The sequence below is a fragment of the Pan paniscus genome, chromosome X, assembly GCF_029289425.2.
Source record: "Pan paniscus chromosome X, NHGRI_mPanPan1-v2.0_pri, whole genome shotgun sequence".
NCBI lineage: Eukaryota > Metazoa > Chordata > Mammalia > Primates > Hominidae > Pan > Pan paniscus.
The window spans coordinates 50,370,549-50,508,784 of NC_073272.2; the positions used below are offsets into that span (position 1 = coordinate 50,370,549).

At 50.3% G+C, this 138,236-nt stretch overlaps 7 protein-coding genes and 1 non-coding gene across 26 annotated transcripts; 1 reads left to right on the forward strand and 7 right to left on the reverse strand.

Annotated features, from left to right (window-relative positions):
* The first annotated feature begins 9,141 nt into the window (after positions 1–9,141).
* Positions 9,142–21,720, forward strand: PQBP1 (polyglutamine binding protein 1). Of its 8 annotated transcripts, none has more exons than XM_055106165.1 (7): positions 9,155–9,282; positions 17,081–17,165; positions 19,767–19,878; positions 20,507–20,619; positions 20,810–21,094; positions 21,312–21,372; positions 21,505–21,720. In XM_055106165.1, exons 1-7 carry the CDS (start codon positions 9,232–9,234, stop codon positions 21,659–21,661), a joined length of 864 nt encoding a protein of 287 aa, XP_054962140.1. In that variant the 5' UTR covers positions 9,155–9,231; the 3' UTR covers positions 21,662–21,720. The 8 variants fall into 8 exon arrangements, with proteins under 8 accessions (XP_063457609.1, XP_054962140.1, XP_054962139.1 ...); XM_055106164.2 differs by having other exon boundaries at positions 9,171–9,282; positions 21,309–21,372; XM_055106166.2 differs by lacking the exon at positions 9,155–9,282 and adding an exon at positions 16,520–16,671 and having other exon boundaries at positions 21,309–21,372.
* On the reverse strand, positions 12,032–16,427 carry TIMM17B (translocase of inner mitochondrial membrane 17B). 2 transcript variants are annotated; one of them, XM_014343429.3, is made up of 7 exons: positions 16,313–16,427; positions 15,347–15,446; positions 13,935–14,084; positions 13,621–13,684; positions 12,680–12,808; positions 12,483–12,593; positions 12,032–12,400 (listed from the first exon to the last, which is right to left on the reverse strand). In XM_014343429.3, exons 1-7 carry the CDS (start codon positions 16,336–16,338, stop codon positions 12,312–12,314), a joined length of 669 nt encoding a protein of 222 aa, XP_014198915.1. In that variant the 5' UTR covers positions 16,339–16,427; the 3' UTR covers positions 12,032–12,311. The 2 variants fall into 2 exon arrangements, with proteins under 2 accessions (XP_014198915.1, XP_008957546.1); XM_008959298.3 differs by lacking the exon at positions 13,935–14,084 and having other exon boundaries at positions 16,313–16,411.
* A 38-nt stretch (positions 21,721–21,758) lies between the features above and the next one.
* On the reverse strand, positions 21,759–30,306 carry SLC35A2 (solute carrier family 35 member A2). Of its 4 annotated transcripts, XM_063601538.1 has the most exons (6): positions 30,135–30,306; positions 28,383–28,565; positions 24,965–25,116; positions 23,322–24,058; positions 22,165–22,248; positions 21,941–22,041 (listed from the first exon to the last, which is right to left on the reverse strand). In XM_063601538.1, exons 1-5 carry the CDS (start codon positions 30,223–30,225, stop codon positions 22,188–22,190), a joined length of 1,224 nt encoding a protein of 407 aa, XP_063457608.1. In that variant the 5' UTR covers positions 30,226–30,306; the 3' UTR covers positions 21,941–22,041; positions 22,165–22,187. The 4 variants fall into 4 exon arrangements, with proteins under 4 accessions (XP_054962136.1, XP_063457608.1, XP_054962138.1 ...); XM_055106161.2 differs by lacking the exon at positions 22,165–22,248 and having other exon boundaries at positions 21,759–22,041; XM_055106163.3 differs by lacking the exon at positions 21,941–22,041 and adding an exon at positions 28,804–28,887 and having other exon boundaries at positions 22,189–24,058.
* Positions 30,307–31,768: 1,462 nt separating this feature from the next.
* PIM2 (Pim-2 proto-oncogene, serine/threonine kinase) lies at positions 31,769–38,049 on the reverse strand. The gene is made up of 6 exons (XM_003807235.5): positions 37,389–38,049; positions 37,151–37,260; positions 36,372–36,422; positions 33,605–33,977; positions 32,980–33,156; positions 31,769–32,879 (listed from the first exon to the last, which is right to left on the reverse strand). Exons 1-6 carry the CDS (start codon positions 37,447–37,449, stop codon positions 32,716–32,718), a joined length of 936 nt encoding a protein of 311 aa, XP_003807283.2. The 5' UTR covers positions 37,450–38,049; the 3' UTR covers positions 31,769–32,715.
* A 2,782-nt stretch (positions 38,050–40,831) lies between these two features.
* Positions 40,832–76,543, reverse strand: OTUD5 (OTU deubiquitinase 5). 2 transcript variants are annotated; one of them, XM_003807236.4, is made up of 9 exons: positions 75,950–76,543; positions 63,136–63,229; positions 53,892–53,956; positions 53,649–53,805; positions 53,402–53,550; positions 44,471–44,674; positions 42,472–42,673; positions 42,254–42,367; positions 40,832–41,916 (listed from the first exon to the last, which is right to left on the reverse strand). In XM_003807236.4, the coding sequence occupies exons 1-9, from the start codon at positions 76,541–76,543 to the stop codon at positions 41,795–41,797; spliced, it is 1,701 nt and encodes a 566-aa protein (XP_003807284.2). In that variant the 3' UTR covers positions 40,832–41,794. The 2 variants fall into 2 exon arrangements, with proteins under 2 accessions (XP_003807284.2, XP_008957550.2); XM_008959302.3 differs by having other exon boundaries at positions 40,832–41,919.
* Positions 76,544–78,122: 1,579 nt separating this feature from the next.
* Positions 78,123–78,226, reverse strand: LOC112438547 (U6 spliceosomal RNA). Its single transcript, XR_003026960.1, has one exon. It is a non-coding gene; the product is annotated as a U6 spliceosomal RNA (small nuclear RNA).
* Positions 78,227–79,925: 1,699 nt separating this feature from the next.
* On the reverse strand, positions 79,926–92,179 carry KCND1 (potassium voltage-gated channel subfamily D member 1). 4 transcript variants are annotated; one of them, XM_014343431.4, is made up of 8 exons: positions 91,365–92,179; positions 90,993–91,246; positions 88,402–89,644; positions 85,887–86,049; positions 85,704–85,787; positions 85,521–85,619; positions 84,998–85,248; positions 79,926–81,749 (listed from the first exon to the last, which is right to left on the reverse strand). In XM_014343431.4, exons 3-8 carry the CDS (start codon positions 89,520–89,522, stop codon positions 81,524–81,526), a joined length of 1,944 nt encoding a protein of 647 aa, XP_014198917.1. In that variant the 5' UTR covers positions 89,523–89,644; positions 90,993–91,246; positions 91,365–92,179; the 3' UTR covers positions 79,926–81,523. The 4 variants fall into 4 exon arrangements, with proteins under 4 accessions (XP_014198917.1, XP_034806438.1, XP_063457693.1 ...); XM_034950547.2 differs by lacking the exon at positions 91,365–92,179 and having other exon boundaries at positions 88,402–89,479; positions 90,993–91,243; XM_063601623.1 differs by lacking the exon at positions 91,365–92,179 and having other exon boundaries at positions 88,402–91,243.
* Positions 92,180–92,975: 796 nt separating this feature from the next.
* Positions 92,976–121,619, reverse strand: GRIPAP1 (GRIP1 associated protein 1). Of its 4 annotated transcripts, XM_055106917.2 has the most exons (28): positions 121,445–121,501; positions 119,823–119,942; positions 118,713–118,779; positions 118,513–118,574; positions 117,429–117,455; positions 116,525–116,632; positions 112,702–112,852; positions 110,198–110,382; positions 109,957–110,004; positions 109,244–109,275; positions 109,107–109,154; positions 108,883–108,982; positions 107,393–107,470; positions 107,081–107,173; positions 105,445–105,519; positions 104,549–104,683; positions 103,059–103,154; positions 102,512–102,724; positions 102,263–102,376; positions 101,073–101,150; positions 100,874–100,969; positions 100,694–100,750; positions 100,493–100,592; positions 97,566–97,696; positions 95,498–95,620; positions 95,275–95,368; positions 94,412–94,566; positions 92,976–93,543 (listed from the first exon to the last, which is right to left on the reverse strand). In XM_055106917.2, exons 6-28 carry the CDS (start codon positions 116,600–116,602, stop codon positions 93,451–93,453), a joined length of 2,373 nt encoding a protein of 790 aa, XP_054962892.1. In that variant the 5' UTR covers positions 116,603–116,632; positions 117,429–117,455; positions 118,513–118,574; positions 118,713–118,779; positions 119,823–119,942; positions 121,445–121,501; the 3' UTR covers positions 92,976–93,450. The 4 variants fall into 4 exon arrangements, with proteins under 4 accessions (XP_054962892.1, XP_054962891.1, XP_054962893.1 ...); XM_055106916.1 differs by lacking the exon at positions 119,823–119,942 and having other exon boundaries at positions 121,445–121,532; XM_055106918.2 differs by lacking the exons at positions 119,823–119,942; positions 121,445–121,501 and adding an exon at positions 120,118–120,538.
* Between the last annotated feature and the right edge of the window lie 16,617 nt (positions 121,620–138,236).

The following is a 138,236-nucleotide window of genomic DNA, read 5'->3' on the forward strand; positions in this document are numbered from 1 at the left end:
TCTCATAAATTCAACAACTTAGAAGAAATGGACCAATTACTCCAAAAGCACAAACGACCAAACTCAAGCAATATAAAATAGGCGATCTGAATAATTCTACAACCATTAAAAATTTAAATTTATTATTTAGCCCTCAAAAAAGAAATCTTGAGGCCCAGATGTTTTCACTGGAGAATTCCTCCTAACACTTAAAGCGAAATTAGTGTCAATTTTGTAGACTGTCTTCCGGATAATAGAAGCAAAGGGAACACCTCCCAACTCATTGTATGAGGCCAGTGTTACCTTGCTACCAAAACCAGGGAAAAAAGCATACACACAAAAGGAAAGCTACAAACTGATATCTCTTGTGAATTTAGGCACAAAAACCCTCAACAAAATATTAGGAAATCAAATCCAGGAATGTTTTAAAGGAATTATACACCATGACCAAGTAGGATTTGTTCCAGGTATGAAAGGCTGGTTCAGTTTTTGATACTCATCAATGTCATCCACCACGACAGGTTAAAGAAAAAAAGCATATGATCATATCAATTGATGTGAAAACAAAAACAACCCAGTGGCCAGGTGTGGTGGCTCACGCCTGTAATCCCAGCACTTTGGGAGGCCGAGGCAGGTGGATCACTTGAGGACAGGAGTTTGAGACCAGCCTGGCCAACATAGTGAAACCCCGCCTCTACTAAACATACAAAAAAATTAGCCGGGCGTGGTAGCAGACACCTGTAATCCCAGCTACTCAGGAGGCTGAGGCAGGAGAATCGCTTGAACCCAGGAGGCAGAGGTTGCAGTGAACCAAGATCACGCCATTGCAATCCAGCTTGGGCAACAAGCGCAAAACTCCATCTAAAAAACAAACAAACAAAACCAGTTTTTTATTTTTTGTTTTCTTATTTTTTTTGAGACAGAGTCTCTCTCTGTCACCCAGGCTGGAGTGCAGTGGCGCAATCTGGGCTCACTGCAGCTTCCACTTCCCAGGTTCAAGCAATTCTCCTGCCTCAGACTCCCAAGTAGCTGTAACTACAGGCGTGCACCACCATGCCCAGCTAATTTTTGTATTTTTAGTAGAGACTGGGTTTCACCATGGTGGTTAGGCTGGTCTTGAACTCCTGACTTGAAGTGATCTGCCCGCCTTGGTCTCCCAAAGTGGTGGGATTACAGGCGTGACCACTGTACCCGGCCCACCCCAGTATTTGATAAACGCCAATACCCAGTCTTCTGGTTCTGTTCCCAGATGGACCTGCTTGTTCTTGTGGTCCAATAATAAGAAGCAGACAGACTAGAAGAGAAGGGAGTTTTTTTCTGCAGCTGGCTACAGAGAGAAGGTCGGAGTAACTCACCAGACCCATCCAAAGTTAGGTGTTTTGTTAGCTTATGTATACAATTCAAACTCTATGCCTATGTGCAGGAGTGTTTCTTAATTAATCTAATGGTTTTTTTGTTTTTTGTCTTTTTTTTTTTTTGAGACAGGGTCTTGCTCTGTCGCCTAGGCTGGACTGCAGTGGTATGATCTCAGCTCAGTGCAGTCTAGACCTCCCCGGTTCAAGCATTCCTCCCACCTCATCCTCCTGAGTAGCTGGGACTACAGAACAGCGCCACTATGCCCAATTGATTTTTAAATTTTTTGTAGAGATGCAGTCTCCCAATGTTGCCGAGGGTGGTCTCGAACTCCTCCTAGGCTCAAGTGATCCACCCACCTCAGCCTCCCAAAGTGTTGGGATTACAGGCGTGAGCCACCTCACCTGGCCATCTAATCCTCTTAACTAGGGGTCTGAAGGTAGGAAACTTTATTTCTTTTTCTTTTTTTTTTTTTTGAGACGGAGTCTCGCTCTCTCACCCAGGCTGGAGTGCAATGGCGTGATCTCGGCTCACTACAACCTCTGCCTCCCGGGTTCAAGAGATTCTCCTGCCTTAGCCTCCTGAGTAGCTGGGACTACAGGCACATGCCACCACGCCTGGCTAATTTTTGTATTTTTTGGTAGAGATGGGGTTTCACCATGTTGGTCAGGCTGGTCTCGAACTCCTGACCTCGTGATCCACCCACCTTGGCCTCCCAAAGTGCTGGGATTACAGACATGAGCCATCGTGGCTGGCCAAGTTTCTTAATCTTAATCCTAAATGGGTTTTGGTAGGGGTCGCATGTGTAGGAATGCTTTTATTACTCTATCAGGTTTTGAGATTGAGAAATCCAGGAGGGGTTTTCATGGTTTGTTTTTGCATTTCAGCTCTGGCACTCAGGCACCAGTTTTCCCAGGTCAGTATTCATTTTTTACTCCTGCTTTAATGTTTGACTTATACACTCATCATTACAACAAAGGGCTTATGGAGACCTGACCTGCCACAGTTCCTGGAAAAGACGGAGTGGATACACTCCTCCCTGTTTCGCCTACAAAGTACAGCTGAAACCAATGGATGTTACATAGAAAACAAGCCTGAGAAGACTGCAAGGTACAGAAGAGCCAGCAGATGGCTAGGGATTCGGAATCGAGAAATGACATGGTGCTGAGCCCCGTGGGTTTTCTTATGCATTCAAGACCAGGTGCTGGAGAAAGCAGCAACCCAGAACACCAAGCGGTGCAGAAAAAAAAAGACCCAGGAAAGCCTGGCGGGAACAGTGGTGCGTGCTTGTAGTCCCAGCTATCCAGGAGGCTGAGGCAGGAGGATCGCTTGAGCCCAGGAGTTTAAATCTAACCAGGGCAACATAGTGAGACCCTCATCTCTAAACAAAGAAATAAAAGACCCAGAGACCTGGGGAAACCTCTTCCCCTTAGCCAAAGGACCAGGTAAGGGGCAGCCTCCTAAGAGGGTGTGAACCAAAAAGTATCCCAGACAGGTCTCAATCAATTTTGAAGTTTACTTTGCCAAGGTTGGCCGGGTGAGGTGGCTCACGCCTGTAATCCCAGTACTTTGGGGGGCCGAGCCAGGCGGATCACTTGAGGACAGGAGTTCGAGACCAGCCTGGCCAATATAGTGAAACTGCATGTCTACTAACAACAACGAAAAAACTAGCCAGGTGTGGTGGCACATGCCTGTAATCCCAGCTACTTGAAAGGCTAAGGCATGAGGATCGCCTGAACCCGGGAGGCAGAGGTTGCAGTGAGCCAAGATCTCACCACTGCACTCCAGCCTGGGTGACAGAGAGAGACTCTATCTCAAAAAAAAAAAAAAAAAAGTTTACTTTGCCAAGGTTAAGGACAATGCCCTGGACACACATCTGTGCCTGTGCCTTTCTCCAAAGATGATTTTGAGGGCTTCAATATTTAAATGGGAAAAGCGGGCTGGCGGGGAAAGAGGGAGGGTGTGGTCATCCACAGGTTGCAAGAGAAAAGGAGCAGGTAGGGGATTTTTTTTTTTTTTTTTTTTTTTTTTGAGATGGAGTCTCACTCTGTCGCCCCGGCTGGAGTGCAATGGCGTGATGTCGGCTCACTGCAACCTCCGCCTCCCGGGTTCAAGCCATTCTCCTGCCTTAGCCTCCTGAGTAGCTGGGACTACAGGCACCCGGCACCATGCCCGTCTAATTTTTTTTTTTTTTTTTTTTTTGAGACGGAGTCTCGCTCTGTCGCCCAGGCTGGAGCGCAATGGCGCGATCTCCGCTCACTGCAAGCTCCGCCTCCCGGGTTTACGCCATTCTCCTGCCTCAGCCTCCCGAGCGGCTGGGATTACAGGCGCCTGCCACCATGCCCGTCTAATTTTTTGTATTTTTAGTAGAGACATGGTTTCACCGTGTTAGCCAGGATGGTCTCGATCTCCTGACCTGATCCGCCCGCCTCAGCCTCCCAAAGTGCTGGGATTACAGGCGTGAGCCACCCCGCCCAGCCACGCCCGTCTAATTTTTGTATTTTTAGTAGAGACGGGTTTTCGCCATGTTGGCCAGGATGGTCTGGATTTCTTGACCTCGTGATTCGCCCGCCTTGGCCTCCCAAAGTGTTGGGATTACAGGCGTGAGCCACCGTGCCTGGCCAGGGGATTAATCAATTATGTATTATGGCTGGGCGTGGTGGCTCACACCTGTAATCCCAGCACTTTGGGAGGCCAAGGCCGATGGACGGATCACTTGAGGTCAGGCGTTGGAGACCAGCCTGGCCAACATGGAGAAACCTCGTCTCTACTAAAAATACAAAAATTAGCTGGGCATGGTGGTGGGTGCCTCTAATCCCAGCTACTCGGGAGGCTGAGGCACGAGAATTACTTGAACCCAGGAGGTGGAGGTCACAGTGAGCCGAGATGGTGCCACTGTACTCCAGCCTGGGCAATAAAAGCAACACTCCATCTGAAAAAAAAAAAAAAAAGGGCCGGGCGCAGTGGCTCACACCTGTAATCCCAGCATTTTGGGAGGCCAAGGCGAGCGGATCACGAGGTCAGGAGATCGAGACCATCCTGGCTAACATGGTGAAACCCTGTCTCTACTAAAAATACAAAAAATTAGCCGGGCGTGGTGGCAGGCACCTGTAGTCCCAGCTACTCAGGAGGCTGAGGCAAGAGAATGGCATGAACTCGGGAGGTGGAGCTTGCAGTGAGCAGAGATCACGCCATTGCACTCCAGCCTGGGCAACAGAGCAAGACTCCGTCTCCAAAAAAAAAGGGCTGGGCGCGGTGGCTCACGCCTGTAATCCCAGCACTTTGGGAGGCCAAGGCGAGCGGATCACGAGGTCAGGAGATCGAGACCATCCTGGCTAACATGGTGAAACCCCATCTCTACCAAAAATACAAAAAATTAGCCAGGCGTGGTGGCGGGTGCCTGTAGTCCCAGCTACTTGGGAGGCTGAGGCAGGAGAATGGCGTGAACCCGGGAGGTAGAGGTTACAGTGAGCCGAGATCAAGCCACTGCACTTGAGCCTGGGCGACAGAGCAAGACTCTGTCTCAAAAAAAAAAAAAAAAGTTATGTATTCTGAGTGTTTTGAGAAAACCAAAGCTTTAGCAGAAAAACACCTGGGAAAGCTTCACCAGAAAGTCTTTCTCCACCACAACAATGCTCCTGCCTACTCCTCTCATCAAACAAAGGCAATTGTCATTTCATTTTTCCACACTTTTTGAAGTCCCCTTGTATTGTGGCTATTCATCCTTTGTCAACCATATGTGTTTGAAGCTGACTATGTCTTTTTGGGTAGACATATCTGTATGTCGGTCTAGGCAGATGGGCCCCACAAAACCACTGCACTCCCGTTATGGCTGGGAAGAGCAAGCAAATATTTCCTATGCCTCTAGGGGATACAGATCTAACCGAGAATTAGACCTGGAAGTACCCCATAGTCAGTTTGAGGGATAAAGCAGGAGCATCATACATGAGTCAACATCCAAGGACCACATAGTATCTGGCACATCTCAGAAGATGCCTGTGTTGGCCGGGCACAGTGGCTCATGCCTGTAACCCCAGCACTTTGGGAGGCCAAGGCAGGCAGATCATTCGAGCCCCAGAGTTCAAGACCAGCCTGGGCAACATGGCAAAACCCCATCTCTACAAAAAAGTGTAAAAATTAGCTGGATGTGGTGGCTCACGCCTGTGGTCCCAGTTACTCGGGAGGCTGAGGCAGGAGAATCACTTGAGCCCAGGAGGTTGAGGCTGCAGTGAGCTGAGATGGCACCACTACACTTCAGCCTGGGTGACAGAATGAGACCTTGTCTCAAAAAGAACGAAAGAAGGAAAGCCTGTTTGAACTGAAAGGGGGCTAAGTGGGGGACAGATCCTAAAGGAATCCTTTGATTTTGTAGATGGAAAACATAACATGCTCATTATTTCACTGAAATTTAAAGAAAATTGACTATCCTTTGTATTTTGCAATAAAAAGTTAGCTCCATAGGCCTAAATGTATTTTCTTTTTAATGTTCACCTAATTAAATTCCAGATCCAGACACTAGCCTTAATAATGATTGTCTTTATAATTAACTAAAGGAATCTAAGTTTCCTTTTGGCTGTGGGGGGAGAGAGTCCAATCTCCATCATAAAGTTAGTTTACACCATCTGATTTGGTGAAGTGTTGAATTGAGAAACTTTGACAAGAATGTCTGTCTTGAGTCCCTGTACAACTACAGAACCCTCTGAAATGCCCAGGATCGTTACCAACGCCATCTCCATTAAGTCAAGTCTGTCCACAGTGGGGAGAGCAAAAGGTTGGTTAACAAATACAAAAGTACAGCTATAGGCCAAGCGAGGCTGCTCTTGCCTGTAATCCCAGCACTTTGGGAGGATCACTTGAGCCCAGGAGTTCAAGAGCAGCCCGTGAAACATGGTGAGATCTTGTCTTCAATAAAAAATAAAGGCCGGGCGTGGTGGCTCACGCCTGTAATCCCAGCACTTTGGGAGGCCGAGGCGGGCGGATCACGAGGTCAGGAGATTGAGACCATCCTGGGTAACACAGTGAAACCCCGTCTCTAATAAAAATACAAAAAAATTAGCTGGGCGTGGTGCCGGGCGCCTGTAGTCCCAGCTACTCGGGAGGCTGAGGCAGGAGAAAGGCGTGAACCCGGGAGGCGGAGCTTGCAGTGAGCTGAGATTGCGCCACTGCACTCCAGCCTGGGTGACAGAGCAAGACTCCATCTCAAATAAAATAAAATAACATAAAATAAAATAAAATAAATAAAAAATTATCCAGGCATGGTGGTGCATGCCTGTAGTACCACCTACTTGGGAGGCTGAGGCAGGAGGATCGCTTGAACCCAGGAGGTTGAGGGTGCAGTGAGCTATGATGGTGCCACTGCACTCCAGCCCAGGCGACAAAGTGAGATCCTGCCTCAAAACGAAAAAGTCACACTGTACCCCATAAATATTTACAATTATTATGTGTCTATTAAAAATAATAGGCTGGGGCCAGGCACAGTGGCTCACATCTGCAATCCCATCACTTTGGGAGGCCGAGGCAGGTGGATCACCTGAGGTCAGGAGTTTTAGACCAGCCTGGCCAACATGGTGAAACCCCATCTCTACTAAAAAAAAAAAAAATACAAAAATTAGCTGGGCATGGTGGTGTGCGCCTGTAAGCCCAGCTACCTGGGAGGCTGATGCAGGAGAATTGCTTGAACCCAGGAGGTGGAGTTTGCAGTGAGCTGAGATCACGCCACTGTACTCCAGCCTGGGTGACAGAGCAAGACTCTGTCTCGAAAATAATAATAATAATAATAATAATAATAATAATAGGCCGGGTGTAGTGGCTCACACTTGTAATCCCAGCACTTTGGGAGACCAAGGCGGGCGGATCACTTGAGGTCATGAGTTCGAGATCAGCCTGGCCAACATGGTGAAACCCCATCTCTACCAAAAATACAAAAATTAGCTGGGCATGGTGGGATGTGCCTGTAATCTCAGCTACTCGTGAGGCTGAGGCACGAGAATCGCTTGAACCCAGGAGGCAGAGGTTGCAGTGAGCCGAGATTGTGCCACTGCACTCCAGCCCAGGGAACAGAGAGAAAACCTGTCTTAAATAAATAAAATAATAAAAGCAAAAAGAGGAATGTTTGTCCTTGAAATTATTACTTTAGCAAAGAAGGCTCATAAAACCTTCAAATGACACCTGTAGTTATAATTGAGAATATGTTGTCTATGTTGTAAATGACATCTCTGAAACTCTAAGTGCTGTAAATAAGGATTTTGAACTCCTGGCCTCAAGCGATCCTCCCGTCTTGGCCTCCCAAAGTGCTGGGATTACAGGTGCGAGCCACTGCGCCCGGCCGTGGATTTTAGTCCCAGCCTTGCCCCTCTGAGGCAGTGTAGTCATGGGAAGTTGCTTCGCCTTTTTGTGTTTCAGTTTCCTCAAGTGCAAATGAGGACAACAAAAGGCAGTTTTGTGTCACCTCAGACGTGGTCCTAAATGGGCCCACCGGGATGGTTCGCATTTTTTAACGTCAGAGCATCAATCTCTAAAGGTCTGCCCCTAAGTTGGGGTCAGGGGTGTCAGAGCTGCCCTGCCTGTCAAGCCCTGTTCTCCAACTGCCACTAAGAGAGCAGCGGAAATAGGAACACTGAGACCAGCAGCCCGACTCAAGGTGAAGTGCGTGCACCTCTCTTCCGTCTCCCTTTTGCTCCTCCTGCCTCTGCATTGACTCCATCTCTTGCTCCTCTGTATCCGTCTTACCTTCTCAATCTCATTCTCTCTCTGCTCCTGTTTTTCTTTTTTCCCTGTTATCTCTGCCTTGTGTCTTTGCCAATGTGTCTTTCTCCTTCTTACTTTTTTTTTTTTTTTTTGGACGGATTCTCACTCTGGCTCCCAGACTGAAGTGCAGTGGCGCGATCTCGGCTCACTACAACCTCCGCCTCCCGGGTTCAAGCAATTCTCCTGCCTCAACCGTGCAAGTAGCTGGGATTACAGGCGCCCGTCACCGTGCTTGGCTAATTTTTGTATTTTTAGTAGAGATGGGGTTTCACCATGTTGGCCAGGCTGGTCTCAAACTCCTGACCTCAAGTGACCTGCCCACTTCGGCCTCCACAAGTTCTGGGATTACAGGCATAAGCCACTGCACCTGGCCCCTCCTTCTCACTTTTTTTTTTCTTTTTAAGACAGGGTCTCGTTCAGTCACCCAGGCTGGAGTGCGGTTATCTGCAACCTCTGTCTCCCGGGTTCAAGCAATTCTCCTGTCTCAGCCTCCCGAGTATCTGGGACTACAGGCATGTGCCACCATGCCCAGCTAACTTTTGTATTTTTAGTAGAGACGGGGTTTCACCTTGTTGGTCAGGCTGGTCTCGAACTCCTGACCTCAGGTGATCCACCCACCTCGGCCTCCCAAAGCGCTGGGATTACAGGCATGAGCCACCACACCCGGCCTCTTGGTATCTTTTTCTGCATCTCTCTCTCCTTTGATCTCTCCGTAAACTCTGGCTTCTCTTTCTATGTCTTTCTCCCTATTCTTCTCTTTCTGTCCCTTTGATTCCCCCATGTCTGTCTCTTTCTCCCTGATCTGTCGGGGTCTGTCCCTGAGGAAGTGAGTAAAGTGATCCCACACCTGTCAGGGCTGGACCCCCTTGCTCTTCTCTGATCCCACCCACCTCCTTAACCCCTCTTGCCCACAGACTATTTCCCTTCTCCCCATGCAGACAGGTGGGTGGCAAACTCAAGGGCCACCGGGGTCACACTGTGAAAGCACCAGCCAGGGAGACCAAAGCAAAAAAATGAGGATGCGGAGCTGAGAGATCAAGACAGATAGAGGCAGAGACTAAGGGCTTTTAGGCAGGGAGGAAGCAGGAAGAAACAGGAGGAGGAACCTGAGACAGAGCCGCTGAAGTCCTTGCTGGAAGCAGATGGGATTAAATGACCGACGAGACTGGGAGAGTGCCAGAGAGAGACACCAAGAGGATGCAGGTAAGGCATCTGTCCCCTGAGGCCCCGCAGCTAGGGTGTGGGTGGGCGGCAGCCGGAGGAGGCCCGGCCTGAAGCCAGCTCACAGCTCACCCGCTCCTCACTATGTCTCCTGTGTTTGCCTGCATCTGACGTGGTATTCCCCTCTACCTGCCTGCGTTTCTGACCCTCACGCAGCTTCTTCTATTTCTTAGCGTCTCTCCTCCTCTCTGTCTCTTTTCATTGATCTCTTGCGTGTCTCTCTGCCTCCATCTCTTTCCACCTCTCTGTCGGTCTCTACCTCCCTACGTGCATGTCTGTTTCTATTTCTCTCCCTCTCTTTATCTCTCCATCCCCCGTCTTCCCTTGGTCTCTGTAGTCTCTTCTCGTTGAAACAACCGAGGGTCTCACCCCGTATTTCCTTCTTATAGGAACAGAGGCCGCCGGCCCCGGGCCTAGGTCAGTCAGAGGGCGGGGCCTCAGGGCTCGCCCCAGCCGCGCCCCAGCTCGTGAGCCGCGGACGACCCAGGGCGTCCCAGCCCCAGCTCCGGGCCTGGTGAGCCTGGGTGATGCCGTTGACGCGAGGCCTCCACGGAGTCCCTCCTCCCCCGGCACCGTCCCCAGCCTCCCTGCAACTCTCACGCGAGGCCCCTAGCCTCGGTTTCCCAGCCCGCTCCCTCGCTTCTAAACGTGGTGCTGGTCCCGCCCCACTCCAGGTGACTCCGGCCCCCCAGCCCCGCCCCAGCCAGCGGCCGGAGGAGGCCCCGAACGTCGCCGCAAGCGGTCAAGCCACCCGGGCCGCGGGCGCGCAGAAGGACCGCTCCTAGGCCCCGCGGGTGGGTCCGGCCGCCCGCAGCCTGGAGACTGCGCAGCTGGACCCGCGCGCGGGAGAGGGGCGGGGCCTGGCGGTGGGAGGAGGTGGGTCCAGAGGCTGCCGAGGGCGGGAGCCTGCGGGTCTCGGGGAGCGTGGAGAGGCGCAGCCTCGGAGGAGCCGGGTGGTTGTAGGAAGGAGGTGGGGCCCGCCGCGGGCTCAGGGGACGGTGTTGAGCGAAACGACCAGGGCGGGTCCGAGGGGCAGGGCCGGAGACCAAGGGAGCCTGGAGCCTCCAGGACTCTCGGAAGGGAAGGGCCTCCAGAAGCTACTCTCCAGGGGCGGCGCTAGATCCACGCAAGTGAAGGCCTGCAGGGGGCAGGGCCGGCCCAAAGATCCAGAAGGGGCGGGACTAAAGGAGGTATTGGCCCCAGGACACAAGGAACACCCTGGGTCTGACTGGCGCTCCGATCTCAAAGATGCATGCCTGGTGCTGCCGCCGCGGTACTTGTGGAGATGCAGGTTCGAGGCCGAAGCCCGGGCCCCGCGCTGCCCTACCTGGTCCCTCAGTGGCGTGGCTGCGCCCTGCCCGGCATTGAGTCACTCAAACAGGTGTCACAGCTGTCACCGCTGAGGACTCTTTACATTCCCACGGACCAGTTTTGTAAGGGACTGGCTTGCAAGAAAGGGACGTTTTTCATGTCTCTCGAGGTATTCGCCACTGGAGCAGTTTGTGCAGAGGAAACCCTTAACTCCTCAGGAAGCTTTTGAGCCTCCCCGTGGCTTCTGCACCCCAGTGTAGGCAATGTTTGCCCCACCCAGGTAGAGGTTTTCGCAGAAGTCACAGCTTGGGGACGGGGGTATGTCCACCCAGAAAAATCTCCTAGCTCCCCCATCCCAAAATGAAAACTCATTTCTGATTATTTTGTGGTTACCCTTTAAAAACACTTGACCTGGCCGGGCGCGGTGGCTCACGCCTGTAATCCCAGCACTTTGGGAGGCCGAGGCGGGCAGATCACCTGAGGTCAGGAGTTTGAGACCAGCCTGGCCAACATGGTAAAACCCCGTCTCTACTGAAAATACAAAAATTGGCCGAGCGTGGTGGCTCACGCCTGTAATCCTAGCACTTTGAGAGGCCGAGGTGGGCGGATCACTTGAGATCAGGAGTTCGAAACCAGCCTGGCTAACATGGTGAAACCTCGTCTCTACTAAAAATACAAAAAGTTAGCTGGGTGTGGTGGTGGACGCCTGTAATCCCAACTACTCAGGAGGCTGAAGCAGGAGATCACTTGAACCCGGGAGGTGGAGGTTGCAGTGAGCCGAGATCACGCCACTGCACTCCAGCCTGGGTGACAGAGCAAGACTCCGTCTCAAAACAACAAATAAAAACACTTGACCACACTGAGCAGAGGAGAGCAGAAAAGCAGCTCTGTGACAGAAGGGGAGGCTGATCCAGGGCACCTTCTTTGAGGGAGCTAGGTCTCCTGGCCCCCTTCTTCCATCCCAGATCCACCCTGAGGCCACATGGAGGGAGGGGAATCACCTTCACAAATGCCGTGCTGAGTGTCCAGAAAGAAGGGACTCCTGTGAGGCCACATTTCCCAGCCTCGGTGACGGGGGCTTGTGGACCAGGAGTCAGGGGTATTGGAGTGTGTGTGGGGGGATGGGGTCAGGGGTGCAACGTCCAGAACCACCCCCACCCCCAGCAATCCTGGTGTTCATTCACTTCTTTCCCAAGCTTGTTCCTCTGACAGCTAGGACCCATCACCAGGCCCCAGACAACCTTATTCATGTCCCTAATTCACATCTTCATTCTCCCTTCCTGCTCATCCATCCCATAGACATTTACTAGAGCCCACTTGCTGTGGGCCTCCAAGTCCTAGGGCTTCCAAGTCCCTGAAGCAGGCTCTGCCCCTCATCCTAAGGAGGGGCCCCATAGGCAGTTCAAGGAGTCCACACATAGGCATTTCAAAACGGGCTTTAAATACTCATCAGGGTGCCACACAAAGGAGCTGGGGTGAGAACTTCGTACATGTGAGTGTGGGGCTGGGGTGCCCTGAGAGAGAAAAAGGGGACCCATCTGTCAGGGCAGCTGGGGTGCCCCATCCCCACCCTGGGACTAGGGAGCAGAGTAGAAACCCTCTCTGGAGGGTCCCAGGGCTAACTGGGAGCCAGCCCTCCCTTCGAGGTAGATCATCGGGGAGGGAACCGAGAAGTAGCTCCCATGGTGGCAGTGGCTTCCTCAGTGGTACTGCTGATAGCTGGGGTAGCCTGGGGCCGGGGTGCCATCCTTAGGGGGCAGCTGGCTGGGGTCCTCCAGGAATGGGGGCGCTGGAAAAGGGAGACTTGGGTAAGGATGAGTGGAAGAGGCCAGGTGGAGCATTTCCCACTCCCCTGACCACCAGTTACTCACCATTTCGGAACTGCTGGGCTGTGTAGCGAGTGAGGAGGATGCCAACGCCCTCAATGAGGGCCAACAGGATGCCCCCCATCATCGCTGAGCCCACCATGGCCAGTGGGCCACCTGGGGGAGTTGGAGGCAGAGAAACAGAGGTGAGAGCAGGCAGAACAGGGTGGAAGGGGCTGGGGCCAGGGCCAGGGGTCACTCACTGCGGGCAGCCAGCACAGCCCCGGTCAATGCTCCACTGGTGATAGAGTTCCAGGGATCCTCCTTGCCCCGAAGCCGCACCAGGCCACAGTCAATGGTGGAGAACAGGCCCCCCCACACTGCGAAGCTACCTGTAGTGGAACCGAGGCCTAATTAGTTCCTGGGAAATCCTGAGAATTCACATCTCAGGGGACTTCCAAGGCCTGAATGCTTTGGCCAAGAACAGGGAGAAAAACCCAGACACAAAGGCAGATAGCAAACCCACACAGAGTATTTCCTATCTGTCCCCATCCTGTGGTAGCTCCCACTTCAAGCCGTCTATAATCACCATCAACATTCCCTTCATCTTTATGGGGAGTTGACAAATGTTTACAAGCAGATTTATCTTCATATGGCTTTTAACAGAGCAACTTTGAGCTTCATAATCACCACACAGAGTTGGAATTCTGATTTGGGTTTCAGTGAGAAGGAAATAGGTTAGGAAACCCAGTTAATATGATAGTTAAAATGTTTACTGAGGGCTTACTGTGTGCCAGGACCTGTTCGAGGTGCTGTGTTATTTGACTTCTGCAATTTTAAATTAGTTAATGTTATTAAAGTGTTTAGCATAGCAACCAGCACTTAGTAGTATGTAAATTACATAAACTATAAAACTACCGATGAAGTGGTTACTGTTATCACCACCCCCACGGTACAAGTGAGGTTCAGAGAGGTTAAGCCACTAGCCCAAGGTCACATGGCAGGGAATAGTCAGGACCTAGATTTAAACTCCAGAACCCACTTTCTTCCCCTCCATATTCAATTGTTGGGAAACATCACCCCCCTGGAAAGTCTCTGGCAGGGGCTAGAATCTGAACCCCTAACTTGCAGCCTAGACCCAAAGGATCAACCACTCCCACCTTTGCCAAGACATCTCCTATATCTATCTCCCCAAGTCCCTCACCTCCAATCTGGGGGGCTCGGATCCTCACAGCATTGGCACTACCTCTCAACCGGTGCCGAATTCCCTGGGGAAAGGAAGGAAGGGCGTTAGGGCAGGGCTGAAGCCACTGGCAGACAGGTTTCCAACTTTTAAGAGAGGGAAGAAGATGGGAGACCTGTTAGAGGTATGAGCTGTAGAGATGTGGAGAAGTGGCCAAGAACTAGTGGCCTGGAGAGCGCCCCAACATGGGTGTTCTCAGAGCTAGGTTGAGAAGTGCTAATTCATTCATACATTTGTTCATTCATTCATTCAGTGAATGATTAACAAGTACCTACTATATGTGCCAAGCACCATGCCATATGCAGGGATACAGCCATGAACAAGGTAGGTCTGCTCTCTGCCCTCTCAGAGCTCACATTAACGGTGGGAGACACAGATCTTGAGCAAGGGTAGATAAACAAGGGAGCTTCAGACAGCAATCTGCACTGTAGAGGAAATGCCATGAAGAAATATGACTGGGGCTGAGGGGTCAGGAAAGGCCTCTTGAAGGAGGGGGAATCTGTGCTGAGACCTTGAGGATGACAAACTTGGGCAAAGATCCAGGGAGGAGAGTTCCAGGAGTCTAGGGGAAGGATGGGGCTACATATATAAATTGCAGAGACCTTGGCTAATAGATGGCATTTAAAGTCATGGCATTTGCGATCTTCTGGGAGGGGAGGTGGTCAGAGAAAAAGAATTATGTTAAAAGAATTCTCTCAACTTTAAGGCTGTCTTCCGTCTGCCAATTAAATTCCTGTCATTTTCCTCTATCCGGGTTTCTGAGCCAGAATCTGCCTCTAGGTAAAATGCGCAGTGGCTAACACCTGTAATCCCAGCACTTTGGGAGGCTGAGGTGGGTGGATCACTTGAGTTCAGGAATTAGAGACCAGCCTAAGCAACACGTTGAAACCCCGTCTCTACAAATAAATAAATAAATACATAAATAATTAGCCGGGCATGGTGGCGCAGTCCTGTGGTCCCAGCTACTTGGGAGGCTGAGGTGGGAGGATCACTTGAGCCTGGGAGGCGGAGGCTGTAGTGACCCATGATCAGGCCACTGCACGCCAGCCTGGGCAACAGGGCAAGATGCTGTCTCAAAAAAAAAAAAAAAAAAAAAAAAAAACATGGCCAGGCACAGTGGCACACGCCTGTAATCCCAGCACTTTGGGAGGCCGAGGTAGGTGGATCACCTGAGGTCCAGAGTTCAAGGCCAGCCTGGCCAACATAGTGAAACCCCATTTCTACTAAAATTACAAAAATTCGTCAGGTCTGGTGGCACATGCCTGTAGTCCCAGCTACTTGGGAGGCTGAGACAGGAGAATTGCCTGAACCCAGGAGGCAGAGGTTGCAGTGAGCCAAGAGCATGCCACTGCACTCTAGCCTGGGCAACAGAGCAAGACTGTCTCAAAAAAAAAAAAAAACTGTCTGGCTTTGCACATACATTTAAAATTTGGTGATGACTCTTTGAACGACACAGCATTTCCACAGAGGAGCTCCAGTTGGGTGGGGTGGAGGGTGGAAGACAGAGGCCATGTTTGCAATCCCTACAAAATCCCAGATACAGGAGCCAGGCTCGGCACATAGTAGGTGAGTGGGCACCAGAATGAATAAGTGCACGTGACTGGCAGCTCCAAGCAGTTTTCAGAGCAGCCTCCCTTGTAGGCAAGATAGCTAACCCCACACCAACCCAGGGAAGGCCTGGACTCACAACAGGGGCATTGCGGAAACCCTTGATGGCCTGGAAGACTCCGCCACCGATGACACCCATAGTGAAGGCTCCACCGCAATCATCCACAATTCGCCATGGGCTGCAAGCAGGAAGGGAAGGACGGGGTTAATGTGAGCCCTCCCCCAGGTCCTGTCACACGAACTCTTTTCTAACTGGGAGAAACCAAGTCACCAGAATGGGAAGTTCCTAAGTAGGAACAAACACTTCAGATAATAATGAGCTAGTTCTGTCACGCTTCTTCCACACACCCCCCCATTAAAGCGAGAAATGGGGCAAAGGGGGAGAAATATTAGTCTTCGCCCTGTCTACCAACCAAGGAATCAGCCAACGGTTTTACTGTGATCAAAGATTAAATGAATTGGCACACGCAGAGTTGACGTTTCAATAAGCGACACAGGCGTGTTAACTAGCCAAGACAGACTGTCAGCAAAGCAGGACCGCGTCGCACCCCTTCTCCGACGGTGAGCCCGTCCAACCATGCCCCGCCCCTTTTCAATCCGGCACAACTGGGAAAAACCAAGAGCGACCGCGGGAAGCATCCACCGTCCCCGCCGGCTCTCAACAGGCTCATCCGTGCCCCGCCCCCCACTGACAAAGGCGACCTGGGAAAAACCACTGGCGGCAACTCTGGGGATTTCCGGTCAACACCGTACCACCCCTAGCCGGGATGGATCATCCAGCGTGTCTTTTTTCGTTAACAGGGACTAGGAGATTACGAAGTCAGGAGAAACATGGCGTGGTTCGGCCTTCGCCGCACCTTCTCTGGTTGTGGCCCCTCATAACGGAGCCCGAATGACAGGAACCGAGTGGGGGTAGCGGGAGATACGTTAAGAGTCCCCCGAGTCTGGTACATGGCTCTGTGCGGCCGATGCCTCCCCCGCCCGACCCCCACGGCTGGCCTTGGCGTCGCAGCAACATTCCGGATGCCTGTGCCCATTGCCGTACCAGGGCTCCCGAGCGTACTCCTCCATGGCGCCGGCGTCTGGCCGCGCAGTCAGGCCACGCCCCCAGCGTAGACGCACACCGGCGTCGGAGCTTTCCGCCTATTACCGGGCAGCGATTGGGTCGCTATACCGCATGTCACGCCAAGGACGCACTCTCATTGGCCAATCGAGTTTCTGCCATTTGTTCATTGCCTCCTGAGCGTAGTCCAGTTACTTTCAGGCTCGGGGAGTGAAGGCCTCATTAAGAAAAGGTCTCATTCGGTGTTTTGGGAAGAGAGTCGTGTGGGCCCAGGTATCGTAGCGGCGACACGAGAGAGACGGCCGGTGTGACAGCCTTCCACTACCTGCACGAGTGTATTGGTAACGTTGGGGTGGGTGCACTCTTTTGGAGCTGGAGGAAGTGCTGCCCTCTGCTCCCCCATCCCAGCGCTTTGGTTTCTCCCACCCGGCAGTCATAGGGACGCTGGATGAGCCCATTTCTGAAGTGCGGAGGGGCCGGGCTTCTTAGGCTGTGGGCGGAGCCTGGGCCTGGGAGAGGAACAGGGCCCTGGAGCACCTGGTTTCGGGGACAGTAGGGTTGGTGGGAGTTGCGATGATATTGCCACCTATCTCTTACATCTTTTAGTGCGTATGTTCTGTCCACCCAGCTACTGGTTCATTTGAGTAGATCGGAGTCAGATGAGTACATGTTTACGGGAGGCGCTTGGTTACGGGATCCAGATAGGAATCTTTATCTGAGCTGCTTGTCAGTTTGTTCGTCTGTCCCTAGGTCTGTCTGCTATCAGCTATGCCGCTGCCCGTTGCGCTGCAGACCCGCTTGGCCAAGAGAGGCATCCTCAAACATCTGGAGCCTGGTGAGACAGCTAAAAGCAGATGGTCCTAACACGTGCCAGCCTCGACAGGCACTTTTGTTGTTGATACTGACGCTTGATACCTAGCATGGGCCAACTGTGCACCAAGCAATGGGGTGGCAGGCATTTTTCGTTGTTAACAATGTGGATTCCTGACATCCATCCCTACCGCGTGTCAAGTGGAGGGGGTTGGGGGAATAGATATTTCATTCTTGTTTTTTTTTTTTTTTTTTTTTTGAGGCAGAGTCTTATTGTGCACCCAGGCTGGAGTGCAGTGGCGCGATCTCGGCTCACTAAAACCTCCGCCTTCCAGGTTCAAGCGATTCTCCTGCCTTAGTCTCCCGAGTAGTTAGGACTACAGGCACGCCCCGCCCCACCACACCTGGCAATTTTTTTTTTTTTTTTTTTTTTGAGACAGAGTCTCGCTCTGTCGCCCAGGCTGGAGTGCTGTGGCGTGATCTCGTCTCACTGCAACCTCCGCCTCCCGGGCTCAAGCGATTTTCCTGTCTCAGCCTCCCAAGTAGCTGGGATTACAGGCATGTGATACCACACCCGGCTGATTTTTGCATTTTTAGTAGAGACGGGTTTCACCATGTTGGCTAGGCTGGCCTCTAACTCCTGACCTCAGGTGATCCACCCCCCACCCTTGGCTTTCCAAAGGGTTGGGATTACAGGCATAAGCCACTGTGCCCGGCAGATATTTCGTTCTTAACAATACTGACTGGCTGGGCGTGGCGGCTTAAGCCGGCATTCCCAGCACTTTAGGAGGCTGAGGCGGGTAGATTGCTTGAGCTTAGGGATTAAGAGATTAGCCTGAGCAACATGGCGAAACCTTGTCTTTACAAAAAATACAAAAATTAGTCGTGTGTTGTGGTGCATGCCTGTAGTCCCAGCTACTTGGGAGGCTGAGGTGAGAGGATCTCTTGAGCCTAGGATGTCAAGGGTGCAGTGAGCCGAGATTGTGCCACTGCACTCCAGCCTGGCCGACACATGGAGACCCTGTCTGAAAAAAATCCAAAAAAAAACAACAAAATAATACTGACCACCTAATGCCTATTTGGGGCCTACTGTATGCCAGGTTAAATCCATGGATTACTCTATGGGGGTGATGACATAGTATCTAATAGGAAGTACTGCTAACCTCTACTGCTGTCTCCTGTGTGCCAAGCGTAGTTGCAGTGAGGATCTATCATTTAGGCCTACTGTGCTCTGGCTGCAAATCACACCTTATTATCAGTAATACTAAAAATTGGCATCTATTTGGGGCTATAGTGTGCCAGGCACTGGAAAATATATCTTCTCCTTATTGATAACTGACATCTATTACAAGCCTACTGTGTGCAAGGTATAGACCTTGTGGTTAATAAAATTGTCAATGATCCCAGGCCGGGCAGGGTGGCTCATGCCTGTAATCTCAGCGCTTTGGGAGGCGGAGGTGGACGGATCACGAAGTCAGGAGATCGAGACCATCCTGGCTAACAGGGTGAAACCCCATCTCTAATAAAAATACAAAAAACTTAGCCGGGAGTGGTGCCAGGTGCCTGTAGTCCCAGCTACTCGGGAGGCTGAGGCAGGAGAATGGTGTGAACCCGGAAGGCGGAGCTTGCAGTGAGCCGAGATCACGCCACTGCACTCCAGCCTGGGCAACAGAGAAAGACTCCGTCTCAAAAAAATAAAACTGGCAATGATCATTGATTTACCTTTTTTTTTTTTTTTTTTTTTTTTTGAGACAGTCTCGCTCTGTCACCTAGGCTGGAGTGCAGTGGTGTAGTCTTGGCCCACTGCAACCTCTGCCTCCCGGGTTCAAGCGATTCTCCTGCCTCAGCCTCCCGAGTAGCTAGGACCACAGGCGTGCTCCACTGTGCCTGGCTAATTTTTGTATTTTTTAGTAGAGATGGGGTTTCACCATGTTGGCCAGGCTGGATTTTCTTTTAAGCCTATTGAGTGACCTGTACCTATGGTATATATATTATTTATTATTTGTTTAGAGACAGGGTCTCACTCTGTTGCCCAGGCTGGAGTGCAGTGGCACGATAATAGCTCACTGCAAGCTCAAAGTTCTGGGCTCAAATGAGCCTCCTGCCTCAGCCTCCTGAGTAGTTGGGACTACAGACGTGTGCCACTGTGCCCAGCTAATTTTTTTTTTTTTTGTAGAGACAGGGGTCTCACTATGTTGACCAGGCTAGTCTCACAGACGGGTTTTCACCATCTTGGCCAGGCTGGTCTTGAACTCCTGACCTCGTGATCCACCCACCTTGGCCTCCTAAAGTGCTGGGATTACAGGCATGAGCCATCACGCCTGGCCAAGATGAGTAAATTTTTTGATGAATCCCTATCAACTCTGAAACCAGATAGCTTTGGCTAACAGTAGAACTCATCATCTGAACCCAGACACAGATTTAGGTAACCTTTTTTTGTAAACCTCCTAATATAGAGAGTTGGATTTGGAATGTGAAAGATACTTCATATTCTTCCTGGCACACACACACACGTGTCTTTTACGTGTGGCTTGTGTGAATGTGAGTGCGTGTCTCTAGGCTCTACATGTAGGATGAGGTCCCCTGGTCCTTATCTGCTCTCCTCGTCCCCACCTTGTTCTACCAGAACCAGAGGAAGAGATCATTGCCGAGGACTATGACGATGATCCTGTGGACTACGAGGCCACCAGGTTGGAGGGCCTACCACCAAGCTGGTACAAGGTGTTCGACCCTTCCTGGTGAGCCTGGGTGAGGGGGAGCTAACTTCTGGCTTCACCCTTCCTGTGCTGACCTTGGTTGTGAGGTTTAGGGGGACACAAGGGAGGGAGCCTCGGGTGGAGGGTGTTGGCATTAGGTATCTGCAGGACTCAAGTTGCTGCCCGCTGGGGCCTGGCTCCTCTGGGGTTGGAAGACTGTCTTTTCTCTCTTTTTTGAAACGGAGTTTCACTCTTGTAGCCCAGGCTGGAGTGCAATGGTGTGATCTCGGCTTATGGCAACCTCCGCCTCGTGGGTTCAAGCGATTCTCCTGTCTCAGCCTCCCAAGTAGCTGGGATTACAGGTGCACACCACCACACCCAGCTAATTTTTGTATTTTTTGTAGAGATGGGGTTTCATCATATTGGTCAGGCTGGTCCCGAACTCCTGACCTCAGGTGATCCGCCTGCCTTGGCCTCCCAAAGTGCTGGGATTACAGGCATGAGCCACCACGCCCAGCTGACAGTGTTTTCTCTTCAGGAGAAGAGATTCTGGGGATCCTGCCTGTGGGGTCCTGACATGGGGCAGGTATAGGCAGAGACTGGGGAGACAAGAGTTGAGGATCCAAGGCAAGGACATCTGTGCTGACACTTCTTTCCTGCGGCCCCACAGCGGGCTCCCTTACTACTGGAATGCAGACACAGACCTTGTATCCTGGCTCTCCCCACATGACCCCAACTCCGTGGTTACCAAATCGGCCAAGAAGCTCAGAAGCAGTAATGCAGGTGAGTTGGCAGGTACAAGCGTGCCTTGAGTGATCTTAGCAGTTCTCACGGAGAGGCCAAGTAGAATGATAGTGGATCAGAGGGGCAGGTGAGACCAGGCGGGCCCAGCCTCAGGCAAGGGAGGTTGTTGAAGGCAAAGGCTGCTGGGTCCTGGGGTGGCAAGAGGTCACTTCAAGACTTGTGTCCCCAGATGCTGAAGAAAAGTTGGACCGGAGCCATGACAAGTCGGACAGGGGCCATGACAAGTCGGACCGCAGCCATGAGAAACTAGACAGGGGCCACGACAAGTCAGACCGGGGCCACGACAAGTCTGACAGGGATCGAGAGCGTGGCTATGACAAGGTAGACAGAGAGAGAGAGCGAGACAGGGAACGGGATCGGGACCGCGGGTATGACAAGGCAGACCGGGAAGAGGGCAAAGAACGGCGCCACCATCGCCGGGAGGAGCTGGCTCCCTACCCCAAGAGCAAGAAGGGTAAGCTGGGCAGAATGGGGCTCGGTGAGACCAACAAGGTGCAGGGTGCACTGCATGAGGATGCCTTCCCTCAAAAAGATGCCTGGACCTGGGGCTAGAGGAGGGTGCTGTGGTACATGGCAGCCAGGGGCTTCATTTCTTCTTGTGGGGTGGGGCTCAGTGATCAGGGGCTCCTGGTGCCTCTATTGAAGACTTTGCCCTGCCACTTCCACAGCAGTAAGCCGAAAGGATGAAGAGTTAGACCCCATGGACCCTAGCTCATACTCAGACGCCCCCCGGTAAGTGACAACCCCTCTTGACTCAGTACGTGGACACCATCCTCCGGCCTCCTTCCTCCATTCCTCATTGGGACCAGGTGGGCTGTGTCCGCCACATCACCCATCCCCATCCCCTGACTCTTTCACCGGCAGGGGCACGTGGTCAACAGGACTCCCCAAGCGGAATGAGGCCAAGACTGGTGCTGACACCACAGCAGCTGGGCCCCTCTTCCAGCAGCGGCCGTATCCATCCCCAGGGGCTGTGCTCCGGGCCAATGCAGAGGCCTCCCGAACCAAGCAGCAGGATTGAAGCTTCGGCCTCCCTGGCCCTGGGTTAAAATAAAAGCTTTCTGGTGATCCTGCCCACCATACCTGAGTGCTTCCTTTGAGGCTGCCCAACCCAAGTCGGCAAGATACACAACACATTTTATTTGCAAAAACTCAGCTAAGAGATAGTGTGGAGCTGGCAGGGGCTGGGGGGCTGAGCTGAGGTGGGTCATGAGAGAGCTTAGTCATGTTGGCCCTGTGTGGGGCAGGGGTGGTGGGGACAGGGAGTCCAGTGTCTACCTCACCCTACCCCTAATACTGATCAGAGTTTGGTCCCAGCTGGGCCAGGGCAAGAAGAGAGAACGAGGCCAGGCCAATGTCTTCAATCCCAGCGGCTAGGAACCCTTCACCTTGGTGAGCAACCTGTGGTGGGAATGGGGAGGAAAGAAAAACACAAAGCTGGGCTAGGCTGGCAGGCGGGTTTCCTGAGCAAGTGAGGGCGGCAGTGGTGAGGCTGGTAGTCCTGGGGTTAGTAATGGTGCCCACCTGGTCAGAAAGCTACACGTGGACTAAATAAATACAACATCTTTATTTGGCATTGGATATCCTGACATTTGTTCATTACAGTTCCTTAAAAAACAAACCAAAAAATCAGAACAAATTAATCAAAAATAAAGATCCAATGGCTCTATTTACATATAGCAAAGACAGCCCAGGCATCTTCCATGCACACACACACCCCGCCCCGATACAGTTAAGGGGTTAATAAGCTTTGGGGAGCGCAGGAGGCAGGTTCCACAGTTCATCAATCCCAAGACACCCCCATGAGGTAGGGGTGCCTCACACAGCCAGACGGATATCAAGAGTATGATTGGTAGCTTTTTCCTCTCCTAGACATCTCCAAAAATAAGCCTACATCTGGCAACTGACAGTGTCTTAAATACAATGAGATTCAGCCACTTCAAGGACCTCCATTTTTCCCACACCCTGGATCATTAATGATATGATTACACCACAAATCCCAAGTCCACTAAAAAAAACAAATGGCCCCTACCACACCTTCTGCCAGAAGGGCTGATGCAAAAATCTTAGCTCTTGTCCCTTTCTCCCTGGGGACTCACAAGAAGCCCATCTTCAAGGTGTCAAGGAAGCTGGCCCAAGGCCACACAAAAGACGGAACTGGTAACATGATCCAGAGCGGTGGTAAGGGAGGAGAGAAGGCCTCAAACTATGGGCAACTTAACCCCACAGGTAGGCATCGGTCATTCCTGAAGAGCTGCGGGAGTTTTGTCCAGTGTGTCCTTATGGAGGTGGAGGGACTGCTGGGAGGGACTCTCCCAGACGAGAAACCTCCAGAAGAGGGCACAGGGTCGGGGAGGGAGCAGACAAAAAAAAGGCCTTGAATGACAATACCCCCAACCCTGCCTCCAAAGAGGTTAGAGGGAGCAGAGGCGGCAGCTCTAAAACCCCCTCCAGGGGAAGGGGGTCACCCTACCAGGAAGGGTTCACGTGACACCCAGCTCTAGTCCCACACCCCTCCAGAAGTCTCAGTGACCTGGGAGAAAAGACCATCTCCCAAACCCAGAGGAGCCAGGCCCCGGAGGGTGGCGACTTGGGTCCTGCAGATGCCCAACACCCTCCACCCCAGTCCCCCTCCCTTGTGTCCCCCCATTGCTGCCAGCCCTCACTTCACCAGCACTGACTTTGGCAGAAAGGGCTCCGTGATGAGGTCTCCACGGTGGGAAGACAGCTGCGGTGGCGGTGGCTGCCCGGGAGGCTGCTGGTGAACGCAGGGCCCGGAGGCGGAGGCAGAGGCAGAGGCTATGGCTTTGGCTGCACCTCGGGGAAGGCTGTAGAGGTAGACAGCACCAATGACGAGTCCAGCGCCAAGGGCAAATAATGGGTCCACGTGGAAGCCAAAGAGGCGAATGGAGGCAACAGTGGACAGCACAATGGACAGGGAGGTGGCAAAGCCCTTGAGGATATTGTCAGCGTACTTGACAACCACAGCCACCAGTAGCCCGCCGAAGGCCTGGTTGAGCACCACGCCCCAGACAGCAGGTGTGTACCCAAAAAAGAAACCACGGGTGGCCACGGCGGTACCCTCAGCCCACCAGAGCCCCACCAGGCCCAGTGCTGTGCCGAAGAGGCCCAGTTGCAGGTTGCGCAGCCACACGGAGCCTGAGCTGCCTTTGAGGATCTTCTCAAAGTAGACACCTGCGAAGCCGGAGGAGAGACAGGAGGCCACGACGGCTGCCAGGCCTGCCCCAGGGTTCTGATCCAGTGGCCGTGGGCCTCCCCCACCGGCTTGCTGTGCCTGGACAATGGCGACGCCAGTGAAGAGGAGCAGCAGGGAGGCCCACTGCAGCCGGGAAAGGCTGCGATTCAGCATGAGCACGGAGAACAGCGCTGTGGTCAGGATCTTCAGCTGGTATGTCACCTGCGAGTGGCACGTGGAAGGCACTGAGGGCTGACCCTGGCCCCCAACAGGTGCACATGGGGGGCAGCACCCACTGTGGGCCCCCAGGCACAATGGAGGGACAGGGTGGGGGGTATGACAGCAAAAACAGCAAAAGGAGCCAGCCACTGGCCATTGGCTGAGCTGCAGCAAAACAGTTCTGAGGTCTCTCCCAGCAAGTGCACAAAAGGATGGCTGTGCCAAGAAGTCCACATCCCAATCCCATTTCCTGGCTGTGTGACTGGGGACAAAGCACTTGCCCTGTCTGAGCCCTGGCATCATCTATAAAAGATAGCTGAGGTATGGAAGTATCTTTGTGATGAGGGACTTGATACAAATGAATCAATAGCCACAACAATGTCAGCAAATACTTACATAGTGCTTACAATATATCAGTGTGGTTCTAGGCACTGCACATGAATTCATTCATTTAATTCTCACAACACCATTCTGAAGTGAGCACCACTGTAAGCCCCAATTTAAAGGTGAGAAAACTAAGGCACAGAGAGGTTAGGTGACGTGCCCCAAAATCACACAGCTGGAAGGTAGCAGAGCTGAGATTTGAACCTAGACAGCCTGGCCCCAGAATCCAGGCTCTTTAACCATTTCACAAAGCTGCCCACAAATAGCCCAAAGCTTATCTGTCGCCAATCAAGGGCTCTTCACAGGTATTATTTCTTTTAAGTATCCTAGCATCTCAGTGAACAGGCATTACTATTTCCACCCCCAATTTTCACAGACGAGAAAAGGGAGGTTGAAGGAGTTCCAAGGACATTCTGAAGGTGACATAGCCCCTGTCCTCTGCAACACCCCCCCACCACGCTATTCCCATACTCCAGTCCCCAACCCAGTTAGTTCCTCTGGGGCCATGCTGGGCTTGGGGCTCACCTGGAAAGTGGCAGCTGGTAGGTTAGAGATGGCAACATACTGGAGGTTATTCTGCAAGGTGTAGATGAGAGAGGGCACTGCGAGCTTGAGTGTGTCCACATACTGCACCAGGACAGCCTCATGGAGGAAGAGAACCAGGTGCTTCACGTTACCTAGGTGGGAGGAGGAGAGCCCTTCTTAGCACTGACAGCCATACATGGGGAACCCCTGAAGGCTGGGAACAGGCCTTGCTCCTGTGACTCCCCCATCCACCCTGCTGTCCAATCCCTGGAGGCTGGAATGAAGTATGTGATCTTGGTTTTCCCTAGAGTACAACCATGTTTCCAGCAAGCTTTTCTGAGACTCAGTTTAATGGCAGCAAAAGAATCAGCCATCCATGTCTGCTAATCACAGAGCATGTCACTCATGTTAGAGCCTACCTCCCTGGCAGAGAGCCCCATTCAGGGAAAGCACTCAATACTCAATATATTTGTGTACAATGAAATAACCAGCATTAGGCCAGGTGCCGTGGCTCACGCCTGTAATCCCAGCACTTTGGGAGGCCAAGGCAGGTGGCTCATGAGGTCAGGAGTTCAAGACCAGCTGGGCCAACAACCCTGAAACCCCATCTCTACTAAAAATACAAAAATTAGCCAGGTGTGGTGGCAAGCGACTGTAATCCCAGCTACTTGGGAGGCTGAGGCAGGAGAATTGCTTGAACCTGGGAGGCGGAGGTTGCAGTGAGCTGAGACCATGCCATTGCACTCCAGCCTGGGCAACAGAGTGAGACTCCATCTCAAAAAAAAAAAAAAGAAAGAAAGAAATAACCATCATTAACTTGGAGCTTATGAAATAGAAGCCCTAGGAGCTGGGGTGGAGGGCTGTCTCCCACACAGAAGAGTTTAGTCTAGACTTTTTTTTTTTTTGGCACAGTGGCGCGATCTCGGCTCACTGCAAGCTCCACCTCCCAGGTTCAAGCCATTCTCCTGCCTCAGCCTCCCAAGTAGCTTGGACTACAGGCGCGTGCCACCACTCCCAGCTAATTTTTTGTATCTTTAGTAGAGATGGGGCTTCACCGTGTTAGCCACAATGGTCTTGATCTCCTGACCTCGTGATCCGCCTACCTCGGCCTCCCAAAGTTCTGGGATTACAGGTGTAAGCCACCACACCAGGCATAGTCTAGACTTTTAGACTTATCCTAGCTCCTCACTGACCCATGTGCCGTCTGAGGGCAGGGGCCATCTCCCCCTTGTTGCATCTTTCTGTCAGCCCTAGACACAGAGTTGCCTCTGCCACATGGATGAATGCAGGCTTGACCATTAAGCAGAAGTCCGCTTGGGACCTGATCCAGTGAAAACATGATAATAGGGCTGGGCGCAGTGGCTCACGCCTGTAATCCCAACACTTTGGGAGGTTAAGGTGGGTGGATCACCTGAGGTCAGGAGTTCGAGACCAGGCTGGCCAACGTGGTGAAACCCCGTCTCTACTAAAAATACAAAAATTAGCCGGGTGTGGTGGCAGGCGCCTATAATCCCAGCTACTCAGGAGGCTGAGGCAGGAGAATCTTTTGAACCCGGGAGGCGGAGGTTGCAGTGAGCCAAGATCGTGCCATTGCACTCCAGCTTAGGCAACAAGGGCAAAACTCCATTTCAAAACAAACAAAAAACATGAGAACCATTTCCTATGTAACAAGGCCTTTGCAAAGCTCGCCCCACTTTTTGGCAGTTCATCTTTTTTTTTGGCGGGGCGGGGTGGGTGGGTGAGGAGTCTTGCTCTGTCGCCCAGGCTGGAGTGCAGTGGCGTGATCTTGGCTCACTGCAACCTCTGCCTCCCGGGTTCAAGCAATTCTCCTGCCTCAGCCTCCCTAGTAGCTGGGATTACAGGCACCTGCCACCGCGCCTGGATAATTTTTGTATTTTTAGTCGAGACGGGGTTTCACCATGTTGGCCAGGCTGGTCTCTAACTCCTGACCTTGTGATCCACCTGCCTCTCGGCCTCCCAAAGTGCTGGGATTACAGACGTGAGCAACCACGCCCAGCCAGCAGTTCATCTTTTAAGTCACAGCTGGGTGTCACTCCACAGGCAAAACTTCTTCAAACACTGAACAAGGTTGTCCCAGGAACTCCTACTGATGTTCATTCACCAAACCCTGTGCACTCCTGGTCTCCAAACTCGAATTCAGGGGAAAAAAATTCCGGGCGGGGGAGGGAGGGGTGCTGAAATTGTGGCTAAGAGATGAAGGCCTGTGATTAAGTCTGTGAATATCTGTTATTTCCATCTTCCATCAGCAATGAGGACAAGCTGCTCCTCTGCATTGCTAACCCATCTACCCCCACGGCCTGAGGCAGTGTTCACACCTACACTGTTCACAGAGTTAACAAAGGTAAGAGCAGGTCTCTTGTTAACCTGGAGTTAACAGGTGGGTGAGAATGTTCTCTTCAATGTAAACAAAGGGCAAAGGTGCATAATTCATCTCCATCCCTTTACTTATGCAAGACCTTTTTAGAGAAACAATTGGGCAACACTTCAAAGTAGAAGGCCTTCAGGGAGATGTTGAAATTAGCAGATAAACCCAACTTCCAATTTACAAGAGATGTAGAAGACAGAATACTTGTTAAATTTTTGAGAATATTTGCCTCAGGGAGGCAGTCAGCAAAATCCAGACTACCCAAAGTCTACAAGACAAATGACCTGTTTTCTCCAACAAATCAATTGCAAAGACCAAAAAACCCCTAGAGATTAACAGATTTAGAAGATACCAAACAAGGCCAGCCTGCTGGCTCACGCCTGTAATCCCAGCACTTTGGGAGGCTGAGGTGGGCGGATCACGAGGTCAGGAGTTCGAGACCATCCTGGCTAACATGGTGAAACCCCCTTCTCTACTAAAAATACAAAAAAATTAGCTGGGCGTGGTGGCACGTGCCTGTAATCCCAGCTACATTTATTCAAGATAATTCAGGGGAATTTACTTCCATACAATATTACTTCGTGTGGGATTTACTTAAAAATAATAAGAGGATAAGGACGTAGGTAGACATATAGATTGGCAGTGAGTGAACAATCACTGATGTTGTTTAAAGCGGCCATGAGTTGCTAATTGCTGACTCTGGGGGATGGGTACATGGATATTTTACTATTTGATTATTCTCTCTGATTTTGCATGTATTCGGAATTCTCCATAATATGAAGCTAAATCACATGTGAGAGATCCCTGCTACTTTATAAGCATAGGCAATCTCACTCCTATAGCCCACACAGGCCGGCTACCCGGCTGTTAGGGCTAGAAAAGTGTAAGATGCCGCTACGCATAGCTGGAGTGGCGCTCCAGGCAGGTTGAGATTTGGAGGCACTCCTGAAGCAAACCATCTGTGTGAACACACACACATACATGTGGAGTCTCACCCACCGACCCCAGTGCAGCCCCGTCCCTGGTTCGTACCCCTCTTCTGTGCGAAGAGCAGCAGCAGGCAGGTGAGACCTTTGAGCACTTCCGCCATGACCACAGCAGTGGTGGCAAAGAAGCGGTCCCCTGGCAACGTGCGGGCATAGCGGATGCTGAGGATGAGGGAGGCATTCTGGACCACCAGCACAGCTAGGGATATGTACTTCAGGCGCCTGTGAGCTGTGGGGAACAGAAGGGGCAAGGGGGAAGGACGGGGTCAGAAGCCGCTGGGGCATAGCCACACCACCACCCCCCCCCCTTTCTTTCTCACCCAGGACCCTCCTAGCCATGGCTACTTGCTCCCTCAGCCTGCCTGCCCTCACCCAATAAGGGTCTGACTCCTACCGGCTTACTGCCTCAGCCATGAGCAGGAAGAGCCAGAAGGGAGAAATGGGCCCCACCCTGTCCCAGTCCATACCTGGAATCCTTACCGAGGTGTCAGGTAATGGCTGAGGCAAACCCTGGCCACGCGCCTCGGCTTCCTCCCAAGTGAGAAGCAACTCTTCCCCAGAAAGAATACTGACAACTACATTCTCCACGTTTATTGAGTGTTTACTGTATGCCTATCACTGGGTTAAGGGATTTCTATGGATTACCTCAATAGACTCATATCACTGTCATCTCCAAAAGAACTGTGAGGATTCCCATTTATGGATTAGCAAACTGAGAATTTATATGAAATGATGCTCCTGTTTAATGAGGGACTGTCTCATGTAAAGAATAACACATCGATGCAGGGAATGAGGCCACTGTATGAGGTATGTTCACCCCCTAAGAACGGTCTTTCTCCCATCTAAGAAATGATTCGATTCCCTCACACTGAGAATGGCCTACATCCCATATGGAATGATCCTCCTCATACCCAGAATGAGGTAATCTCACTCTGGGTGACACTCCAACTCCTCACTCCTGTGACAACTGGTTCCTCTCGAACCAGAATAGTCTACTAAATACAAGAAATGATTCCCACATGCTCCCAGGGACTGAATCCTGTATCAGGAATGGTTATCCCACCAAGAAAGGTCTGGCTCCCTCAACCAGATGAGGAAATATTTCCCTGCACTCCACATGGTCTGCCCTCCCACCACCGCACACCGACCCTCTAGCGAATGAATTTTTCCTTGCTCTACCCACACTCACAATGAGCTCTCTCTGCTATAAGGAAGGACCCGGCACTCTCAGAACGTTCTTTCTCCACCATATAACGATGAGCCCTCCCACCCGAATGTACAATGAACTCTACCTCCATTAGGAAGGGAGCCCCCAGAACGGTCTCCTCCGCACATAATGAAAGACACCCCCATCCTCAAAATGGACCCTCTCTAGTCACATAAAGGACTCGCCCCACCCTAACTCACAATAGTCTCTGTCCCTTTATAAGGAAGGAACCACCACCCTCAGAATAGTCTCCCCCTTCTTCAGTGAGGAACTCCCACACCCGCAGAATGGTCTCTTCCGCACGGAAGGACTCCACATATTCAGAATGGTTTCGGTGGCCTTAGCCTTCCCAAAAAGAATTACCCACCACACTCACAATGGTCTCTACTCTCCATATGCGGAAGGATCCCACAATCACTCTCAGAATGTTCTCTTCCCCGCCCCCAACACACTGACAATGTGCACACACACACACACACACACACGTCGGTCCACACGGGATGCTCCCTCTCACTTTAGTGAGGAACATTCCCGACTCCCAGCGATCCCGACCTCCGCCTCCCATGCGACTGCTCGGGCAGACTGTCTCACCCGCACTGGCGGTCCCCGGCTCCAATGCACCCGCGGAAACCGCCCCTGGCCCGGGCGCCGCGGTGGAACCACCAGCCCCAACCGCTGCCATGTTGGCATCTGCCCGGCCCGTCCCCTCGGCAACAGAAAAACCACTTCCGCGTTCGTCACTTCCGCTGCCGGGCCACCTGAGTGAAGGTGGAGCGAGAGCCGGGATCGTCAGGGTGGTGGCTTTTCTCCTCCGCTCCTAAAAGCTCAATGTATGAATAGCCCCGGGATTTCCAAATTCCGTCGGATCGGGAGGCCGGGGACACGGCCCGATCGGCCTACCCACCATCCCTACAGAGCTTCATCGGCCCATTCCTGTCACTAGACCCGCCTTATCCTGCCGTTCGTCCGCTTCACTGATCGCGCTTTCCAGATCATCCCCCGATCTTGTCTCCTAGACTCATTGGTTCAGCCACCCCTTTCATCTCGGCTCTTTATTGGCAGCTTCTCCATAAGGCGCCGCCCTTTCCGTATCAGAAACTACCAGGTGCTTCATGGTTGGACTGAAGTTCCGCTTTCCCGTCTTCCAGCGAGGCCTCGCCCCCTGGAGACCACACGGGAATCTGGGGACGAAGAAACTTTGACCTGGCGGGGTCGGGGTGAGGGCGTACTGGCATCAGGTGCGAGTCAGGAATGTAAGCTAGCAGATAAAAGCAGAGCAGGTGAGGATAAACAAGTGAAAATGCAAAGGAAAGTTGACGCACATAAGGGAAGACAAGTGAGTCACCACTGAGGATGGCAAAGGGGACAGGCGAAAGGCTCACAGGTTAGCTAGCATTTGGAAGCAGGGCAAGAGTCCGGGCCAGAGGCGGTGGCTCACGCCTGTAATCCCAGCACTTTGGGAGGCTGAGCCGGGCGGATCACCTGAGCTCAGGAGTTCCAGCCTGGGCAAAACGACAAAACCCCCTCTCAAATAAAAAAAAATTACCCGGGCTTAGTGGTATGCACCTGTACCCAGCTACTCTGGAGGCTAAGGCAGGAGAACCGCTGGAACCCGGAAGGCGGAGTTTACACTGAACCGAGACAAATAAGCAGGGCAAGAGAGGGAAGAGCTCAGGTCGGAACAAGTGAAACCAACATGGAATAGGGTAGGCCAGGTAAGTCAAGTGTTGAAGGAGAAATTAGAGGGATGGGTATGTAAGGGTAAAGATGGGGGAAGAGGCTAAAGATAAAGAGCAAAACAGGTGACTACACCCTGGACAGATTCCAGTCAGCGCCCAACCCCAGCCCCGCCCTGGCCAGTACCCTGACAGGGCTTTTCTTCTGCAACAGGGGAAAGGGCTTCTTCATTCCCCTGGGGTGCCAGGGAAGGTAGTTTTTCTGCTTCTGAGATAGCCATCTTGATTGGGGATGTGCCCTAAACACCTTCAATATGCACAGTATCTCCAACAGAGAACTCTTCTGCACATACTGGGCACTGCATAAGATCAGGGGCAGGGGAATCAAGATTTTTTTTTTTTTTTTTTTTTGTGGTGCAGCTTCAAGAATCCTTAAAGCTCTTTAGGATGGCAACATAAGACTGTGGCTTCCTGAGGACAAAGCAGAGGACTGTCTCAGTGCACAGTAGATGCTCCATAAAAGCCTCACACCTACAAATGGCCAGCCGCTTCTGATTCTATTACTTTTATTAAATAGTGGGTTTCCACACATGGCTTTTTAAATAATCCAGGCAGGAGGAGAAGAGAGGAGGGCACACTTGGAACTCCCCTCCCCACAATACGTGATTATTTACATTTTAGTAATTGGACAATCCCGGCTCAGGAGGAGGTTGCAAGAATCTGCAAAAGTTGGAGGGAGCGCCCCAGGAGAACAAACAGCAAGCCTTATTTCCCCTAGCCCATCCCCCAAAAAACCATCCATCCCATCCTAGTGTCTGGTGGTGTCCGGTGGTGTCCATCTTCCATTCCTTCCCAAATTATGGAAGTAAGGTTCTTCTCACCAGAATAAGAGCACTTGGGATAACAGAGTAGGGTCCCCTCACCCAAAAAAAAAAAAAAAAAAGCCTTGGGGTAACAACAGGGCATTACCTCCCCCAGAATAAAGAATCCTGGGCTGAGGCAGGTAAGCAGCTTGACCCAATATGGGACCCTAGGCTAGGGGAAAGGGTCCCTTTACTAAAATAAAAGCTACTGGGGTATTGGAAGGAAAGCACCCTTGCCCAAGTAAGAGCATATGAACTAAGTTTGTGTGGTGGTAGTAGGAGGTGCCAATGTGGGGTGACACATCATCAGAATAAGAGTCCCGGGGCTCAGAATGGGAACAACTTCACCAAAATAAACTTCCTTAGCAAAATGAGAAGCAAGAAGTTCCCCCTCCAGAATCAGGGACCACAGGTTCTGGGAGGAAGGCTCCTTTGTAGGATTGGGAAGGGAACTGGGCAGACTTGGTTTATGTCTTCTAACCCCTGATCCTCAATCCCTTACCTTAGTAATACTGGACTTTAATGACTGGTAATGACCTGTAAAACCAAGTCAACAAATGTCCATCTATCCCTGTGACATGGCCATGGGATGGCTCTTCTGACCATTGGGGGCCAGGCCAGGCCAGGCCAGGCTTAGGGTAGCAAGGACCAGGCCAAAGGGGCAGGGCCTCCTTTGGAGGGGTTGAGGGGTACATCCTCTGCTGGTGTTTGCATCCAGGGGTCCAGCAGGATCTCTTCCAGTGAGGGTCGGGAAGAAGGTTTGGGGGCCAGGCACCGGCGGATTAGGGCACAGCAGTCTGTAGGCCAAGAAGCAGAGAGGGAAGATTAGCAGTCAGTAGGGGGTACTGGTCCCTGAGAAGGATGGAGTCTTCTGGGCTGGGGTCAGTGAGGCCTCACCTGGGGAGACATGGGCTGGGAAGTGGAGCTCAGCTTCCAGAATCTCCTGGTCCCTCTCGAAGGGAATGTCCCCACACACCATGTCATAGAGGAGGATGCCCAGTGACCAGACAGTGGCCGGGAGTGCATGGTACTGGTGTCGAGAGATCCACTCTGGGGGGCTGTACACCCTTGTCCCTGCACACAAGCCAGGGGTTAGACCAACTCAATCTCATGATGCCCTTCTCCAACCCCAAACTCTCCAGGAAGGATGGCCTCACCACAATTAAGAGCACTCAAGATAAAAGCAGAGTCCCCTCACTAGATAAAAAGCAGCTAAAATAACAGAGTCCCCTCAACAGAATAAAAGCACTGAAAAGTAACAGGATCCCCTTACCAGAGAAAGAATACTCAGGATAGTAACAGGATCCCCTCACCAGAATAGGAGCCCAGAATAAGGTTAGCACACCGTTAAAAGATGGACTTTATCAGAGGGCAAGGCTGAGAATCCCCAGTATTAGCAATCGATCATCTTATATAATGCAGTATGGGTCAAGGATTACAGGACACCCCACCACTGGAGGCCAAAGGTCACAAGGCCATCAAGTAAAAACAATCCCTCCAGGGAGATTTAGAGAAGCCTTACCATCAAAGTCAGTGTAGGGTTCATCATGAAGCAGGGCACCAGAACCAAAATCAATGAGTTTGGCACAGCCACGGCGTAGGTCTATCAGGATGTTCTCATCCTTGATGTCACGATGGACAACTCCACGGGAATGGCAGTGCTGGATGGCTGCCACTACTTGGCCAAAGAAGCAGCGGCTTGGGCCTTCACCCAGTGGGCCCTTCTGTGTGATATAGTCAAAGAGATCCTGGGCGGGCAAAGGCCGCTCGAGGACCAGCATGAAGCCCTCCTGTGTCTCAAACCAGTCAAGCAGGCGGATCACGCCAGGGTGCCCACCACCTGCACCCACTTTCCATAGCAGTGCCACTTCGAGTGGGCATGTGACTGAGTCTGACTGGGGGCACAGGTGGGGTGGGAAGCAGGGAGAGAAAAAAGACAGATGTCAGGGCAACAGCTCTGAGGCTTTTTACCTAAGCTCAACTCAGGGCCCCTTTTCCTGACAGTGTGTCATTGAGCAACTCACTTCCCTTCCTGGCCTCACTTTCCCTAAAGACACAAACTCACACAGCGATTGAGAGGGTGAAACCAGCAAAGAGCCTGCACAAATCTCGCATGTCATAGATCAATAAACATTTGAATAAATGAAAGAAGTTCGGCCAGGCACAGTGGCTCATCCCTGCAATCCCAGCACTTTGGGAGGCTGATGTGGGTGGATTGCTTGAGCCCAAGAGTTCAAGATCAGCCTGGGCAAAATGGCACAAACACAAAAATTAGCCAGGCTTGGTGGCATGCACCTGTAGTCCCAGCTACTTGGGAGGCTCAGGTGGGAGGGTCGCTTGAGCCAAGAAGGCAGAGGTTGCAGTGAAGATCACACCACTGCACTCCAGCTGTCTCAAAACAAACAAGCAAAAATACAAAGAAAAATCTGGTTATTAACTGAAGGCTTTCAGCAGAAGCAGCACCACCATTATGTGTTTTGTTTTGTTCCCTGACATATCCCAGATTAGAAGAGTACCTTACACAGGTGATCAATAAATGTTAAACAGATGACAGCACTTAATAGCATGGGCTCTGACAAGCAGTTAGCACTCAATAAACACTTATTGTGTAATGGTTTGTTTTGTTCACGGACGTATATGAAGCACTAGAACAGTGGCTGCTAACAGAGTAGGGCTGAATAAATATTTGTTAAACAGGTGAAAACAATTAGTAAAAAAGGACCTAGCACAAAATGAGCTCTCAATACTTATGTAATACTTTGCTGAGTGTCTAGAATTATGTCTGTCATATAGTAGGTGGTCAATATACCTAATTTGTTAAACAGCTGAGTGATTTATTACAAAGGACCTAGCACAAAAGGACTTAGTGTTATCATGTGTTTTGTCAGCATCACCAAGCACCTAGAACCAGCCAATAAAAAGCCTAAATGTGGCCCTGCGCAGTGGCTCACGCCTGTAATCCCAGCACTTTGGGAGGCCGAGACGGGCAGATCACCTGAGGTCGGGAGTTCGAGACCAGCCTGAACAACATGGAGAAACCCCGTCTCTACTAAAAATACAAAATTAGAGGCTGGGCACGGTGGCTCACGCCTGTAATCCCAGCACTTTGGGAGGCCCAAGGCGGGCAGATCACTAGGTCAGGGGTTCGAGACCAGCCTGGCCAACATGGTGAAACACGGTCTCTACTAAAAACATAAAAATTAGCCGGGCATGGCAGCGGGCGCCTGTAATTCCAGCTACTCAGGAGCCTGAGGCAGAAGAATCGCTTGAACACAGGAGGTGGAGGCTGCAGTGAGCTGAGATCACGCCACTGCACTCCAGCCCAGGCAGCAGAGCGAAACTCCGTCTCAAGGAAAAAAAAAAGTCATAAATGCAGCCGGGCGTGGTGGCTCATGGCTGTAATCCCAGCACTTTGAGTGGCCGAGGCAGGCGGATCACCTGAGGTCGGCAGTTCAAAACCCGCCTGGCCAACATGGTGAAGCCCTGTCTCTACTAAAAATACAAAAATTAGCCGGGCATGGTTGTGCGCTCCTGTAGTCCCAGCTACTTGGGAGGCTGAGGCAGGAGAATCGCTTGAACCCAGGAGACGGAGGTTGCAGTGAGCCGAGATCGCGTCACCTCACTCCAGCCTGGGCAACAGAGGGAGACTGTGTCTCCAAAAAAAAAAAAAAAAAAAGTATAAACGCTACGGGCCACAAAATCCGCCCCCCACTGCCTCCCCAAGCCCTGCGCAGGTACACTTCGAGCAGCAACCTTCTGGGATGAGGCAGAGCCCTCTCCTGGCCAGGCTGCTGACTTGCACAGCAGCAGACGTTTTCTCACCGAGATGCAAAAATACCGATATCGCGCAGGCGCACCCTCTCCCTTTGGGTCCCATGGACTGCGCAGGCGCAGTTTCCCCTAGAGTCCGCCAGGGGGCGCTCCCAACTCTACAACTTGCCCAGACCCGCCCTGATGTCCGTTAGCGTTATAACGGCAAGAGAGAAGCAGCCACCATCACCATGGCAACCAGCGACCTCTGCCCCTTGTTCCCCACCAGCACGCCCTGCGGGCAGTCCCCCAGCAGTGTTTGGAGGAAGGATGGTAAAGGTTTGTTGGAGGGGAGAATCCAGGGCTCTAGGGGAATTGGGGTGAATCAGAACTGTATGTCACCCCAAGGGAGTATAAATGGGCTGGCAGTATTCTCACTGTTACAGGGCCCAGGGAGTCATACATCCCCTGGAAAAGCAAGGAGGTGAATACATCAGTGATGGAGTAGGTAGGTTAGGAAGGGCTCCGAAGGTACTCACCAAGGGGGACCAGCCCAGCACACGATTCCGGGGAATCACTTTGATGGCCACCTGGAGAAGAAGGCCGTGATAAGGAGGCCAGCAGGTGATCCCCAGACCCCTCCCAGTCTAGACCTTCTGCCTACCTCCAGTATTCCTCCATCTACCAGCACTCTAGTCTTTCTGGTCCCCAACCACAGCACCCCACAGAACGCGTACCAGGGCGTCTCCCCTGCCCTCCAGGTCCTCGGAACCAAGTTTATCTCTCCCACCTTCCTTAGCCCTGGGCTCTCCGTTCTCAGGCATCAGGACTCATCACTCCAAGTCCTGAGTTCTAGATTTCCTGATACCCCAGGCCCACAATCTTCCTATTTAGCTCTACGACACCCCAACTCTGTACCAGGGTCCTGGTCCGCATGACTCCACACTGGACACCTACCTCCAAAAGTCCCACAAATCTCACATCTAGGTCCCTGCTTTCCCACACATACACAGCCTGGACCCCGGGGTCAAGGAACTCCGGAATCTGAAGCCCCCTGCCCGCCCCCCCCCCCCGCCCATAACCTCCTAGACGGACACACACACGCGCACGCACACACACCTGGCCCTCTACACACACTGCAGGCTCACTCCTCGGACACGGACACACACACACACACACACACACACACACACACACACACACACACCTGGTCCTCTACACACTGCAGGCTCACTCCTCGGTCAACCAGCATTCCAGGGCCAGGACCCCCGCCCCCGCCACACGCACCTGACCCTCCCAAGACCCTCATGACGGATACCTGGAGTCGATCTGTGAGGCGGTGTCCTGCGAAGACGGTGCCAAAGCCCCCCTTACCCAGGAGGGGGCCGAGTCGATACTCGGCCTCGAACGCTTCCCGATCCTTGCCTCCTACGCAGGCGGAGGCGAGGAAGTCAGGGTGGCGGCGTGCTGCGCCCAGCCACGACTCCCTCCCCCCGCGCTGCAACCCATCATTCCAGCCCACCCCGTCTGGTTGCAGTAGGGGAGGATGTACTCACCTGGCGGCGGCGTGGGGGTCACGGGGGGCGCGGGAGGCCCCTGTAGAGGCTTGGTCAACATGGAGGTGGCGCTGCGCAGATTGAGCCCACTGAACCCGCTAAGCCCGCAGGGCGTGGACGCCCGGGGCAGCGCAGCTGGGGAGCCAGGGCTGGGGGGCGCCAGGGTGGAAAGCAGAGAAACTGGTGGCCCGGAAGCGCCCGCAGACGGCGCAGCGTTAAGATTCGCCGCGCGCGCCAGCCCCAATGCTACTGAGCCTGGGCACGCGCCTCCCGGGAGAGTCACCCTGGGCGACAGCCCCGCCCACCTGGCTTTGATCAATCCGGACGCGGCACCTGCTGTACCACAGCCAATCGGAGCCAGTTCTTATTTGCATACCACCCTCATCGTTTCAAGGACCCCCTTATGCAAATACACGCTCGGTTCTTCCGAGGAGGCGGGGCCTGCATGTAAATGAGGGGGCTTGAGGTGGGGCTCACACCAAGAGGAAACCGGTTCTGGGAATCCCTTTGCAGCACCGCGCTTGTTTTGGTTGTTGCGCGGGGTTGTTGTTGGTAGTGGTGGCGGTGTGTGTGTGTATTTACACTTAAAAAATAACTGCGCAGTATCCTTTCCTGGGAAGTTGGTTTGCCGCCGCTGCCTGGATATTAGCACAGAGATAGCGCCAGGCCGGGCTTCTAAGAATTCGCGCCTGTGGCTATCCAAGACTCCGTCTCGAAAGGTGCTTGTCGGACTCCTTCACCGGAGTCCTCCAGGCGACTGGCGGCCTTCACTGGAAAGCTGAGGCCAGGGCCCTGGAAATATCTGGTAGCCAGGGAGGGGGAACCCCTACCATCAACGCCACGGGTGTGCATTGGTCAAAGGCAGCATTGCCTGGTGAGTGTTTACTGGAGCTTTTAACCCTGAGCCCTGGGCCCAGTCAGCAAGTCTAGAATCTAGAACAGCAGGGGGTGGTTCTTGGGGGATGGGGGTGAGCCCAGAGTGGTGGTGGCATGGGGCTGCTCTTGGAGTTGAGAGAGGCAAGGACTGAGAGACATGATAGAGGCTGCTAGAGAAGTGGCAACTCTCAGACACAAATTTGTGAAAAACAGCCAGAAAAGGCGCCACACCCCAGGAAGAAAAATGCACTCCAAAGACACATGAATGCCAAGATATACACAAACACATACTGTCAGACACATTCACAGAAACGACCTAGATACACATGCAGCCAGAGACTGACATACACTTTCAGGCAAGCACACTGTCAGAAAAATAGTTATGTCCTAGAATGACACCCAGAGATACACTGTTACAGAAAGGCACTCACGCAGACCTACATTTGCCATGTGATGACACAGAAATGTCCCGTCACACTGGCAGAACTTGTCACAAACACACTGTCACCATCAGACATGCACTGTCACAGCAAGACTTGTACTGTCCCAGAAATAAGAGACGCAGAGTCTGTCACAGGAAGATGCACAGATGCTCCAGGGACACACATGCACTGCTCTGAAGGCAGACATGTACTGATGTGATAGAATCACATTTTGTGGCAGTGTCACAAAAACAGACATGGATAGACCTGTTCAGACACAGACATACATACACCATGACACATGCAGTTTATCAATGGAACAAACTGTCCAGAAATAGCTACCCAGAATCTGTTGCAGGAACACAAACGGACATCCACCCCATCAGACAGAAACCACAGATGCACTGTCACAGACAGACCCACGCAGGCATGCACGCATCTTGGATTTAGACACAAACTGTCAGAGATAAGAGTCCCACACTCAGTCACCATCTGACACACCTGGAAACAAGCCCTTCATCACACACACAACTGGGGACACTCTGTGAGCTGCACATGAAGACTTGGACTCACCACAGTCACACACACACAGACAACACCAAAAAAGCACACATGTACTCTCCTTTGTTCACCCAACGTTATTGGGGGTGGTTTGCTATAAGCCTACCAGGCCTTGATGGGGATGTTGGTATCAGAGATGTACAGATAAGTCAGGCATCAAACCTGTGCCATGAAGTTTATCTGTAGTACAGCTACTGGGGAGATTTTTAGATACAAGTGAGAATGTGAATGGGCTTCTCAGCAGGTGACCCTCTGTCTTGAAAGACAAAGGTTGGTGGCTCAGGACAGGGGAGGGCAAATTGCAGGCAAAGGCCAAGAACACTGGACAGAGCGGCGAGAGATTGGCAGGGGCCAAATGGTGCAGAAACTTCTACAAAAAGAATACTACTAACATTTGTGCCCTCTCAATGTGCCAAGCACTGTGCCCAGGTAGTACGTTACTTTGATCATACATATTCCCTCTAGATGATCACAGCAGAAGCATGAGGGAGTAGATATCACTTTTTTTTTTTTTTTTTTTTTAAGACTGAGTCTCGCTCTGTCACCCAGGCTGGAGTGTGGTGGCGCAATCTCGGCTCACTGCAACCTCCACCTCCTGGGTTCAAGCGATTCTCATGCCTCAGCCACCCAAGTAGCTGGGATTACAGGCACGTACAACCATGAATGGCTAATTTTTGTATTTTTAGTAGAGATGGGGTTTCTCCATGTTGGCCAGGCTGGTCTCGAACTCCTGATCTCAGGTGATTCACCCACCTCAGCCTCCCAAAGTGCTGGGATTATAGGTGTGAGTCACTGCACCCAGCCTAATCACCTCTTGTACAGATGAGACACTTGAAACAGAGAAGCAATTGACCAGGACCAGGAAGGTTTCAAAGCAACTCTACAACAAATAGATGCTTGGCCACTGGGTTCCAGACACACTCCGCAGCCAGCCACTCAGCTAGCCATGCCCTCAACTGCAGAACCAGACACACATCCTGTCAGAGGGTCTCCCTTATCATGGCATGGTGAAAAAGCTGCTTGAGAAAACCTGGGGGCCAGCCAGCCTTCTTTACCTTGGATTTACCCCTAGGGAGGGCAGGCAAAGAGGTATCAGACTGGGGGACAAGAACAAAAAAGGGTTTAGCCGTCCTTCACCTTCTAAAACCTAGTGGGTGAGGCCCCTCTGGTTACTTCCACTAAACTCATGTTGCTACAAAGTATCAGTTGCACTTTTCCAAGGCTTTTCTTCATCAGATCATGATAAGGAAAGAGCAGCATTCATGGTGAGAGGCAGGCGGAGAAGCTGGAATTCAGGCAGGAAGTTCAAGCTCACAGTCCTCTGCTACCATCACCCCCCCGCCCCCGCCCCAGGAAATAGGGTAGGCAGGGGTGGGGTCAGCAGGCAAAGACGCAGCTTTTCCAGTGGCAATAGGTCCAGAAGGAGGTTTAATAAGCAGCAAATCAAATACAAACTCCAGGCCCCCAGACAGACCCTGCTGGAGAGCATTCACACCTCTGAGGTCAAGCCAAGGTCCGTGCCATTGCATCCTCTGCCCAGAGGCCCGCCCAACCCCTGCCCCACACAGAACAGAGCCGCTCAGGGAAACTGACATTTGGTTTTATTGTGCCAAGGACATTACAGATGGCGGATCTTGTCAACACCTGCAGGGCACGGGTGCCCCATCTGCCAAGGCTGCTCCCACACTCCCTACACTCAAATCCCGGGTGGCAGCCATAATCCCCAAAGATGACCCCCACCCCAAGATTCCAAAGAGGCTAGTGGTGGTGGAAGCAAAAGGAATGCAGCAAGGTCAGGGTTTCATTGTCCAAGCCGGCCTGACACCTGCCGCCCTGCCCTTGCCCAGTGCACACCCTAGACCCTGGGCCGGCCTCCATGCAGCTGGAGGCCAGAAGACAGCAACCCATATCTTTGCGCCCTCCTCCATGCCCCATGGCCTGCCTGCCCAGAAAGATGCCACCTTCACAGAGCCAGTGCTGTCGTCTATATCATTTTTGATTAGTTGATTTTATAAGATAAAAGTAATTTTAATAAAGAAAAAATTCAACATTGAAGGCTCAGACGTTCTTGGGGGTACTGGGAAGGGAAATTTCCCACTTCTTCCTCCCACCTCCCTGGCATCAGTGTCGGGGGGTGGCGGCAAGTTTTTCTCATCTTGGAAGGAATGAGGGGCAGGGAGACTTTCCTCTGTCTGAATGTCTCTCTCCTCTGGGGCTGCCTGGCTGCCAGTTGGTCTGTCTCTGTGTGCCTCTTGTCTATCTTCGGCACCCTTGCCCGAGTCCCCTGTGGAATGCAGGGATGGTTCTGTGCGGGGTGGGGTGGGGGGCAACAGGGCACATCAGCTGGCAGAGAGACAGGTGATAGTGGCAGCGGCAATGAGAGAGAGTGCAGGGGTGGGCTAGCCAGAGGGAAGTGAGGAGGAGGGAAAAGAGGGGAGAGCAGAAAGAACAGAAGGAGGCAAGAGGGAAGAAGCCAAAGAAGGTGAGGTGGCACCGGAGAGCAGGAGTACTGGGGTTGGGAGATGGTATCCAATCCCTGGGTCTCCATCAACTCTTGTCTGGGGGCGGGTCTCTGTGCACTTTGTTTTTCTTCATACTGTCTAGGTATTCCTGTTGGGACACTGCCAGCACCGACGCTAGGATCTCATCATCATCCCAGTCATTCAGACCTGCTGGGCGAGAGGAAGAGGAAAAGGATGATGGAGCGCTCTCAGCCTGCCTTCTCCTCACCCTGTGCCGACATCTGGGGCTCTGGAGAAATCCCATAGGGCCCTTCTCACTCCTTTCTCAAAACAGAAGGATCTGCTAGGCCTGTGAAACCCCACTTAGATCCCAGACCCTTCTGGGGCAAATTCCTTGGATCTGAAAAATCCCCTCCAGTGCCTCTCCCTTCTTTTCTTGGGGAGATGGCCAGAGGCTCCAGAAAGCCCCTCTCAGGACTTGCCACTTCTTCCAGTCTCTCCCAGCTCCTAGCAGCCTCCATCCCCCCAGACAAAGGAGGCTTACCAAAGGCAGAGGGGGACATCTGCTGAATGAGGGCCCGGCACTCCAAAGCAGGGTAGAGGGACACAAGGGGGGAAGTTGCCCGGTCGGCCCCTGCCGAGAACTGACTGCTTGTACCTGAAGCAGATGGACAGTCAAAGGTAGGGACCCAGGATCCAGGACCCAGGACCCAGGCAGTGCCTCCTAACTCCCAGCACATTCCCTGTGGGCAAGTCACTGACCTGGCGCACAGGGCGAAGGAGGTTTGGCAAGAGCTAAAACAGTGCCTGGGGAAGGGGGCTTCATGCCCAATTCAGCATGCAGCTCAGGGTGCTCAGGTGACGAGGCTGAACTCCGCTGCCGCGGGGACCGGCTAGTCCACTCCTCCAGGCCACTGGAGGCTGCTGCTGTGGCCGAACTGCATGTGGCGCTGGCTTTCCGGGGCTGCAGCGGGGAAGGTAAATGCGTTAAGGACCACCAGCAGCCATGACCTTCTTGTGACCCATCCCTGAATGCTGGCTCCCTTCCCAGGACCTTGGCTATGATACAGCTTCTACGTAGGTCAACATCATCCCCACTCACATGGTGGACCACAAGACTCCTCACAGGACAGAGGTGGAGCTCCTTACCCTTTCTCTCACACCCCTACAGCCAATCTGACAGGAAACCCTGTTACCTCTATCTTGAAAATAGATCTCAAATCCAACCCCTTCTCACCAACTCCACTGCCAGCACTGGCCACCAGTCACCTGGCCTACTGCAGTAGCCTCCTCCTCACTGGCCCCTGCTTCTGCCCTCACTCACCAGACTCCACTGGATGACTAGCAGGCAAGTCGATCTTATTAAATCCCCAACCACATCCTGTCCGTCCTCTGCTCACAATCCTCCCATGGTTTCTGCCTCTCTGAGAGTAAATGCCAAAGTCCTCGCCACAGCCCACAAGCCCCTACCCAATCGGACCCACAACCTCTCTGACTTCATCTACTACTACATTCTGTTCGGATACACTGGCCTCCCTCTGGGCTGTGCCTGAGTTGTACCAGGTGTGTGGGCCTGCTGTCCTCCCCTCCATGTGCGCTCAGCTAACTCTCACCTTCTGCAAGGCTCAAATCTCACCTGCTCTGAGGCCTACCCTGACTGCGCTATTTCATACCGTGAACGCACATTCCTGCTCAGCCCCTTTATCCTAGCTGTACACTTTCCATCCATAGCACTTCCCAACTAATTTATTCATTATATTTATTATTTTATTTCACTCTGCAAAACTGTGAGCATCACAAGGACGGGGATCTTGGTCTGCTGGGCTCACCTATGTATCCCCATATACTGAAAACAGGGCCTGCCACAGACTGGTAGTAGGTATTTGTGGAATAAAACTCAGCTCCTTCAGCCGGGTGCGGTGGCTCACGCCTGTAATCCCAGCACTTTGGGAGGCCGAGGTGGTCGGATCACGAGGTCAGGAGATGGAGACCATCCTGGCTAACACGGTGAAACCCCGTCTCTACTAAAAATACAAAAAATTAGCCAGGCGTGGTGGCGGACGCCTGTAGTCCCAGTTACTCCGCAGGCTGAGGCAGGAGAATGGCGTCAACCTGGGAGGCGGAGCTTGCAGTGAGCCGAGACTGCGCCACTGCACTTCAGCCTGGGCGACAGAGCAAGACTCTGTCTCCAAAAAAAAAAAAAAAAAAAAACCTCAGCTCCTGCCAGCCAACATCTACAATCACTCCAAACTCCTTGCGATTTTACAATTCCTCAGATGCTTGTCTGCCCCACCCCTCCCCGCTCCCCTAACAATTCAACCTTCCTCTGTGAAGACTAACCGGAGCCCCCACCTCCACTGATCTCCCAGTCAGGGTCAAGGACCCCACCAATGAGTTGTCTCTGCCAACAGACGAGATCGTTGAGGGCAGAGTAGTCCAGATTTGATGTTACATTCTCAGTAGAGACCTGGCACACAAGGGCAGTCAACAAAAGCTTGTGTCTCTGAAGCTATCCATTATTCTCTTGTGTCACCAGCAGCATGGCTGCCCTCCTCTCACTCCTTAAGTGCCTGTTCTGCACAAGTATTTAAAGTTCCAAGGTACAATGCCAAAACTAAGACCAAGATGAGTTACAGATGGTGCTGGATGCTTCCTTCCCTCCCAGATGTCAAAACTGCTTAATTTTTTTCTGCTCGCTTGAGGGCAAAGCATGAGAAGTAATGAGTTTTTGGCCAAGCCTGTGACAGAGTCCATGACCCACCTGGCTGGGGCCTCGGACCTGGCGAGCTTGTTTCTCCTGATCCCGCAACCACTGCAGGTAGGATTCCCGAGCCACCTGCTCCTCGATGGCCTCATTTGTGGCCTCCCAGTCCGTGGCCCGTTTCTTGTCTTCTAGCATCTGCTGTTCAATCCATGACTCCTCCGATGTTTTTATGGCATTCTTCATCAGAGACTGCTCTGCAAACTGCAAGGAGGGAGAGGAACAGGGATGTGCAATAACACACTGAACCTGCCCAAGAGCCAGAACAGACTCAGCGAGGTAGGCCCACAGGCCCCAGAAAAAAAAGGAGACAGGAAAGCAGGTACTCCCAAAGAGCAACACTCCACAGACTACCTCTTGATTGGGGACCAGGGGAAAGCAGGCTTGGGATGTGGGACCTGTCATTCCAAACTCCTATGCTTGTAAGACCTGACTCTAACCCCCAAACCACCTCAACTGAGGCACTGAGACTGGAGCAGTCAGGTGCCTTCCAACCTGGGACTTATTTTTTTTTTTTTTTCCTGAGACGAAGTATCGCTCTGTCGCCCAGGCTGGAGTGCAGTGGGGTAATCTCGGCTCACTGCAACCTCCGTCTCCCAGGTTCAAGGGATTCTCCAGCCTCAGCCTCCCAAGTAGCTGGGATTACAGGTGAGTGCCACCACCCCCAGCTAACTTTTTTGTATTTTTAGTAGAAATGGGGTTTCACCATGCTGGCCAGGCTGGCCTTGAACTCCTGACCTCAGGTGATCCACCCAACTCGGCCTCCCAAAGTGCTGGGATTATAGGTGTGAGCCACTGCACCTGGCCCTGGGCCTTAATTTAAAGAAGCCCCATCCAGTGATGACTGTTTCATAATGTTGAGGACTTTCACACACATGAGCAGAAGAGACACATACAAAAATTAGCCATGTGTGCACAGGGTGGAGGGAGTATTCAAGCATGTGAGGGGTTGGGGGAAGTAGTGGGTGTGTGAGGGAATAAGGGGGCAGTATCAACATGGTGTGGGGTGCTATGAGTTACAGGACACTACATCAGAGTACTGTTTTTCAGGCTGAGATCCAACAGCATTTTTAAAAAATAGAAAATATCAGAATATATCCCAGGGAATAAGTGCAAATGTTGTTTCATGAAGCTTTAGTTAACATTATTTTAATGCACATATACACATCACACACAAATGCATATATGCTAAGTAATCATGTAAAATGTATTCTTTTCTTTTTCCTGCAGACCTTGCATTCAGATAAAATGTAATTTTTTACTGTGAATAGTTAAAAACAATTCGTAAAACTATGTTAGAACAAGCCAATTAAAAAAATAGTCAAAAAATCTAACCACTCTGGCAGTGTTAAACACACTCCAAGTGTTTTTTCTACTCACTCACTCAACAACAATCAACACAGGAGACTTCTGTGACCAAGTGTGCGGGCTGGGGGGAGGGTGTTTTCCCACACAGCAAGCAGCGGACACCTGGTGTCCGTCCTCCAATGCAATTCAATACCCAGAGACAGCCTGGGATCCCACAGGTTGAGGGCTCAGTCCCACAAGACTCCCCCCAACCCCCTTCGAACACCAGTCGAAAGTCTGGGCCTCCAGAATTTCTGACTGACCAGCTATAAATTGGGATTCCCACAATACTTTTTTGGGGGTTCAACTAACTTGCTAGAGCAGCTCACAAAACCCAGGAAACACGTCTGCCAGTTTATTATAGAGAAAATTACAAAGGATACAGATGAGATGCACAGAGTGAGATATGGGGGAAGGGACGTGGAGCTTCCATGCCCTCCCTGGGGTGCCACCCTCTAGAAACTTCCATGTATTCAGCTACCCAAAAGCTCCTAGAACCCAATCCTTTTGGGATTCTTTGGAAGCTTCATTATGCAGGCATTATTGATTATGCCATTGGACACTGGTGATCAACCTAATCTTCAGCCTCTCTCCCCTCCCCAAAGGCTGGGGGATGGGCTTAAAGTTGCAAACCTCTAATCCTGCGTTGGTCTTTCAGGTCACCAGCCCCCATCCTGAAGCTACCTAGAGGCTGCCAGCCATCAGTCACCTCATTAGCATACAAAAAGGCATCACTTTGGAGATTCTAAGGATTTTAGAAATTGTATGTCAGGAAGTCACAAACACAATTCACCAAAGAAGCTATACAGATGGCAAATAAGCATATGAAAAGATGCTCAACAGCATTTGCCAAGAGGCAATTGCAAGTTAAAATAATGAGATACCACTACACACCTAAGAGAATGGCTAAAATCCAACACAATGACAGTATCAATTGCTGGTAATGCTGACAACAGGAACTTCCAAATCATTATGGTGGGCAGGCAAATAATACAGCCACTTTGGAAGACAGTTTCTCAGTTCCTCATAAATCAAAACATAATCTTACAACGCAATCCAGCAATCTTGCTCCCAGGTATGTATACAACTGATCTAAAAAATCACGTCCACAAAAAAACCTGCATGCACATTACAGAAGCTTTATTCATAATCATCAAAAACTGGAAGCAACCAAGAATGTCTTTTAATAGGTGAATAATTAAACTGGTATCTCCATAAAAGGAACATTAAGTGATAAGAAAGAAACCAGCTAACAAGCCATGAAAGAACATGGAGAAACCTTAATGCATACTGCTAAGTGAAAAGAAGCAGTCTGTCACATTGACCATTTTAATTTCAGGGGGGAAAAAAGCAAATTGGCTGCAGGTGGCTCACCCCTGCAATACCAGCACTTTGAGAGGCCAAGGCGGGAGGATCACTTGTCCCCAGGAATTTGAGATTGGCCTGAGCAACACAGTGAGATCCTGTCTCTACAAAATAAAAATATTTTTAAAGTTAGCCAGGCATGGTGGTGTGTGCCTGTGGTCCCAGCTACTTGGGAGGCTGAGGTGGGAGGATTGCTTAAACCCAGGAGGTAAAGGCTGCAGTGATATTGTGCCACTGCACTCCAGCCTGGGCAACAGTGATACACTGTCTCAAAAAAAACAAAAAACAAAAAAAACAAACAAAAAAAAACAGTATGAAAAGGCTACATACTGTATGATTACAATTATATGACATTCTGAAAAAGGCAACCCACAAAGACAATAGTGTTTGCAGGAAGAGGGAGGAAGGGAGGGGTAAGCATATGGAGTATGAGGAATTTTAAGGGTGGTCAAACTATTCTGAATAATACTGTAATAGTAGATACATGTCAAAACCCATAGAATGTACAACACAAAGAGTGGACCTTAATATATGCTATTTAAAAAAAAATTAGGAAGGCTGGGCACGGTGGCTCATGCCTGTAATTCCAGCACTTTGGGAGGCCAAGGTGGGTGGATCTCCTGAGGTCAGGAGTTCGAGACCAGCCTGGCCAATATGGTGAAACCTGTCTCTACCAAAAATCCAAAAAATTAGCTGGGCGTGGTGGCGCGTGCCTGTAATCCCAGCTACTCGGGAGGCAGAGGCAAGAGAATCACTTGAACCACGGAGGCTGAGGTTGCAGTGAGCCGAGATCGCACCACTGTACTCCAGCCTGGGTGACAGAGCAAGACTCTGTCTCAAAAAATAAATAAATAAATAAAATAAAATAAAAATTAGGAGATCTATGGCCAGCGCGGTGGCTCATGCCTGTAATCCCAGCACTTTGGGAGGCCGAGGCAGGCAGATCACCTAAAGTCAGGAGTTTGAGACCAGCCTGGCCAATATGGTGAAACCTGTCTCTACTAAAAATCCAAAAAATTAGCTGGGCGTGGTGGCGCGTGCCTGTAATCCCAGCTACTCGGGAGGCAGAGGCAAGAGAATCACTGGAACCACGGAGGCTGAGGTTGCAGTGAGCCGAGATCGCACCACTGTACTCCAGCCTGGGTGACAGAGCAAGACTCTGTCTCAAAAAAATAAATAAATAAATAAAATAAAATAAAATAAAAATTAGGAGATCTATGGCCAGCGCGGTGGCTCATGCCTGTAATCCCAGCACTTTGGGAGGCCGAGGCAGGCAGATCACCTGAAGTCAGGAGTTCGAGACCAGCCTGGGCAACATGATGAAACCCCGTCTCTACTAAAAATACAAAAATTAGCCAGGTGTGGTAGTGCATGCCTGTAATTCCAGCTACTCGGGAGGCTGAGGCACGAGAATTGCTTGAACCCAGGAGGTAGAGGTTGCGGTGAGTTGAGATCATCGCACCACTGCACTCCAGCCTGGGCGACAGTGAGACTCTGTCTCAAAAATAAATAAAAAATTAGGAGATCTGAGATCCCAGCATAGAATGCAAAAATGTGACAAAATAATACAAATGTATTACAAACATGAAACAACCTTGGCCGGGCGCGGTGGCTCACGCCTGTAATCCCAGCACTTTGGGAGGCCGAGGCGGGCGGATCACGAGGTCAGGAGATTGAGACCATCCTGGCTAAGACGGTGAAACCCCGTCTCTTACTAAAAATACAAAAAATTAGCCGGGTGTGGTGGCAGGCACCTGTAGTACCAGCTTCTCGGGAGGCTGAGGCATGAGAATGGTGTGAACCCGGGAGGTGGAGCTTGCTGTGAGCCGAGATCACGCCACTGCACTCCAGCCTGGGCGACAGAGCGAGACTCTGTCTCAAAAAATAATAATAATAAAATAAAATAAAAATAAACACCCTCATTTGAAGGGGGTGGGGGTACAAGTAGGTCACTTTCAAAATGAATGGAGTCTGTAACACCAAAGGCAAAAAAGAACTATATGTAGCATTGTGCTATAGTGATAAAGTTGTTTCCCACGGGGGTACGGGTGAACAAGTGCGATTCTGCTACGCGTGTATATGGAAATGAGCAGTTACATAAACGGATGGTAGGAACCAGTGCATATACATCTGATGGCGTATCTACTGTTGGAGAGGGAATTTGCAGATGAACAAGGGGAGAAGGCTAGAATGAAGCATGTGATAATGGATCTGAGTTGGAGACATCAGTAAGGATTCATGTTTAATATAAATACAGATGGTTACAGGTAGAAATATTTATAGATATGTGTACAAAGGCCACTATACATACATGTAGCTCCTTGCTCTATCAGCTGACAGGGCCTAGAAGCATGGACAACCTGATATCGAAGAGCACATTCAACACCTAGGTCTTGATTTCTGTTAACAGTCTCCAATACATTCCAGGGCTCTCTAAAGAAATGGCTGATTGAGCTGGGCGCAGTAGCTCACACCTGTAATCTCTGCACTTTGGGAGACCGAGGAGGGTGGATCACCTGAGGTCAGGAGTTCGAGACTTCAGCCTGCCCAACATGGTGAAACCCCATCTCTACTAAACAATACAAAAAACAGCTGGGTGTGGTGGCGCATGCCTGTAATCCCAGCTACTCGGGAGGCTGAGGCAGGAGAATCGCTTGAACCTGGGAGGCAGAGGTTGCAGTGAGCTGAGATGGCGCCCTTACACTCCAGCCTGGGCAACAAGAGCAAAACTCCCTCTCAAAAAAAAAAAAAAGACCATATTGATGTACGTAATAACTGGAAAAATTAATAAATTAAGGATGAGTTAACGATGAGACACAGATCCTCCTTAAAGAATTCCAAATAATCTATGTAGATACTCTACCCTCAAGGGGATGGGGCATAACCATTTCTTAGGTGTGGGCTGCACATAGTGACTTCCTTCCACACAGTACAGTATGGAAAAGGTGGGAAAGAATAACCTTAGGTGGAGAAACCTAACAAACACTACTTCTGCCAGTTGATCAAGGGTAACACCAACAGGCATAAATGACACTCATAGTATAAACCCTTGAAATGATGTAATGACAATGGCACTTTACCTCTGTGATCTTCCTCCCTAAGACCCACAACCCTAGTTTAAAAATGAGAAAAAGTCCAAAAGAGACATTTCCTACAAAATATTTGATCAGTACTCCTTAAAACTGTCAAGGTCATCAAAACAAAACTGAGAAACTATCAAAGATAAAGGGGCCTAAGGAGGCATGCAGATTTCATTTAATAGTAACGTATTAGGCTGGGCATGGTGGCTCACGCCTGTAATCCCAGCACTTTGGGAGGCCGAGGCGGGTGGATCACCTGAGGTCAGGAGTTCGAGACCAGCGTGGCCAAGGTGGTGAAACCCCGTCTCTACTAAAAATAGAAAAATTAGCCAGGTGTGGTGGTGGGCACCTGTAATCCCAGCTACTTGGGAGGCTGAGGCAGAAAAATCGCTTGAACCCAGAAGGCGGAGGTTGCAGTGAGCCGAGATCGCCTCATTGCACTCCAGCCTGGGTAACAGAGAGAAACTCTGCCTTAAAAAAAAAAAAAAAAAGTATTAATATCGGTTCGCACATTGTAACAAATGTACCATAATCATTTGAACTGTTAATAACAGCAGAACTGGGCTGGGCGCGTTGGCTCACGCCTGTAATCCCAGCATTTTGGGAGGCCGAGATGGGTGGATCACCTGAGGTCAGGAGTTCGAGACCAGCCTTTGACATGGTGAAACCCCGTCTCTACTAAAAACACAAAAATTAGCTGGGCGTGGGGGTGGGTGCCTGTAATCCCAGCTACTCGGGAGGCTGAGGCAAGAGAATTGCTTGAACCCGGGAGGCAGAGGTTGCAGTGAGCCAAGATTGCGCCATTGCACTCCAGCCTGGGTGATGAGAGAGAAACTTCGTCTCAAAATAAAGATGATAATAATAATAATAATAATAATAATAGCAGAACTGTGTTTGGGAAGAGAAGGATATGTGGGAATTCTGTATTATCTCCTCAATTGTTCTGTAAATCTAAAACTGCTCTAAACAATTAAGTCTATTAAATACAAAAACTTAAAACATTCATTTTTATTTTTTCTTTCAGACAGAGTCTCGCTCCGTCACCCAGGCTGCAGTGCAGGGGTCAAATCTCAGCTCACTGCAACCTCTGCCTCCTAGGTTCAAGCGATTCTCCTGCCTCGGCCTCCCAAGTAGCTCGAATTACAGGTGTGTGCCACCACACCCGGCTAATTTTTTTTTGTATTTTTAGTAGAAACAGGGTTTCATCATGTTGGCCAGGCTGGTCTCGAACTCCTGACCTCAGGAGATCCTCCCACCTCGGCCTCCCAGTGTTGGGATTACAGGCGTGAGCCACCGCACCTGGCCAGAACATTCATATTTTTGAAGAAAGAAAAAGAGGAAGCTGGGTGCAGTGGCTCATGCCTGTAATTCCAGCACTTTGGGAGGCCGAGGCACAAGGATCACTTGAGCCCAAGAGTTCAAGGTCAGCCTCGGCAATATAGTGAGACCTTGTCTCTACAAAAAAAAAAAATTTTTTTTCATTTTTTTACAAAAAGTTTTTTTAAACCACTGGCCGGGCATGGTGGCGAGCACCTGTAGTCTCCCAGCTACTCGGGAGGCTGAGGTGAGAGGCTTGCTTGAGCCTGGGAAGTGGAGGCTAGCTACAGTGAGCCTAGATTGCCCCACTGCACTCCAGCCTGGGTGACAGAGTGAGACCCTGTCTCTCCACCCGCCCACCAAAAAAGAAAATGAGCCATTAAACCAGGACAAGTCACAGATGAATCTTAAATGCATAGTGTTAAGTGAAAAAAGCCAGTCTGAAAAAGCTACATACTGTACATTTCCAATTATATGACATTCTAGAAAAGGCAAAACGAGAGTCAGTAAACAGATCGAAAACAAAAAACAAGAAAATTCTGAGAAACTGTCACAGCCAAGAGGAGATAAAGGGGACACAACAACTAAATATAATATGGCACCCTGGATGGGATCCTGGAACAGATAAAGGTCATTAGGGAAAAACTAAGGTAATCTGAGTCAAGTATGGTCTTTAGTTAATAATATGTCGATATTGGCTCATTAACTATGACAAATGTACTATGTTAATACATTAATCATAGTGAGGCATATGGGAACTCTGTAATATATTTGTAACTTTTTTTTTTTTTTTTTTTTTGAGACAGAGTCTCATTCTGTCGCCCAAGCTGGAGTGCAGTGGCACAATCTTGGCTCGCTGCAACCTCTGCCTCCCAGTTTCAAGTGATTCTCCTGCCTCAGCCTCCCGAGAGTAGCTGGGATTACAGGCACCCACTGCCACACCCAGCTAATTTTTGTATTTTTAGTAGAGACAGGGTTTCACCATGTTAGCCAGGCTGGTCTTGAACCCCTGACCTCAGGTGACCTGCCAGCCTCGGCTTCCCAAAATGCTGGGATTACAGGTGTGGGCCACCGTGCCCGGCCTCTTTGCAGTAATTCTGTAAATCTAAACCTGCTCTAAAATTAAGTTTATTTAAAAACAAAACAAAAAAGAACCCTATGTTGGAGGGTGTATTGGTGTTAGGCTATGTGTTTCCGAAAATGAAGCAGGAGTACTTTGTGTTTGTAGAAGTGAAACCTGAATAGAAGATACCAAAATCCTCAGCAAATGACTGTAAGAGAGAGAGAGAAATGAATGAGAATCTATCGGTATGTGCTGGGAAAATGCACTGCCACCTTCTGAACACCTACTAGGCCCCAGGCCCAGTGGGAGGTGCTTTCTGTATCAGCCAAGCTGCCAGCCTGGAATACTTACAGAATCTGCCTAGATCACACAGCCAGTGAGTGGTGGGGCCAGGCCTGTACCCCATGTCTCTGTGACCATGGCTGTCTGTAACCACTATGATCCCAGGAGAAAGACCCATGCCAAGATGCCCAGAGCAAGCCCTGGCTCACTGCTCCAAAATAGGACTCCACATCCTAAAATGCCAGCCCTCAACGGGCACAAAAGATAGGTAAGCCAACTCAGACAGGCAAACCAAGACCAAAGAACAAGCCCTGAGAGATCACCTTAAGTAACTCTCTATTTTTTTTTTTTTTGTAAGGGTGACCTCAGGGGAGAGAGGAGACAGGATATTTTTGTGAGTTAGGGGCAAAACAGACTCCAACAGAGGTTTCTGACCTCTATATCCAGCAGCCATTCTGGGCACAGGGACCCACTCACCCCTGGTTTGAATGATGGCAGGCCCAGCCCCACACCAATGGTGGCCTTGTTAGGATTCACCACTGAATTATAGTGGATATTCCGATGGTAGCTAACACGAATGGGTTCGTCCTCGTTTTGATGTATCCCATGGAATGTGTTGATGGGTTCTGCAGAGAAAGAGAAGGAGGGAGCATCCACAGCAGGCCAGGTTGGGCAGGCTCGAATGAGGCACCATCTTTCCCTCACCTACCCACTGCAGAAGTACCTGTGCTATACTGGTACACCTCCACAGGACGGTTGTACATCTCTGCCATGGCCTGCATCTCAATGTGGTTGCCATGGCAATTGTTTTTCCGCTTCCTGTTAATGTAGGTGGTAAAGTCCTCTGTGACATAGTTGGAGAAGTAGTCGGCATTCTTCATCTGCAGAATAGATTGGAAGGTTAAGGTCTGTGTGGAGAAGAAATCCTCCCACCCTGCCCCTCCCCCAGAGGCCTCCATTTTCTCACCAGATAGTCCATGCAATGCTTTCGCACAACCTCATGCATGTCCTGGTCTCCATACACCTGGTCAGCTGTGGGGGCAGAAGAAAGCAGCAGCTAGGGTCAGAGATGCCAGAGAAGAGCTCTGAATCATAGAACATCCTTTGGGGAGGAGGAACTGGGGGACCAGGGAAATTCCCTTTTCTACCCCAAGGCCTGGAGAGTTCTTGCCCTTGTAGGCTAGAACGGGGTCATGGAAAAATATGGCAGGCAGGGCCAGACTTGAAGAACAAGAGAGTGCAGGTGAGAGGAACACATCCACAGGCCTCTTGGGCAGATGACTTTGTCTAGGGTACACGTGGCCACTCAGAGAAATCAGCAACATTCTAAGTTCCACAGGTTGGCCTCAAATGCTATTGATTCCCACACACCCCCTTTGCTTTCCACATGAGGAAACTGAGGTTCAGGGGGAGTTTGTGGTTTGTCCAAGGTCACAAAGAGTCAGTCTGTGACAGAGTCAACTCTGAATTCAGTTTTCCTGACTCCTACGAGTCAACATGGCCTTTGTAGGCTGAAAAAAAAGGGAACAAAGACAAAAAAAGGAAAGAAAAAAAAATGGGCTCCAAGCCCAGTTCTGCCACATACTAGAGAGTTGAGTGACCAGAGGCAAGTGACCCAAGTGTTCTGAGCCTCATATACCTCATCTGTAAAATGGGAAAAAGAGGGATAACAGGCCAGGCGTGGAGGCTCACACCTGTTATCCCAGCACTTTGGGAGGCCAAGGTGGGCAGATCACTTGAGGTCACGAGTTCGAGACCAGCCTGGCCAACGTGGTAAAACCCTGTCTCTACCAAAAATACAAAAATTAGCCGGGCATGGTGGCGGGCGCCTATAATCCCAGCTACTTGGGAGGCTGAAGCAGGAGAATCGCTTGAACCCAGGAGGCAGAGGTTGCAGTGAGCCGAGATCATGCCACTGCACTCCAGCCTGGGCGACAGAGTAAGACTCTGTCTCAAAAAAAAAAAAAAAAAAAAAGAGGGATAACCAAATGGCAGGCCTTTTGTGGGGATTAAATGAGATAACGGGTATAAAATAACTACCACTGGGCTTGGGACAGAGTAGCCACAGAGTAAATCAGAATTCCTTCCTCCGTAGGGAGGCCTGAATGTGGGGTACTGTGAAGGTGACAGAGGTGAGTAAAATCCTGCCCCTACCTTCGGGGAGCACACAGTCTAGTAAAAGAGATAAGACACACATGCAACTAACTTTAGCTTAACTCAGGATGGGCAGCCTGTGGCCCGAATAGTCCAGGCGTCGTGAGATTTGGTCAAACTAAGGCGAGAAGGAAACACACTCCCTCTGCTTCGCTTGAGGATCTTCACACATGCCGTTCCTTCTCTTCAGGACGCTCCTTCCATCCTCGTCAGCTGCCTACTTCTCAAACACCAATGTGTTCTTTATTTATTTATTTATTTGAGACAAGGTCTCGCTCTGTTGCCCAGGCTGGAGTGCAGTGGCGCGATCATAGTTCACTGCAGCCTTGACCTCCTGGGCTCAAGCGATCCTCTCGCCTCAGACTCCCAAAGTGCCTGGATTACAGGTGTGAGCCACCGCGCCTGGCCCAACATGTTCTTTAATACAGTTCCCCACTACCCAGGACACCTCTATCACCAGATTTATCAAAGGTGTGCATAGACTTCTGCCCGACCACACTGGGCTCCCACAGAAGGCAAAGGGCAGTTCACACCAAAGTCCACCCCCAGCTCAGGGCCCGATACAGTAAAGGAAATCAGGAAAAGTTTACTGAGCAAATGGATAGGCTGGGTAAGCCAGGGAGCTCTTCTCCCTGTGAAATTAAAGTGGGCCTGAAGATCATGCAAGTCTGATTTCCACTGGTTTTGGGAATTTCCCTTTGTTTCCCCAGAGGACCACTGCTCTGATGGGATCTCCCTGGGGCATGGGGCTAGGGTCAGGTCACACAGGAACACTCCTGAGTTCTTCCCTGTCAGTCTACCTCTCTGAAGAACTGTCAGAAGAACACCTTCCCTGCCTTCCCCTTCCTACCCTGGAGGGTTCTGTGAGAAAGGCTACTCTGAGATAGAAAATAGGGCCCATGTTTGTCTCCAGTCCTCTTGGAGGTGAAGAGACCTGAAGGGTAAGGGGGTGTGGAGGTTGTGAAGGCGGGAAGGGGGGTAGCCCCTTCACCAATGTAAACAAGGATGTGGGTTCTGCGGCCACACTCTCCCCCGCCCTCCCCAGCGGCATTTCCAGCAAGTCACATGTCCTGCGCACAGGCTGGGGGCCCCCTGCTGCTGCCTTTCTTAGAAGCCAGGACCACAGAGCCCGCACAGTGAGCTACTTGGGGAGCTATTTCTGTAGGCTGAGCTTGGGGTACTGGGAGGCAGTGCTGTTGGCAGCTGCAGTAAACAGGAACAAAGATGAGAATGAAGGGGTTAAATAGGGGTTGGCTGGCCAGGCTCAGAGAGATAGGCTGAGGTGCTGGAGAAAGCCCATCTCCTATGGAAAGGTGAACGGTCATTTCCAGGCCTGGGAGTTCTATCTTCAAGAGCTAGATGCCAGATGCAGGAAAATGGGGAAAGAGAGGAGACTGTGGAACAGGGAAGGGATCTGGGGGAAAACCCCCTGAGGGTCCCATTTCTCTGCCACTGACCCCTTTGCCTGGCAGAAAGGCTCTGCTGCCTCCTAGCTGTGTAGCAATGGATAAGGCCTTTAACCTCTCTAAGCTGAAATGTCCTCATGCATAAGGTGGAGACAGTAACTCCTCTTCCATCTGCTGGGTGTTGTCAAAACTACACAGGAGGTTTGCCAAGCACCTAAGGCACAGTAGGTGGTCAAGAAACAGGAACACAATTTGTCATGACGACAATGATTCCTTCATATGCTAGTTACCCACGAGTCAGCCAGAATGTTGCCATAACCACTTATGAAGCCCTTCCTCATTTCTGTTGCAATTCCTCAGCCAGAGGAAAGCCCCAAATGCAGACCTAGGATGCATGTCCTCTCCTGGCTCTCTACCTTTAGCGAAACCAAAGGTCCACAAGTCTACCTCTAGGCCGTTAGTTCTAACAAAACTTCAGCAGTTAAATTAATATCGAATTAACAATACAGGCTTCATAAAACAGGGTCCTAAAGTATGGACGAGTTATGACACTTCTTTACTTATCTGTAAAATGTAAAATACCACCTTCTCTCCTCAATCCTATGACGGCACTGATAGGTGATATGGTATAACATGTACCTAATCACAGCTTTTGAGGGGGGAAACACACCACACTGATTATAAGGTATACCCTAAGTTTGGAATCATTAACGTGGAAGAAAATATACATCTCCAAACCAAGGAAAACAGCAATAGTACTACCCCAACAAGGGAGAATAGAAGGATTTCTCCAATAATATAAGGCAGGAAAAGCATCTAAGCACAGAGCTAAACACATAGGAAGTACTCAACAAGAATTCATTTTTGGCCAGGTGTGGTGGCTCATGCCTGTAATCCCAGCAATTTGGGAGGCCGACGCAGGTGGATCACCTGAGGTCAGGAGTTCAAGACCAGCCGAGCCAACATGGTGAAACCCTATCTCTACTAAAAATACAAAAAATTAGCCAGGCGGGGTGGTGGATGCCTGTAATCCCAGCTATTTGGGAGGCTGAGGCAGAAAAATCGCTTGAACCCGGGAGGTGGAGGTTGCAATGAGCTACAGCCTAGGCAACAAGAGCGAAACTCTGTCTCAAAAAAAAAAAAAAAAAAAAAGAATTCGTTTTTCTGACTTTCCTAGCTCCACCTCTGTCCTCCAGAAAGCCCTCCTCTTCCCAGAAGGCTGGCACACAGGGCTGGGGGCCAGGCTTGACTTCCCTGTGGAGGGGTCTGAGGTTGGGGGGATGACCTGCAGAGGTAGGGGAATTCAGAGAACTTGTTTTGATAGAAACTGAAACTCCTCCTCTTGCTGACGCTGCACTTGTGGGCAATCTGCACCTGTTCTCCCCTCCCAGAGGCCAGCTGGAAGGGGGTCCCCCACCATTCTACCTCTGTTACCATCTCCAACAGGGCTCAGAAATCCTCAGTACAATACTACAATTGGTCCCACACCAAAGACTTTTCACACTCCAACTCATTCTATCCTTACCAAAACACTCTTACTTTACCCAGGAGACACAGAAATGTGGCAAAGCTTGCCTGGGATCACAGATTTAGGGGGAGTGAAGGTGAGGCCAGGCTCTCAAAGGGTAACTGCTGGCCCCAGCTGATATTACCACTTTCATCCCAATCTAGCCACCATCTTAGTCACCTTACTCCCTGGGGCAGGACCTGATCTTGTGTGCCTCAGTTTCCACACCAGCACAAGCAGGAATCAGCTAGAACCCAGGAAAGGCATGGGAGAGGGCAGAGATTATAGATATCAGGGGCTGCATCTCTCCCTAGGGCCACAGAGGCCAATATGAACCTTACCCTCCCCATACACACCCCACTTCTTTCCTTTTTCTGGACACACAGAGACACCAGTATAGAAATGCACATGTGTATACACATACAGCAGAGACTGCCAAAGATGCTCCCTGAGGCCAAATGCTCACCCAACAAATCCCACAACAGAGAACTATCACATTCAATGAGTAGATGCCCTTGCCACTTCAGGAAAGACTGAAGATGTGAGGCTCTATAAACTGAGGGACCCCCTACCCCACCAACCTCCTTCCTGGCCTCTGGCAGGGTAGGTGGAGGGCAGGGGAAATAACCAAGAGCTCTAACAGACTAGCCTCAACCTCTCTCCTCTGTTGCCCGGGGGAAGTCCTTATGTAACTAATGTAATGTAACCAATAATGTACCCAGATTTATGTTAAGAAGCAAGACATGAGAGCCTGGATTATCTTCCTATAGGGTCCTACCATTTGCTTTAGAGACATCTGAGAACTGCCTACTCCCCAGGTAGCTGCCTGCCTCCCAGAAGAGCCACACCAAGTTCCGCTAAGGGCAAAAAAGGAAGCTAGGTGTCTACAGGGAACCTAAAAACAAACCACACTAACGTGTGTACACACAGCTGCAGAGGGAGACAGGGACCTGGTCTGCTCCCCACTACCTTCCTGGTCCAGTGGGAACCCTGGCCCCACTGAGAACCAATCTCCTGAGGAGATGAGCCAGGACAAAGGTCTCACTTGCCTGTCAAGCAGCTGTGGTGTGACCTGGTCTGTAGCCCCAACTACCCCAACTAGCATACCCTCAGTGGGAGAGACAGAACTCATCCCACTGGATAGTCTGGTTCCTGAGATGTGTGCTCCTCTGCTCAAGGATTCCCACTGCAAGGATGAGAAACCTGAAGGATACACGGGAGAGGCTGAAGGAAGCTGGTGTACAGGAAATGGCCCGTGGGAATCTTCTTTCTGTGGCCTGGTTCAACCTCAAATACCAATGTTCTGACACTGGTTGTATAACCTAGATAGGGTAGGGTCTTGGCTTTCTCTTGAGGCCTCAGTTTCCCCATTTATAAAACAATCAAAATTGATCTCAGATCCATCCCTCCTAGTGCTGATGGTTCATGTTCCAAGACCAAAAGGCCCAGAAGAGTGGGCCTAGCTAATGTTTCTGGGCCTCATCGTGGTAACATGCACAGCCCTTGCCACTCCCCCATGGCCCATGTAGAAACAACCATGTGGCCTTCACTCTGCCCACAGAAGCTAGCACCAGGACCCTGGTCAGGGTTAGAGGTTTCTGCTGAGTCAAAGCCACATGGAGGGAGGGAGCAAGGGAGAGATGCAGAGTCATGTTTCCAGGAGGAGGTTATCTGAGCATAACAGGGACAGGGTGGGCCACAGGATACCTCTGAGGCTCAGGTTCCCACCTCCACTCCACCCAAGCCTTCAATGATGCTCATGAATCCCCAATAAGAGGAGGTAGGAGAGAACTGAGCGCAAGCAATGGATATTGCTTAACTCAGGGGAACCAATGGCAGGCAGGCAGCTACCTGGGGAGTAGGCAATTCTCAGAAGTCTCTAAAGCAAATGGTAGGACCCTATAGGAAGATAATCCAGGGGAACAGAAGGCAGAAAGCCACCTGCCTCAAGACTCCCAACAACAGAGGGCCACGTGCTCCTACTTGGAGGAGGTAAGGTCCAGAGAAGTCAAGGAACACAGCCAAGGTCATCCAGCCAGTTGACAACCAAGCTAAGAAGCTAAGGATCCTAGGATCATAAAAAGAATGTGTCCTGGCCGGATGCGGTGGCTCATGCCTATAATCCCAACATTTTGGGAGGCCAAAGCGGGTGGATCACAAAGTCAGGAGTTTGAGACCAGCCTGACCAACATGGTGAAACCCCATCTCTGCTAAAAACACAAAAATTAACCAGGTGTGGTGGTGCACGCCTGTAATCCTAGCTACTCAGGAGGCTGAGGCAGAAGAATCACTTGAACCCGGGAGGCAGAGGTTGCAGTGAGCCGAGATCACGCCACTGCACACTCCAGCCTGGGCGACAGAGGGAGACTCCATCTCAAAAAAAAAAAAAAAAAAAAGAATGTGTGTCCTTTGGACACCTCTGGGTTCCCAGGCCAGCTCTGGCTAATGGCCCTGAGCATGTCATTTCCCTTTCTATGCTTCAATCTTTTCACCTGTCTCATGGGATAATGATCCAAGTTTTGCAGTGAGCCTGAAGCACCCAGCTGAATGCCTAGCACACAGCAGGACAGCAGGGGTCAAGGAAACAGTGCCCTCTATGTTTGCAGCCCCCGCCCAACTCCAACTCTCTGCTCCACGTTCCTTCCACTATTCAACACATGGCAGGAAGTCAGCCTGTAGGGCTTCACACTACAGTCTAAGCTGACTGCCATCTGTCCCCATCCAGGCGAGGCTGGAAACAGGGGGGCAGCAAAAAGCCCAGGGACAAAGTCCCCTTCCCAGGCACATGTATTATGCACTCTGCACCAAGGAAACCTCCAGATAAGGTCTAGAGACCAAGGGCCATGTACTTCGGGGGAGAGGCCACAGGACTTCTGAGGTTTTACAGAGAAAAGCCAAAGGCAGCCCAGTCAGGGGAAATGTGTAGCCATAGTGCCGATAAGGAAAGGCCTTCAACCTGCCCTGGTCAGCTCTTCCTGTAAGTAGAGGCCCCTTACTGAAGGCCCCAGTGGGAGGAAGGGTCGGGAGTATTTGGGGAGAACAGCTAGATACATATAGACACACACACACACACAAATACTGCTCTTGATACGAGTTACTACAACAAGCCAGGTCCTCACTAGCTAGCCCCAAGGGTCGGGGGTATTTGGGGAGAACAGCTAGCTAGATACACACACACATACACACACACACACACACACGGAGAACAGCTAGCTAGATACACACACACACACACACACACACACACACACACACACGGCTCTTGATATGAGTTACTACACAAGCCAGGTCCTCACTAGCCAGTCCCAAGGCTTACCCTCAATGACTGCCCAAGACTCGGATGCCCGCTGCATTCTCTAATCCTAACTCCACCAGAAGCCCTGCTTACCCCACATCTAGCCTGAGGTCTCAACACAGGGCCTAGCACCTAACAGGCCCCCACCTATTCTTTCTTTGCCTTTCTTTTGTCCAAGATGCCCCGAAACCCAGCTCTTCCTCTGGGAAACATCCCAGGGAAAACACAAACTTGAGCCAGAGGAGTAGGAGGGATAAGTTTTTTCCCAGTCCAATAGAGCCCATTGCCTGAGCCTCTTCTGCTTGGCAGAATAGAGAGGAGACCATTCACTCCACCCTTTCAACAAACACATGTGACTCTGAGGCACCAGTGAAAATGGCATCTGGGTTTTACAAATGCTACTGTTCCATGAGGGTCTACTATATGTGTCAGGCACTAAAGGGATTTACCAAAGCAACTTCATTAAATCGTTACAGCATTAGGGTCTTTTAGCCCCATTTTACAGATGAGGAAACAGCCTCAGGAAAGAAGAGCTGCTTGCCTAAGGTCATACCAAGAATCAGTTGTGAAGCCAGGGATGGAGCCTAAAACACCCCAGCCCACCAGTAGACATGGGGGGTACCCACAGACGGAGAGAATAGCAGACCAAGAAGGAACTCAAAGAGGCATTGAGAATCAACACCATTTCACAAACGGGAAGACCAAGGCCGCCAAGTGTCACAGCAGTTATGAGTCAGGGCCAGAACTAGAAGGTAGGTCTTCTGACTCCCAGCTCAAAGCTCCTATCAGAGGGCACTTTTCCTTGGTAGATATCAGAGAACCACAGCGAGGATCAGGTCACATTCCCAGCTTCCCCTTCACCCTAGCACAGGACCTCACAACTACTTGTTGGGTCACAGATTCAGAGCCAAAATGGCCTCAAAGATCTAACTCAGACTGGATAACAGATGGTATTAAGGCATTATTAATTCTGTTAGGTGCAGTAATGGCATTTTGATTATGTTAAAAAGAAGAGAGTAAGTCTGTATCTGTCAGAGAAACATACAGAAATATTTATGAATGAAATGATCCAATGTCGGGGTTTTGCTTTAAAAATACTCTTCTTTCAGGGGAGTGAGAAAGAGTGGGCGGGATAGTGATGAAACAAGGCTGGCCACGTATTGACTATTTTGAAGCTGGATGATGGGTACATGAGGGTTCATCATTCTCTCTACTTTTATATAAGTTGAAAAAAAATTCTATGATATAAGAAATTTGTAAAGATCTAGTCTGATAGCCCCCATACACACAGATTGAGGAACAGAGACCCGCAACACACCAGAGATGGGATCTGGGTATAAACCTAGGGGTCATACAGCCCAGGGTGGCAGCAGTGTGCTATGGTTAAGAGCATGGGCCTCAGACTAATCTAACCCAGACACTGAATCCCAACTCTACCACTTATTATTTTACTCCAGAACTCTACCACTTATTATTTCACTCCAGACAAGTCACCCACCATCTCTGAGCCACTTTTCTCATCTGACAAATGGAAGCAACAATAGTCCCTACACTCACCTAGCTTAGAGGGGAATCAAAGAGGTTTCCTGTAGCACCTGACAGACAATGTGTCCCAAAGGATATTATTTTCTTTATCATTCTTCTTGCTGTTATTATGCATATTAATCTTGCACCACTACAATGTCTCAAGACCCACGGCTAGAGGTCAGATACCAACTTGAGGCTGGAGCCTAGAGTCCCTAAAAGATTAGCTAGCTCTGCCTCAACCCTGTCTCAGGGGCTATTCCTGATAACTGGGACACAGCTTAGGGGCAGCCCTAGGCCCTTAAGGACTAAGGCAGAGACTCACCTACAGCCCGGAAGAGACAGGCGCCATCCTCCTTCATCTGCTTGATGATGAAGCCCTTCTTGTCTCGTAGGGCCTTTTCAAACCAATGCTCCTGCTGGAGGGAAGAGGTGGGGGTCAGCAACAGGGAAAACCTGTACTCCCTCCCCAGGGCCCCAACCTCAAGCTCCCGAGAGGCCTAGATCATTGACAGAGAGGACGCTGGCCAAGGTAAAGTTCTCAGCCCTGTTTGACCACTCCATGCATGTGAAGTAGGAGACTCTTTTAGGGAATTAATTAGTTGCTGAGTGAAACTAAGACTTGCTTCCAAAAGGGTCCTAGGTGCCCTGAGAACAGTGGCCCCATATGCCTTATGGCTTCTGTTGACCTTGCAGGGCCTGGCCCAGGGAGCCACACTGCCCCAGGCAGCCAGAGACTCAGACCCAGCAAGTGCCTGGGTGGAGAATGTGGCTCTACCTCAAGGAGTTTCATGTAGGAAAGGTGGTGAAGAGGCGGTAACTAGCAAGAGCCTAGATCCTGAACCTGACAAAGGGCTAGAGGATTCCAAGATATGCTGTAGGCCGGGCGTGGTGGCTCACACCTGTAATCCCAGCACTTTGGGAGGCCAAGGTGGGTGGATCACCTGAGGTCGGGAGTTCGAGACCAGCCTGACCAACATGGAGAAACCCCGTCTCTAATAAAAATACAAAAGTAGTCAGGCGTGGTGGTGTATGCCTGTAATCCCAGCTACATGGGAGGCTTAGGCAGGAGAATCGTTCGAACCCAGGAGGTAAGAGGTTGCGGTGAGCTAAGATCACCCCATTGCGTTCCAGCCTGGGCAACAAGAGCGAAACTCTGTCTCAAAAAAAAAAAAAAAAAAAAAAGAGAGATACTCTAGAAGGCAAAAGTGTGCAAACAATGTTCTCATCTGTGACTGAACACATTTAACAGATATCTACACATATATACATATGTATGTATACAAACACACGTACACAAAATTGGGAAGGCTAGACAGCAAAATATCCCTAAGTCCTGGTGTTATCAGCGATTTTATTGCACTTTCCCTTTTATAAAGTTACACTAAACCCAAAAAGCTTTGAAAATCAAAAGTCTTTTTTTTTTTTTTGAGATGCAGTCTCACTCTTTTGCCCAGGCAGGAGTGCAGTGGCGCTATCTCGGCTCACTGCAAGCTCTGCCTCCCGGGTTCATGCCATTCTCCTGCCTCAGCCTCCCGACTAGCTGGGACTACAGGCGCCTGCCACCATGCCTGGCTAATTTTTTGTATTTTTAGTAGAGACGGGGTTTCACCATGTTAGCGAGGATGGTCTCGATCTCCTGACCTCGTGATCCACCCGCCTCGGCCTCCCAAAGTGCTGGGATTACAGACATGAGCCACTGTGCCCGGCCCAAAAGTCTTTATCTAATTCATTTGGCATCATAACCTGACCAGAACTGACAAGAATCTATTTATCCCACTTGGGGTAAATATTCAAATATTTCAATGCAGAAAACATTCAGGTGTTTGATTATGAGGTGCTGCCTCAGATCCTGCTGGAGGTGTTATGTAATACAAAGTATACACACCAGGTAAGTTTTATAAATTGTTTTTTTCCTAAATTCCAAAGCACACCTGGCACCACGAAGGTTCAACTTAAATGAACCTGTACAAATGCATATTTTTTTATTAAAAAAAATAATGACCATATAACCTCTTAAAACATAATTTTCATTTCAAAACAAAACCAACCAGAAGCAGCAGACCTTTCCTGGGCCCCTCACGCCCTCTGCTGGCTACCAGAAGCAGCCAGCCTGACCTAGCAACAAGGCTGCAAACTACAGGATTCCAAGCCTGCTCCTTGTGGACACAGGCCTGCCCAGGGATTTATAGGATCTGGGGTATTAGAGACCAGACATAGGGGCCCACCTATCCATAAGGCCATTTTTCCCCAGCTCAGGCAAGGGGTGGAACCCATCCCCTAAGAAAGCCAGAGGAGAAGCATCTCTGGCAAAGTTGTAAGCACAAGGTTTGGAACACAAGAGCTCTGGGTTCCAACCCCAGCTTTGCCACACACTTGCTGTCTGTTATCACTCTCAGTTTCCTATAGAATGGGGGATATGTTGATCTACCGGACAGAGCTGTGAGGAGTTTCAGGACCTAAAGAAGCTTTGTAAATAACATACCATATACTAGGGGAAGTTGTCGCCAATCACAGAAGGGGAGGAGATCAGCACAGAGATTATGCACAACTGAGAGACCCTCAGAAAGTCCTAGGTGAGTAGCGGGACAGGAGGGGAGGAAGAGGTGACAAGGGAATACCCAGCCAGTCCCATCATCAGGGCCCACACCCCAGGAAAATGTGGCTGGATTTCTAGAGATGACAAAGACACCTGGAAGCCCTTAATGAGCTTCCATGCGCAGCACAAGGACTCCTGTTTGTGCACAACATTCCAGTGGTCCAGGTGTCCCTCCTTGCCCCCAAGCCTGTGGATTAACACACTCCAGCCAGTTATGCCCAAGTCCATCCTGGCCACACATGGTCAGCCATCTCCCAGAGTCATGGGCCTGCCCCAGCCAGGGGTCTCCAGCAGGGATGGTGCAACCACAACTATAGTCCCAAACCTGACACAAGAATAGGTTCTTAAAAAGAAGGGAACACAGCGACTTCCTGGCTTTGGAGAGAGGGGAAAAAGAGAGGAGAAAAGGAGATCAAACAGGAGAGGGGCTCCTACTTATCCATTCAAGAAAGACTTACCAGGCAGCTACTAAGTAAGATACTGGGCTGGGCAGTGAGGACAGTGAAATGAATCAGACTTAGTCTCCACTCTTGATAAGCTCACAAACTACTTAGCAGAGGGGTAGGGAAACAGGTAACCACCACAAGGTATGAACAAGGCTGTGAAAAATGTAAATGCCACGTGTTGTGAAACAGAAAGAGGCTGGGCGAAGTGGCTCTCGCCTGTAATCCCAGCACTTTGGGAGGCCGAGGCAGGTGGATCACTTGAGATCAAGAGTTCAAGACCAGCCTCGCCAACATGGTAAAACCTTGTTTCTACTAAAAAATACAAAAAAAATTAGCTGGGCATGGTGGTGCATGCCTGTAATCCCAGCTAAATCAGGAGGCTGAGGGAGAAGAATCGCTTGAACCTGGGAGGCAGAAGTTGCAGTGAGCCGGGATCATACCACTGTATTCTAGCCTAGGCGACAGAGTGAGACTCTGTCTCAAAAAAAAGAAGAAAAGAAAAGAAACACAGTCATTGGGCCAGGCACAGTGGTTCACACCTGTAATCCCAGAACTTTGGGAGGCTGAGGTGGGCGGATCACCTGAGGTCGGGAGTTTGAGACCAGCCTGACCAACATGGAGAAACCCCGTCTCTACTGAAAAATACAAAATTAGCCAGGTGTGGTGGTGCATGCCTGTAATCCCAGCTACTCGGGAGGCTGAGGCAGGAGAATCGCTTGAACCCGGGAGGCGGAGGTTGTGGTGAGCCGAGATCGCACCATTGCACTCCAGCCTGGGCAATAAGAGCAAAACTCTGTCTCAAGGAAAAAAAAAAGAAAAGAAAAAAAGAAACACAGTCATTAAGGCTAGCACCTGAGAGGAGGTGCCACCTGACCAAAGGATTAAAACACCAAGACCTCCAAAAATGCTTGTTAACTGGATGAGAAATGAAGTCACTTCTGCCACGAAGTACCAGGAATGCCTGGAGCCCAGCAATGAATTCAGTAGAGCTAAAGTTCTGGGTAGTACTAGGCAGGTAAGCAGGGAGGACCAGGAAGAAAGATGAACTCATATTAACTGAATACCTGCCCCATACCAGATGCAAAGGGTGACCTCGTTTAATTTTCCTGACCACAGCCCAGGTGGCAGGAAACATTACCCTCACTTTACAAAGGCAGAAAGGAGGCCAGACACGGTGGCTCACGCCTGTAATCCCAGCACTTTGGGAGGCCAAGGCGGAAGGATCACCTGAGGTTAGGAGTTTAAGACCAGCCAGGCCGACATGGCGAAGCCTTGTCTCTACTGAAAATACAAAAAATTAGCAGGGCGTGGTGGCGTGTGCCTGTAATCCCAGTTACTTGGGAGGCTGAGACAGGAGAATCGCTTGAACTCGGGAGGTGGAGGTTGCAGTGAGCCGAGATGGCACCATTGCACCCCAGCCAGCCTGGGCAACAGAGCAAGACTATGTCTCAAAAACAAAAACAAAAACAAAACAAAAAACAAAAAAACAAAGGCAGAAAGAGAAAGGAGCTGGAGTTTGGATACCAGCAAAGCCTAGTGTAGAGGCAACAGGGAAGACCCCCACGAGCCACAGCATGGAGGACATACCTTGCAGCCCATCCACAGAATATCCTGGTTTGTCTCTAAACATGAAAGAGACCTGAATAGGCCCCTCGCACTGCAGGGTTTGGGTCCTGGGGCAGTCAAACTGGCATCCAGGCTTGGATCTAGAGGCTGGACTGCTAGCCACCCACTGGCTTTGTCATCAGCAGCCTGAGGAGTTTGGGCTCTGGCCCTTCTCTTTCTCCTTTTGGGGAGAAAATGTTGCTCAGGAAGGGCTAGTAGGGGTGGGGGGTAGGGGATAGCTCAGCCATAGATAAGTTTAAGCTCCAACAATGCCCTGGCCTGAGGAGATTGTGAACCTTGCAAACTCATCGCTGAGCCTGTGGGAAAATCCCTCCATATCTTTGAGCCTCCACAAAAAGGCTGAGTAAAGCTCCCTAACACCAGAGGATCCCAGGAGCTGAGGCAAGATTCTGTAACCTAGTGGTCTAAAGGCCCAAGTGAAGTTGGAGCAGGCTGTGGAACCCAACTGACTTAGGTTCCAATCTAGCTCCACCAATTATTAGCCATGTGATGATGAACTGCTCTGAGCCACAGTTTTCCAATCTGTGAATGGGGATACCAAGCCTCCCAATAATAGGGATGCTGGGCAGACTCAAATATTACAGGGCTTTGCCCAGTAAGAGACCACTTAATGAGTTCCCTTCCCTTCCCCAGGAGGGAAAAAAGCCTCTCTAGTAGGCTGATTAATAGCCACGCAAAGATATCAAACCCTAACCCCCCTGGAACTTGTAAATGTTACCTTATAATGAAAAAGGTAGGGCCAGGCATCGTGGCTCATGCCTGCAATCCCAGCACTTTGGGAGGCTAAGGCAGGCAGATCGCTTTGAGCTCAAGAGTTCAAGACTAGCCTGGGCAACATGGTGAAATCTCATCTCTACAAAAAATACAGGCCAGGTACGGTGATTCACGCCTGTAATCGCGGCACTCTGGGAGGCCGAGGCGGGTGGATCACCTGAGGTCAGGAGTTCGAGACCAGCCTGGCCAACATGGTGAAACCCTATCTCTACTAAAAATACAAAAATTAGCTGGTCATGGTAGCAGGCGCCTGTAATCCCAACTACTCAGGAGGCTGAGGCAGGAGAATCGCTGGAACCTGGGAGGCGAAGGTTGCAGTGAGCCGAGATCGCACCACTGCACTCCAGCCTGGGTGACACAGCGAGACTCCATCTCAAAAACAAATAAATAAACACCAAAAATTAACTGGGCATGGTGGCTCGCACCTGTGGTCCCAGCTACTCAGGAGGCTGAGGCTGGAGGATCACTTGAGTCCAGGAAGTGGAGGGTGCAGTGAGCCAAGATTATGCCACTGCACTCCAGTCTGGGTGACAGAGGCCAGCACTGTCTGAAAAGAAAAGAAAAGCCCGGGCACAGTGGCTCATGCCTGTAATCCCAGCACTTTGGGAGGCCAAGGCGGGTGGATCACCTGAGGTGAGGAGTTTGAAACCAGCCTGGCCAACATGGCAAAACCCCATCTCTACTAAAAATACAAAAATTAGCCAGGTGTGGTGGTGGGCGCCTGCAATCCCAGCTACTCAGGAGGGTGAGGCAGGAGAATAGCTTGAACCCAGGAGACGGAGGTTGCGGTGAGCCGAGACTGCGCCTGGGTGACAGAGCGAGATTCCACCTCAAAAAAAAAAAAAAAGAGAAGAGAAAAGGAAAAAAGTGTTTGCAGATGTAATTAACTTACATTATTAAATCTGGAGATGGGGGGTTATCTTGGAGTATCAGGTAGGACCTAAATGCAATCACAAGTGTCCTTATAAAAGAGAGACAGAGGGAAATTTGATACAGACAGAAAAAGAAACCACATATACAGAGAAGGCGATGGTGAAGATGGAGGCAGAGATTAGAATGATGCAGCCATAAACCAAGGAATGTTGGCAGCCACGAGAGGCTAGAGAAGGTCTAAATTCTCCCTGAGAGCTTCCAGAAGGAGTGTGGCCCTGCCAACACTTTGATTTGGATGCAGTGAAACTGATTGCGGACTTCTGGCCTCCAGAATTGTGACAGAATAAACTTTTTTTTTTTTTTTTTTTTTTTTTTTTTTTTTTGAGATGGAGTCTCACTCTGTCGCCCAGGCTGGAGTGCAGTGGCGCAATCTCAGCTTACTGCAACCCCCACCTCACTGCAACCTCCAATCCGTCTCCTGGGTTCAAGCAATTCGCTGCCTCAGCCTCCCGAGTAGCTGGGATTACAGGCACCCACCACCACACGCAGCTAATTTTTATATTTTTAGTAGAGATGGGGTTTCACTATCTTGGCCAGGCTGGTCTTGAACTCCTGACCTCGTGATCCACCCGCCTTGGCCTCCCAAAGTGCTGGGATTACAGGGGTGAGCCACCGCACCCGGCCAACTTCTGTTGTTTTAAACCACCCAGTCTGTGGTAACATTTGTCACAACAGCCACAGGAAACTAACACACCCCCCTTGGTAGCACTTTTTGGTGTCTGTTCCCTAGTGCCTCATAGGTGTGAGACAATATGGCATGGATCCCACTCTGCAAGGTCCACCTGCCTACCATCCTCCAGGGTGGGAGGTTAGAATTAAGGCAGCAGGGGCCTGGAATCTCCCTTCTCACCCTGGGAAACTACTGACCCTGCCTATGGATGGATGAGCTGCCACTGAAGTGGGGGTGGGGTGGGGGGGCAAAAGATGGCAGCAGCAGTGGCAGTTCATGGACAGATGTCTTCCCAGAGCCTATGGTCAAGAGGTGTTTAGCATTCTGTGACTCACAGCTCTGTCCCAGCAGCCCTGGTGCCAAGACCACCCCCTCCAGCAAAGCACCCAGGAACACTAGCCTGGCTCCATGGACAAAACACAGGGGGCCGGGCGCGGTGGCTCACGCCTGTAATCCCAGAACTTTGGGAGGCCGAGGTGGGCGGATCACGAAGTCAGGAGATCGAGATCATCCTGGCTAACACAGTGAATCCCTGTCTCTACTAAAAACACAAAAATATTAGCCAGACAAGGTGGCAAGCACCTGTAGTTCCAGCTACTCGGGAGGCTGAGGCAGGAGAATGGCGTGAACCTGGGAGGTGGAGGTTGCAGTGAGCCAAGATCGCGCCACTACACTCCAGCCTGGGGGACAGAGTGAGACTCCGTCTCAAAAAAAAAAAAAAAAAAAAACCACACACAGGCAACCCATCCAACGAGGAACATAGACACACTACTCTCTAAGGACCAACACAAGCCCTCCAGGGCAGAAGGGGAGAAGAGCAAGGCCCCAACATTTGGCTAGGCCACTGAGGGCAGGGGGATTAAAAACCTCTAAGATTGGCAGGGTGCGGTGACTCACACCTGTAATCCCAGCACTTTGGGAGGCCAAGGCAGGCAGATCACCTGAGGTCAGGAGTTCAGGAGACCAGCTTTGCCAACATGGTGAAACCCCATCTCTACTAAATATACAAAAATTAGCCGGGTGTGGTGGCAGATGCCCGTAGTCCCAGCTACTTGGGAGGCTGAGGCAGGAGAATCACTTGAACCCGGAAGCCGGAGGTTGCAGCGACCCGAGATTGCGCCACTGCACTCCAGCCTGGGCAGCAGAGCAAGACTCCACCTTAAAAAAAAAAAAACAAAAACAAAAACAAAAAACAAAAAAACCCAAGGTCCTGTTATTCAGTAATAGAAAGGAATGAAGCACTGATGTATGCTACAATATGGATAAGCCTTGAACATATTATGCTAAGTGAAAAAAGCCAAGTAACAAACAACTGCATATTCTATTATTCCATTTACATGAAACATCCAGAACAGACAAATCAATCAAGCCAGAAAGTAGATTAGTGGTTGCCAGAGGCTGGAAAGGGATGAGGAAATTGGGGGATCATAGCTAAAGAGTGCTGGATTTCTCTTTAAGGTGATGAAAATGTTCTAAAATGGACTGTAGTGATGTGATGGACGCACAAATCTGTGAATATACTAAAAGCCACTGAACTGTACACTTCAAATAGGTGAATAGTATGGTACATGAATTACATCTCATTAAAGTTGTTAAAAGAAACACACCCAAGGGCTCAGCACCAGCCAAGGACGCTGAACACTGCTTGAAATGTCCTAGCACAATCCCCAAAGGCCAAGGGGTCCTACTTAAAACTTTCATGAAGGGTGAGGGGAGTGGGAGCAGGGAGGAGACTATAACTTGCTTCAGAGCAATGAGTCCAACCTCCCTCCTCACCACTACCCATTTCATGGAGGGAGAAACCAAGAACCAGAAAAGAGAACTGCCTGAAGACCACAGAAAAGCTTACTGCAGAAACAGGACTCAAATCCACGTTGCCTGGGCAGAGACCCCTTCCTGCTTCCCCACCAGCTAGCTACCCAATTCCAGTTGGGGTAAGAAGAGCCCAAGAAATCAGCAGGTTCCTAGATGCCAAATGAAGGGCCTTTGCTATCAAAGATAGGTTACTAGGAGTGGACAAAGGCTCCTAGGAAGAACCAAGATGACGCTGGGGCAAACTGCCCATTCTGGGCAAGAGGAAGAACCGGCCAAGGTCCAAGGTGAGCAAGGTCAGACACACCTGGGCATGGACAAACTTTTGCAAAATGGGCAGCTGAGGGGGGAAGTAGTTTGCCTAAAGCTATAAAGCAGGTAAGGAGGAGATGCTGAGGTCTGGAGGTGATGAGAGAATTGAGGGATGATGGCTCAAAGCTTGCCTTGCTCCAAAGCCCAAACTCCACACACAACTCTACCTCTCTACACCACTATCCAACAGGCCTCCTGACAGGAAATCCCATCGAGCTTGTTCATTACAACATGGCTGCCCACAAAAAATGGCTGTTCATCAACCCTGAGCCTCACACAAAACAGGCTGCTTGTCCTGCCCACCAAGCTTGGATGGCTGAGAGGGAACAGAGGAGCCAGGAAGAGAGGGGAGAAACCCAGTTCCTCCTCAAAAGACATCCACCATTCTTTGCCACCTCCAGGTCCAGAGAACTTTGGACTGAGTTCCCCAAAATCCCAAAGCTAAACAACACCTCACCAGCATTTTGCCTGGCCAGTGAGGAAACTGAGGCCCAGAGAGCATAGGTAGAACCTACCCTGGTTCATCCAGCAAAGCCTTGAAAGACCCAGAGTTGGAACCCAGGCACCAACTATGGTGCCACGCCCAGCTTTTTCCACCACCTCAGTTCACATGCCCCTTCTCAAAGAGCTCTGTGGGGTCTCCAAACTCAGGATGCTTACAGGCCAACCTTTTCATAGAGCAGACTCTCAGCAAGGCAGCCATGCCTGGGAACCCCTGACATCATCACCCACCCAGCACCTGGACCCCAGAGTGCCAAAAAGACTCCTAAAGGAAGTAGGGATACAAGAGAATCAGGACAAAGAGGAAGCCCAAGTAGTCAGAACCCCAGAATCGCCATCCAGACTCCTGCTCAACGATGCCTCTCTTCCCAAGGGAACCAACTGACCTCCAGGCTACAACCACCCCTAGTGACAGTTTAGGACCAAGACTGGGGTGGCAGGAGGAATCTTCCCTCTTCTCATCCCCAAAAGCTCTCAAGTTGGACCAGGTGAGGCAGGGAGAAGAGGATCACCTTCTTTGTCCTAAGAAGTGTGGGGACAGAAAGCCTCTCTTGTCATTGGGAAGGGCAGGTTTCATGAACCCACAGAACTTGATTTTCATATTCTTTTTTTTTTTATTAGTAAAGATGAGGTCTCGCTATGTTGCCAAGCAGGTCTTGAACTCCAGGGCTCAAGTGATCCTCCCGCCTCAGCCTCCCGAGTAGCTGGGACTACAGGCATGCGCCACTATGCCCGGCTTACTCCTATGTTCTTATGGGGACAAGTATAAGGGAGGGACTGCAAGGGGCATAAGGAGGTGTTTTTGAGTTACCATGGCAGCATAGGATGTTCTTTCTCTCTGTCCCTGGGACCAGGGATGTATCGCAAGGGAGGGGAGTAAGGAGGTGTTTTCGAATTATCATGGCTGCATAGGATGTTTTTCCTCTGTCCCTAGGACCAGTGATGTATGGCTCCCTGCTTCTAGAGGAGGAAAGAAACTACCCAACCAGAGAGAGAAGAAATAACTGGTCCTGACCCTTGAGTACAAATGGCTTATCGTGCCAGAATTAATGATGGGAGGAAGGGACCAAGAACAAGGAGCTCAAGACAAGGCTTGGGGCCCCTGTGAAGTACAGAAGGATTTACCTGAGCCAAGGGGAAAAGGAATGTGGGAGGAGAATTTCCCCAGAGTGGCGATGTCCCAAACCCCTTTCCTGTCCCTGGGAAGAAAAAAGCTTGTCAAAAGCAGTTCAAAACTTATTATATGACCTAGAGGTGAGAAGCAAGCATAGCTAGGTCAGGGAGAGACTCGGAATCGCTCTTGGTTTCAGAAGGGAGGCTCCAGACTCCATGTCCCCAGGACCTGACAATCTTCTCATAGAAAGTAGGAGGACCTTCTTGGCCCTGGCCACGAGGGAGCTCTGGATAAGGGGTTCATATTACCCTGAAGAGCATCCAGGTCCTTCTGTCCAATGGGAGAGGATGACCTCACGTTCCTCTCCCTGGACAGAAAGGATTGCCTGCTGTGGTAGGAGGAGAGCCTCATGCCCAAGTGGGAGCCAGGCCCCCAGTCCCTAAGGCAAACGGTATCTTGTCCCAGAGAGAAAGCTTGGGCCCAGACTCTTTTCCTCAGAATCCTACCCTATTCATGTCCCCAAAAGGAGCTGGGAGTCTAAGGCCCAAGTCCCCGAGGCAGGAAATCTTATGTCCCTAAATGACCCCTAAGACTAGGGTGTATGTAAGTTGTCTGAGGTGAGGTGACAGTACCCTCAGGGCAGGTTCAGAAATCAGGTCGTAAGGTGGGGAACAGGCCTTCGCACACCTGAGTTATGATTCAAACCCTTGGAGGTAGACTCAGGACCCTGTTCCACAGGGATCCTTTATCCATGCCCCAAGGGAAGAGTCTCAGGGCTCAGGTCTGGGGGGAGGAGTCCTCCTGTTTCTCAGGTGTACATCTTAAGTTCCTTGAGGAGGAAGCTCAGACCTTACCTCTAGACACACAAGTCACCAAGGTATGTATGAGTCTCCTGTCCCTGAAGGAAAACTCAAGTGTCCTTGGCAGAGTGGGTCTCAGGCCCTTAAAAGTAGGCAAAGATCTGTAGAGAGGCCCCAGACATCATCTCTGGGATCCCATGTTGCCCATGTGCCCTGAGTAGTCGTCTCAGGCTCAAGTTCCCAAGGCATAGGTCGTATGTCCCTGACAAAAAGCTTAGGCCCAAGGTGGGAGGGCCTCAAACCCCTGTTACAGAGAGGAAAATGGGATACTGTATCCCCAAGGTATGTTTCAGTCCCTTATAATTGGGGTAAAAGGGTCACATATGCTCGTGGGGTGGGGAGTCTCAGATCCCCAAAACCACTCAGACACCAGCCTTGAGAAGAAGGATCTCCTAAAGACTTCACCTTGTCTGAGACCTTTGCAGCAGGACACCAGGCCCCTGAAGAGGCCTCAGACTCGGTCTCTAAAAACCTCAGTCCATAAGCAGGTGGATCTTAGGCCCTAGGATCCAACGCTGTGAGTCTCATTTTCCTGAAGAAAGGTCCAGGCCCCTGGTGGGGGTGCTGAGGGCCCATCTCTTCTTACAAGAAGCTTAAGATCCTGAAGCGGTTCAGGCCCTTGTCTCCCAAGAGGTAGGTCTCAGGTCACTGATAGGAAATGCAGACCTTTGTCACTCAGAAAGGAGATAAGTCTCTTGTACTCAAGTAAAGCTGCTGGTCATTGGGTGTTGGTTTTGGTCCCTGTCCCCAAGGGCAAGGGAATCATATCTCCCTGTGAAAAGTCTTACATCCCTGGAAAAAGCTTAGAAGATCCCTATCCTTAAAGGGGGCGTGTGTGTGTGTGTGTGTCAGGACCTTGATTCTAGAAGCAGGACTCTCAGGCCCCTGAAGACAGACTTAGGACCCTTGAGGTCTCAGGTCTGGCTATTCAGTGGTCCTGTGCAGTGTTACCCAGCGAAGCGGGAGAGGATTGTCCTATATGCAGAGTGTCTCAGACTCTTGAAAGGGCTTAGGCTCCTTGGGGATGTTCAGCCCCGATCTCCGAGGTCTCCACCTTATTTGACTTTCCTGGAGGGAAATCTCAAACTTCTATCCCAGAGGAAAAGAGCTCTTAAGCCACTGAACACATACCTAAGTCTCTTGGGAGACCTGAGACTCCTACTCAAGAGGGGCGCGATCCTACCTGTGTCTCTTGGAGAATTCCCACCTATTGGCCCTATATGATGAGGTCCCAGAGACTGGAATGACGACTATAGACCTTAAAAGAGACCTCGGATCTTTAAGTCTGACACCTTACCGTAGGCCTCTAGCCCCAAATCCCTGGAGGGGAGGAAAGAAGGTGTCTCACACCCCTACCGCCAGAGAAGACTGTCAGGCCCAGTGAAAACGCCTAGATCCCTTGGGGCGATCTCAAACAGCCTTCCTTGAGTCCCTTCACAGTCTGGGGGTCCCATCTGCCGTGGCCGCTCACCCCTCACCCCACAGCTCTTACCTGCTCGACAGTGGCAGGGTCCATAGCCTCGATGCGTGCTGCAGCCGCCTCATACTCGTCCTCACTGTTGTAGCCTGCGCCGACCTCCTCACGCTCGGGACTGCCCCCGCCAACCGCGCCAACCCCGGGAGCTTGACGTCGCCGCTTGCTGTGCCCAGGCCCGGAGCAGCAGCCGCCCACGCCTACGGCACCACCCACACCCACCACCACGCCCGCGGCACCCACACCCGCCGCCGCTGCTCCCAGCGCGTCGCCGGGACCGCCGCCGGGACCACCTGGGCCCCCGCAAGGAGGTGGAGAAGCCTGTTGTGGCCGGGGACCCGCCACTGCACCAGGCGGCACGGCCAGCGCCCAGCGATGAAGAGCGCCCGGCGGTCCTGGTAGCGGGCCTTGAGGCGGTGGCGAAGCTCGCGGACGGGCCCCCACGACGCCGGAGTCACGGTCGCGATCGCCGCCGCCCACGCCCGTGCCGCCGCCGCCCACGCCCACACCCCCGCCGCGCCGCGGCGCCGGGGGCAGCGGCCCGGGCGGCGGCGGCTCGTTGGCGGGGTCGGCGTCGGGAGGCGGCGGCTTCTTTTTGGGGAGTATAGTCATGGCTGCACTGCCGAGTACCCCCCAACAAACCCGGCGCGGGGCACGCCGGGAGAGAACCCGGATGAGGGGGCTAGTGTAGTGCGCGAGGCACGACGGGAACGGCGAGACCCGGATAAAGGGATCGCGGCACCGGTTCGAGAACCCTCGGCGGCGGCGGCGGCGGCGGCGCGCGGGTCACGCCGAGAGGAGAACCCGGATGTAAAGTCCAAGATGAAGGCAGTGCGGCGAGTTTGTCTTAGCCTTCTCTCCAAGTCCAGCAAGTTTATTGCTACGCTTGTTCCGGCCTTCTGCTTCAAAGGAAACAGAACCAAAACAAGCACCTCTTCGCTCCGCCCCCTCGCAGGTTCTTGCACTACCGGGTGGGGCCCCGGGGCGCTGCGCACGCGCGCCAGGGCACAGCCCCGCCCCTTACTCGGAAGTACGTGGGCAAAATCGCCGCCGCCGCCGCCACAACAATTGCAACACCAACCAATTAAGCAGCTGCGTGGGTCCTCGACGACGCCCACGGGCCAATCACAGGCGAGTGCTCGCCCTCCGGTGCCCTCCGTCTCAAATTTCAGTCAAAGTCGACACCCTGGTTCCCAGCCTTTCTCCCCGTCAGTTCCGTCTTGCTCTTCACTTTTCTCCCCGAAGCTCTGACCTGCAGGCGTCGGTACTGCGGACGGACAGCGTGGCCTGTCCCACGTACGACAGGAAAAACACCTCCCCTCCAGGCTTCCAACTTGAACGCTGTCAGCCGGAATGACTGGAAAACATCAACACTCCCGGAGCATAGCATTCCCCTGTAGCGTCACTTCCGGTCCCACCCACCTACAAATATCCTTCCGGGGGAGGCGGACACCGCTTCGCCCCGGCAACAGCCTGAGTTCTGCGGTGATTGGTTAAGAGACGCCGTCACTCGCGGCATACCGACCAACCTTGGGACAGACAGGCGCCGTGGGGACAGTGGTTGTTTGGGAAACAGACACGCCTTCTCTGGCACCACAGCACTCTCGGCCTCGCGTTGACCTCCCCGCCCCTATGGCTAGTGCGCAGGCGCGGCCCAGCCTTTTTTTTTTTTTTTTTTTTCCTAATTGAGACAGGGGTCTCACTCTGTCGCCCAGGTTGGAATGCAGTGGCGCGATCATAGCTCACTGCAAACTCCAACTCCCAGGTTCAAGCGATCCTCCCGCCTCAGCCTCCCGAATAGCTGGGACCACAGGCGCGCACCACTACGACCGGCTAATTTTTTTTTCACTTTTTTGTAGGGACAAAGTCTCACTATGTTGCCCAGGCTGATCTCCAGCTCCCGGGCTCAAGCGATCCTCCCGCCCCGGCTTCCCAGAGTGCTGGGATTACAGGCGTTAGTCACCGCGCCTGGCCAAGCCCAGCCTTTTTCTAAAACTGAGTTTGCTTGGGTCGATCGAGGTTTATGAAAGCTCTGTCACCAGTCAGCGTCTCAAAATGGGGTTGGCAGAATCCCTGCTATTGAGTAGCTGGAGAGCTACACGCTAATCCTAGCTCTGCCCTTCCTGTCTGAGTGATCTTTGTCAGTCATTTAAAACCCACCCCGTCCTCAATTTTTGTTGTTGTTGTTTACTTTTTTATAGAACGCTTCACATATTTGCGTGTCATCCTTTCGCATAGTGCCATGCTAATCTCTGTATCGTTCTAATTTTAGTATATGTGGTGCGAAGTGAGCACCCATCCTTAATTTCTATTCTATAAATTGACAATAATTCTAATCCGAGGATCAGAGATTAATGCTTGTGAAGGGCCTGGTGCTGTGCCCAGCACATAGGAAGTGTTCAATAAAGTAGTCTGCATGGTGGTGCAGTGGAAGGATCCCAGGCTTTGGAGCCAGAAAGACCTCAGTTCCAGGCACAGATGGACCATTACCAACTGTATGACCTTGAGCAAGTCATTGTGTCGCTTTTGAGATTACCCATGTGTAAAACAGGAATGATAATACCTGCCCAGACTACCTCAGGGAATGGTTATGGGGTTCAGATGAGCTGATGAACCAAGAAGGTATTTGGAGTTCACTTCCAGTCTTAGGAGACAAACCATACAACAGGTTGACTGAAAGAGACCATGGGAAAGCTGTTTTGAGTATAGCCTTGCCTCCCTTGAGATACTAACCCTAGTTGAAATTCTTCCCTGAAAGGTGTAAGTAATAAATGGGCTCTAAGTAGTGTTTTCTGCTCATGAGACTTAATAGGAGGGGACTTTCACGTTTACCGGGCCTGTTGTGTTCAGGGCTCTGTGCCAAATGCCTATGCACATTATCACATTGAATCTTCTCATGATCATCTCACTCCAGCCCCATATATTTCACTCACTAGACATCTAAAACTGAACTCATGATAGCAATCATGGCTACCCTTCACCAAGTACTTACTATGTACCTAGCACTGAGTGCTGACAGCTTTGATGTTCCCTTTACCAGGGAATAGCACTCCCATCCAGCCGTCGTCCAAGCCAGAAACTGGGAGTCAACCTTGACTGCTCCCTCTTCCTCAACTCCCACATGCCTGTCAATCCCAAGTCCTGCCAATTCTGCCTCCCAAATCTCTAGACTCTCCAATTCTACTGCCACTACTCTGGTCCAAGCCACTGTCCCCTACCACCTGGACTATTATAAAAGCCTCCACCCTACTTTTCTTCCTTCCAGGACTGTTTCTCTATATCCACTCTCCACATCCAGAATGATCATTCTGAAACACAAACTTCATCATGAGTTTTCTGTTTAAGTCTTTAGAGGTCCCCACTATCTTTAGGATGAAGTTTAAAATTCGCGTCATAGCTTCAAAGCTTTTTATTATCTAGCCTACCTCTCCATCCTTCCTCTCCTCACAGCCTCACACTCTCCTCCCCAGCTGGACTGAACTACTTTCAGTTCCCCAAAGGCCTGAGCTCACTCTCCAACCTCCAGGTCATTGCACATGCTGTTCCCTCTGCCCAGAACATTGTATCCTTTCATTTGCTGCCTGGCTAACTCCAACTCATTCCCTGTGTGTTGGCCAGGTTAAGTTCTCCTGCCATCTGCATGCCTCTATAACCCATGGATCTTAGTTCTGCCACACCATGTTGTAATTACTTGTCTGCCTTCCATGCTCAACTATACATCAGAGACAATGTCTACTTTGCCCACCTTTGTATCCCTAGGGCTGGCACATGATGGAAGTTAATAAATATTTGGTGACTAAATGAATTATCCCTATTTCACAGACTAGCAACCTGAGGCAAGAGAAGGTAAGTGATTCTCTCACCCAGGGATTGGAACCCAGATCAACCTGAATCCATGGTCTGTCTGCTCAGTGCTCTATAGAACTCAGCCACACACTAGCCTAGTGTAGCCAGTAGCCCAGAAGAGAGAATGTAGGGGGCGTCCACAAGGAAGGGAAATTCACCAAACAAAGTGATGCTTTTATTAGGGTTAAATTCAGGGTTGTTTGCTGTCAGGAAGCCTGGGTTTAAGCCTCCTCTAACTAACTGTGTGTTTCTCTGGGTCTCAGTTTCCCGATCTGTGAATCAGGAAGCTGGTGCAGATGATATCCAAGGAGGAATGTCTCAGGACCCCCTGGCCTGTCTCACTGGCTGTAGATGAACTCCTCAAACCACACTCTTTCATTTCTCCTGGATCCCCATCTTCCAGAATACATCACCAACCATCCATCTCCCATACCTTGACCCATACCAGCCCTTCTCCTAGCCAAAAGGGATTGAAATCAGAGTGTTTTCAACCCCCAAGCCCAACCCAGCCCCCAAACCCACAGAGCCAGGAGATACTCTCAGTCCTCATCTCTCCTCTCAGGTTTTATTGACTGATGGAAACTACATCTTTGTCAGCCACCAGCTCCATGGGGACAGTGCTGGGGACAGGGAACCTGAGATGATGCCAGATTTCAGCCTGAGAGCAGAGTTCTGGAAGGTGACCCAAGAGGGAGAAGAAAGGAATATGTGAAAAGGAATTGTAGGGGAGGAGGAGGAGGAGAAGTTCCTCCTGTCTCCTATAACTCCCAAAGTTCAGAAACATCCCAGGCTGGAGCCCCTGATGCTTCTGGACTGTTGCCCAAGAACATGGAATCAGCCCATGATCTCCAAATACAGCCCAGCTCTTGCTGGTTGCCAGGCTCTTATCTCAGCCAGTCCAGACTCCAGCCCAACCCAGGAAGGACGCAAACCAGAGGAGAAGAGAGGAGGAGGAGGAGTTAGAGGTGGCCCCTCTGATTAGGGCAGATGTAAATGCTGCAGCAAACTGGTCAGAGGCTTTGCATAATGACACGGCAGCAGCTGCTATTGCTAGAGTTTGCTGGGGGCCCAGCAGAGGACAGGGTTGCAGGGTCCATTTCCAGCAGCCAGGGAAGGGGATGGTAAAATTTGTGCTATCTGAGTGTGTGTTGGGAGAGGCAGCCTGACCCCTCAGGCAAGGCCTGGGGATGGCAGGTCGCTGCAGAGGCCACAGCCCATGAAGCCTGTGTTTGCATTCCAAGCTTCAGAATCTGGGAATTGTTGGGCCAGATGGAGATGAGGACCTCTCGTAGAGGCCAGATCAGAGGTGAGGGTTCTCTTCTCTGAACCTCCAAAGCTCCATATCCCAGCCAGAGGGAGGAGGAAATCTCAACTCTCCTTCTTAGGCTAGAGCTCAGATGTCGGATCAAAGCTTTGCCTTCATCTGAGAGCCCAAGGGGAGGAGCATGCAGGAGTCCAGCTGGGAGAGTGGGGCCAGTCCCAGTGTGCTGGGGCAAGGAGGCCAGGGGCCTGTGGAAGCCCAGTGCTTCAGCTCCCACCAGGAAAAATGTCTGGGGTGGGAGGAAGTTTCCCATTTCCTGGCTACTTCCCCACTATGTGGACCATTTCATGAAACTCCATTGCATAGTTCTCAGTGGGGGGGCAGAAGGGGTGCCCAAGCCTGCCCCTCTCTGCCTCCCAAAAATATGGCTTTGGAAAGGAGTTCCCAAAAATGAAGAGGACCCTCTGAATCAGCAGGCCTACCCCTCACAGGGATGAGATCTTGACAGTCTCGGGGAAGAGGCAAGGGGTACCCAGGCTGGAGTTCCTGAGGGTGCTGCCGGCCCTGCCACCGCCGCCAGGGGAGGAAGGTTGGCTCTCATCTGGGGTGTTGGCAGGAGGGGTAGGGATACTGATAATGGCAGCCACGAAGTCCCGGCTGTCGCAGTTCAGGTCAAGGCTGTCATGGGGCTTGGCATTGAGGCTGGAGCGGCTGTGGACAAGGGTGGAGAAGATGGAAGGCTCTTAAAAAGTTATCTTAGGCCGGGTGCGGTGGCTCATGCCTGTAATCCCAGCACTTTGGGAGGCCGAGGTGAGTGGATCATCTGAGGTCAGGAGTTCAAGACCAGCCTGACCAACATGATGAAACCCCCGTCTCTACTAAATACAAAAAATTAGCTGGGCATGGTGGCGCATGCCTGTAATCCCAGCTACTCGGGAGGTTGAGGCGGGAGAATTGCTTGAACCCGGGAGGCAGAGGTTGCAGTGAGCTGAGATTGCACCACTGCACTCCAGCCTGGGTGACGGAATGAGACTCTGTCTCAACAAAAAAAAAAAAGAAAAAAAGTTATCAGCCGGGTGCCATGGCTCATGCCTGTAATCCCAGCACTTTGGGAGGCCGAGGCGGGCGGATCACGAGATCAGGAGATTGAGACCATCCTGGCTAACGCGGTAAAACCCCATCTCTACTAAAAATACAAAAAATTAGCCAGGCGTGGTGGCAGGCACCTGTAGTCCCAGCTACTCGGGAAGCTGAGGCAGGAGAATGGCGTGAACCCAGGAGGCGGAGCTTGCAGTGAGCTGAGATTGCACCACTGCACTCCAGCCTGGGTGACAGAGTGAGACTCTGTCTCAAAAAAAAAAAAAATTTATACTTGCCACAGCAATCATGGCATTTATTGAGCACCTACTGGGTCCCTGGCACTGTGCTAAGTACTTAAGTACTTCTCCTGCATCCCCAATTATGGTGGTAAAGAGTGAGGACTCTGGAGTCAGATAGTCCTGGGTTCAAATCCTGGTCCCACTTTAACCACTCCAAACCTCTCTCTTCTCTCATCTGTAGCATGGGACGAACACTATCTCCCACCTCATAGGGTTGCTGTGGAGATTAAATGAGATTAAAAATGATACGAAGTGCTCAGAGCAGTGTCTGGAACATAATGAGCATACATATGAAAATGTTATCTCTCATGGTTACTCCTAACAGTGTCCAAGTCCTTACAAACTGTCCATAGTAGGATCTAAGGTGGGACCCTCGCTCCTTTCTGAGTTTGCCTCTTACCAGTCTCCCCCAGCTCACTCTCCTCCACCCATGATAGCTTCCTTGCTATGTCTCTAATGTGGACCCACATCTGCCTCAAGGCCTTTGCACAGGCTGTTCACTCTGCTTAGAAAGCTCTTCCTCTAGTTATCTGCATGGCCCACTCCTTTGCCTCCTTCAGGTCTTGGCTCAGTTGTCACCTCAGTAAAGCCTTCTCTGACCACACTATTAAAACTGCATCACCAGCCAAGAGTGGTGGCTCACACCTGTAATCCCAGCACTCTGGGAGGCCGAGGCAGGTGGACCACCTGAAGGTCAGGAGTTTGAGGCCAGCCTGGCCAACATGGTAAAACCCCATCTCTAGTAAAAATATAAAAAATTGGCCGGGTGCGGTGGCTCATGCCTGTAATCCCAGCACTTTGGGAGGTCAAAGTGGGCAGATCACAAGGTCAAGAGATTGAGACCAGCCTGGCCAACATGGCGAAACCCTGTCTCTACTAAAAATACAAAAATTAGCTGGGCGTGGTGGCGCGCACCTGTAGTCTCAGCTACTTGGGAGGCTAAGGCAGAGAATTGCTTGAACCCGGGAGGCGGAGGTTCCAGTGAGCCAAGATCGCGCCACCGCACTCCAGTCTGGGCGACAGAGCAGGACTCTGTCTCAAAAATAAATAAATAAATAAAAATCAACATAAAAAAATAAAAATATAAAAAACTAGCTGGGTATGGCGGCGGACACCTGTAATCCCAGCCACTTAGGAGGCTGAGGCAGGAGAATCGTCTGAACCCGGGAGGCAGAGGTTGCAGCAGTGAGCCGAGATCACGCCACTGCACTCTAGCCTGGGCAACAAGAGCAAAACTTCGTCTCAAAAAAAAAAAAAAAAAAATGCAGCCGGGCGCGGTGGCTCACGCCTGTAATCCCAGCACTTTGGGAGGCCAAGGCAGGTGGATCATGAGGTCAGGAGATCGATACCATCCTGGCCAACATGGTGAAACCCCGTCTCTACTAAAAATACAAAAATTAGCCGGGTATGGTGGCACGTGCCTGTAGTCCCAGCTACTTGGGAGGCCAAGGCAGGAGAATCGCTTGAACCCGGGAGGCGGAGGTTGCAGTGGGCCGAGATCGCGCCACTGCACTGCAGCCTAGCAACAAGACTCCGTCTAAAAAAAAAAAAAAAAAAAACTGCATCACCACCCTGCTGTATGCTTTTTTTTTTTAGACAGCGTTTCGCTCTTGTTGCCCAAGCTGGAGTGCAATGATGTGATCTCAGTTCACTGGAACCTCCACCTCCCAGGTTCAGGCGATTCTCCTGCCTCAGTCTCCCAAGTAGCTGGGATTACAGGTGCGCGCCACCACACCCAGCTAGTTTTTTGTATTTTTAATAGAAACAGGGTTTCACCATGTTAGTCAGGCTGGTCTCGAACTCCTGACCTGTTATCCACTCGCCTTGGCCTCCCAAAGTGGTGGGATAATAGGCATGAGCCACTGCGCCCGGCCTGCTCTATGCTTTCTAGCCCCCATCCCTGACTGACTTTTCTCCTTGGTGTTTACAGCTGTTGATATGCTATATAATCTGTGTATTTGTTTATTAACTGTCTTATCCCACTAGAATAGAAGTTCCAGAGGACTGGGATACAGGGGCTTCTGTCTGTTCATTCACTGCCACATCCAAGTTGCCTACAACTGTGCCTGCCACACAGTAGGTGCTCAATAAATATTTGGTGAAAGAATGGATGAAGAGGCCAGGCGAGGTGGCTCATGTCTGTAATCCCAGCACTCTGGGAGGCTGAGGCAGGTGGATCACTTGAGGTCAGGAGTTCGAGACTAGCCTGGGTAACATGGCAAAACCTCATCTCTACTAAAAATACAACAATTAGCTGGGCGTGGTGGCGTGTGCCTGTAATACCAGCTACTTGTGAGGCTGAGGCAGGAGAATTGCTTGAACCCAGGAGGTGGAGGCTGCAGCGAGCTGAGATCCCGCCATTGCACTCCAGCCTGGGTGACAGTGAGACTCCGTCTCAAAAAAAAAAAAAAAAAAGAATGGATGAAGAATGAGTTCCAGACAAAATAAGCCCAAGCTTCCAGCATGGAGGGGTTTGGGTTCGAGCTTGACTTGCTAGGCCTGGAGTTGTGAAATCTCAGAGCTACTGGTCTAAGCTCTGAGCTTCCCCAGGTGTGGCTAGCAGGTAGGAGGGCTGCTTACCTCTGAGGGGCATGGCTCCTGCGCAGCCCTGCCAGCATGTCCAGCTCCTGCATGCTGCCACGGCTGACTGAGGCAGTGGAGTTGGCAAGGCGGATGGCGCGGCGCTTGGCCCTGCGAGGGCAGCAAGAAGACAGCAGGCTTCCGGGTCCCACTGGCTGGGAAGACACAGAGGTGCTACGGCTGGTGCGGCCACCCGGTGAGACGGCTCCCAGGGCTTCACTGAAGGTGAGCTCGTCTGTGAACTCATGGCACTATGGGCAGAAGGGAGGCAGGGTCACGGGGCATCCCATGGGAGCTGATCCCACCCTCAAGCCTTTGCTCAGGCTGTTTTCTCCTTTCTGGACATTGTTCCCTCTTCCCTTCCCTTGCCCATTCTTCCAGGCTTGGCTCTCCTGTAGCCTCTTCCAGGAAGCTCTGTGTGATTTCCACAATTTGTAGTGAGCCTCCCATCCAAGGGAGAGAGCTGGCATGGCCACAGAGGGACCCCCTCTATTCTGCTATATCACCTCACATTAGGCCTCACCGTTGTCTTCTCTAGACAGTGCAGCAAGTGGTGATGTTGCTGTTCAAAGGCAGAACGGTTCCTGACACAAAGAGCCTGTTCCTCGCCACTGCCGCTGTCCTGGAGTAGATGGAGCAGAGCGATAAGGGCAGCACCTTCCTCCCCGTTATGGCTCACCCCAACCCTATCCAGGCCCCGACCCACCTCAAGGCCCCCATTCTGCTTGTACTGCAGGAAGGCATTGGTGGTACCACTCTTTGCCAATCGGATCCTTGCCAAGCGCACCTTCTGCAGAGAGAGGAGACAAAAGGTCAGGTGGGTAAGCCCCAAAGTAGACTGGCTTGGGGTGTGGGGAGTAGGAGGTGCTCGGATGGAAAGTGCGGTTACCTGCTGTGCTCGGCGCTTGTCAGCCCGCTGGTTCTGGTGGTAGATGCGGCTAAAGTTGGACACAATGACTGGCACAGGCAGGGCAATGACCAAGACGCCACTGAGTGAGCAGATGGACCCGAAAATCTTGCCAGCAATGGTGCTGGGCACCATGTCTCCGTAGCTGGAGCGAGGGGAGGTAGGCCAAGGTCAGGAAAAGTGCCCACCTACCTTTCAGTCCCCCACTCCATCCCATCTAATCCGGACTAGCTCTGTGACCCTGGCCAGGCACTCAAACCTTCTGAGTCCCTCAGTTTCTTGCTCTGTAAAATGCTGGGTGGTCAAGGGAGAAATGGGCCTGGCCCTCAACCCCTACCATCTGCTGCCCCTGTCCAAGCTACATACCAAGCACCTGAGTCAGCTAGAAATCTATGAAAACCAAGCAGAGGGGAGCATGAGGAAGTCACAGGCAGTGAACACAGCCTCCTGGGGAGAGAGTCCCAGCACTACAGGCCAGCCGAAGGGCTTCAAGTCCCCCGGGAGGAGCGTTTTGTTGGTTTTGGCTGCCTCTGTCTTACCTGCTCTATCTAGGTAGGACCCCTTTTCATTCCCCTATAGGGGAATCCTTGAAAACTGTCCACATATGACAAAACAGGGAGGAGCCTTGAAACCCTCCTGCCTTTCTCCATGCCACCCACCTCCCACAGAGACAGAGCAGAGCCAACCTTACTAACTTGTTCACAGAGAGCTCCCCTGAAGATCAGGGAGATTCTGTAACTGACTCGCCCAAGATCACACTGCATACTTTTGTTCTGACCGCAGAACCAATCAGAACTCCTCCAGAGAAACACAGCCTCTGCAGTCTTCAGCCTCTAAGCCTTTTCTCAGGCTGTGCCCTAGGATGGCTGTTCCTTATTTCTGCATTTTCACTCATTTTAAGCATTCAGGACTCTGCTCAAAAGTCTTTCCAACTTGGCCATTGCTGGCTCTGTGATGTGTCATCTCAGACCGTGTCCTCAACTGTGAGACATGGGCAGCCATCCACCATCACAGAGTTGTTGTGAGGACTTGAATAGAGTAAAAGCCATCAAAATACTCAGTTCCAGCCCACTGTCAGCGCTCAGTATTTGTTTGTCAGTCTGATCCTGGACCTCCAACCAGAATTGGGGTTTCTACGCTTTAGAAACCCCAAATCAACTTTTTTTTGTACCTCTATGAAGAAACTGAGCAAACCCAATTCATTCAGTCATTCCTTCAACAGATACTGAGCACCAACTGTATACCCAATCCCAGTGATGGAAACTTAGAGAAGGATCACAGCATCTGCCCTAGACAGTATCTTTGGAAAGCTCATGAGTTCGATGATTCCATTTGATACTTTTATCCCAACTCTGTTTCTTCTGCAGGGATTGACAAAAATAAAAAATAATAAAAATGCTGAAAACATCTTGTTCTGGGAAACATCAAGGAATCACAAAGGCTCAGAAGTAGTGCCCCACACAGCAGACAATTCTAGAAGGTTGGGAGACATGGGTCCCCAAAACAGAAAAAGTGCTAGAAAGCCAACACCGATGTATCCTGCACCAGAAACATTCAGAGAACTTTCACAACTATGATGTCATTGAATCCTCTCTAGATGATGAAGGGATCAGCATTTCCCATTTTACAGAGGGGAAAACTGAGGCCATGAGAAAACGACATCAACAGAAAGAGAGCAGCTAAGACAATCCTTGAACCCAAGTCTCCTGACCTAGAAAATCAAGGCATTGTCAGAGCTGGGAGGGATCTGAAGAATTAAGTCCAGCTCCCTCAGTTTGTACAGATGAGCAAACTGAAGCTCAAAAAGAGAAAGAGGCCAGGCGCGGTGGCTCACACCTGTAATCCTGGCACTTTGGGAGGCCAAGGCAGGCGGATCACCTGAGGTCAGGAGTTTGAGACCAGCCTGGCCAACACGGTGAAACCCCGTCTCTACTAAAAATACAAAAATTAACTGGGCATGGTGGCGTGTACCTGCAATCCCAGCTACTTGGGAGTCTGAGGCGGGAGAATCACTTGAACCCAGGAGGCAGAGGTTGCAGTGAGCTGAGATCTTGCCACTGTACTCCAGCCTGGGCGATAGAGTAAGACTCCATTTAGAAAAGAAAAGAAAAGAAAAGAAAAGAAAAGAAAAGAAAAGAAAAGAAAAGAAAAGAAAAGAAAAGAAAAGAAAAGAAAAGAAAAGAAAAGAAAAGAAAAGAAAAGAAAAGAAAAGAAAAGAAAAGAAAAGAAAAGAAAAGAAAAGAAAAGAAAAGAAAAGAAAAGAAAAGAAAAGAAAAGAAAAGAAAAGAAAAGAAAAGAAAAGAAAAGAAAAGAAAAGAAAAGAAAAGAAAAGAAAAGAAAAGAAAAGAAAAGAAAAGAAAAGAAAAGAAAAGAAAAGAAAAGAAAAGAAAAGAAAAGAAAAGAAAAGAAAAGAAAAGAGATCATTCCTTTAAACTTCCTAATTTTACAGAAAGGGTGAGTGTAATCGGGCAGCCCCCAACGCAGAGTCCACACTCACCCAAGCGTGGTCATGGTGACAATGGTATACCAGAAGGCCGCAGGGATGCTTGTAAAGTTGGTCTTGTTTGTGCCCTTCTCAGCATAAAACATGACAGTGGCAAAGATGATGATGGCCATGGTTAGGGAAAAGAGGAGAAAGCCCAGCTCAGAGGCACAGCTCTTGAGTGTGTAGCCCAGAATCCTCAAGCCCTGTGAGTGCCTGGAGAACTTGAAGATGCGAAACACCCGGAACACACGCAGGGTGACAAAGGCGCCAGAGACATCGTCGTTCTTGGGCACCAAAAGCCCAATGTAGTAGGGCAGGATGGCCACCACGTCGATGAGGCTCATGACACTCCGCAGGAAGCGGCAACGGCTGGGGGCGGCAAACAGCCGCAGGAGGTATTCACCTGTGAATATGAGTACACAGGCTGTGTCCATGCAGAAAAAGGCCTGTGGGAAGCGTTCGCCACAGGGCTGCTCCCTTGAGGACCTGCGTGCAGAGCCGCGGCATGGGATGGTCTCCACCACATTGGCGATGACCGACACGGCGATGAAGAAGCCGGTCACATAGTAGAAAACGAGGGCTGCGGTGCTCGTGTGTGGATTCTCGAAGGCCCGCCAGAGCCGCTGCCGCAGGGAGCTGCCTGCTGGCAGGGCTGGGCCGTCCCCGGCCTGCTCTGCCTCCTCGTCCTCTGCCAGGCGCTCGGCATTCTCCTTCTTTCGGTCCCGATACTCTTCAAGGCAGCAGTCACCGACTAGCTCGGGAACCAGGCCGTAGAAAGCCAGCTCTTCGTCGAAGGCCTGGATGCACTCCTGCCGTGGGCAGTGCAGCCGCCCCGTTCGGTAGAAGTTCAGCACATGGCGGAACATGTCAGGGTCGCGATCGAAGAAGTACTCGCCTGAGTCAGCATCGTAGAAGAATTCCTTCTCCGAGCTGCCCAGCAAGGTATCTGGGTAGCGGTCCAGCGTATTCTTCCAAGTCTCAAAGCGCCGTCCGCTCACGTTCACCACCAGAACCTCATCTCCTCGAGATGCCTTCACCCCCGGTGCCGGGGGCAGGGGTTGCTGGGCCAGGGGCAGCCAGCCCACTGCTGCTGCCCGGGCAAAAGGCAGCCACGTGGCCAGGCCTGCCGCCATCGTGCCACTCCCCAAGCCCAGGGAGACTTAGTGAGGGTGGCGTTTAGGAGAATGTGGCTGTCTCCAGGATGGTGGGGGCTTGGAGACACCTTGAGCCACCCGAACAAGGAAACTGGGGGTGTCTAGAGAGGCCAAGAGGAAGCAGGAGGAAGAACTAAAGAGATGGGAAGGAGTCTGGGGGACATTTACAGAACCTAGGTGGGGCCTGGGCAATGTTCTGAGGGACTGAGAAGGGCCTTGGGGACATGGAGAAGAGCAGAAAAGGGGTGTGGGGATGGGGCCAAGAAGGAGCTGAGGGAGGGTTTAGAGAGACTGAGATGATTCTAAAGGAGTCAGCCTGTGCCTGAGAGGTGTCTGGGGGCGTCTAGAGGGGCCAAGAAACACGTGGGGAATTCTCTGCACTCTCAAGAGTCTCAGGGAAGGCAGAAGAGCCTGGAATTCCTTTGCAGTGGTGGAGAGGAGACTGGGGCATCCAGAGGGGTAGAAATGGGACCAGAGGTGCTTGAAAGAGACTGAGAGTGCCTGGAAGTGGGGGTTCTAGAGGGGCTGAGACAGGTGAGGAGGGTTGTCCACACCCTCAAGACTTCTAGGGGAAGCATAAGAGGGTTAGACCCCCCTCATGGATCTGGAAAGGGAGCTGGTGCATCTTGAGGGGTGGCTGTGGATCCAGGAGGTTGTAAAGAGGCTGAAAGGTGTCTTGGGACTGCCTAGAGTTGCCAAGAATAGCCCGGGGGGGTGTCTATACTCTACAGGAGTTCTGGGGAAGAAAGGAGAGGCCAGAGCCTCCTAGTAGGGCTGGAGAGGGGAAGGGGTTATCTAAAGGGGTAGACAGGGGGCTGGGTTATTTTTTGAGAGGCTGAGAGTTATCTGGGGGAGGTGGGTATCTAGCGGGGCCAAGAAAGCCTGGTCGACACTCTCAGGAGTTCTACAGGGAGGAAAAAGGGGCCTGGGGAATTCCAAGGGGCCGGGACTCAAATGTTAGGAAGTTGGGCACAATCCCAAAGCACCCAGGGGATCTATGAAGACTAAATAAGAGGAAGGGTGTTAACCCCAAAATGGGATTAAGAGGGGGGTGGGGTGTTGAAAGGGAGTTGGGTGTGTCTCCAGGGAGGGGGGCTCCTGGGCTTTGGAGGAAGCTGGCAGGAGAGGCCGGGAGAAGGCTGGGTCCCACCGTTGGGGGCAAGTCTGGGGAAACCACACCCCGAGGGGCTGGCGGTGTGTGCTGGGCAGTGGCAGTAGCAGCAGCGGCAGCAGGAGGAAGAGAAGCAACCACAGCCAGGCATAGGAGAGAAGGTGGCATAGGCAGAGGGAGGGTGCGGGGTCCCTGGAAGGAGGCCTGGGAAGGGCAAGGTCCAGTGGGACCCCTGGGGACTATCCCAGGATGGGTTAGGGCGTGGGGGCTGGACCAGGGAAGGATGAGGACAGCGCTAGTGGTGGTCCCCCTCCCCCTCCCTCTCGGGGCGTCCTCACCTGTGTCCCTGCTGCAGGAGCAGCAACAGCAGTGGGGCTGGGGGTACGAAACACCCCAGCTCCTGGCCCCCTCTGCAGAGCTGCCTGAGTTCTCCTCCTCTGGCTCTCTCTCCCCGCCCCTCCGAGCTTGCCGGGAGATGGAGAGGCAGGGAGGGGCCTCGTGGCTCCCTGAGCCCCCTCCCCTAGGACAGCCAGAGAGGGACCCTGGGGAGACTCCGCCTCCTACAAAGCTGGTTGGGCCTCAGTCGCGTCATCTGGAAAATGGGGGTGGCAGGGAACTTCGCCAATTCTCTCCACCTCCTTCCTGGACTCCCCTCTCTTCCTGCCCAGCTCCTACCCGCTCTGCCCCCAAGGGCCCCCACCCCCACTCGCCTGAATCAGCAGCACTTAGCAGATCCGATCGATGGGAAGGCGTCTGTTAATGGCCCCAGAGCGGAGTGCCACAGGGAATGATGCAGCGCTGTCCCTTCCCTGCCCCCCAGACTGTGGAAAGGCAGGAGAGCCAGGAGTCGGGGGTAATTGCTGGGGAGTGTTTCTCTAGATGGCCAAGCTTCCGAAGCCGCCCCCTTGAGGGGCGCAGCATGGGTTACAGCCCCAGCTCTAAGACTTCGGCTGTGGGACTGGAGCACGGGACTTCCTGTTTTTAGATATGAAATGAGGGTAAAGGGAATGTAGAGGGGGACAATCCAGGTCCCACCCCCCTACCATCTCAGGCAGGCCCCACTCCGAGGGGGTAGTCTCTCTTATCTGTCCATATCCAGTGGCCTCAAATCACACCTCCTCCGCTAGAGGGCTCTGCTTCTGGATGGCAGGAGCACTGATTATGGAATGCCTCTGGCTGGCTATGGGTGGGTTCAAACCCCAGCTTTGCCACTGACTTGCTGCATCCTTGAGCAAGTGACTTGCATTGTTTCCTCAGTTGTCAGATGGAGAGACGTATCCCAACTTGATAGCGTCATTTGGAGCATTACATGATGTGAAAGGTGATAGCACTGGACACAGCACACACCGGGGATGCTTAATCTTAATTAAAGGAGTGTGATGACAGGGGCACCGTAATGCAGGGCCAGGCCTAGCCTTTCACCCAAGATTTACCCACCCGTGTAAACTTCCAATTGCCCATTTGGCACACTCCTGATTTGTCCATTTCTACATCCATTCCTCCACCTACCCATCCACCCATTCTCCCACCCACACAATCAATTCCTCTATCCATCCCTCCACCCACCCATCTGTCCACTTAGTCGTTAATCTACCCACCCACTCATTCATCCATTTGTAAGTTCACCCCATTTGGCTGTTTGCCAATCTGTATGTATCCATCCTCTGCCCATCTCTTCCCACCCGGAACACATGCAGGGTGACATCCTCTGCCCATCTCTGTCCATACATAGCTCCACTCGTCATTTCTTCTCCCACTCTTTACCCTTCCCATTCATTAGCTCATCTACCCATCCATCCATTCCCCTAACCATTGGTCCATTTACTCCTAACCTGTCCATAAACCCATCCATCCACCTGTCTACCTAAATCATCCACCCATCCATTTGTCCATAGACCTATTATCCATCTGTCCATTTACATCTCTACTATCCATCCTCTATCCACCTACCAATCTATCTACCCATTTATTCATCCAACCACCTATCCATCCATCCATTTATTTCCCAATCTATCCATCATCAGTCCATGCAACCGTTCACTTATTCATCCATCGGTCCATCCAACCACTTATCCATCCTCCCGTCTGTCTACTCATCTATACCCACAATCCCATACATGTCTACCCATGTACATATCTGCAGGTATTTCAACTCCACTCAGTTTGAGGGGCTGGTCAGCAGTAAATGGAGACAGGCTGGATGAGGGTGGGGAAAAGAGAGTAACGTTGCAGCCAGAGACCTCCCTCCCTATTCCAATGGTGTAAACCTCCCCGCCCCCAGCATATTCCTCCTGGTTGAAAAGAACGAGACGAGACAGTCAGTGGGTGGGCCCGTCTGGCCAGATGGTATTTTGGCTGCACAGCCTTTACACACACACACACACACACACGTGTTGCTAGAACGCTGAACATGGACCACACACCCACCCAGCATCCCCAATCCCAAATGCAGAGTAGCCAGGCTCCAGACATAAATTAAAAAATAAAATAAAATAAAATAAAAAAGAGTTGGTCTCTGGGAAGGAGAGCTCATGCAGAGATGAAGACAGAAGCCCTTGGGAGCCAGGACCAAGAAGAAGGAGAAATCCCTGCCCCTTCCCTCAGGATCCCCACTCCCTGGTGGCCTCTGCCCTAAGACAGGATCATTAACACTAACCATCAGGCCTCTAGCCCCTTTAATGTCCAGTCTCCCAAGCTATTTGATTTTGGCTCCAGCCCTCATTTTTCCACCACAGCCCAAGGGAATGGCATCCTAGGGGGTAGAAAGGGGAGGAGGTGGGTGCAGCCTGCAGGTCTTTAGCTGGTTTCTCCTGGCTCTAGGTCTGGGTCAGGAGGCCCCACGCACTCCTTGCTGAGCCGCACAATTTCCTGGGACAGAACTTCCATATCCTAAGAAACAAATGAACCATCAGGGGCCAGAGAAGGGGACAGGCTGCTCCCTTGCCAAACGTAGGGTATCATCTGTGATTTCCCTCACACCCTTTCATTAATCAATGCTCAGCTGTGTCTGGTCTGGGATGAGAAGTACTTGGAGAAGCTCACAGCACTCCCAACAGTGGGCAGGGCTCAGAAAAGTCATGAGGATGGGTGGGGAGCTACAGATAATGGGAGTGGGATGCCTCCTGTGGCATGGTGCTGCTGCAGGATACACCACCACTCTGGCCACCTGCTCTTCTAAGTGTGAGCTTGCTTCTCAAAGGCAGGAGCTGGGTCTGACCCCTTTCTGACTCTCAGAGATGGGGAAAGTCTTTGGGTGGCAGGTTGGGCAGAAAGATGTGTGTGTGGACCCATGGGCATGGGGGATCTATGGTAGACAAATTGGTGGACGAATGAATTGTCCAGAAGACAGATGGAGATCAACAGGTGGGCAGGCAGGTAACTGGGTGGGTGAAAGGTAACACAAGGGGCAATTGATGAGTAGATAAGAGAATGATATGTCAAGAAATGGGTGGCAGGACATGGGGTAGACAATGAGATGAGTAAGTAGTAGATTGGGTAGATGGACAGATGGGCAAATGGTTGGGTGAATGTGTAGATAAATGGATGAGCGGGTACATGGAAGGAATGAATGGATAATAAGCTGATGAGAGGGTGGAAGATGAGAGCATGATGGAGTAGTTGATGAGTGGGTAGGAGGATAGCTGGGAGGACAGGCTGGGTGGGTGGGCAAGGGGACTGGCAGATGACCCAGGGGCTATGTGGCTGGGTAGGCAGGTGGCTGGGTGAACAGATGGGTAGGCTGGCAGGCCACACTTGCCTTGTGCAAGTGCATATTCTTGGTGAGCTGCTCCTCCAGCATGTTCTGCAGCTTCTTGTTCATCTCCCGAAGGTTCTCGTCGCCTGGCTTCACTAGGTCTCTCAGGACGCTGCCCAGCCCGCTGCGGTCTGTGTGGCCTGCTGCCACAGACACATCTGCAAGGGCCCAGGCTGAAAACCACCCCCTCGGCAGAGCCAGAGGAGAGCCAGGCAGAGCCAGAGGAGAAAAGAGGGAGACGAATACCAGGGGAGAAGGGAGCAGGAAAAGCCATGTCATGTAGGACAGAGGCTTTGACATACAAAACCTAGCTCTGTCACTCACTAGCTCTATGGCCCCGAGAAATGAGGATAACTAACTTGTGGAACTGGAAAGATGCACATGACTGTATGTGAAGCACAGAGCACACAGAAAGTCCTCAGCACATGTTGGTCAGTATGATTCTGATTAATAAAGAAAAATCTGTGAAGGAGAAAGTTTGAAAGAAAGCAAAAGCAATGAAGATACAGAGAAGGAAAACAATATAGACAGCGAGACAAGATGAAGGAGTGGGGTGAAAAAGAGAAACGGAGAAGAGAGAAGGGAGAGAGAGAGGAGAGGAAGATGAGGCACAGGGAGAGGAAAGGAGAAAGTGGACAGAGAGACACAATGGAGAATGGAGAGTGGAGAGATGACAGAGAAAGAGAGAAGAGGGAGGAGGCGAGATCAAGAGACAGTGCTTTCCTGTTCTCCCCTCCACAGGCCATGGTCTTGTCAGTAGCTTCGCTGAGTTCCGAGAGGAGAGGAGAGAAGCCGCAGCACAGAATGGAGAGGGAGGGCCAGGTGAAGGCTGGACCAGGGCTGAGGGCCGGGGAGGGGACACTGACCGATCCGGCTGTCCATGACGTAGGTCTCAATGATGGCGCTCTTCCGGCAGAGGTCCTCTGCCATGGAAGCACTGCTCACTTCCAGGTGCTTCACCTGCAAGATGGCCCAGCCCACCTGAGACCCCTCTACTGTACATGTTCACACATGAGGCGGGCCCGGGCAGACCCCACACCCACAAGGGCACTTCAAGTGGGGATGGGCAGGCAGGCAGGCAGGCAGCACCTTCTCCTCCAGCATCCATTTCTCCTGCTGTGTCTCTGCCAGCCGCTGAAAGAGCTCAGCCACTTCCTCATCTGATAGCTCTGCTGGCCGAGGGGGCTGGGCTTGAGGGCTGCTGGATAAGGACTGCAGGAAAGAGAAGGGGAGAGGCCAGCCCCGGGCTCAGCACCACCGACCCCAGACAGGTGTCAGGGACTGGGGAGGAGAACCAGGCCAGAGGTGGGTGAGAGAACATGGGCCCTGAAGCTGGGACTGTAGGCCCATCTTGGTACCCTCAGACTCTGTTTTCTCCTCTGCCTAAATGGGGGTAGAGAGTAACCACATCAGAGCCTTGTGGAGAGGATTAAAGGAAGATCCCAAAGCAAATGAGATCTAACTTTCAGCTGACAGGAAAACTGGAAGAGAGGGACATGTTAAATCATACCACCAGGAAGCCAGCAGAAAAACCCAAAAGGTAGCATACTTCCTGTGGGGTGACTGGGCTGGCCTCTTCAACAAATTGGTCTCAGGAAAAAAGGGACCGCACTAAAGAGATTTAAGGGCCATAAAACAACCAGATGTAACATGTGCTCTGAATCTGAATGCTAGTTTTCATAAAACCAGCAAGAAAGGACATTCTGGGGCCAACTAGAGAAATCTGGTTAAGGTCAAAGTATTAGACGACATGAAATTTTTTTTTTTTTTTTTGAGACAGAATTTCACTCTTGTTGCCCAGGCTGGAGTGCAATGGCAAGATCTTGGCTCACTGCAACCTCCAACTCCCGGGATCAAGCGATTCTCCTGCCTCAGCCTCCCGAGTAGATGGAATTACAGGCACGTGCCACTACGCCCAGCTAATTTTTGTATTTTTAGTAGAGATGGGGTTTCACCATGTTGGCCAGGCTGGTCTTGAACTCCTGACCTCAAGTGATCTGCCCGCCTCGGCCTCCCAAAGTACTGGGATTATAGGCAGGAGCCACCGCACCCAGCCAATGACATGAAAATTGATCAAATTGGGAAGGTAGAGACAACAGTTGAATAAAAACAGGTTAATCTCATCTAGGTTTTAAAAAGAGAGAGAATTCTGGAAGGGTATGAACTAAGAATTTATTTTATTTATTTATTTTTTGAGATGGAGTTTCACTGTTGCCCAGGCTGGAGTGCAGTGGTGTGATCTCGGCTCATTGCAACCTCCACCTCCCAGGTTCAAGCGATTCTCTTGCCTCAACCTTTCGAGTAGCTGGGACTACAGGCACGCACCACCACGCCCGGCTAATTTTTGTATTTTAGTAGAGATGAGGTTTTGCTATGTTGGCCAGGCCAGTTCTCAAACTCCTAACCTCAAGTGATCTGCCCGCCTCAGCCTCCCAAAGTGCTAGGGTTACAGGCATGAGCCACCGCGCCCAGCCCTGAACTAAGAATTTATAATGGTGACGTCTGGATGGTGAAAATATTATTTTTTTTGACATTTAAGGTTTTTTTGTTTTTGTTTTTTTTTAAATAGAGTCGGAGTTTTACCACGTTTCCCAGGCTGGTCTTAAACTCCTGAGCTCAAGTGATCCGCCCACCTTGGCCTCCCAAAGTGCTAGGATTATAGGGATGAGCCACCACACCTGGCCAGACATTTAAGGTTTTAAAAAAATCTTTGCTCATTTGTGGTTTTTAAAAAATGTACTACAATGAGCACATACTATTTGTGGAACAATAAAAAAGTTATTTCCAAAGGAAAGTGGCTGGTAAGGAGGCTGACATGACAGCCGGCAATAATAATTAGTGATCATTACAAGTTGGAAAAAGGGACCTTCTCCTTGGATGGTGCACCTACTATGAGCCACATAATTTATGGCACCAGAGAAGGGGGAATTAGCCCACAGATGATGAAACAGAAAGTCAGAGAGAGAGAGAGAATGATTGGCCTGTCCTGCATGTAGCAATCTGAATCCAAGTTGGTGGGCTTGGGGAAAAGTTGACAAGAAAATATGTGTGCTGCGCCCAAAGTAGGAGATGGGTTTAGGTGAGGAGAAAAGGGGAGGGGTTCTCAGATTTTTGGGTTGAGAGAAGCTGGAGCTGTAGGTTCTTCCTTTCCCCTTACCCTGGCTGGAACAGCCGAGCTCTCCTTTTCCCGCAAGATCTCCCGGTAGCTGAAGGAGGAGATGCTACTGCTGTCCCCTGTCTGGGTCCGGCTTGGTGAGTTCATCTCTGAGAGAACCAGCTCCTCAAGGCCTGGGTGGTGGAGGGAAGAGAAACTTGAGCCCCAATACCCCTGAGTCCCAGGGCAGCAACCAGCAGGAAGAGGCAGAAATAGATTTAACAGAGATGGAAAGAGAGACACCTGGGCATGGGGAAAGGCAGAAGCAGACAGGAGGACAGGGAGAGACAGAGACAGAAAAAAGAGCTGAGGCTGGGCGCACTGGCTCACACCTGTAATCCCAGCACTTTGGGAGGCTGAGGTGGGCTGATCACTTGATGTCAGGAGTTCGAGAACAGCCTGGCCAACATGAAGAAACCCCGTCTCTACTAAAAATACAAAAATTAGCCAGGTGTGGTTGTGTGTGCCTGTAATTCCAGCGATTCAGGAGGCTGAGGCAGGAGAATCGCTTGAACCCAGGAGGCGGAGGTTACAGTGAGCCGAAATCGCACCATTGCACTCCAGCCTGGGTGACAGAGTGAGACTCTTGTCTCAAAAAAAAAACAAAAAACAAAAAACAAAAACAGAAAGAAAAGAAAGAGCTGCGTTTCTGGAGAAACACATACAAAATGAGAGGGAGAAAATGGAAGAGGTTGGAGAAAGAGAACGACATGGGTACACATGGGTCTCAAGTGGCAGATACACTTGGACACAGGGTTCAGAGAAAGGAAGACAGCTAGAGAGGGCACAGGGCACATCCACTTGCAGAAAGAAAATGCCAGAGATGGAAAGCCAGAGCAGATGATAGAAACTGAGACCCTGGTGAAAGAAGTGAGCCAGAGCAGAGACAGAGACAGAGAGAAAAAAAGATGCCGGGCGCGGTGGCTCACGCCTGTAATCCCAGCACTTTGGGAGGCCGAGGCGGGCAGATCACGAGGTCAGGAGATCGAGACCATCCTGGCTAAAACGGTGAAACCCCGTCTCTACTAAAAATACAAAAAATTAGGTGGGCGTGGTGGCGGGTGCATGTAGTCCCAGCTACTTGGGAGGCTGAGGCAGGAGAATGGTGTGAACCCGGGAGGCGGAGGTTGCAGTGAGCCGAGATCGCGCCACTGCACTCCAGCCTGGGCGACAGAGCGAGACTCCGTCTCAAAAAAAAAAAAAAAAAAAAAAAGATGCAAGCAGGCTCTCGTACCCACGCACCTAAATCTCAGTTTAATCTAATGGACAAGGTGAATGTATTGAATGTATGGTATACAATTGTAACTTTTCCCAAGATTATTATTATTATTTTTTTTTAGACAGAGTTTCAGTCTTGTTGCCCAGGCTGGAGTACAATGGCGCAATCTCGGCTCACTGCAACCCCTGCCTCCTGGGTTCAGGCAATTCTCCTGACTCAGCCTCCCGAAGTAGCTGGGATTACAGGCGCCCGCCACCACACCCAGCTAATTTTTTTGTATTTTTAGTTGAGACGGGGTTTCACCGTGTTGGCCAGGCTGGTCTTGAACTCCTGACCTCAGGTGATCCACCCACCTTGGCCTCCCAAAGTGCTGGGATTACACCTTTCCCAAGATTCTTACATTCATCTGTGATAAAACAGAAACAAAACTCCTTTTTAAAGAAAGGTTACTTCAGGAGACCGAGTGCCTCAGAGAGAAATTGATTTGGTGAGAGATACACATCTGTTTTGCCACATCACTTAAAGCCCTCGAGGATCTCTGGCGAGGGTGGGGTGACTGAGTGGGGATCCGTAGGTATCCCGAGTGGGGGAACAAGGGACCAGGTTTTCTCTGAGTCTGTAATCTAAGAGATGCACCAGAGCCATCACTGCATTTTACTTACTTAAATGTATTTATAGGCCATCCCCGTCTTAAAAAAGGCTGAAGCAACTAAAGTTGCGTGTGTGTGTGTGTGTGTGTGTGTGTGTGTGTGTGTGTGTGTGTCTTCTGCTTGAAGTGGCAGAAATAACAGATTGGATTAGCTGTATAATGAAAACACCACAGCGTTGCTGACTATGTATAAGTCTGTCTCCGTAGCTCAACTGGGGGCTTCTGGAGGGCAGAGACTCAGGGAGTTTTATATCAGGGACCCTGTACTTGAGCAGGGAGATTTATAGAATGAGAGATTGTATACAATAGATTTAGAAATGCCAAGTGAGGTGTGGGAGTGTGTAATGTAGTACATACAGTGAGGAGACAGACAGAGATATAAACAGAAGAGAGACAAAGAGGACACAGAGTGGCGGGAAGAGATAAAGGGACAGAGAAAAGAAAGGGCGGGGGCCAGGCCCAGTGGCTCATGCCTATAATCCCAACACTTTGGGAGGCTGAGGCGGGCGGATCACCTGAGGTCGGGAGTTCGGGACCAGCCTGACCAACATGGAGAAACCCCGTCTCTACTAAAAATACAAAATTAGCTGGGCGTGGTGGTGCATGCCTGTAATCCCAGCTACTCCAGAGGCTGAAGCAGGAGAATTGCTTGAATCCAGGAGGCAGAGGTTGCAGTGAGCCGAGATCACACCATTGCACTCCAGCCTGGGCAACAAGAGCGAAACTGTCTCAAAAAAAAAAAGAGAGAGAAAAGGAGAAAACTAGAGAAAGAAAGCAAGGAGATAAAGGCAAATATAGAGGAAAGAGAGAGAACAAACTGAGACAGAGGCAGAGACAGAAACAGAGAAGAGACAGGGCAAAAACGAGACAGAAAGATAGAAATAAAGAGAGAATGCAGAGAAAGAATCAGAGGAGAGACAGAGAAAAGGTAAAAGATGGAGTTCCAGAGCGACAGAAGCAGGAAAGCACAGCTGAGGAAGATGCAGGACTAACCTGCAGCCTGCAGGCCCAGGCCCTGCCTCCCCCATGCCTCAGCCTCCTCTCCCTGTCCTAGTCCCTCACCTGAGCGGCTCTTGCTGTTAGTGAGGATGTCCTGCAGTCGCTCCTGCAGCTTATCTGCCCGTTTCCGCTCCAAATGCAGCTGCCGCTTGAGGTCCTTGAGCTGTGGGGGACAGGGGTAACATGAGGACTGAGGCCCAGTGGGCCCATAGGAGGGAGGCTACAGGTAGGAGGGAGCCGTGCTTGGGCACCGCTCTGTCTTACGGCAGCACTGCCCTTCTTCTCCAGGATCCTCTGCCCATCCACTGTGTCCTTCACCTCCTGTGGGAGAAAGCAGGCATGGCTGGTAGATGCCGGAAGGGCTGCCTGAAGCATGCTCCCTCCCTGCCCCTCCTGCACGCTGAGGATCAGGGGTGTGTCTGGGGCTGTGCAGTGACCACTGACCTGCTTCAGGCTGCTAATGGTCTTCAGGTGGCAGTCCCGCTCCTCCTGGGCCTGCTCGAGCTGATCCCGTACATCCTGTAGCTCCTCCTCCTTGCCCTGCAAAGCAGAAAGCAGCTTAGGCATTGGCTTGGGAAGCCTCTGTCCTCCCAGGAGGGCCCGTCACTATCTGGAGAGAGGAACACCATCATGCGAGAGGCACCTTCAGCTCGGCAGCGTGCTGCTCCCGACACTGCTTGAGGGCTTCCTCTTGTTCCTGCTGCTGCTGCTGCAGGGATTCCTACAAGACAAGTCCCAGGTCTGGCCACAGCCCCCCAGAAGGTATCATGCCCAGTTAGGGGTATGAGGGACTGCAATGGGGGCCCAGAGGTATGCAGAAATGACCCTCCTGCAGGGAACCCCACACACCCTTAGGCAATATGCAGAAGTGTCACATCTAAAGTTGCACCATTCGCATGGTTGACTTAGATTTGCATTTACATTTTATTTTATTTAACAAAACATAACATAGCGCTTACTACATGCCAAGAATGTTCTAAGGGTTTTACATATATTAACTCATTTTCTATAATCCTCCCGTAATACCTAGATGGTAGATATTATTGTTATCCCCTTTCTACCATTGATGAAAACAGGCCACAGAGAGGTCAGATAACTTGCCCAAGGTCACACAGCTAGGAAATGGCCCAGCCAGGATTCAAACCTAGACAAACAACTGGCTCCAGCCTGTGCTCTTCACTGCTACATGACAATGCCTTTCAGTGTATTATGAGATTTCCAGAAAATGGCAACAAAGGTTCTTTTTCCGAGACAGAGTCTCACTCCGTCACCCAGGCTGGAGTACAGTACACGATATCAGCTCACTGCGACCTCTGCCTCCTGGGTTCAAGTGATTCTTCTGCCTCAGCCTCCTGAGTAGCTGGAATTACAGGCGCCAGCCACCATGCCCGGCTAATTTTTGTATTTTTAGTAGAGACAGGGTTTCACCATGTTGGCCAGGCTGGTCTTGAACTCCTGACCTCAAGTGATCCGCCCACCTCGGCCTCCCAAAGTGCTGAGATTACAGGCGTGAGCCACCGCACCCAGCAGGTTCTTGTTCAAATAACATCAGTGTATTCCATTAATTTCCTGACAGAAGTACAGTTTCAGGAGAAAGAGGTGCCTTTCCAAATTTGCACAAAGGCAGGGCAGCCTTAACACGTGACAGTCTGTCCTATCTGATGGCCATCCCCTGATCCACTCCAGAGGGCTGCTATTGAGCCAGGGGACTGTGGGGATATCCCTAAGTCCAGAAAATCTCGGGAAGTTCCAGGGCCTGACCACTCCTGCTTCTGTGGTTTGACATGAGGGCCCCAATCAGCCTCTGTTCCTCACCAGGCATCACCAACTCACCTCGGCTTCCTTCAAGCGCCGTTCAAACCAGCCCTTGGCTCCATCCATGGAATGTACCTGAGCTTGAAGTTCTTCCACTGTCTGCTGGAGAGTCTCCAGCTCCCGTGTCCGGGCCTGGGATGGGGCAGACTGTCATGGGCCAGGCAGGCAGAGGAGCGGGCACCTGATGCATGCCACCCACTGGCCTATCAGCAACGCTGTGGTTCCCAGGTTTTAGAGGAAGAAGGGCATCGTCATCTACCCACCCACCTTCTCCTCCCGGATCTGCCCACGGAGCTCCTCCTCCTGACGCTTCTTGTCTTCATGCAGCTCTCGGAGCTCACGCTCATAGCGGGCACGCACCCCCAGCACCTCCTTCTCATGCCGTAGACGAACTGCTCCCAGCTCTTCCTTGTGCTGGGACTTCTCTTGCAGCGTTTCCATTGCTAGCTCATCCAGCATGGCCTTCCGCTTCTCCGCACTCTGGGGGCCAGGACGATGGCAGTCAACTTCCTTCCACAACATCGAAAAAAGGCCTCCAACCCTCTTCCCATGCCCAAGGAACTAGCCAAACTCCACTCCCTCCCATCCCCACTGAACTGGCTAAGGCACTCACCCATCCTTATAGAACTGGTCACTTTCTTTCTTTCCCCTCCCACTCTCATGGATTTGGCCAAGAAACTGGTCAACCAGAAACCAGTCAATTTTCCTTTCCCTCCTATCCCCACATATTTGGTTATATCACCTCCTCCCATCCCCATGGACTGAGCCAATTCCTACCCCCCATCCTCTCCCTTCAACCCTCATGTTCCCCTACCTTCCGAGCCTCCTGTAATTCCTGGGTCAACTGCTCCTTCTCCTGCCCTATTTCTTGAAGTTGTTCCAGCAGTCGACTATTGGCCCGTAATGACTCCTAATGCAGACACCAAAGGGAAAGTGTTTGATAAAGAGCATCCAGTAGGTGCTAGTCACCCAGGACCATCTGGTAGACCATCTCCCTTCTCCCTGGTAAAGTTGGTATTGTGATCTCAATTTCTGGATAGGAAATATAGCAGAGACTGCTAGTTGCTCCCCAGTATTCATTCTCCCTTACTTCCCTAGCAATAAAATTTATCATCGGGCATACAGCTGTCTAGCAGATGTTTCCCCTCCTCCCTTATGGTTAGGTGTGGCCATGTGATTTATTTCTGTATGCGGAAGTGGTGAGTGTAATTTAGGTTATGCTCTTAAAGGAAAGGGGCACACTCTTCCCTGCCCCTTTCCTCCTTCCTTCCAGATAGAATACAAACATGATGGTCGGGGAGTTTCAGCAACCGTCTTGGATGCCAAGATAAAAGTCTTGTGTTGAAGGTGGAGGAACAGCAATGGAGAAAGAACCTGGGTCACAGATGACTGGAAAGCCATCATTCCATCCCTGAATAACCTACCTGGACTTTTAATGAGAGGGAACTAAATTTGTATCTTATTTAATCTACTATTATTCTGGTTTCTATTATGGAATCAGAATGGATATTGCTTGGGAGGCTGAGCCGGGTGGATCTCCTGAGGTCAGGAGTTTGAGAAGCCTGACCAACATGGTGAAACCCCGTCTCTACTAAAAATACAAAATTAGCTGGGCGTGGTGCCAGGCGCCTGTAATCCCAGCTACTCCGGAGGCTGAAGCAGGAGAATCGCTTGAACCCAGGAGGTGGAGGTTGCAGTGAGCTGAGATCGTGCTACTGCACTCCAGCCTGGGCAACAGAGTGAGACTCCATCTCAAAAAAAAAAAAAAAAAAAAAGGAGGCCGGGCGTGGTGGCTCACGCCTGTAATACCAGCACTTCGGGAGGCCGAGGCGGGCAGATCACGAGGTCAGGAGATCGAAACCATCCTGGTTAACACGGTGAAACCCCGTCTCTACTAAAAATACAAAAAATTAGCCGGGCATGGTGGCAGGCGCCTATAGTCCCAGCTACTCGGGAGGCTGAGGCAGGAGAATGGCGAGAACACGGGAGGCGGAGCTTGCAGTGAGCCAAGATCACGCCACTGAACTCCAGACTAGGTGACAGAGCAAGACTCCATCTCAAAAAAAATTAAATTAAATTGAAATTTAAAAAATGAAAAAGAATTGATATCCTAACTAACTGAAGAGGCTCAGTTTCAGAGAAGTGAAATGACTTGTCCCAGAACACACAGGTGCTAATAAGTTAGGGAGCCAGACTGGAACCTAGGTCCTCCTGACTCCAGTCTTCCCACTCCACCTTACTGGGGACTTCACTGGGCCATTACTAGGGAACTAGGAAGAGACAGGCCAGAGCCAAAGGTGTTACCTGGAGCTGGGAGTTGAGGTCATCTTTCTGTCCCATAAGGTCCTCGTACTCAGCCTGCCGCTGCTGCAACTCAGCTGCCAGCCCAGTGGTCTGTTCCCGGAGCATATTCAGTTCTTGGGTCTTTGCTGTTTGGATCTGGAGAAAGTAGTGGTGATGAGAAGTAGAGTGAAAGGGACCCCAGGGGCCAGGGACAGGGTATGAGCCTCCTAGTTCCAGGGAAACAGGGAGGGAGGTGGGAAGAGAACCAGGAAGAGAGAGGAAATTTCAAACAGAAAAACAATGAAGAGAATGGGTAAATGTGGTATGTTCATACAATGGAATACCACACAACAGTAAGAGAACAGACCTGTGCTGCACGTGGATAAACTTACATAGTGCTGCCAGAAAGAAGTCAGAGACAAAGAGCAGCTGATTCCATTTATATGAAGTTAAAGAACAAGCGAAATGAATCTTATGTTGCTAGAGATCAGAATAATGGTTACTTCTGGGGGAGTACTGACTTTGAAGGGGTAAAGGGGACCTTCTGGGGTACTAAAAGTGCTTTATACTTTGATCTGGGTGGTGGCTATGGTGGCGGGGAGAGAGAGAGAGAGAAAAGAGAGAGACGAAGAGAGGATTCACTGAGTGTACACTTAAGATTAGTACATTTCATGCACTTTACTAGAGAGAAACTAGAAAGAAAGAAAAGCAGAAGCCGGGCGCGGTGGCTCATGCCTGTAACCCCAGCACTCTGGGAGGCCGAGGCGGGTGGATCATGAGGTCAGGAGTTCGAGACCAGCCTGGCCAAGATGGTGAAACCCCGTCTCTACTAAAAATACAAAAATTAGCTGGGCATGGTGGCACACGGCTGTAGTCCCAGCTATTTGGGAGGGCTGAGGCAGGAGAATCGCTTGAACCTGGGAGGCGGAGGTTGCAGTGAGCCGAGATCGTGCCATAGCACTCCAGCCTGGACAACAAGACCGAAACTCCGTCTACAAAAAAAAAAAAAAAAAAAAAAAAAAAAAAAAAAAAGCAGAGATAGGCCAAGCACAGTGGCTCACACCTATAATCCCAGCACTTTGGAAGGCCGAGGTGGGAAGATAGCTTGAGGCCAGAAGTTTAAGCCAGTCTGGGTAACATAGTGAGACCCTGTCTCTACAAAATAATTTTGTTTTCTCTTTTTTGAGATGGAGTCTCGCTCTGTCACCCAGGCTGGGGTGCAGTGGCACAATCTCGGCTCACTATAACCTCCACCTCCCAGGTTCAAGCAATTCTCCTGCCTCAGCCTCCCGAGCAGCTGGGATTACAGGCGTGCACCACCATGCCCAGCTATTTTTTTTTTGTATTTTTAGTAGAGACAGGGTTTCACCATATTGGCCAGGCTGGTCTCGAACTCCGAACCCCAGGTGATCTGCCCGTCTCAGCCTTCCAAAGTGCTGGGATTATAGGCGTGAGCCACTGCGCCTGGCCTAATTTTTGTATTTTTAGTAGAGACAAGGTTTTGCCATGTTGGCTAGGCTGGTCTCGAACTCCTGATGTCAGGTGATCCGCCCACCTCTGCCTCCCAAAGTGCTGGGATTACAGGTGTGAGCCATCATGCCCGGCCAATAAGTTTTTTTTTGTTTTGTTTTTTGTTTTTTTGAGACAGAGTTTCACTCTTGTTGCCCAGGCTTGAGTGCAATGGCACGATCTCGGCTCACCGCACCCTCCACCTCCTGGGCTCAAGCGATTCTCCCACCTCAGCCTCCCGAGTAGCTTGGATTACAGGTGCCCACCACCACACCCAGCTAATTTTGTATTTTTAGTAGAGATGGGGTTTCTCTATGTTGGTCAGGCTGGTCTCGAACTCCTGACCTCAGGTGATCCGCCCTCCTCGGCCTCCCAAAGTGCTAGGATTACAGAATTGAGCCACCATGCCCGGCTTTTTTTTTTTTTGACGGAGTCTCGCTCTGTTGCCCAGGCTGGAGTGCAATGGCACGATCTCGGCTTACTGCAACCTCCGCCTCCTGGGTTCAAGAGATTCTCCTGTCTCAGCCTCCCGAGTAGCTGGGATTACAGGCACACACCGCCACACCCAGCTAATTTTTTGTATTTTAGTAGAGATGGGGTTTCACCGTGTTGCCCAGGCTGGTCTTGAACTCCTGAGCTCAGGCCATCCACACATCTTGGCCTCCCAAAGTGCTAGGATTACAGGCATGAGCCACCACGCCCTTTTTTTTTTTTTTTTTTTTTTTTGAGACAGAGTATTGCTCTGTCGCCCAGGCTGGAGTACAGTGGTGCGATCTCAGCTCACTGAAACCTCTGCCTCCTGGGTCCTGGTTCAAGCAATTCTCCTGCCTCAGCCTCCCCAATAAAATTTTTAAAAGTTAAAAAAAAAAAAGTAGGGATGGATGGCCAGAGAGAAGAGGGCTGGACTCCAACAGAAAGGAGCAACAGAAACAAAGACAGGAGAACAGCATGAGGTCCAGACCGCCCTACCCTGATGTGGACCAGAAGCAGATGGAGATGGGGGAACTGGAGAGGGATCAGCAAGGGCCCCCAGGTGTTCTTTACCTGCTCCAGGGCAGCCAGGCTAGTCCTCAAGGCATTGTTCTCAGCCAAAAGCCCTTCCACTTGTTCCTGTGCATCTGCACTCTGGATGGATACCTGGCCCCACGTCCACAGCAGGTGAGAGTGGGTCCAGAACAGGGGGACAGGACCTACCCACGACCAAGAAAGAAAGGACACACACACACACACACACACACACACACACGAAGGCCTGGGGGAAGCAGGACCCCTGGGACCTTGCCTGACTATGTAGTACCCACTCAGGCTGCCCCCATCCTGAACCCCAGCTCCCTGAGCCCACCCAGTACAATATACCTGATCTTGTAGGGCCCGCAAAGCTGCTGCATGTTCCAGGCGCTCCCCCTGCCGCTGATCTCTCAGCTCTGCCAAGCTCTGTGGAGACCAGGGGAGCCCATTTTACACCTCAGCCTCTCCTGGGGTGCATATAACCGTACAGACTCTCTGTTTGACCACCCAGCAGCATGTTCCCAGCACCTGTGGGTCTCAGACTATCCAGCCAGCAGCAATCTCAGGTTCACCCAGACGCCAGGTCACTACCCTCAGGGGCCTCAGACACAGTCAACCCCTCTATCCCAGCGTACAAGATCTCAGGCACGACTAGGCTCCTGGCCCTAGCTGCTACGCGGTTCAAACTCACTCAGCTCCCATCCATAAGAAGTCTCATACTCACCCAGATTCTAGCTTGGGAGCTCCAGGATTCTCAGACACAGTCAGCCCCATGGATCTCAGATGTAGTCAGCACCCAAGGATGACAGTTTCACCCAGCCTCCCAATCCCAACCACCAGGGGTTTCAGACACACTCATCTCCCACGTCCCTACTTCCCAGGTGAGATCCACCCAAACTCATAGTCCCAGATCCTAGAGGTCTCAAACTCACAACCTCCTAGTTTCCAGGTCCTGGTGAACTCTCAGACTGACCCCTTCACCTGTCACTCTGCTCCCCAGTCTCTTGGAATCTTCAGACCCAGTTAACCACCAGTTCCTGGGGGTCTCAGCTTTACCCAGACTCCTGTCTCAGACCCCATGTTCCCAGTTTCTAGGGACTTCAGAACCACAAGCCACCATATCCTCCATTCCAAGGGACCTCAGACTCACCTTTTCTAGAAGGAAACCCAGAGGCTTCAGAATCATCCAGCCCCCAGTCCTCAGGAGCCTCAGACCCACCTAAACTTCTGCTCCAGCCCCTGGAGGTCTCAGACTGACCAGCTTTTTGTTCACAGCCCTCAAGGATCTCAGGACTACCTAGCCCATATGATCCCACTTCCTAGGTGTCTTAGGCCCAAGCCAGCGCCCAGATCCTGAGGGTCTCAAATGCACTCAGCCTTCAGCCCCAACTGTCTCACCCTTGAAAGTTGTATATCTACCCAGCCATGTCCTCAGCCCTTGGGAGTCCCAAATTTACTGACATCCCAGCCCCTAAAGATTTCAAAGTCACCCAGCACCCAGGGAGTTCAGACTTACCCCAGTTCCTGGTCCTAGGCCCTAGTGACCACAGATTCATCCAGACTGTGGTCTCAAACCTCCAGGAGTTTCAGATTTACACAAACTTATAGCACACAGCCCCCTAAGTCCTTAGCCCCCTGAGATCTTACACTCATGAAGACTCCTATAACAATTCCTAGGGCTCTCCAGTTCCCATTTTCCTAGCTCCTGGGGGGCCCCAGAACCCATTTCCAACACAGGAAATCTCAGACTCCCCAGCCAGCCTCCATGGACCTCAGACCTCTCCAGGCTCCCAGTCCTGGCCCCTACCCCAGGGATCTCAGAACCCAGTCCCCATCACCTGATTGGCAGCCTCAAGTTCCTGCTGCAGCTTCTGGGTTCGAGCCAACTGGGCTTTGTGATCAGCTTCCTTCCGTTGTTGTAATTCCTCAATCTTGTTCCTAGGAGTGATGGGGAGGGGGTGTGTTGGACATGGCTTGAGGCCCAGTCTCCTAGCTCTGCCCCTGTAATCTTCACTGGGCACTGTCCCAATTGTCCACCAATACCCGCAAATCTGGCAGTTACCTGCTGTCATTAAACAGAGTCTCCTTTTCTGTCTGCAGACGGCAAAAACTGGGCACAGAAGGACAGATGTAGATGGGTCAGTTCCGTAAGTTAATTCCCCCCTCGGCCCCCAGTACCCTTGGGAAAAAGAAATTTACCTTTCTTGTTTCTTTTTCAGTTTCTCGGAGAGCTGGGGAGAGAGGTACAGACAAGTGATAACATTGAGAATAATATAAAGACAAACCTAAAATTAATAAATATAGACACTTCTTATTAAGTCATTTTTGGAAGCCAGGATTTACTTATGTTGTCTTGTGGAATCCTCAAAATAGCCCTGACAAGTGAGTAGTACCAGTTTTACAAATGGGGAAACAGAGTCTTGGAAAGGTTAAGTAATTTGGTTGCTCAGCGGGTCAGCAACAACAATATTATCTCCACCCAGATCCTTCAGGTTCCAAAGCCCAGTATTTATGCTCCCAACATAGTGGCCTATGGCCATGTTATAGAATGGCTAGGCTGGGAGGCCTGGAAAGCAGGATATCATGACTGGGTGCCGCACCCCTGGGTCTCCAGGTCCTAAGATAAGAGCCAGGAGTCTGTAAATGCTTGCATGAATGAATGAATGAGTGAATGGGCAAAGCTGAGAGATGGATGGGATGAAACTTATCATGCACAAGATATAGTGGGACCACATTAACTCATTCCATACTGAAAGTAACTCTGAGACATAGGTGTGAGTCTCTCCATTTCACAGATGATGAAACCTAGGCTTTGATGGGGTACAATGCCCCTTCTGCCCTAGGATTGGGAATGGAATGGGAAAGAATCCAGCAGATTGGGAGCAGAATGGGAAAGAGCCAAGCAGCCGCACCTTAGCAAGTTCCTCCTGCAGCCTGGATGTTTCGGCCTGCTTTGAGCTCTGCAGGGAAGGATGAGGGATGGGAGGGTTGTTGTTAGCAAGGACAAGGAGAAGCCTTCCCCTGCCCTCCTGCCTCCCTCACCCCATCAGCCCACAAGATGGTGATGTCACAGCCATCTCCGTGGGACTATAGACAGAGGTAGAACATCTGCCCTGCCTTCTGGCATTCCAGCTCCAACAGACTCAGATTCACCTCTAAGCCTTGCAGCTGTTCCCAGAGCAATCTCTTCTCCTCTTTCTCCATTTCCCATTTCAGCTCCACCTCTGCCAACGGCATGGGGGCCAGGACGGTGGGGGCCGGGCCCCCTGGGGGATCCCCCTGGCCCTCACTGACAGCTGAGAACTTCCCGGCTTCTTTCCCATAGCGTTCCTGCAGGGCTGGTGAGTAGAACAGGGATATATGATGGATGAGGTGGTCTCTGAAGTCCCTTGCCATGCCTCGAATAGAGGGAGAACTGGCTTTCAACCCCTCAGGTGGCAGAGTCCCTGTGCCAAATGACCACATGCCTAAAAGACGAAGGTTCAGCTCTATCCATGCCTCTCACATTTTTTTCTTTTTTTTTTTTTGAGACAGGGACTTGCTCTGTCACCCAGGCTGGAGTGCACTGGAATGATCACAGTTCACTGCAACCTTGACCTCCTGGGCTCAAGTGATTCTCCCACCTCACTCTCCCAAGTAGCTGGGATCAGAGGTGTGTGCCATCATGCCGGGCTAATTTTTTGATTTTTTTGTAGAGACAAGGTCTCGCTACATTGCCCAGACTGGTCTTGAACTCCTGAGCTCAAGCAATCCTCCCACCTCAGCCTCCCCCAAAAATCTTTTTCCGTGGCTGGGCACGGTGGCTCACGCCTGTATCCCAGCACTTTGCGAGGCCAAGGCAGGTGGATCATGAGGTCAGGAGTTCAAGACCAGCCTGACCAATATGGTGAAACCCCATCTCTACTAAAAATACAAAAATTAGCTGGGCGTGGTGGCGCACGCGCTTGTAATCCCAGCTACTCGTGGGGCTGAGGCAGGAGAATCACTTGAACCCAGGAGGCAGAGGTTGCAGTGAGCCGCGATCGAGCCATTGCACTCCAGCCTGGGTGACAGAGTGAGACTCCGTCTCAAAAAAATCTTTTTCCCTAGACAGTCTTGCTCTGTTGCCCAGGCTGGTGTGCAGTGGTGCAATCATAGCTCACTGCAACCTCAAACTCCTGGGCTCAAGCGATCCTCCCAAGTAGCTGGGACTATAAGTGCACACCATGCCCAGTTAATTTTATTTTATTATTTATTTATTTGTTTATTTTCTTGAGACTGAGTCTTTCTCTGTCACCCAGGCTGGAGTACAGTGGTGTGATCTCGGCTCACTGCAACCTCTGCCTCCCAGGTTCAAGTGATTCTCCTGCCTCAGCCTCCCAAGTAGCTGGAATTACAGGCATTTGCCACCAAACCTGGCTAATTATTGTATTTTTAATAGAAATGGGGTTTTGCCATGTTGGCCAGGCTGTTCTTGAACTCCTGACCTCAGGCGATCTGCCCACCTTGGCCTCCCAAAGTGCTAGGATTACAGGTGTGAAACACCGTGCCTGGCCTGATTATTTTATTTTTAGTACACACAAGTTCCTGCTATGTTGCCTAGGCTGGTCTTGAACTCCTAGCCTCAAGAGATCCTTCTGCCTCGGCCTCCCAGAGTGCTGGAATCAAGGTATGAGCCACTGTGCCCAGGCTCTCACAAATATTTTAAGCCCTATCAACCACTAAGATTGTTTACTATTAAATTAGCCCAAGCTGGTTTCACAAATCCCATTCTCAATCCTTGAAGCCCCACCCATAGCCCTTGAAGGCCATGCCCACCATATGCTACCACTGACTTACAGCTGAATCCCTCCTAGAGCCTCCTAATTCCTACTCACATTCTACTAAGTCTCCCTCCTGGTCATGGAACCAGCATCCATCACCACAGAAGTCCCAGCTGCTCTCCAAAGTTCCACACACCACATGCTCCCACACTCTATCAAGCTTTCTTTCAGCTTTCATCCCAGACACCACTTACAATCTGGGCTCAGAATCTTCCCAACACTCCATTCACTTTTTCACTTAGCAAATATCTCCTTTTTTTTTTTTTGAGATGGAGGCTCGCTCTGTCGCCCAGGCTGGAGTGCAGTGGTGTGATCTCGGCTCACTGCAAGCTCCACCTCCCAGGTTCACACCATTCTCCTGCCTCAGCCTCCAGAGTAGCTGGGACTACACGTGCCCGCCACCGTGCCCAGCCAATTTTCTGTATTTCTAGTAGAGACAGGGTTTCACCATGTTAGCCAGGATGGTCTTGATCTGCTGACCTCGCGATCCGCCCGCCTCGGCCTCCCAAAGTGCTGGGATTACAGGCGTGAGCCACCGCGACCGGCCGCAAATATCTCCTTTTTGACATTCAAGCTGCTAATCTGTAACATCTGCTAGGTACCAGACACTGAACTAATGCAGAATGATATCACCTTTTATCTCTACTACAATCTTCTGGGTGACAGACATCACTACATGCACTGTGTAGATGATAAGGCTTTGGCTCAGAGAGGTGAAATGGCTTGTCCAAAGCCACACAGGGCATGGGCCAACCCTATTTCTGAAGCCCTTCTCCTTCCCCTGAGAGGATGACGGCCTTCCTTGCCCTACTCAAGCCCCAATGTCTCCGCATCCCCAGGAGGGCCTCTATGCACCTGCCACGTTCTTCTGCAAGGCTGTGTTTTCAGCCTGTAGCCTCAGCAGCTCCCCATCCACGAGGGGCCCAGCTTGGGCAACCCCTGCTCCTGCAGCCCCCTCCTTCAGTTGCTGGTTCTCTTGCTCCAGCTGTTCCATCTGGCTGCAGAGCTGAACAGAGGAAGAGAAGGGGCAGAGAAGCAGAGAATCAGAGCAGTATTTGCTGAAACCTACATAGCATTTGTCCATGTACTTTACAATTCACTTAATTCCCATAATGACCCTATGATATAGGTGCCCTCCCACTTTACAAATAAGGACATTGAGGCACAGAGATATTAAACAAGTTCAAATTCACACATCTTTTAAGTGGCAGAGTCAGAGAATACCAAGAGCATACCAAGTATGAGGACACCAAAAACCATTTTCCTCTTCCTACTCCCAACCTCAGAGATGCAATCCAAGACCTCAGGCTCCTCTGGAAGTTGTTAGTGCTACAGACAGCCTCACTGCAACCCCTCTTCTGTGGAGGGCTGGATCCTGGGCCCAGAGATAGCTCCCTCTCATCCTAAGCACCACAAAGAGCTTGCAGGGCATTTCCAGGGCCAACACTGATGACAGCTCCTGCATTGCCAGCCGTTAGTCTTGGAGAGGTATACAATGCCAATACAACTAAGCCAGCCCCCTGCCCAACTCCTGGCTGAAGTACACTTCTCAAAGCAGTCCTGAGAAAATTCCTTGTCCCCATTTTCAGATGAGAATATCGAGGCCTACAGAGAATTTTTATTTTATTGCCTGCAATATTTTCTTTTTCTTTTTTTTTTTTTTTTTTTTTGAGATGGAGTCTCGCTCTGTCACCCAGCCTGGAGTACAGTGGCACGATTTCAGCCCACTGCAACCTCTGCCACCCGGGTTCAAGTGATTCTCCTGCCTCAGCCTCCTGAGTAGCTGGGACTACAGGCATGCGCCACCATGCCCGGCTAATTTTTGTATTCTTATTAGAGACGGGGTTTCGCCATGTTGGCCAGGCTGGTCTTGAACTCCTGACCTCAGGTGATCCACCTGCCTCGGCCTCCCAAAGTGCTGGGATTACAGGCATGAGCCACCGCACCCGGCCTGCTTGCAATATTTTCTACCCAGAACACCAATCCTCTCATCCAGTTCTTCACCTAACTGGCTTCTTTGCATCCCTCAGTGCTCTGCTCAGATGTTGCCTTTAAAGTAGTATCCCTCAACACAGAAAATTCCAGTACTCTCTGTCACAGCACTGTTCATTTCTTTCTTACCTAGTACTAATCAAAATTTTCTTTTGTAACAAGCACAGATTCTGAAACCAGACTGCTTGAATGTGAATTTCTGCTCTGCCATTTACTAGCTGTGTGACAAATTACTTAATCTCCCTGGAACTCAGTTTTCCTCATCTGTCAGATAGGGATACTAATATCTCATAGGCTTATTTCAAAGATTAAATGAGTGAATAATGTAGAGTACTTCAAACAGGACTTGGCACACAGTAAGCACCATATAAATGTCAGCTATCACTACTAGTATTATTTGTTTACTGTTATCATCTTTCTCCTCATCCCACCCCCAGAATGTAAGCTACCCAAGAGTGGAGATCATTCTGTGATGCTTACAACTGTATTTCCAGAACATAGAGCATGTGGTGGGTACTCAGTAACTATTTGTTGAAGGAACAATTAAGCTGAAATGTCTTGATGAATAAGGGGTGGTGGCAGGTTTAACGTAGCTCTCTCTGCGAGCACTTCCAGTTCCTGGGAGGAGTTGGAGGAGGAAGGGGACTATGTAGGAAGTCTCTACGACTAGCCCAGTGCTGGCCCAGGGCAGATGCAGGGAAACAAGCTGGATTTATGGAAGAATGTCTGCCCCTGCCTCACTCTGCAAGAATCATGATACCATGGAGGCTGGAGGCAGGAAGCAGTGAGGAGTCAGTCAGTGAAGCCAGCAGTTATGTGAATACCAGGGGCTCTGAACTAGGAGCAGGACTGGGGCACTGGAATGTATTAAGTAAAGGAGTGATGTCATAAGATCTGCAGGTCAGAACAGCCTCTGTGGTGTGAACTAAGTAGAAGAAACTAGAAGTGAAGAGACCAGGGAAGCGGCTGTAGAAACAGCAGATGATAAGTGGTAGAGGCTAAGGCAAAGCAGGGCCACAGGGTGGATATAAAACTTTTTTTTTTTTAATTGAGACAGAGTCTTGTTCTGTCGCCCAGGCTGGAGTGCAGTGGTGCAATCTTGGCTCACTACAACCTCCGCCTCCCGGGTTCAAGCGATTCTCCTGCCTCAGCCTCCCGAGTAGCTGGGACTACAGGCACGTGCCACCACACCCGGCTAATTTTTTGTATTTTTAGTAGAGACGGGGTTTTACCACGTTAGCCAGGATGGTCTCCATCTCCTGACCTCATGATCTGCCTGCCTTGGCCTCCCAAAGTGCTGGGATTACAGGCCTGAGCCACCACGCCCGGCCATAAAGCTTTTAAAAAGTCAAATATTTTAGAGGGAAGATGAGTTAATAGAAGGATAATATTATAACTAATGCTTCCATAGCTGATACTATGTGCAAGGCTCTGTTTTAAGTGATTTACGTACATTTATTCATTTAATCCTCACAAAAGCCCTGTGAAGAGGCAGGTACTGTTATTATCATGACTTCCATTTTAAACATTTGGGAACCAAGAACCAGGCAAGTTAAGTAACTTCCTCAAGGTTACAGTTAGTAAAAGGTAGAGCCAAGATTTTAATCTAGGTCTTCTGGTTCCAGAGTCCCTGCTGGTACCTACTACTTGCTCAACTGCCTCTCCTGGTATTGTACTCGCTTAAAGGTTATTTTCGGTTTTGTTTTTTTAAGGTCATAGGCACTATATTCTCAGATGGAGCCTTAGAAATACCATTTTTGGGCCGGGCGCGGTGGCTCACGCCTTTAATCCCAACACTTTGGGAGGCCAAGGTGGGTGGATCACCTGAAGTCGGGAGTTCAGGACCAGCCTGACCAACATGGTCATTTTCTCTACTAAATGTCCTCTCCCACCCATGTCATTTTCTCTCATCTCTACTAAAAATACAAAGTTAGCCAGGCATGGTGGCATATGCCCATACTTCCAGCTACTTGGGAGGCTGAGGCAGGAGAATCGCTTGAACCCAGGAGGCAGAGGTTGCAGTGAGCTGAGATCGTGCCATTGCACTCCAGCCTGGACAACGAGAGTGAAACTCCATCTCAAAAAAATTTGCTGCCATGAGACTTTTTTCCTTAAAACACACTAAAAACATAGACAATTATTAACTGTGAATACAGAAGATAGATGAGGGAACAAAAGACAATGTCTCCAACTGCCCAGTAGATTTAGAAACAGACAGGACACTAAAATCAATGGAGAGATAGAATTAGTAGCTCCAGGATGAATTATCTGGAAGAGGTAGAACCCCAGGCTCATGTCAGATGAAGAGAAGAAAGAGAAAAGGGAAGAAGCTCGAACACTTTTCCATCCTGTATTAAGCATAAGAACTCTGCCTAAAACCCCCCAACACCTTGGAGCACCACAGCATCAACCCCACATTATACACATGGAGACTTGAAGCTCAAATAAAAGGAGTGACTTGGCCAGGAACCAGGTGACCTCAGGGCTCAAAGCCTTCTAATCCCAGCAGAGTGAGTGGCCCCATCTGTCAAATTACTGCCCCCCAGCAGCAATCCAGGACCTGTTTCAGCACCACGGACAGTGCTCCAGAGCCAGACCCTGTCCAATCACTCTCTGCTGCTGTTAGGTTTCAGCCCAGATGACCCCTACCCCTCATTTCCCCTTTGACTATCCCAGGCACCAGCACCTTGCTGAACTCGGCCATTAGTGTGCTGTTCTGCAAACGGAAGTCCTCCTCCTGGCTGTGCAGCTTTGCCTGCAGCATCTCATTTTCACTCAGCAATACCTCGACTTCCTGCAGTGGCAGACAAGGGCCAGGACTCCAGCAAGGGCAAAAAGGATAGGGGGAGGTAGGGCAAAGAAACAGAGAGAGGGAGAAAATGACATGGGTGGGAGAGGACATAGGGTACAGAGAATGAGGTGGTATAGGAGAAAGAGACATGGGGAGGGATAAAATGAGAGACAGGGAAAGGAAGATAAAGACATGGGAAGGTAGAGAGAAGGGAATACAGGGAGGAAGAGAGCGGAGGAAAAGACAGGAAGATAATGATTGGGGAGAGAGGAAGTAGAGATGGGGAAAGAGGGAGAGATAGAAAAGGGGAGAGGGATTGGGAGGGAGAGAGTGAAAAAGACGGAGAGAAGAACAAACAGAAATCAACAGGGAGAGAACAGAACAGGGAGAAGAGGAGGGGTCAGGAAAATAAATGAGTTAGGAAGAGAGAGGAATGGGGTGGAAGAAACAAGGAGTTAGAGAGAGAAAGCAGAAAAAAGAGAAATCACAGAGACAGGAACAGGAGGGGGAGAGACAAAGAGAAGATTGGGAAGAGAAATGAGTCAGAGAGACAGGAACAGGAAAACAGACAGACAGAAAGAGACTCAGAGAAAAGAATGGAAAGAGAGAGAAGGAAAGAGACACAGAGTTAGGACAAATACAGGGAAACAAGGACAGATACAGCAACACATGGCAGTGAGGTAGTAGCAGATGTAAAGGCACACAAAGAAAGAAAGGCCAGTACAAGGAAATATCAGCATACAGAAATAGCCCACCAAGACATCTCCCAGTCACACTCACCCACAAGGGATCCCCTTACCTGAGCTTTCTTGCTCTTGCTCAGTGCCTAAAGTAGGGGTGGGTGGGAAGAGAGCTAAAGTGAACAGAGATGGACTGCCTTACTAGGATATGGAGACAATTGTGCCAAGCGTTTTGGGAGGACAAGGATGACAGGGGTTGCAGGATGGGAGCATCTTCAACCACAGAACATGTGTGACAATTTGGAGCCCAAAGGAATGATGGAATGAGTGTGTGAGTGAGTGAATGAATGCAAGTCTTGCCCTGGGGCCCCAGCACACATAAATCATCCTTTCTTGGAAGCTCTTGAGGCTGGTGGGAGGACGGGGGAGGTAGGGAGATGCCCTGGTATTTAACCATTTATGGGCTGGATCTCCAGACTCAGAAACTGTGGCTTCATTGCTACATCTGTCCATACATGTCTCTGTGGGTCCCTCCCACGCAGTGTGGAAACTGTCGCTCCCCTGCTGGGCAGCCAAGAGCATTGCCAGCTTAGGGGAATCAGCATCCTACCAAAGAGAAGTGCAGCTTCCTGACTGTCGGATTTTCTGCATACTGTATTCGTTCATCCAACAAATATTTATTGAGCACATATTATGTATTAACATTGTGCTAGGTATGGCTAGATATGGGGACAGAGCAGTGACAAAGGAGGACCTTGAATGTCTTGAGGGGCCACAATAGGTTATATCCTATCTCATCTTTAGAGGATCTGAGAGGTGGGTTTGCTCTCATTTTCCCAACTGGACCAGGACAGAGATGGGAAGTAGGAGCACAAGGCAGGAGTGTGAGTAGAGGATGGGAGGCAGATTCGAGGTAGATTTACTGATAGATTTGAATATTTAATTAAAAGTCAGTGAATGAGAATGAGTAACTGAAATTAGAAATGAATTAAAAGTAAATTAAAATTAATCACTAAATTAAGCAGGATTAGGTAAAATTAGCAACTAAAGAGAATTCCATTGAGAATCCTTTAAATGACTACATGAAAACAGCATGCAACATTAGGTCTGGTTCACTGTAGGTGCTCACTGGAGGGATGAATGAGTCAGATAGGTGGATGGGTAGGTGGATGGGTAGGTGGATGGGTGGGTGGAGGGAGGTACCTTCTGAGCTTTGCTGAACTCCTTATCCAAGTAGGCGACCTTCTGTCGAAGACTGGTGAGTTCTGGTGTCGGGAAAGCAGGGAAACTCAGCCTTAGCCAGTGGCAAGAAACTGAAAGGCCTTCCTGCCAGGCCTCTGAGGGAAAACCTCGGACACCATTCCCCAAAGCCACCCCCATCTAATAAGGCCCTCCTGGCTCACCAACACCATTCTTGCGTAGTTCATCTGAAAGCTGGTAGTTGTTTGTCCGGAGTTCCAGGAGCTGAGCCTTTGGGGGAGGCAGGAAGGGAAAAGACTTGGTCAGGAAAGCACCCCTACCCCTACCATGAGGGAACCAAGCCCCTAAGCTCCACAGACCTTATGCCCTCCATGTGCCTCTGTAGCTACTCCTTAAGACCTGTATGTGCTACACCCAAAGTGACCTTCCAGGCCCTCAGACCCTGGCTCACCTTTTCCAGCTCCACTTATAACCCCAGCCAGCCTCACCCCTCCATCTCACACTACAATCCACGCTGCACTCAGGCCATCCCAGAGCACTGCCCCCAGTCAGGGTCTTGCTTGTGTGAGTTCCCTGGCTCTCCATGCCCACAGGATAAAGTTCCTCCTCCTCATCCTGGCTGACCTCTCCACACACTGAACACACACTGTCAGGGGTGTTGTCCATATTTCTGACCAGACCTGGGGGCCTCTGATGGCAGGGGGTTAAGGGCCTGTCTTCCTCCCTCTTTCCTAAGGGAAGAGGGTCAAGTATTCTGCCCAACTTTCATTGAGTCAGGGGGCTTTCCAGGGTCCCCCCACCTCCAAGGCTCTCAAAATACATCCAGGCCCCCTTCAATAATTAAGGGAGGACCAGGTGCGGTGGCTCACACCTGTCATCCCAGCACTTTGGGAGGCCAAGGCGGGTGGGTCACGAGGTAAGGAGTTCAAAATCAGCCTGCCCAATATGGTGAAACCCCGTCTCCACTAAAAATATAAAAAATTAGCCAGGTGTGGTGGCGCACACCTGCAGTCCCAGCTACTCGGGAGGCTGAGGCAGGAGAATCACTTGAACCTGGGAGGTGGAGGTTGCAGTGAGCCGAGATTGTGCCACTGCACTCCAGCCTGGGTGACAGAGTGAGACTCTGTCTCAAAAAAAAAAAAGAATTAAGGGAAAGTGCCAGGCGCAGTGGCTCACACCTGTAATCCAAACACTTTCGGAGGCCAAAGTGGGCAGATCACTTGAGGTCAGGAGTTCAAGACCAGCCTGGCCAACATGGTGAAACCTCATCTCTACTAAAAATACAAAAATTAGCTGGGCGTGGTGGTACGCACCTGTAATCCCAGCTACTAGGGAAGCTGAGATAGGAGAATCACTTGAACCCGGGAGGTGGAGGTTGCAGTGAGCTGAGATCGTGCCACTGCACACTATAGCCTGGGTGACAGAGAAAGACTCTGTCTCAAAAAAAAAGAAAAAGAAAAAGAATTAAGCATCCGCCTCCCTACCAGCCCTATAGGACCCTGAGGCTGGTTCTACCCAGCAAGGCCGGTTCCTTCCCATTAAGGAACTTACTGTTCCTTCCCCTACCGGGACTTTTCCCTCCCGCCCATGCCACCAGCCTCCACTCACTGTTCTCTGGTAGTCTGCTCAAGGTCAGAGGGCTTGGCCTTCACAGAATCTTTCCTACTCCTGTCCTCTCCAGGACCCAGTGATCTGTCTCTCCAAGTACTGGTCCAAGTGGAATATCCTTTGTACCCCCCGAGACTTGCCCCCCAACAAAGCCCAGTAGTTCTCCCTCATTCATGGCCCAGTGGGATCAATGTTCCTCATTCAAAGGTATTCCCACTCCCCTCAAGATCTCCCCAGTCATGATCCATTGGGAATGGCCCTACACCCTTCAGGGTAGGCCTCTACAAGGCCTTGGGTAGGCCAGTTGGATGACTCTTACTCACTTAGAATCCCCTTCAGATGACAGTGGTCTTCCCCATTCATGGGTTAATCAACTCGCCCTTCCATTCTCAGTGTCCCTCACACAGGGACAGCTGGTTTCCCTCATTCAAGGACCAATTGGATTACCTGTCCTCCCTCAGAGTTCCTCCCCTCCCCATGCAGGACCCTGTTCAGACCGCCCCCCCAGTGAGGAACCCTCTCAACAAGGGCCCATTCATAGTGCAATGCTATGGCCTTTCATTGCATCTCAGAGTCCCCCCAAAAGAATCAAGTGGGGGTACCTCCCCAAAGCCCAGTGATCTTCCCTCCTTGTAGTCCAAGGTATCAATCTTTTACCCCTCTGGTCCTCCCCCCAGTTAATGGGATTAATGGTATTACCCATTCATGGCCTTCTTCACCCCAGGCCTAATGGGATCACCCTTAATCATCCAATGGTGCCGCCCCCTCTTAGGATGCACTACCAACCACCAATGGCACAGGATCTCCACCTCCCAGGAACAATGACAACATCTGGGGTCTTTCCCCAATCCCCGGGCACAGTGGTATCTCCCCCAAAACTTACCACCTCCCACCCGCTAATGGTTCTGCCCTCTCAAGGGCTCCCACCACCATGACGCAAACGACCCAACACCCGCTTCCTTCCTCTCCAGACAAAATGGTTTCGCCTTCTCAGGATCTCCTTCCCTCAAAGCCCATTATCATCACCCGCCGACGGTGTCCCCTGCACGGGCCCAAAAGTCTCGTCCCCTCCAGGTCTGAGTAAGGTACCGCCTACTTAATGGCGCTCCCCCAGCCCACAATGCTAACAGAGTCCAACCTTCAAAGCCGCAGAGTATCTCGGAATCCAATAGTCTCACCACTCCGAGCCTCAGTTTCCCTTCTCCAGACCCACCCCATAAACTCAGGGTCCATCCCAACCAACCCCTTCTCAGAGCTGATAGCACGACCTCTCGCTACCCCGCCCCCGGTCGCCTAGCCGGGTGGTCTTTCCCACCGCGAGCGGCACCTGCATCCGCTGAAACTCCTCCTCAGACAGAGCTTGCGCCATGTTCCTCCCCCCACCCCCCTGCCAGCTTTCTGCGCAGACGCAGCTCGCGCCTCCTGTCAGTATTAAGGTCGGACCAAACCACTGGCCAGGAATGGAGGGGGTAGAACCTAATTCCGAAGGGCAGCATTTTGGAGACGCAGAGAAGAGAACGAAACCGACGAGTCAGGTGAACTGTAATACAACGTTCTACCCGAATGTAAGTCATCTGATTGGCTTTTGGACTCTTCTAGGCCACCCATTGTGATACGACATTATTACATCCCCGTTTCATGGGTGGACTCGTCGCTAGGGAAGTCTTTGCCGACAGAAAATCACCCTTCCGCGGTATTCCTTTAATGAGAGTGGGTAACTTAATAACCATAGAAATGAAAGCGGAAGCTTCGCTCTGGTCTTGTTCCCGCCCCTCCTCCGGGAGACCCCAAAGGGGAATCCCACCTCTTGTAAAGCCTTTGGCCTTTTTTTTTTTTTTTTTTTTTAAGGTTTGACACTTATTTTGTTATCATGATACTGCATGTCACGTTAGGTAAAGGACTTAGCCACCAATAAAAATAGCAGAGTGGAAAGAGTGACAGTGAATCAAACGAAAAAGCTACATTAAAACAAAACAAAAACAAAAAACAAACCAGGGTGGTGAAACACCAGGCTCATTCAAGTATTAGAATTCACTATAACCCTCACCGATCTGAGAGTAAGAAATGGTATCTCAGTGTAGTTTTTTTCTTATTTTCTTTTTTCTTTCTGTTTTTGTTGTTGTTGTTGTTGTTGTTTTTCTTTTTTGAGACGGAGTTTCACTTTTGTTGCCCAGGCTGGAGTGCAATGGCACGATATCCGATCACAGCAATCTCCGCTTGGCGAGTTCAAGCGATTCTCCTGCCTCAGCCTCCCGAGTAGCTGGGATTACGGGCGCCCGCCACCTCGTCCGGGTAATTTTTTTTTTTTTTTTTAGTAGAGACGGGGTTTCTCCATATTGGTCAGGCCGGTCTCGAACTCCCGACCTCAGGTAGTCTGCCCGCCTCGGCCTCCCAGAGTGCTGGGATTAAGGCGTGAGCCACCGCGCTCAGCCTTCTTATTTTCATAGAATTTAATGATTTCCCTGCTGTGGAAAAATATTTCCAGCAGGGCCGGGCGCGGTGGCTCACGCCTGTAATCCCAGCACTTTGGGAGGCCAAGGCGGGCTGTTCACTTGCGGTCAGGAGTTCGAGACTAACCTGGCCAACATGGTGAAACCCCATCTCTACTAAAAACACAAAAATTGGCCGGGTGTGGTGGTGGGCGCCTGTAATCCCAGCTACTCGGAAGGCTGAGGCACGAGAATCGCTTGAACCCGCCAGGCAGAGGTTGCGGTGAGCCGAGTTCGCACCACTACACTCCAGCCTGGGGGATAGAGCGAGACTCTGTCTCCAAGAAAAGAAAGAAAAAGAAAAGTATTGCCAGCCAGGACTCTTTGATTTCTTTCTTGATTTAATTGACTTTATTGAAAGATAACGCTATTGATCTGTCTATATACATAAATGCACCCATTTTAAGGGTACAATTTAGTGAGCTTTGTCTAATGTATACAACCTTGTAACCACCATCACAAGCAAGATAGGGAACATTGATTTCTTTGTATCCTATCCCAAACCCCACCCCCTATCCCAGGTAACCAATGATTGGCTTCCTGTTACTGGATTACATTTCTCTTGCAGAGTTTCATGCAAATAGAATGAGACAGGATGTATCCTTTTCTGTCTGGCTTCTTTCACTCATCATAATCCTTTTGAGATTCATCCAAGTTGTTTCGTGTATAAGTATCTTTTTTTCTTTTTATTGACTAGTAAAATTCCACAGTATGGGCCGGGCGGGCTCAGTGGCTCACGCCTGTAATCCCAGCACTTTGGGAGGCCGAGGCAGGTGTATCACCTGAGGTCAGGAGTGCAAGACCAGCCCAGCCAGCATGGTGAAACCACATCTGTACTAAAAATACAAAAATAAGCTAGGAGTGATGGTACACGCCTGTAATCCCAGCTACTCAGGAGGCTGAGGCATGAGAATCGCTTGAACCCAAGAGGTGGAGGGTGCAGTGAGCCGAGATCGTGCCACTGCACTCCAGCCTTAGCGATAGAGGGGAAAACTCTCTCAAAAACAAAACAAAACAAAACAAAATCCATAGTATGACTATACCACAATTTGTTTATCCATTCTCTTAGTGTAGTTTTAATTTGTGTTTCTCTTATTATGAGTGAGATTCACCACCTTGTCCTATGTTTATTTTATTTTTAATTTTTATTTATTTTTTTGAGACGGAGTTTCACTCTTGTTGCCCAGGCTGGAGTGCATTGGCGCGATCTCAGCTCACTGCAACCTCCGCCTCCCAGGTTCAAGCAATTCTCCTGCCTCAGCCTCCCAAGTAGGTGGGATTACAGGCGCCTGCCACCATGCCCGACTAATTTTTGTATTTTTAGTAGAGACAGGGTTTTACCACATTGGTCAGGCTGGTCTTGAACTCCTGACCTCAGGCGATCCACCTGCCTCGGCCTCCCAAAGTGCTGGGATTACAGGCATGAGCCACTGTGCCCGAACTTATTTTATTTTATTTTATTTTATTTTGAGACAGGGTCTTGCTCTACCGCCCACGCAGGAGTGTAGTGGCACAATCAGGGCTCACTGCTGCCTTGACTTCCTGGGCTCAAGCAATTCTCCCACCTCAGCCCCCCAAGTAGCTGGGACTACAGACATATGCCACCAAGAATCATTTTAATATCTGTTCTTATTTTATTTTTTTAATTTAATTATTATTTTTCTTTTGAGACAGAGTCTCCCTCTGTTGCCCAGGTTGGAGTGCAGTGGTGCAATCTCGGCTCACTGCAATCTCTGCCTCCCGGGTTCAAGAGATTCTCCTGCCTCAGCCTCCCAAGTAGTTGGGACTACAGGCACCCACCATCATGTCCAGCTAATTTTTGTATTTTTAGTAGAGACGGGGTTTCACCATGTTGGCCAGGTTGGTCTCAAACTCCTGACCTCAAGTTATCCTCCCGCCTCTGCCTCTCAAAGTGCTGGGGTTACAGGTGTGCACAACCGCACCTGGCCTCTTTGCATATTAGGAATATTAACAACTTTTTTGGGTGAGGGTGGACGGAGTTTTGCTCTTGTTGCCCAGGCTGGAGTGCAATGGCGCCATCTTGGCTCACCACAACCTCTGCCTCCCGGGTTCAAGCGATTCTCCTGCCTCAGCCTCACGAGTAGTTAAGATTACAGGCACCCACCACCACGTTTGTATTTTTAGTAGAAATGGGGTTTCACCATGTTGGCCAGCCTGGTCTCGATCTCCTGACCTCAGGTGATCCACCCGCCTCGGCCTCCCAAAGTGCTGGGATTAAAGACGTGAGCTAAGCTACCACACACGGCCTTTTCCTTTCCTTTTTTTTTTTTTTTTTTTTGAGACAGGGTCTCGCTCTGTCATCCAGACTGGAGTGCAGTGGTGCAATCTCGGCTCACTTCAGCCTCGACCTTCTGGGCTCAACCAGTCCTCCTACCTCAGCCTCCCAAGTAGCTGGGACTACAGGCACAGGCTACCATGCCCAGCTAATTTTTTTAAAATTTTTTGTAGAAACCAAGTCTTACTATGTTGCCCAGGCTGGTCTCAAACTCCTGGGCTCAAGTGATCCACCCACATCTGCCTTCCAAAGTGCTAAGATTTCAGGGGTGAGCCACCACACTAGGCCTACTTTTGGTTTTTTTTTGTATGTGTGTGATTTTTTGAGATGAAGTCTCGCTCTGGAGTTCAGTGGCCCGATCTTGGCTTACTGCAACCTCTGCCTCCCAGGTTCTAGCGATTCTCCTACCTCAGCCTCCCAAGTTGCTGGGATTATGGGCACGTGACACCATGCCCGTCTAATTTTTGTATTTTTGGTAGAGACAGGTTTCACCATGTTGGCCAGGTTGGTCTCAAACTCCTGGCCGCAAGGGATCTGCCCACCTCAGCCTCCCAAAGTGCTGGGATTACAGGCGTGAGCCACCGTGCCCGGCCCTTGCCTACATTTGTAATATATAAATTATGTTGTCACAGTCTCCATTCCATACTGGATTCCCTGACCTCCTGGTTGCTTTTTTTTAAATTTTGCATACATTAACAAACTTTTTTTGTATCGTAAAGATCAATGGGTTTTGACAGAAGCATTTTAAAGTGTTCCACACATAGATTTTTTTCACATTTCTTGTTAGATTTCTTCCTAATTATTTTCTTTGATGCTGTGGATGCTATTGTAAATGAGGTTTTCTCTATCATTGTATCTCTTTTTTTTTTTTTCGGTAGAGACAGGATCTTACTATGTTGCCCCAGCTGGACTGCACTGGCTATTTATAGGCATGATCACGGCACACTACAGCCGTGAACTCCTGGGCTCAAGCCATCCTCCCATTTCAACTTCCCAAGTAGCTGGGACTACACATGTGAGCCACTATGCGTCTTTATATCCTCTCACTGGTTATTGTTGATATATACAAAAGCCATTGATTTCTCTATGTTAATTTTATATCCTTCCATTTTACCGAATACTTTTATTGTTAGAGTGTTTTATCATTGATTCTCTAGGGTTTACCAGGTACAAAATCATATCATCTGAAAATAGGGATATCTTTATTCTTTTCCAATCAGTCACACTGGCTGTAATTGATTTCTCTTGCCTAATTACCATTTTCCACTAACAGGAACCAGGGCCCCTTAGAGAAATAGCTGATTGCAGGGCTGGGGCAAGGAAAGTACAAGATTAGCCTGGAACATCTTGTTTTAACCACACATTGAAGGAATTTGAATTAAAAAAGAATACAAGAGTCCAAAGTGATCTAAATAAATAAATGGAGGCGAAGGGAAAACTCTTCCTCACAGAGGAATGCCAACTAATAAATGTACAAGGAATGATGGAATTAGAAAATAACTATTTGGCAACTACTACTGTAATAATTGTTTTAGGCAAGCATCATTGGCCAGGCGCAGTGGCTCACGCCTGTAATCCCAGCGGTTTGGAAGGCCGAGGCAGGTGGATCAATTGAGGTCAGAAGTTCGAGACCAGCCGGGCCAACATGGTGAAACCCCGTCTCTACTAAAAATACAAAAATTAGCCGGGCATGATGGCGGGCACCTGTAATCTCAGCTACTCGGAAGGCTGAAGAAGGAGAATCGCTTGAACCTGGAAGGCAGAGGTTGCAGTGAGCCGAGGTCGGGCCACTGCACTCCAGCCTGGGCGACAGAGCAAGACTCTCTATTTAAAAAAAAAAAAAAAAAAAAAAAAAAAAAAGGCCGGGTGCTGTGGCTCACGCCTGTAATCCCAGCGCTTTGGGAGGCCAAGGCAGGCGGATCACCTGAGGTCAGGGGTTCAAGACCAGCCTGACCAACGTGGTGAAACCCGGTCTCTACTAAAAATACAAAAATTAGCCAGGTGTGGTGGGTTCAAGCGATTCTCCTGCCTCAGCCTCCTGAGTAGCTGTGATTACAGGCGCCTGCCACCATGCCCAGCTAATTTTTTCTATTTTGAGTAGAGACGGAGTTTCACTATGTTTGTCAGGCTGGTCTTGAACCCTGACCTGACCTCAGGTGATCACCCCGCCTCGGCCTCCCAAAGTGCTGGAATTACAGGCGTGAGCCACCACACCCGGCCCAGAGGGCTAATTTTTAAATTTTTTGTAGAGACGAGATCTCACTATGTTGCCCAGGCTTACTTTTTAATTATAACAAGGATTAGGGTAACTTTATAATGGAGAACACTACCTTAACCAAGTCACCTTTAGCGTCACCAGGACAGGGACAAATTGGTATTATGTGCTTTCCGACGTAATGCACTGAGAAAGACACAAGTCACCTCTGTGGTATTTCTGCCAAAAATTCATAGTCTGAATCGAATCATGAGAAGCTATTAGGCAAACCCCAACTAAAGAACTCATCAAGACATCAACGTCATAAAAAACAAAGATCACTTGCAGTCAGGAGTTTGAGACCAGCCTGGCCAACATGGCGAAACCTGTCTCTACCAAAAATACAAAATTTAGCCGGGCGTGGTGGCAGGCGCCTGTAATCCCAGCTACTTGGGAGGCTGAGGCAGGAGAATTGCATGAACCCAGGAGGCGGAGGTTGTAGTGAGCCAAGATCGCGACACTGCACTCCAGCCTGGGTGGCAGAGCGAGACTTTGACTCAAATAAAAAAAAAAAGAGAATGACTTTCTCTTAAATGTCTTTGGAGAACGACTTTCTCTTAAATGTCTTTGTACAGAAGAGACTGAGACTATTATCCTTAGAAAGATCTGATTGCAAGGTTAGCCCTTGACTAGCATCTGCAAATTTGGCTAGTAAACAGTTCGCTACACTGATATGAGTTGTTCATTGTGGCTGGGCGCAGTCGCTCATGCCTGTAATCCCAGCACTTTGGGAGGCCGAGGCGGGTGGATCACTTGAGGTCAGGGGTTCGAGACCAGCCTGACCAACATGGTGAAACCTCGTATCTACTAAAAATACAAAAATTAGCTGGGCATCGTTGCAGTGTCCTGTAATCCCAGCTACTGGGGAAGCTGAGGTAGGAGAATTGCTTGAACCCGGGAGGAGGACGTTGCAGTCAGCAGAGATTATGCCACTGTACTCCAGCCTGGGCGACAGAGCGAGACTCTGTCTCAAAAAACAAAACAAAACAAAACAAAAAAAAAAAAAAACAAGAGTGGTTTATTGTGCCTAAACTGTTTGTAGAAACTATGTGGTTTATGCGGAACACCTGCATTCCCTCAGAGTCTAGGATTCTGATATGTGCTAGGTAGAGAGTACCTATGTGACCAGTCCCCACTAAAAAGCCTTGGCCACTGAGTCTCTAATGAGCTTCCCCAGTAGACAACACTGTGCACATGTTGTCACAACTCATTGCTGGAGAAATTAAGTGAGTCTTGTATGACTCCACAGGGCGACTCTTGGAAGCCTGTGCCTGGTCCTCTGGATTTCAGTCTCTTGCTCAAGGGAGGTACAGAGCATAAAGAAACCTGTGCATGGATTTCCTGGATCCCACCTGTGTCCTTTTTTTTTTTTTTTTTTTTTTTTGAGACAGGGTCTCACTCTGTCATCCAGGCTGGAGTGCAGTGGTGCAACCTCAGCTCACTGGAACCTCCGCCTCCTGGGTTCAAACAATTCTCCTTCATCAGTCTCCTGAGTAGCTGGCATTACAGGTGGGCGCCACCACGATGGGCTAATTATTGTATTTTATTTATTTATTTATTTATTATTATTATTATACTTTAAGTTTTAGGGTACATGTGCACAATGTGCCGGTTAGTTACATATGTATACATGTGCCATGCTGGTGTGCTGCACCCATTAACTCGTCATTTAGCATTAGGTATATCTCCTAATGCTATCCCTCCCCCCTCCCCCCACCCCACAACAGTCCCCAGAGTGTGATGTTCCCCTTCCTGTGTCCATGTGTTCTCATTGTTCAATTCCCATCTATAAGTGAGAACATGCAGTGTTTGGTTTTTTGTCCTTGTGATAGTTTACTGAGAATGATGATTTCCAATTTCATCCATGTCCCTACAAAGGACATGAACTCATCATTTTTTATGGCTGCATAGTATTCCATGGTGTATATGTGCCACATTTTCTTAATCCAGTCTATCATTATTGGACATTTGGGTTGGTTCCAAGTCTTTGCTATTGTGAATAGTGATGCAATAAACATACATGTGCATGTGTCTTTATAGCAGCATGATTTATAGTCCTTTGGGTATATACCCAGTAATGGGATGGCTGGGTCAAATGGTATTTCTGGTTCTAGATCCCTGAGGAATCGCCACACTGACTTCCACAATGGTTGAACTAGTTTACAGTCCCACCAACAGTGTAAAAGTGTTCCTATTTCTCCACATCCTCTCCAGCACCTGTTGTTTCCTGACTTTTTAATGATTGCCATTCTAACTGATGTGAGATGGTATCTCACTGTGGTTTTGGTTTGCATTTCTCTGATGGCCAGTGATGATGAGCATTTTTTCATGTGTCTTTTGGCTGCATAAATGTCTTCTTTTGAGAAGTGTCTGTTCATATCCTTTGCCCACTTTTTGATGGGGTTGTTTGTTTTTTTCTTCTAAATTTGTTTGAGTTCATTATAGATTCTGGATATTAGCCCTTTGTCAGATGAGTAGGTTGCGAAAATTTTCTCCCATTTTGTAGGTTGCCTGTTCACTCTGATGGTAGTTTCTTTTGCTGTGCAGAAGCTCTTTAGTCTAATTAGATCCCATTTGTCAATTTTGGCTTTTGTTGCCATTGCTTTCGGTGTTTTAGACATGAAGTCCTTGCCCATGCCTATGTCCTGAATGGTAATGCCTAGGTTTTCTTCTAGGGTTTTTATGGTTTTAGGTCTAACGTTTAAGTCTTTAATCCATCTTGAATTAATTTTTGTATAAGGTGTAAGGAAGGGATCCAGTTTCAGCTTTCTACATATGGCTAGCCAGTTTTCCCAGCACCATTTATTAGATAGGGAATCCTTTCCCCATTGCTTGTTTTTCTCAGATTTGTCAAAGATCAGATAGTTGTAGATATGTGGCGTAATTTCTGAGGGCTCTGTTCTGCTCCATTGATCTATATCTCTGTTTTGGTACCAGTACCATGCTGTTTTGGTTACTGTAGCCTTGTAGTATAGTTTGAAGTCAGGTAGCATGATGCCTCCAGCTTTGTTCTTTTGGCTTAGGATTGACTTGGCAATGCAGGCTCTTTTTTGGTTCCATATGAACTTTAAAGTAGTTTTTTCCAATTCTGTGAAGAAAGTCATTGGTAGCTTGATGGGGATGGCATTGAATCTATAAATTACCTTGGGCAGTATGGCCATTTTCACGATATTGATTCTTCCTACCCATGAGCATGGAATGTTCTTCCATTTCTTTGTATCCTCTTTTATTTCATTGAGCAGTGGTTTGTAGTTCTCCTTGAAGAGGTCCTTCACATCCCTTGTAAGTTGGATTCCTAAATATTTTATTCTCTTTGAAGCAATTGTGAATGGGAGTTCACTCATGATTTGGCTCTCTGTCTGTTACTGGTGTATAAGAATGCTTGTGATTTTTGTACATTGATTTTGTATCCTGAGACTTTGCTGAAGTTGCTTATCAGCTTAAGGAGATTTTCGGCTGAGACAATGGGGTTTTAATTATCGTATTTTAAATAGAGATGGGGTTTCACAATGTTGGCCAGGCGATGGTGTCAAACTCCTGACCTCAAGTGATCTGCCTACCTCAGCCTCCCAAAGTGCTGGGATTACAGGCATGAGCCACCAGGCCCAGCCAACTTTTTTTTTTTTCTTTTTGAGACAGAGTTTTGCTCATATTGCCCAGTCTGGAGTACAGTGGCGAGATCTCAGCTCACTGCCACTTCTGCCTCCCGGGTTCAAGCAATTCTCCTGCCTCAGCCTCCCAAATAGCTGGGATTACAGGCATGCACCATCATGCCTGGCTAATTTTTGGATTTTTAGTAGAGATGGGGTTTCACCATGTTGGTCAGGCTGGTCTCCAACTCCTGACCTCAGGTGATCCACCTGCCTCAGCCTCCGAAAGTGCTTGGATTACAAGCGTGATCCACTGTGCCCGGACTTTTCATTAATTTATTTATTTTTGAGATGGAGTTTGGCTCTCATTGCCCAGGCTGGGGTGCAATGGTGCGATCTCTTCTCACTGCAACCTCCACCTCCCCAGTTCAAACTATTCTCCTGCCTCAGCCTCCCAAGTAGCAGGATTACAGACATGCGCCACCACACCTGGCTATTTTTTTTTTTTTTTTTGAGATGGAGTTTTGCTCTTGTCACCCAGGATGGAGTGCAATAGCGTGATCTCAGCTCACTGCAACCTCCACCTCCCGGGTTCAAGTGATTCTCCTACCTCAGCCTCCCTAGTAGTTGGGATTACAGGTGCCTGCCACCAAGCCTGGCTAATTAAAAATTTTTTTTTTTATTTTTAGTAGAGATGAGGTTTTGTCACGTTGGCCAGGCTGGTCTTGAACTCCCGACCTCAGGTGATCCACCTGCCTCGGTCTCCCAAGTGCTGGGATTACAGCCATGAGCCACTGCATCCAGCCTTTCAGCCTTTTTTTTTTTCCTTTTTTTTTTGAGATAGGGTCTCAACTCTAGTCTCCCAGGCTAGAGTGTAGTTGCACGAACACGGCTCATTACAGCCTTGACCTCCTGGGCTCAAGTGATCCTCCCACCTCAGCCTCCTGAGTAACTGGGACCACAGGCACCTACCACCAGGCCCAACTAATTTTTGTATGTTTTGTAGATGCGCCCACCACCACACCCAACTAATTTTTGTATGTTTTGTAGAGATGGTTTTTGCCATATTGCCTAGGCTGGTCTTGAACTCCTGAGCTCAAGCAATCAGCCTGCCTCAGCCTCCCAAAGTGCTAGAATTACAGGCATGAGCCACCGGGCCAGCTGCAACTATTCTATTAATCCGAAATTATTTCAAGACATAATTTAAAATGGAAAAACCGGCTGGGCGCGGTGGCTCACACCTGTAATCCCAACACTTTGGGAGGCCAAGGTGGGTGGATCACTTGAGACCAGGAGTATGAGACCAGCCAGGGCAACGTGGTGAAACCCCCTCTCTACTAAAGATACAAAAATTAATCGGGCTCGGTGGCACACACCTGTAGTCCCAGCTGCTCGGGATGCTGAGACACAAGAATTGCTTGAATCTGGGGGACAGAGATTGCAGTGAGCTGGGATCGCACCACTGCACTCCAGCCTGGGTGACAGAGCGAGACTTCATCTCAAAAAAAAAAAAAGAAGAAAAATAGAAAAATGAAAATGAAACCAAATCTGTACCCTAGATGCGCTTATTGCTCATTGCTAGAGATATATCTGTTTGTAGGCCCTCTCAGTGAACAGACAGGGGACACATACACAGACATGCACACTAGTTCTCTTTATAACGTAACTCTCTTTCTCTGTCTATATATAAAACCATGAGATCATCCTGATACCTCCAATTCCAATTCAACACTTCAGGGTAAACTTTTGTTTTCCCCATCCATATTTGTCACTCTTTTAGTAAGTAATCTAACTCCCATTATTCCTAATTACTTGTTTCCTCAAACCTAGATTACACAAAGGAATTTTCAGAATTGCCTAACCCACACCACTACAAAAGCAAATCTACTTACCAGAGTACAATATTTGTTTACAGATATATATATATATATATATATATATTTTAGAGACAGCGTCTTGCTCTGTCACCCAGGGTGGAGTGCAGTGTGGAACGATCTCAGCTCACTGCAACTTCCACCTCCTGGGTTCAAGCAATTCTCGTACTTCAGCCTCCCAGACCTTTTTTTTTTTTTCTTTAAGACAGGGTCTCACTTTGTCACCCAGGCTGGAGTGCAGTGGTGTGATCACAGCTGACCGCAGCCTCAAACTCTTGGGCTCAAGCGATCCTCCCACCTCAGCCTCTTATGTAGTGGGGACTACAGGTACATGCCACCACGCCTGGCTAATTTTAAAAAAAATATTTTTTTGTGGCTGGGGGCGGTGGCGCACGCCTGTAATCCCAGCACTTTGGGAGGCCAAGGCGGGCGGATCACGAGGTCAGGAGATCGAGACCATCCTGGCCAACACGGTGAAACCCCGTCTCTACTAAAAATACAAAAAAATTAGCTGGGATTGGTGGCACGTGCCTGTAGTCCCAGCTACTTGGGAGGCTGAAGCAAGAGAATCGCTTGAACCTGGGAGGTGGAGGTTGCAGTTAGCCGAGATCGCACCACTGCACTACAGCCTGGGCGACAGAGTGAGACTCCATCTCAAAAAAAAAAAAAACTTTGTAGGCCGGGCATGGTGGCTCACACCTTAATCCCAGCACTTTGGGAGGCTGAGGTGGGCAGATCACCTGAGGTCAAGAGTTCGAGACCAGCCTGGCCAACGTGGTGAAACCCCATCTCTACTTAAAATACAGAAATTAGCTGGGCATGGTGGCGGGCGCCTGTAATCCCAGCTACTCAGGAGGCTGAGGCAGGAGAATCGCTTGAAGCCAGGAGGCAGAGGTTGCAGTGAGCCAAGATTGCGTCATTGCACTCCAGCCTGGGCAACAAGAGCCAGACTCTCAAAAAATACATAGATAGATAGATATGTATATATATATATACACACACTATATATACACATACATATATATATATACACACACATACATATATATACACACACATATATATATAGTAGAGACAGGGACCTTACTATGTTCCCCAGGGTTGTCTCCAACTCCTGGCCCGAAGCAATCCTCCTGTCTCAGCCTCCCAAAGTGCCCAGATTGCAGGTGGGAGCCAGCATACCCAACCCATTGTTTACAGGCATTTTTCTTTTTTTTTTTTTCTTTTTTTTTTTTTTTGAGACAGAGTCTTGCTCTGTTGCCTAGGCTGGCTGGAGTGCAGTGGCGCAATCTCGGCTCACTGCAAGCTCCGCCTCCTGGGTTCACGCCATTCTCCTGCCTCAGCCTCCCGAGTAGCTGGGACTACAGGCGCCTGCCACCACGCCCGGCTAATTTTTTGTATTTTTTTTAGTAGAGACGGGGTTTCACCGTGTTGGCCAGGATGGTCTCGATCTCCTGACCTCGTGATCCGCCCGCCTCAGCCTCCCAAAGTGCTGGGATTACAGGCGTGAGCCACCGCGCCCAGCCTGTTTACAGGCATTTTTGAGGTAAAATTTACATGTGGTAAAATTCACAAATCAAAATTCACAGCAGCCTGATAAAGAATACACTTGGCCGGGTGTGGTGGTTCGCGTCTGTAATCCCAGCACTTTGGGAGGCCGAGGCTGGCGGATCACGAGGTCAGATCGAGACCATCCTGGCTAACATGCTGAAACCCCATCTCTACTAAAAAAAAATACAAAACATTAGCCGGGCGTGGTGGCGGCTGCCCGTAGTCCCAGCTACTTGGGAGGCTGAGGCAGGAGAATGGCGTGAACCCAGGAGGCAGAGCTTGCAGTGAGCCGAGATCGCGCCACTGCACTCCAGCCTGGGTGACAGAGTGAGACTCCGTCTCTAAAAAAAAAAAAAAAAAAGAATACACTCAAGTAGCTCCTACCCCTATCATGATATAGAATGTTTACATCAGCAGGGCGCAGTGGCTCACACTTGTAATCCCAGCACTTTGGGAGTCCAAGGCGGGCAGATTACGAGGTCAGGAATTCAAGACTAGCCTGGGCAACACACTGAAACACCGTCTCTACTAAAAATACAAAAATTCGCTGGATGTGCTGGCAGGTGCCTGTAATCCCAGCTACTCGGGAGGCTGAGGCAGGAGAATCGCTTGAACCCAGGAGGTGGAAGTTGCAGTAAGCTGAGATCGCGTCACTGCACTCCAGCCTGGGCGACAGAGCTAGACTCTGTCTCAAAAAAAAAAAAAAAGAATGTTTACATCACCCCAGTTCTTTCCCAGCTGTTCTCAGTCAATCCTCTCCCCCATGAGGCAATGAGTGTTAAAACTTCAGGGATCCTGTAATACCAGCACTTTGGGAGGCCGAGGCGGGTGGATTGCTTGAGGCCAGATGTTGGAGACTAGCCTGGCCAACATGGCGAAACTCCATCTCTACTAAAAATACAAAAATTAGCCGGGCGTGGTGGCATGCGACTGCAGTCCCAGCTACTCAGGAGGCAGAGGCACAAGAATTGCTTGAACCCGGTAGGTGGAGGTAGCAGTGAGCAGAAGTCACACCACTGCACTCCAGCCTGGGCGACAGAGCGAGACTCCATTTCCACAAAAGAAAAAAAAAAGAAAAAGAAAAAAAGAAATTGAGGGCACATGGCTATCCAATTGTTCCAACATTATTTGTTGAAAAGAATATCCATTCTGCACTTAGCACTTTTTTCAAAAATCAATTGAACATATATGTGTGGGTCTATTTCTGGGGTTTCTATTCTCTTTCATTGATATAATTGGCTGTCTTGACACAAATACCACAATATTTTGATTATTGTAGCTTTATAATAAGTCATGAAGTCAGGAAGTGCAGGTCCTCCAAATTTGTTCCTGTTTTTCAAAGTTGTTTTAGTTTTTTTACATTTCCATATGACTTTTAGAATCAGGTTGTCGGCCGGGTGCGGTGGCTCACGCCTGTAATCCCAGCACTTTGGGAGGCCGAGGCAGGCGGATCACTTGAGGTCAGGAGTTCGAGACCAGCCTCAACGTGGAGAAACGCCGTCTCTACTAAAAATACAAAATTAGCTGGGCGTGGTGGTGCATGCCTGTAATCCCAGCTACTCGGGAGGCTGAGGCAGGAGAATTGCTTGAACCTGGGAGGCAGAGGTTGCAGTGAGCCAAGATTGCGCCATTGCACTCCAACCTGGGCAACAAGAGCGAAACTCCGTCTCAAAAAAAAAAAAAAAAAAAAAAAGAATCAGGTTGTCAATTCTACAAAAACATCCGCTGGGATTTGACTGGGATTACATTGATTCTATAGATCAATGTCAGGAGAACTGGTATCTTAATAATATTGAGTCTCCTGCTTCATAAACATGGTGTGTCTATTCATTTGGGAATTATTTAATTTCTTTCTTTCTTTTTTTCTTTTATTTTTTTTTTCTTTTATTTTTTGAGACAGAGTCTCACTCTCTCACTCAGGCTGGAGTACAGTGGTACCATCTCGGCTCACTGCAGCCTCTGCCTCCCGCATTCAAGGGATTCTCCTGCCTCAGCCTCCTGAGTTAGCTGGGACCACAGGCTCATGCCCCCACGCCTGGCTAATTTTTGGTTTGTTTGTTTTTTGAGACAGAGTCTCCCTCTATTGCCCAGGCTAGAGTGCAGCGGCACAATCTCGGCTCACTGAAACCTCTGCCTCCCAGGTTCAAGCGATTCTCTCACCTCTGCCTCCTGAATAGCTGGGACTACAGGCACACACCACCATACCGGGCTAGTTATTTTTTATTTTTAGTAGAGACAGGGTTTCACCATATTGACCAGGCTGGTCTCCAACTCCTGATCTCGTGATCCATCCACCTCAGCCTCCCAAAGTGCTAGGATTACAGGCATGAGCCACTGCACTTGGCCTTTTTTTTTTTTTTTTTTTTTTTTTTTGAGATGGAATTTTGTTCTGTTGCCTTGGCTGGAGTGCAGTGACGCCATCTTGGCTTACTGCAACCTCTTCCTCCGGGGTTCAAGCGAGATGGGGTTTCACCATGTTGGCCAGGCTGGTCTTAACTCCTGACCTCTGGTGATCCACCTGCCTTGGCCTCCCGAAGTGTTAGGATTACAGGTGTGAGCCACCCCTCCTGGCCTAATTTTTGCATTTTTAGTGGAGATGGGGGTTTCACTGTGTTGGCCAGGCTGGTCTCAAACTCCCGACCCGAAGTGATCCATCTGCCTGGGCCTCCCAAAATGCTGGGATTACAGGCGTGAGCCACCATGCCCAGCCCATACATGTTATTTTAAGGTTTCAATTTCCTATGGGTCACTGCTAGTTTATAGAAATACAATTAGCTGGGTGCAGTGGCTCGCGCCAGTAATCCCAGCACTTTGGGAGGCTGAGGCAGGTGGATCACTTGAGGCCAGGAGTTAGAAACCAGCCCGGGCAACATGGTGAAACCCCATCTCTACAAAATATACAAAAATTAGCAAGGCATGGTTGCGTGTGCCTGTAAGTCCCAGCTACTCAGGAGGCTTAGGTGAGAGGAATGCTTGAGCCCAGAAGACGGAGGTTGCAGTGAGCCAAGAGCCAGACCCTGTCTCAAAAAGAAAAAAAAAAAGAAAAAAAAGAGCCGGGCACGGTGGCTCACGCCTGTTATCCCAGCACTTTGGGAGGCTGAGATGGGTGGATCACCTGAGGTCAGGAATTCGAGACCAGCCTGGCCAACATGGTGAAACCCCATCTCTACTAAGAAAATACAAAAATTAGTCGGGCATGGTGACAGGCGCCTGTAATGCCAGCTATTTGTGAGGCTGAGGCAGGAGAATCACTTGAACCTGGGAGGCAGAGAGCTGAGATCGCGCCATTGCACTCCAGTCTGGGCCACCACAGAGTGAGACTCCGTCTCAAAAAAAAAAAAAAAAAAAAGGACATGTTGGCCTGTTTGTAATGTTATGTTAGGAGGAAAGGCAGTCTTTCACCATTGAGTTTGACATTACTATAGGTTATTTGTAATTGCTCTTTATCATATGGAGGAGATATTACCTTCTTTCATTTCTAGTTTTCTGAGAGGTTTTTTTGGTTTTTGGTTTTTGGTTTTTTTTCTGAGACAGAGTTTTGCTCTTCTTGCCCAGGCTGGAGTGCAGTGGTCCGATCTAGGCTCACTGCAACCTCCACCTCCCGGGTTCAAGTGATCCTCCTGCCTCATCCTCCTGAATAGCTGGGATTACAGGTGCACACCACCACGTCCAGCTAATTTTTTGTATTTTTAGTAGAGGTGGGGTTTCATCATGTTGGCTAGGCTGGTCTCAAACTCCTAACCTCAGGTGATCCACCCGCCTTGCCTCCCAAAGTGCAGGGATTACAGGCGTGAGCCACTGCACCCGGCCGAGAGTTTTTTTTAAAATCAGGAATGGATGGTGGATTTTGTCAAATGCTTTTCTTTGCATCTCTTGAGATGGTTTTTCTTGCATTCTTGGAATAAATTCAAATTCATCTTGATGTATTTTCTTTTGTATATATTGTTGGATTTGATTTACTAAAATGGGCTGGGCACGTGGCTTATGCCTGTAATCCTAGCACTTTGGGAGGTAGAGGCAGGTGGATCACCTGAGATCAGGAGTTCAAGACCAGCCTGGCCAACA

Coding starts and splice junctions, on each gene's coding strand:
- GRIPAP1 (XM_055106916.1), bottom strand. CDS start 121,486: ATGGCGCAAGCTCTGTCTGAGGAGGAGTTTCAGCGGATGCAG. Junction 118,575..118,712: donor ACTACGCAAGAATGGTGTTG/GTGAGCCAGGAG, acceptor TCCCGACACCAG/AACTCACCAGTCTTCGACAG. Junction 93,544..94,411: donor AGAATATGCACTTGCACAAG/GCAAGTGTGGCC, acceptor TTTGTTTCTTAG/GATATGGAAGTTCTGTCCCA.
- SLC35A2 (XM_055106163.3), bottom strand. CDS start 30,225: ATGGCAGCGGTTGGGGCTGGTGGTTCCACCGCGGCGCCCGGGCCAGGG. Junction 28,566..28,803: donor CACCTCGGTAAGGATTCCAG/GTATGGACTGGG, acceptor TGTTCCCCACAG/CTCACAGGCGCCTGAAGTAC. Junction 24,059..24,964: donor TACCAGCTGCCACTTTCCAG/GTGAGCCCCAAG, acceptor TGCCACTCGCAG/GTGACATACCAGCTGAAGAT.
- PIM2 (XM_003807235.5), bottom strand. CDS start 37,449: ATGTTGACCAAGCCTCTACAGGGGCCTCCCGCGCCCCCCGTGACCCCC. Junction 33,157..33,604: donor ACCCTACACTGACTTTGATG/GTAAGGCTTCTC, acceptor GCTTGTGTGCAG/GGACAAGGGTGTACAGCCCC. Junction 32,880..32,979: donor CCCAGCCCATGTCTCCCCAG/GTGAGGCCTCAC, acceptor CTTGGCCTACAG/ACTGCTGTGCCCTAATCCGC.
- KCND1 (XM_014343431.4), bottom strand. CDS start 89,522: ATGGCGGCAGGCCTGGCCACGTGGCTGCCTTTTGCCCGGGCAGCAGCA. Junction 85,620..85,703: donor AGCAGAATGGGGGCCTTGAG/GTGGGTCGGGGC, acceptor CATCTACTCCAG/GACAGCGGCAGTGGCGAGGA. Junction 81,750..84,997: donor AGGAGCCATGCCCCTCAGAG/GTAAGCAGCCCT, acceptor CCTTGTCCACAG/CCGCTCCAGCCTCAATGCCA.
- OTUD5 (XM_008959302.3), bottom strand. CDS start 76,543: ATGACTATACTCCCCAAAAAGAAGCCGCCGCCTCCCGACGCCGACCCC. Junction 53,806..53,891: donor AGCATTGCATGGACTATCTG/GTGAGAAAATGG, acceptor TCTATTCTGCAG/ATGAAGAATGCCGACTACTT. Junction 42,368..42,471: donor TCCTTCGCCCTGTGCGCCAG/GTCAGTGACTTG, acceptor CATCTGCTTCAG/GTACAAGCAGTCAGTTCTCG.
- PQBP1 (XM_055106164.2), top strand. CDS start 9,232: ATGACCGACGAGACTGGGAGAGTGCCAGAGAGAGACACCAAGAGGATG. Junction 20,620..20,809: donor GCTCAGAAGCAGTAATGCAG/GTGAGTTGGCAG, acceptor TTGTGTCCCCAG/ATGCTGAAGAAAAGTTGGAC. Junction 21,095..21,308: donor CTACCCCAAGAGCAAGAAGG/GTAAGCTGGGCA, acceptor CCACTTCCACAG/CAGTAAGCCGAAAGGATGAA.
- TIMM17B (XM_014343429.3), bottom strand. CDS start 16,338: ATGGAGGAGTACGCTCGGGAGCCCTG. Junction 12,809..13,620: donor CCGAGCCCCCCAGATTGGAG/GTGAGGGACTTG, acceptor GTTCCACTACAG/GTAGCTTCGCAGTGTGGGGG. Junction 12,594..12,679: donor GGCTGTGCTGGCTGCCCGCA/GTGAGTGACCCC, acceptor CAACTCCCCCAG/GTGGCCCACTGGCCATGGTG.